At 45.9% G+C, this 117,663-nt stretch overlaps 4 protein-coding genes and 2 non-coding genes across 12 annotated transcripts in view; 2 read left to right on the top strand and 4 right to left on the bottom strand.

Annotated features, from left to right (window-relative positions):
* Nucleotides 1–1,369, bottom strand: part of SARS1 (seryl-tRNA synthetase 1) — a 24,899-nt gene extending 23,530 nt beyond the window's left edge. Inside the window, exon 1 of the mRNA XM_012468047.2 lies at nt 1,153–1,369. Coding sequence (XP_012323470.1) covers nt 1,153–1,288 — 136 coding nt within the window. The 5' untranslated portion in view covers nt 1,289–1,369. The remainder of the gene's footprint in view (nt 1–1,152) is intronic.
* A 4,058-nt stretch (nt 1,370–5,427) lies between these two features.
* Nucleotides 5,428–5,490, top strand: LOC135273503 (U7 small nuclear RNA). The gene has a single exon (XR_010341293.1). It is a non-coding gene; the product is annotated as a U7 small nuclear RNA (small nuclear RNA).
* A 1,006-nt stretch (nt 5,491–6,496) lies between these two features.
* Nucleotides 6,497–93,526, bottom strand: ELAPOR1 (endosome-lysosome associated apoptosis and autophagy regulator 1). Of its 3 annotated transcripts, none has more exons than XM_012468045.2 (22): nt 93,209–93,526; nt 44,699–44,819; nt 41,757–41,949; nt 36,787–36,934; nt 36,236–36,316; nt 35,598–35,703; nt 35,324–35,473; nt 27,808–27,896; nt 24,215–24,392; nt 23,366–23,494; nt 22,885–22,975; nt 21,117–21,222; nt 20,727–20,864; nt 19,707–19,970; nt 17,993–18,166; nt 15,622–15,802; nt 15,222–15,318; nt 14,629–14,730; nt 13,320–13,446; nt 13,063–13,241; nt 12,449–12,537; nt 6,497–10,328 (listed from the first exon to the last, which is right to left on the bottom strand). In XM_012468045.2, the coding sequence occupies exons 1-22, from the start codon at nt 93,368–93,370 to the stop codon at nt 10,318–10,320; spliced, it is 2,916 nt and encodes a 971-aa protein (XP_012323468.2). In that variant the 5' UTR covers nt 93,371–93,526; the 3' UTR covers nt 6,497–10,317. The 3 variants fall into 3 exon arrangements, with proteins under 3 accessions (XP_012323468.2, XP_012323466.2, XP_064228807.1); XM_012468043.2 differs by having other exon boundaries at nt 12,372–12,537; XM_064372737.1 differs by lacking the exon at nt 44,699–44,819 and having other exon boundaries at nt 12,372–12,537; nt 93,209–93,267.
* A 182-nt stretch (nt 93,527–93,708) lies between these two features.
* Nucleotides 93,709–103,605, top strand: CFAP276 (cilia and flagella associated protein 276). Of its 4 annotated transcripts, none has more exons than XM_064372738.1 (5): nt 93,709–93,908; nt 98,656–98,802; nt 99,616–99,731; nt 100,194–100,318; nt 100,749–103,605. In XM_064372738.1, exons 1-5 carry the CDS (start codon nt 93,864–93,866, stop codon nt 100,817–100,819), a joined length of 504 nt encoding a protein of 167 aa, XP_064228808.1. In that variant the 5' UTR covers nt 93,709–93,863; the 3' UTR covers nt 100,820–103,605. The 4 variants fall into 4 exon arrangements, with proteins under 4 accessions (XP_064228808.1, XP_012323464.1, XP_064228809.1 ...); XM_012468041.2 differs by having other exon boundaries at nt 98,686–98,802; XM_012468040.2 differs by lacking the exon at nt 93,709–93,908 and adding an exon at nt 95,381–95,532 and having other exon boundaries at nt 98,686–98,802.
* A 3,220-nt stretch (nt 103,606–106,825) lies between these two features.
* On the bottom strand, nt 106,826–107,245 carry LOC135273538 (small Cajal body-specific RNA 2). Its single transcript, XR_010341325.1, has one exon. It is a non-coding gene; the product is annotated as a small Cajal body-specific RNA 2 (non-coding RNA).
* Nucleotides 107,246–110,294: 3,049 nt separating this feature from the next.
* On the bottom strand, nt 110,295–117,050 carry TMEM167B (transmembrane protein 167B). 2 transcript variants are annotated; one of them, XM_012468039.3, is made up of 3 exons: nt 116,933–117,050; nt 114,475–114,606; nt 110,295–112,790 (listed from the first exon to the last, which is right to left on the bottom strand). In XM_012468039.3, exons 1-3 carry the CDS (start codon nt 116,940–116,942, stop codon nt 112,708–112,710), a joined length of 225 nt encoding a protein of 74 aa, XP_012323462.1. In that variant the 5' UTR covers nt 116,943–117,050; the 3' UTR covers nt 110,295–112,707. The 2 variants fall into 2 exon arrangements, with proteins under 2 accessions (XP_012323462.1, XP_021527618.1); XM_021671943.2 differs by having other exon boundaries at nt 114,414–114,606.
* Nucleotides 117,051–117,663: the final 613 nt, after the last annotated feature.

Consider the following 117,663-nt stretch of genomic DNA (forward strand, 5'->3'; position numbering starts at 1 on the left):
CTAGTTTTATCCTAAACAAAGAATGTGGTAACATTAAATTCCATTGCAACTCAAAACCGGGTCAAGTGTGGCATCTCACAATCAAACAAACTACTACGATAGCGGGCCTAAGACATACAGAATCAGCACATAACTCAAGTTTAGCAAATACTCTTTTGACACCCAAGATCCTTATAAACAGGAGAAAATCAATTTCCTAGTAGAAATCTATCACACTCTTGGAAAGCCGCTGCCTCTGCAGTGTTCTGTCATCAACCTCGCTCCCAGACGGTTGCAGACCTATTGCATCAGACAAATCGAATCTCATGTACTCGACAGCATCTGCCCAAACAGTGACCACTCCAGTTAATACAGGCAGAGATTGAAGGGCAGAGGGTTCTATGATTTTATTCAGCTTCATAAAAGATGCCCGATATGACTCCACGATCCGGCAGTTCTAGGTTCTAGCCCAACTCTGCCATGTCTTTAAAGGAAAACTTCCACAAATCACAATTAAACAGCCTCAGTCACTACAATCTTTTTCTTGCCTCCCCACACCTCTCACGTCTGATCTACCACGGAAAAGACTTTTCTGATTCTTAAAGGTATGCCCATAGGTCAGGGAGATGGCCTTCCCAAAAGCTTCAGGATCATTTATTTTGGCCAAGAGCGGCCTCCAACGCCCCTAAATGCTTCCGCTACGGAAGGAATGAATCTACTATGCTGCAGAAGTGACAGTCTCAGGAAGGAGCCTTTGACGCTATCTAAACAAAGGAAGACCACTCTGGCCTTGCTGAAGTTGAGAAAAAGACTGGGGGCGACCAAAGATTCGTGTTAGGAAAGCGGCCCCGACCCCACAACCTCCCGCCCCGGTAAGCTCTGGCTACCCGTGGGGCAGGAAGACTTGACAGCTCCCGATGCGCGTGCGCACACAGGCAGCGAACTGCACTGAGCACGCGTGTAAGGGACCTCGCACCGCCCGGGTGGAGGAGAAAGTGGGGACAACCCCAGATCCCCGGCTGTTTTCGGGGATGGGGAGAACCTCGGAGCCATCGCAGCCTGGGAGGGGATCTGACGAAGGGTGGAAGCTGTGGCCTCAGGAGCGGTGGCTGGAGCCGAGAGATAAAATTGGGTTTAGGACCAAGGGGGTAACCCGCCCGTCCCGGTACTTACATCGTCGCCACTCGCTGTCTGCCTTCACCAGCTGGTCCACTAGTCCCGGGTCCTTGAAGCGTTTCTCTTGCGTCTCTCGGATGAGGGCTGGGTCCCCTCCTTTATCCACCCGAAACAAATCCAGATCCAGCACCATCTTCTTTCCTCCCGAGCCAACACTCTGAGAAGCGAGGACCGCGCCGCAGCACTCAGCCTGTGACGGCGGCACTGCGCCGGCGCGCTGACCCGCTCTCCCTGCGCAGGCGCCGCTGTAGCCCACAGGCGCCCCCTCTCGGCCGGAAGCAGCGCGCAGACCCACCCTCCCTGCGCAGGCGCGCCTGGGGCCCGCAGGCGCCCCCTCTCGGCCGGAAGCGGCTTGTGGGAGGCGGGGCCGCGGAGGAACGGGAGGGGAGAGTGGGTGGGCGTGGGACTCTACCTCCGGTTCCTTCTCCCCGGCTTTGCCCCACTCAGGGGCTGTGATCGCCCCATAAAAGTGCGAATGCCTCAGTTTCCTCCTCCTGTCTCAGGCCAGGCAGAGGCCTGTCCCCTCATCCCTAGCTTAGATCCCGGTGCCTTCACCAGATGCCCGTTTTCCTCTCACTAGGTTGGGTCTTTCCACCCTGAAGCTCGGCTGTCATCCCAGGGCATATTTAGTCCCAGGGATACCTCTGCTTAAGATCCTGCTCTCCTGCCTTAGAAAGGGATACCTTTCTTAATCTGATTATTGGATAAACCAAATTGTCCCTTTACTAACTCTTAAGAGCATAGGGTTGGGAAAGTGCAGTTGCCTTTCAGAGAGAAAAGAGAAAACTTTTGCAAAGGGACATTTAGCAGATTTGAATGCAGTATAAGGTGTTGAGGTCATGTCTTGGGTCAATTTGAAAGCGTCTTGAAGAAAGATTTGTATCATACTTTGATTTTATAATGTTCAGGCCTTTACAATGAAATATGCTGGTTGCTGATTGAAGCCAAAGTTATCAAAGAATCTCACTGATAACGAGATTATCTGAAGGATTTGGGAACAGATTATCTGTTTCCCCACCCCCATCCTCAATCCTTCCACTTTGCAGAAACTTTAAAGCCTCACTCCCAATGCCTTCTCAGAGCTAGATGTGCTAAGACATTCTTGATCTTATTCCACCATCATGGACTTCTGAGATGAGGGTGTGACATAGCTATCATATTATCTATAATATGAAATATAATTGGCTTTTGTCCCTGGTTCCTGTCACAGCCTCTAAAACCCTTGAATTTCCTGAATAAGCCCCTTTGACAACACCTGAGTTTATAATAAGGAGGTGATTTAGGATGGGGGCCCTAGATAATCTGAGAATGGGGCGGTCACCAGAGAGGCCAAGTGATTGGAGGATCAGAACTTTTACCCCTACCCTCCAACCTCCAGGAAACGCAGAGGGGAGGTGCTGGACATCAAGCTCTACAGACACTGAACAACAAGAGTTGATGGGCTTCAGGGTTGCTGAACATGTGGAGATGCCAGGAGGGTGTCTTGCCCAGAGAAGGCATGGAAGTTCTGCACCCCAACACCTTGCCCTATCCATCTCTTCATCCGGCTGTTCATTTGTATCCTTTGTACTAGCCTTTATAATAAACTGGTAAATGTTTCCTTGAGGTCTGTGAGCCTTCTCAGCAAATTAATCAGACCCAAGGTCTGATTGTTTTTGTTTTGGTAGATACGGGGCTTTGCCATGTTGTCCAAGCTGGTCTCAAACTCCTAGGGTGGAGCAGTCCTCCCACTTTGGCCTCTTAAGGTGCTGGAAGTGCTGGGATTACAGGCGTGAGCCACCTCAGCTGGCCCTCTTTATCTTTTAACATCTTCCCCTCAAATTCCCTATTCCAACCTACTTGTGGCTCCCTTTCCTTGCCTCTGAGCCTTTCTTTGCACAAGTGCTTTCTTCCTGGAACTCCCTTTCTCTTCTCTGTTTCTCCAACCTAGCTAATTCCTCCTTTCTCCTGGAAGCCTTCTCTGACATCCTTTTTACCCCTCCCCGCAAATTGGTTAGGCACCCTTCTGGTTTCCCACGGTACAGTAATATTGATGATACTGTTTCAGGAGGAACTGACCACCCAACCTCCAGCTCTGGCTTACCTACTCCCTTCTATCAGAGAGACACAGTAACAAAGGAAGTCCATGTTGTTATCCTTCAGCAACTAAGCAGGAATCGTTTAAAAATAGCGTAGGTCAGGGAAAGCTGCCAGGACCTGGGGGGACTTTGATCCAGCCTCTCCATCTGATAGAGTTGCAGTAAGATATCAATTCTCCCACCATGCTGTATCATACAGTAGTCCCCAGTGGAGGCCTGAAACCAGAGATCGTACGGATTCCTACATATACTGTGTTCCCTACATAGACTGTGTTTTTTCGATCTGGTAACTGAGATGGCTGCTAAGTGAGTAATGGGTGGATAGTGTAGACGGTGTGGATACTCTGGACAAAGGGATGATTCATGTCTCAGGTGGGAAGGAGTGAGATGGCACAAGATTTCATTATGCCACCCATAATGGCACACAATTTAAAACTTACGAATAGTTTATTTTGAAATTTTCATTATATATATATATATATATTTTTTTTTTTTTTTTTGAGAGAGTTTCACTCTTGTTACCCAGGCTGGAGTGCAATGGCGCGATCTCGGCTCACTGCAACCTCCGCCTCCTGGGTTCAAGCAATTCTCCTGCCTCAGTCTCCTGAGTAGCTGGGATTACAGGCATGCGCCACTATGCCCAGCTAATTTTTTTTGTATTTTTAGTAGAGACGGGGTTTCACCATGTTGACCAGGATGGTCTCGATGTCTTGACCTCGTGATCCACCCGCCTCGGCCTTCCAAAGTGCTGGGATTACAGGCTTGAGCCAACACGCCCGGCCCATTTAATATTTTTTCACATAAGTTGACTTTGGATAACTGCAACTGTGGAAAGTGAAAGTATTATTAAGCCTGAACTACTTACTGTATAGGGAATTGCATTTTATGTGGGATTGTTAACTTTGGCACCGAGACAAAATTAGTTTATATTCCGAATTCCCCTTGAATAGCTCTTAAATTATTCACAAAGTTTTGTATTGCAACCCTAAATCACTTTCTCTATCTCTTAATATTCACTGTTGCTCTGTGGTTCCCTTTTCATTGTCTTTTTTAAGATTTAGACCAAATGGTAAGTTTGTTCTTGCCTGGTCACCTGATAATGTATTTTACTTCTTCGTCAGTGATTGGGCAACCCTTAAAAACATTTCCAGATCATTACTCAGGGCTCTCCCTGCCCTGCAGTTTCAAGCTTGATTGTGTCTGTTGCAAGTTTGTTGCATTGTAGTGTCTGTTGCTTGTTTGTTGCATTGCACAAGCTTGTGTCTGTTACCTGTTTGTTGCATTGCACAGTGTCTGTTACTTGTTTGTTGCATTGCACAGTTGAATTCATGGATTAATAGCAGTACTCCCATGGGATTGTTTATTCCCTGTTACATCCCACAGTGGGGTGATGTGGAAGGCTGAGTGGGATCTGTGAGGTGAAAAGGAAACAGGGGCAGAGAGGGAGCACACACCAAAGCTGGAGGTATGAAAGTGCTTATGATGGAGAGCCGATCAAAAGCTCAGTGTGGTTGGAGTAGAAACAATGTTGGGAAGGTGGGCAGAGTGGGCTGTTAGGGACCTTGTAGGCCACTTTACTCAATCTGTTGAAGACACAGTTTCTTTTTCTATTGTAATGTGGATAGCAGCTGCCTCCAGGGCTGTAATAAAAATGAAAAAAAAAAAAAGGCAATGCTGTGAATGCATTAAGTCCAGGCTTGACACAGAGTTGCCAAATGAATGTGTTTTCTTTACTACTTTCCTTCTTAGAGTTTTGACTTTATGCTATAAGCAGGGGCAGTGTTCAAAATATTTGACCACTAGTACAACCCAGGTACCACCCAGTCAAAGTAGATGTGGGCCATAAACAATCAGCCTTGGAGTGTAGGTGGGTATCTGCTGCCAATTGCTCCTGCCTGACAGCAATAAAGAGACATCAGAGATGGCACATTTGAGTGCTGTCAGATGTGTTAGAAAAATGGCTTTGAGTGTTCCAGTAGACACTTCTTGTAGAATTTTTTCTTGTAGAACAATTTTTTCTTGTAGCACAATTCTTGTAGAATTTTTTTTTTTTTTTTTAAGACAAGGTATGCCTCTGTCACCCAGGCTGGAGGGCAGTTGTGCAATCCACGATCATAGCTCACTGTAACCTCAACCTCCTGGCCTCAAGCTGTCCTCCGTCTGGCCCTCCCAAAGTGCTGGGATTACAGGCATGAGCTGCCACACCCTCTTTTAGAATTTGTTTAGCAGGTTTTCTGGCTTTTACCAGAAAACTTTTCATGAACAAAGAAAAAGGGCTCTGGCTACAGAGCAGGGAGTTCATACTGGCGTAGGAAGCACTGGCAGGGAGAGGCCTGTTTGAAGGCTGGACATTACCTAAGGACCCTGATGAAGAACATCTGGCATTTGTACCATTCAGTCTGAAAAGTCTGTGAAGTTCCCAACTCATCTATTAATACCTGAGAGACTTCTTTTTGGGGATCAAGTGCTCTCAACTAGAATGAAGTACTGAAGCAGTCATATCCAGCCGGGCACAGTGGCCTCACGCCTGTAATCCCAGCACTTTGGAGGTCAAGGAGGGCATATCTCTAGAACCCAGGAGTTTGAGACCAGCAACATGGTGAAACCCTGTCTCTCCAAAAAATGCAAAAATTAGCCAGGCATGGTGGTGCATGCCTGTAGTCCCAGCTACTCAGAAGGCTGAGGTGGGAGGCTCACTTGAGCCCAGGAGGTTGAAGCTGCAGTGAGCTGAGATTGTGCCACTGCACTCCAGCCTAGTCAACACAGTGAGACAAAAAAAAAAAAAAAAGAAAGAAAGAAAAGAAAAAGAAAGCAAAAATCCAGCAACCTAGGGAAAGGGTAGGCCCTTGATATTTATTGTCTAGGATTTTCTCCACATCTCGTTTGTAATAATCTACCTCATACCCAAAGAAGCTAATTTTACTTCTATCTGTGGATTTTTTATCATGTGGCTGGCCTCATGCTCCTCGAAAGAAACCTGAGCAGAAGGGAAGGGAAGTAACATGCGAAGTGGTTTATGAGTTATCTCTTTTGACCTCATTCAATCTTGAGGGTTAGGTATGTGGAAACTGAGGCTTTGGTCATTGACTGATTCCTCAACAAGTAGTGGGAGGCTTCTAGTCTATGACTATCTCGTTGGGAAGTCTGTGCTCTTTTCTCTGCCTCTCTGCGAATGTGGAATCCTTCTCCTCTTCAGTTTAAGCTTCCAGGACACTTAACATTTCCCACTCACTCCTCCAGTCACCAGACCCATGTTCAAGAAAAACAACTTGTAAGGTATGTTTTTATTTTACAAAAAAAAAAAAGTGACATGCAATACCCGTCCCCTAACAAACTATTAACGCTTGGAATACAAAGTAAAAAGGAAATCCAACCAGTCCTGAAGAGACAAAAATTCAATTTCACAAAGATGAAAAAATCTATTACAAAGTCTCTGTTGTATAAATATAGTCAGTCTTATCTTTAACGTAGTGAGACAAAAAAAGTTTGTTGGCATAAAAAAAAAAAAAAAATCCCTGCTGCTTAAATACACCACAATCTTCATTTATATTCCCAGCCAGATACAGGTGATGACTATGGGATGCGAGTTACTGCGTGTTCCAGGACTCAGGGTAACCAAATGAGATTTAAACATTTTATCACACTCCCTCTAGCAACAGCCTGGACAGACCACTCTAGCCTTGGGTCAAGGACTAATGCCTTTGTTCAGAGAAAATTGAACATGTAGGCCAGATGCAGTGGCTCATGCCTGTAATCCCAGCACTTTGGGAGGCCGAGGTGGGTGGATCACTTGAGCCCAGGAGTTCGAGACCAGCATGGCCAACATGGTGAAACCCTGTCTCTATTAAAACCACAAAAATTAGTTGGGCATGGTGGCGCACACTTGTAATTTCAGCTACTGGGGAGGCTGAGAAGGGAGGATCACTTGAACCCAGGACAGGGAGGCTGCAGTGAGCTGAGATCATGCCACTGCACTCCAGCCTGGGCCACAGAGCAAGACTCTGTCTCAAAAAAAAAAAAAAAAAAAAAGAAAAGGAAATTAAACATGTCTTTATTCTCAAATGGGTGCACAACTCTGTGAGTATGCCAAGAGCCATTGAATCCTATGTTTTAAAGTTGAATCGTTTGATATGTGAATTAGATCTCAATAAAGTTGTTAAAAATATATGACATGTCCAACTTGCTAGGGGAGCAACAGGTGACCCCGGTAACATAACTCAGGAGTTCCTGACAGGTCACAGGGCAGACCTGCAGAAGTCAGCACAGTAAGGGGTAGTAAAAAGGAGCTCCTTGCCGGGTGTGGTGGCTCAAACTCATAATCCCAGCACTTTGGAAGGCTGAGGCGGGCAGATGACCTGAGGTCAGGAGTTCGAGACTAGCCTGACCAGCATGGTGAAATGCCATCTCTACTAAAAATACAAAAATTAGCCAGGTGTGGTGGCGGGCACCTGCAGTCCCAACTACTCGGGAGGCTGAGGCAGGAGAATCGCTCGAACTCAGGAGGTGGAGGTTGCGGTGAGCCAAGATTGCATCATTGCACCACAGCTTGGCTGACAAGAGTGAAACTGTCAAAAAAAAAAAATGAGCTACTTAAAGTATTATGGCTAAAATTAGTGGAGTTAGAATAAAGAAGTCAAAGGCATATGTACTTTTTCCTACTGTTTCCAGAATAGTCTAAGGGCTGTTTGTGGCCTTTGTCACAAAAGAAAGCTATTCAGTGAGATGGCACATGTCCGGGAATTGCTGAGGCTACAGCAGATTTTAGGCTGGAGCTCAGGAGCCGCATATCTGCATCCACACAGCGGGAATTCCAGCGTGGACACAGGTTCTGAGAGCCTGACTCCTACAAAAGGAGGGAGAATTTGGATACCCAAGGAAAAACTGGATTTATTAGACCAAAGGGACTCCCTGCCATCACCAACACTGTTGATGGCCAGAGGCCACAGCATGGCTCTTATTCTCATTGACTCTTAGAAAGCCATCGCCAGGGCAGCAGTGGCTAATCAGATGAGCAACCCATTTTGTGGCAGACAAATCACTTGCAGATGCCATCCCCTTTCTGTATCTACCATCTGGTCACCAAATGGCCACTGGAGAAAGGGCACAGGCACAAATCATGGGCAACTGGGGCTTGACCAAAGGAAGGTCACCCTATCCTAATAGTGATGGAGGCAGAATTACCAGTAGAACAAAAAAGAAAGTAATTTAAAGTCTTGCTCTTGTTTTACCCATTCTAGGTACTTAAAAGTTCATTGATAATAGTTGGCACAAAATTGAGGAAAAATGGGCATAGCAGACACCCACTCTACTCACCTTTCAGAAGAGATGTTGCCAGAAATGGAAACAGAAGTCTCTTTAGTTTTTTAGCACAAAAAGCAAATGAGAATGAAAAAAAAAAAGAGAGAAAGATAAGGGCTTGAAAGTGAGGAGTATCCCAGCTTGATGAACACCTTGTTTATTTTTTAATTTTTTAGAGACAGGGTCTCACTATGTTGCCCAGGCTGGTCTTGAACTCCTGAGCTCAAGCGACCATCCTGCCTTGGGATTCCAGGTGTGAGCCACCATGCTGGGCCCAGTGAGCATCTTTAAACTCTCCTAGCCTTCCTTCCTTGAAGACTGGTCTGATTCTGCTGCTGGGGTATGGGCCTGGGATTTAGTTCCATTTTCGGCCAGCCTAGACATTTATTCTGTGCCTGAGCAGATGGGTTAAGCTTAGAAGCAGACATCACGGCCACCTCAGGCCCCTGCCCTTGTGGGCTGGATCCCCTAAAAGTGCTCCATTAAAATCTTGGCCTCCTCGTGCTCTTTTCAAATAAGAGACCCCTGTTCCATAATATGACCTAAACTTCTAGGATGGAGGCACTCAAGGATGGGGAATTTTCCTCACTGACAGGTGTTTGCCATCTCTGTGAGTAAATCCAATAGAGGATAAAGCTGGAACATCTGGGTTTGGGGCTGACCTGGATTCTTTTCAGGGTCATAGAGTGATAGTGGGAGGTTTAAAATAAATAGGAAAGATGCTTCCACCAAGGCTTTGGGCATTTTCTTGATGAACTTTTTTCGTTGGCTTTAATGAGTATATTTATCATTTACTTAAAGCAATGAATGAGCTACCTGATTTAAAAAACAAATAAAAGGCTGAGTGCAGTGGCTTATGCCTGCAGTCCCAGTGCTTTGGGAGGCTGAGGCAGACAGACTACTTGAGCCCAGGAGTTGGAGATCAACCTGGGCAACATGATGAAATCCTGTCTCTACAAAAAATATAAAAATTAGTGGGCCTGGTGGTGCACACTTGTAGTCCTAGCTACTTGGGAGGTTGAGGTGGGAGGATAACTTAAGCCCAAGAGATTTGAGGCTGCAGTGAACAGTGATTGCACCACTGCTCTCCAGCCTAGGTGACAGAGAGACCGTTTCAAAAACAAAACGGTTCCTTGTTGCCTCTCTTTGTGCTTTTCAAGCCTTTTCTTCCCCAAGCCTTACTCACCTTGCCCTCAGATTACCCATTTTACTCCCTTTGAGCTGATTATCCAGGAGAAATGGATCCAGGCTGCTGTGAAGATTGTCCACTGGGGAACCCCTGATACCCTCCTCACCCAGCTTCTCTCCTAAAGAGATCATGAGCTCTGGGCATGTGAAAAAATCTCCAAGCTGTTTCTGCCCTTAAGTTAGAGTACAGAGGAAGTAGTTTCTATACTTAAGAAGACAGAAATATTTTCATTCCAGGGCTATAGGAATTATGAGCAGAGGAAGCTATGGCTCTGGCGGATGGGCCGTTTTGGGAAACAAGATACAAACAAGGGCATATTTACAAACAAAGTGTGGGTATATTTGGCAGGTTTGAGGCAAGCAGAAAGGAGAGCTTGGGTACTCTATAAAAAAAAAGATCTGAATTTCAAACATCTTCTGATAAGGCCACAGTGAAGAGATTTCCAGAAGTGGGTGTTGCAGGACGCTGGCACCCAAATCGCCGCAGGCTTGCAAAGGTGCTGTGCAAGGTGAGGAGGCAGGCGAGGCAGGCGATGCCTTTCACAGGTCCATGTCCGGGCCTCCTGAGGATGTCTTCAGTGGCACTGAGTCAAATCCATCAGGAGTCCTCTGAAAGAGAGATGGTGACAGGAGCTGGCTGCTGCACAGGGGCAAGTTTGGGGACAAAGGGGAGAAATGGAGAATAGGTGACAGAAGGAACCCTTCTGAAATTCCTGTTTCAGTGGCTTTGTGGAAACACGGAAATGAGATACCCTCTATTCTGCTTGCTCCCTTCAGGGTCGGTTGGAGAATAAAAAATACTTTTTCTTTTAAAAAAATGTTTTTGGCCAGACACGGCGGCTCACACCTGTAATCCCAACACTTTGGAAGGCCAAAGTGTGCAGATCACCTGAGGTCAGGGGTTCAAGACCAGCCTGGCCAACATGGTGAAACCCCATGTCTACTGAAAATACCAACAAAAAAAATTAGCCAGGCGTGATGGCCTGCACCTGTAATCCCAGCTTCTAGGGAGGCTGAGGCAGGAGAAACACTTGAACCTGGGAGGCAGAGGATGCAGGGAGCTGAGATGGTGCCACTGCACTCCAGCCTGGGAGACAGAGCAAAACTCTGTCTAAATAAATAAACAAACAAACAAATACAAATTTAGAGACAGGCTCTCACTTTGTTGCCCAGGCTGGAGTGCAGTGGTACAGTCATAGCTCACTGCAGCCTCCAACTCCTGGGCTCAAGTGATCCTTCCACCTCAGCCTTCCAAGTCACTGAAGCTACAGGCATGCTCCAACACATCCAGCTAATTGTTTTTATTTTTTGTAGAGATAGGCTCTCGATATGTTGCCTAGGCTGATCTTGAACTCCTGGCCTCAAGAGATCCTCCAGTCTGGGTATCCCAAAGTGCTGGGATTACAGGCTTGAGTCAAAAATCTTTAAAATCCCCTGCTTTAGGCTGGGCGTGGTGGCTCACACCTGTAATCCCAGCACTTTGGGAGTCCAAGGCTGGCAGATCACGAGGTCAAGAGATCAAGATCATCCTGGCCAACATGGTGAAACTCCCGTATCTACTAAAAAAATACAAAAATTAGCTGGGCGTGGTGCCGTGCGCCTGTAGTCCCAGTTACTTGGGAGGCTGAGGCAGGAGAATTGCTTGAACCCAGGAGGTGGAGGTTACAGTGAGCCAAGATCGCACCACTGCACTCCAGCCTGGTGCCTGGCGACAGAGGAAAACTGTCTAAAAAAAAAAAAAAAAAAATCCCCTGCTTTGCACCTTTGCCGAATTCTAAAAGTCCCAGCTAGACTCAAAAGTCCCATGGTAAACTGTTCTCCCACTGGTTTAAAAAAAAAAAAAATCACAGTCTAAGGAGGCCAAGGGAGTCTCCCTAGCAGGTCAGCACAAAGGAAACAAGACTCAGCAATCTAAACACCCAAGTGGTGTCCTTTCTTCACCACCTGCCAATACCCTCCTTCCTCCTACCGCCCTCCCCACCCACTTCTATTGGGATGAACTGGTTCAGAGCAGTAGTCAGGTACAGGCACTGGCAGAGTGGGGCTGCAGAGGGCTGTGGCCCTGGAGGAGGTGATTGGATGATCTCTGCTGGCCCCACACCCAGTGACAGTGTTGTCTGTATTGCATTTATGAGCTTCATACTCACTCACCCACCCACACAGAGCCAACCCTCCTAGCTCAGAATCGCTCAGTGGGGAACAGCTGAGATTTAACTATGACCCAGCTCCCAAAGGACTGGGCCCAGACACCTGGAGGACAGCGCCCTCCACTGGTCAAAGGAGAGCCTGACTTCTATCAGAAGTTGATCCTAGAGATAACCTTTTCCCCCTTTCAGTGAAAATAAAAAAAGGGGTGGGGGATGATTCTTACAACATGGATGGTTCAGTACTCCTTCTGAAATTGTAAAGGCCGAAACAGTTCACTAACTGGAGTGCGTGTTGGAAGAGAAGGAGACTGATCAAGAGCAGCCTTGGGCCCCAGGGAAAAGAAACACAGAAAGCAGAAGGCAAGATTTTCAGAGTGGGGAAATAGAGTCATATGGGGTGTGGGGAGCAGGGTGCCCTGAACAGTACAGGACCATTCAGTGTCTGAAGAGCAGTGTCTCCTCCAGCTCTCCAGGCTGACCTCAGTGCACTGGCCAGGCCCCCTACCTTGGAGGTAAATGATTTGATCTTCCCAAAGAGTGACTTCTTGCTGGTAAAGATGAGGTCGTCTTCCACATCCTCACCTTCCATGATGGCACAGCTGTCAGCTGCTGGCAGGTCACAGTCCTTGAGGGTAGCATTCATTACCAGCTTGGAATACTTGTACTCTAATCTATAGAACAGGAAGATGGGAAAGACAAGATCCCATTATGTGGGAATAAGGAGGAAAGAGGTAGAGAGATTGGGCTGCGAGCAGGTCCTACTCCCATGCCATGGGTGAGGAGGCTGAAGCATGGCAAAATGGTGTCTGGGCTGGGGGACCAGAAGGAATTTGGTTCCCAGTTCAGTGATCTTTCTTCCTTAAGGCTGTCTGTTTCTGTGATCTTAAAGCTTGATAGAAATATTGACATCATAATGTCATTCTCTGTATTGTTAATAATAACAACGCATTAAGGATACCCTTTGCTTTTGAGAATCTAACATCCATTTATAGACTGCCACCATGGTACCATCCCTGTTCAGGAGTCAGGATGCCCAAAGCATACACTGAGTAAGTGGCTCAACAAGCCTCTGACCAGAGTCACAGAGTCTGTAGCCAACTCCAGAGAAAAACCCCATTAGTTGATACTCTCAGATGTTCTCCCTGATCAATAATCCAACCCTGTCCATCCCCGAACTCCAATACCCCATCATGTACTTTTGATTCTTTTTCCAAAAGTAGCAGGTCAAGACGGTGAGCAGGATGGCAGTACAGGTGCCTGCAGAGATGCCCACTTTCAGCCAGAAATCTATGGTTTTGCAGATGGTGACTCTCTGCTCAGGCAGAGAGATGCCACCAGAGCATAGCTTGGGTTCTCGCCACACGTAAGTAGTCTTCTGTTGGGGAGAAAAATAAGGAACTCAGCTCTCCCATTCCCTTCTCTCGTGGGAGTGCCTGGTCAGAGGGAAACCCACCTGGATCCCAGCCACACAGCTGCTGATGATAGCGTGGTAGTCAGCCACTGAGCAGAGTGGGCAAGCAGCCGTGCTCTCCCACAGGAAATGGAAGTTGCAGCCATCACAGGTCCCATCCGAGCACGTTCTAGCAAAGCAGAAAGGAAACCTAAGCTCTCACTCACTGGACCGGTGGGGAAGATCTGGTTGGAGGCCTGTTGTCTCACAGCTTGCCTGATTTATCCTCTCCCTGCCCAAACTGTCAGCCCTACCAGGATCTTTCCAACTAGTCCTTAACACAGGTTTTGATCTCTGATTTCATGGATGATAAGAGGCCTTCCCGGCCTCCAGTGGACTCCCCACCTTCTGCTGGTTTATGTCTTTGCTGACATCACATGGGAGCTATTGAAGGTGTCTGAGCTCTAGCATGGCTGTCCCATGAACCCCTCCGAGGATCCCGTCCTCCTCACGGACTTGCAACATTTTGCAATAGCCACTTTGACACAGCTTCCTGGGGGTGGGATTGGAGTGGAGGTGGGGTTCAGGAAGGAACTTCCGGTCATGGATACCTGCTATGTACTTTACTGTGGTGTTTACAACAGCAAGAGCAGGGATTTGACACTCAGACACCACCACTGGGTCAAGACGCCCTGCTCTGCTCCCCATCTCCCCAGTCAACTGTTTAGGTGCGGCATTTCCAAAACATCTTCCTCAAGATGGTAGTGCCCGTCAAGATGTTAGTTGCTGTTATATGGGGAGGAGAGGGGTGTCCTGTGGTCATATTCATTTGGAAGTTTTTTATTTAGTTCACTCAGCTATTAAACTCAGAACTGGGTATTCTAGTTGCAGAGAGATTCCTAGGATCCCTAAACCTTGACTAATCCTCATAATGGCGGAGATCATGAAACGTCCTAAAGTCTCCTTGTCTCATTTAATCCTCAAAACAACTCCCTCAGGGAATTTAGCATTATACCCATTTTGTACGGATAAGGAAAAAAGAGATCTAAAGAAGGTAGGAAACATATCCTGATAACATAGCTAGTAAGTGGAGGAGATGATTCAATCTGGCTCTCAGCCGAGCTGGTGGTTACTGTGCTACGCAGCTGCCACCGTAATGGTCCAGGAATATGAGGGTAGCTTTCACTCTTCCTTCTGCCCCATTCTTGCCATCTGAAGATTGAGGTTTTGGGGCCATGACTGTGCCCCTAAGAGCCCATAAATGCATCTCAAACTCTTTTTTGCTCTTTTTCAGTAATCTCTGGATCTCAGGATGAAATGACTTCAAGGAAGGGAGATTCTGGCCTTTGTTACACCCCTTTGCAGGGCTTACCCTGGCAGCAACAAACTTCCAGGGACAGTTTTCTGTGGACTGCATCTGACACGGATAGTGGTTGATCTCCCAGAACTGCAGGACTGGGTCACATCATTGGACCTGCAGAGAAAGCCAGCCCCCATAGGGGAATGAGTCACTCAGCTGTGTTATTGGACAGCCACCAGGTGAAATCAGCATGGAGTGATTCCCTAGCTGGGGAAGTCAGGACCTGGGCTTTAGCCTAGCACACGGGGAGTGCACAGGCCTTGGTGTATATGTGGAAGGGTGAGGATCAATGCAGTCAAGGGAGAAATGCCCTGGTTTCAGAAAATCATGGCTAGCGTACACTGGAGTCTGCTTAGGCTGGAAGGGAAGTCCACTGCAGATCATCCAGTATTTCTCCTTGCCTCTAGGGCAGACCTGCTCCAGTAATACCCAAGAAGCTGGGATCGGGAACTCCCAGCCTTTAGCTATCATGACTGGACAGATCCGCTAGACCTTAGACACGTTCAGGCTTGATAAGCAGTAGGTGGCTAGAGAGGGAGGTATGCGGCAGAAATTATGGAGGAGTCCTAGGTTTCACCTGCATTAGCCTAGCCTCTCATCTTCACCTATAAAAGAAGATCACGTCCGGTATTCCCAAGGACTCCGGGTGGAAAAGTTCAGCTGGGGAGGTGATTCCATCCAGAGTCATATCTGTTGTCACCCCTGCCAAATTAGAGCTCCTAATTAGTTCCCACTAGTAGCATTAGCTGGCAACCACTTCAATTCTTCCAAAACCTATCAACATGCAACCTCACTTCATCTCATCACATCCCTGAGTGGCTTATGAAAGGGATGACCCAGGGGTTTGTCAGAGGCCCCGGGAGCACTGGGCATACAGAATGGAATAGAAAACACAGGTCAAGAGGTTGGGCCCCTCATGTGGGGCCTTTTACCTCCCAGCCTGGTAACCTCACACTCTCTTATACACACACACACTCAAACAAGGCTGAAGCAGCAGTTACTCACCAATAAGTCGGTCAGCAAGGCTGACAGGCTGTGAAGAAACCCCGGCCTTGTAGCCTGTCACCTCTGTGGGGATGATGACTGCCTGGCAGACGTAGGCTGTGATAGATTTGGAGAACCCTGACTCACCCTCAGGAATCCGGAGGTCAGTGACGTTGTCGGTGCACACAGACATTTTCCTACCCTGGTTGGGGAATTGGGAGAAAGAAGTGGGAAGAAGTGAGTGGGCACAGATGAATTCCCAGAAGGGAATAGGGAAGGCTTTTTTACATCTAAATTTTCAGCTTTCCAGTGGTGTGTTGTAGGGGAATGTTATTCAACCCAGGTCTAATGACAAGACAGATTTGATTTTTTTTTTTTGAGACAGGGTCTTGATCTATTGCCCAGGCTGGAGTGCAAAGGTGCAATCATAGATCAAATCATAAAATAAAAAATCATAACTCAAAGCCTTGACCTCCTGGGTTCAAGTGATCCTCCTGCCTCAGCATCCTGAGTAGCTGGAACCACAGGGGAGTTTTGTTTTGTTTTGTTTTGTTTCTTTTTGGTAGAGTTAGGGTCTCTCTGTGTTGTCCAGGCTGGTCTTGAACTCTTGGGCTCAAGCAATCCTCCTGCCTCAGTCTCCCAGAGTGTTGGGATTAGACGGGTGAGCTCAGTCAACATTTTCAGTGTTATAAATTTTATTATAAATGGTGCTAATCTGGTGTCTCTTAGCTTTTTTTTTCTAGATTGTAAAAAGTAGATGAGCTTAAAAACTGAAGGAAACCTTTACATTACAATAAAACAAAGAGTTCTTTTGTCTTTGAACTAACGATCTGTGGTGTGGCAGTACACCATAAGCATTTCTAAAAAAGGAAAGGAGTAGAGAAGAAAATACACCATTTCCCCAAATTCCCACCTTCATAGCTCTTCATAATTCACTGAGTGACGCTTTTGCTACATGGAGGCTGCTTTAATCAGTCTTATTTCCTAAATGATCATGACCTGTTATTTCTGAGGCTTCATTTTAACCTCTTCAAAGACTTCTGAAAACAAGAAATAAACTAGTCTTTCATACATTAGTTTATTTCTTGACATGTTCTTTATATAAACACCCATCAACTTCTTTGTTTGCTGCAGAAGATGGTCGGCGCTCTATGATGTGAAGGCCTTACCAAGTCAAAGACTGAATGCTCAAGATGCTCTTTAATTTGTAACTGTTTTTTTTTTAGATGGAGTCTTGCTGTGTTGCCCAGCCTGGAGTACAGTGGCATGATCTCAGCTCATTGCAACCTCCACCTCCCGGGTTCAAGCAATTCTCCTGCCTCAGCTTCCCAAGTAGCCGGGACTATGGCTAATTTTTGTATTTTTGGTATAAACAGGGTTTCACCATGTTGGCCAGGCTGGTCTTGAACTGCAAACCTCAGGTGATCCACCTGCCTTGGCCTCCAAATTGCTGGGATTACAGGCATGAACCACTGCACCCAGTCTATTTTGTAACATTTGAAATGAACTTTCCAACTTCTAATTGTGGCTTGTTTGCAGTTTAGTCACGTGCAGTGGTGGGATTAACCTTGACATTTCTGCCTTTGAATTTTGGATCTGAAATATTTGCAGCAGCATGAAATGACTGATGGTGACAATCTTTCCTTATAAAGCATTTCATGTTACTTTCTTTTGTACTGTCAGCAAAGAGACATGAGGATGAACCAGAAACAGTTGATTTTATCTAGCCTGTAGAAAACAAGCAACAAATGCAGTGATTGCTGAAGACTGCTTTTTCAAGGAAGGGGAAAAAAATCCTCCTGGATACTTTTAAATATACTCATTCTGAGGAAATAAAGGGCAGGTCAAAGTAAAAGAACACCTTATTTTAAAATCTTTATTTTCCTAAGTGGTTATAATCCTGAATATTTAATTTTAGGGGGAAATGTCCTCAGGGAGAATAATATTTAAAAATCTTTGAGGCTGGGCGTGGTGGCTTACGCCTATAATCCTAGCATTTTGGGAGGCAGAGGCGGATGGATCACAAAGTCAGACGTTCGAGACCAGCCCGGCCAACATGGCAAAACCCCATCTCTACTAAAAATACAAAATTAACCAGGCGTGGTGGTGGGTGCCTGTAATCCCAGCTACTTGGGCGGCTGAGGCAGGAGAATCAATTGAATCCTGGAGGCGAATGTTGTAGTGAGCCAAGATCGTGCCACTGCGCTCCAGCCTGGACGACAGAGCCAGAGCAAGACTCCGTCTCAAAAAAAAAGAAAAAAAAAAAATCATCTGAAGCTCCCCAACCCCCTGCTGCCTGAAGGATTTCTGGTTTTCTCCTGTGTCTGTCTCTGGCCTCTGATCCACGGGCCTCCCCCATTCAGTTCTCACCCTGTCAGCTGGCATACCTTACCTGGTTTCCACAGAGACTGAGAGTAAAGTGATGGAAGTATTTCAGCCCTTTGGAAGTGAAGCTTGGCCCTCCAGCAAGAGTGACAGTGTTTGCCAATGCAGAGAAGTTGTAGTTGAAAGTCCTGGTCGGAGTGTGGTGTGAGAAGGTGCAATCGTTGTAGCACAGAGAGTGGATCTGATGGGGAGAGGGACGGGTCAGGCCAGCTGCTCAGGCCGGCCTTGAGGGGCTGCGGTGGAGAGTAGCAGTTTTCTCCCCAGTCTGGTCCCGCCCAATTGGGGTAATGAGGAGGAAGAAAGGATTGGGGTGGCCAGTAAACGAAGTGAAACAGGCACTAGTGGGATTGATGTATATGTTGCCATTCAGTTGTTAGCACATACATGATGGACAAATCCAAACCGATTATTTTTCAGAAGGGAGTTCAGTCAAATTCTATAGCCTTATCCCTGTGCCTAGATTATAGAAGCCTCTCAAGACACAAGAGGACCCTTTTTACTTTCGAGCAGAAGACAATGAGGTGCTACTAGTCAGGAAAGGGTATCTGAGATGGAAGAAGAGAAACCCCTCTTGCTCCCTCCTCCCTCCCTCACAGTGTAAAACTCACTGAACCCTGCTGCTTCCTGTTTCTCAGGTTCTCTGTAGGAAACTGAACTCCAAAAGGAAATTTTCTTCCCATAAACCCTTTCATTGCTCTGTTTTAGGGTCACCATTCAGAGGCAGCCGCACACAACTGTCATTTCCTCCCACAGCAGCAGAGGGAGCTCCAGGGAAGGAAGGTTGTGGCGAAAGTCCAGGGTACCCCAAAGAGGTTGCCAGGGGTCTGTAGAATCGTTGCACTTATTACACAGATGAACTAGGCAACGTTTGTGGAGTACGTATTGCTAGTGCCTTACAGATGTATGTGATCAGTAAAATACAAATTCATTTAAAAGCATCGATTAATATCTAAGAACTTTTAGTCATAAGTACTTCTCAGATGCAGAAAGTTTATGGGGACAGCAACACTGCTTATCCACTTTACTTATTTATTAGTTTTTAAAGGTGCCTTTATTTTTATTTATTTTTAAATTAGAGACAGGGTCTTGCTCTGTCACCCAGGCCGGAGTGCTGTGGCACAATCATGGCTGATTACAACCTTGAACCCCTGGGCTCAAGTGATCTTCACACCTCAGCCTCCTAAAGTGTTGGGATTATAGGTATGAGCCACAGCACCCAGCCTTTTCCCGCTTAGGAAAGGAATCCTTATACTTGTAAAGCTGAGACGCCACTGGGATAGAAGATAGCAATGCCAGTTATTCATATGTCCCAGCAATGGTTGGGTTTCTATCTTTTCAAAGAAGAAGGGGCAGATTTCCATAAAAACAGGCCAGATTGGACAATGCTGAATATAAACCACAGGCCCCACCCCACTGTTCCTTCCCTCTAGGTCTCTGCACAGATGCCAAACAACGCTCTGGACCAGACAGTCGCCAACCTCTCTTACCTGCCACCTGAAGATGAGACTTGTCAGTGACTAAGTCCTGAACCCTGGAAATCAAGCCCTGCTCACCCTCCACAGTCACAGCCTAGATGGATGTCCTCCAGGACTCCAACCTAGGAGTATGCTAAGGGGAGCACTTGGGTATCAGCCTCTCAAGAACCCCACCCAGGACCTAGCATCTTCTGATATCATCCAACCAGAGGGCCAGGTTTAGAATGCATCCCAGACTACAGGTACCTTGTTGCTCTTGGTCCCTGGACCGCAGGGTACACAGGCCTGGACACCATAAGGCTGGTGGGCTTTCAGAATTGTATTAGGGGGGCAGGAGTGGCATGTTCCTGAATCTCGGTCAATATAGTAACCAGCAGGACAAGAGGTGCAGGAGGAGCCCACATCAGAGGCTTCTAGGGCACAGGGATGGCAGTAGGAGGCCACGCCATCCACGACATTGGTGACATTGATGGAATAGATCTTGGCAACGTCATTGGTGTATTTCCTGCTCTGGAGACAAGGAAACAAGAGAGGAGAGGGGAGGCCTGAGACAGCAGCAACAATTGAGGCCTCTCGAAAGAGCAAGGTACTTAATCTTTCATCCTGTGTTAGTCAAGAAGAATCTTACAAGCATCCGACTCTTTGTACTCACTTGCCAGTAGCTCTTCACGTGCAGCTGGTGTCATTTTAAAATGAGACTGAACCATTTATAGGACATACAAAAATATTAAGTGCCTTGGGGAAAATACACAATGGATACTGTTTTATGAAAAAAGCAAGTCTTTTCCTTGTAAACGAGAAAAAAAGATATTTGTAGAGAAATAGAGTGTATAGGAGATGCTTCAGATGTTAACTGGTTTATCTCTGGGTAGCGGGATTATGGCTGATTTTATTTCTTGTTTTTGTTTATTTCTATTTTCTGAGTTTTCTGCAATGAGCTTGTATTCCTTTGAGTTAAGAAAATAAAAGCAGAGTTGTTATTATTTAAAAAAAACAACAAGTCTGGTACCACATGTATCAGGGCAGGGACTACAAGGAGGGCCAGCTTATTTCTTACGGTGTCATCTTTCCAGGAAGTCATTTGGACAAGACTAGGTGGTCCTCAGAGGGCTGGGTTAGGAGGCAGTTTTCTGCTCAACTCCCTAAGACCCTTCTAACCCTTGGATTCGGAACTTCAGACTCATACTTAGGCTAATGCTAAGGATCCTCCTGGGTTCAGAGTGTCTCTCCTGGGAGCTGGGTGTCTGCGGAAGGGGAGAAACTTACTGCTTCATGAAAAACAGTCCTCTGGAAGGCCCAGGTGAAGCTCGTGGTAGCGTTCTCCTCAATGATGTAGGTATAGGACTGTTTGCCTTTGGAACCTTTCCAGGTCTCCACAGGAGTGTTGGTCCTAGAATTCACACCCTGAACCCAGGACAGACAAGTGAAGAGGGTGTGATGGCCAGAGGGAAACTGGGTGCCCATGTGGCTGCCATCCCAGTGCCATCACGGTTGGTGAGACCCTTGTTAAACTGTGAAGTCCCTGCTGGTCAGTCTGGGCATTTCCTCTGTGGAATCACTACAAGTGGGGTGTCAGTCACATGGACACACCAATGGGGCAGATAGGACTAACCCTCCCCTGGAGGCCCTATAGCGGGCAAAGAAAGGAAAACGCACCACCATGAAGTAGAGCTCACAGTTCACCGAACAGATGGTCTCAAAGACAAACGTGATTCTGGCCACCTCTTTATTCTCTGTGTCTGCCATCAACGACTGTGGAGGTCTGCAGGGGCAGAAATTAAAAGTCCGTTCTAGAGGCCAGGCAGTGCTCACTGAAGAGCCCAGACCATAGCAGAGGGTCTGCTGGGGGACAGGATTAGGTTCTGAGTATGACGGAAAGTGTGTGGACTAAATCCAATTCTGCCCCCCTAGCTATGTGACCTTGACCCAGCCAAACCATAGTTTCCTCATCTGCAAAATGGAGGTGATAAAATCTCTTTCTTACCTACCTCCCATCATTGCGGGCAGACCTGAAGGCATGACAGATGTGGAGGTGCTTTATAAAATGCTGTATCACCTCACTAGCAGAATATGGTCTGCAGACCCGCAGCATGGCCATCTCCCTGAGTTTATTAGAGCTGCAGAACCTCAGGCTCCTCCCAGACCCAGTGAATCAGAATCTGCATGTTAATGATTCCCAGGTGATTCGTGTGCACATTTAAGTTTGAGAAGCACTGCTATCGTAAGACTGTAAATTGTTGACATATACTCAGCAGCTCTCTCTCCAGCTCTGGGGAACTTTGCTGGGGTTAGAGGAGCGGAATTTGTGATCCAGCAAAGTCCTGTTTGGTCCTACTTTTGGGAAAGAGAGAGCTGTGCCCAAGTGGGCTGGGGTGGTAGTGGGGATGAGGCAGTAATTTACTATGGCAATCGGATTTGCAAATTGGAAAGCACTTTTCGAGTGTTATTCCAAAAGAGCCTAAAAAGTTTACTTGCCTTGCAAACACAGGCTGTATCTGGCCAGCTCTGAGAAATGTGTGTTAAGGGAAGGCAAACTGAGCACCATCCCAGGGATAGGGAGCAGGGACCTCGAAGGAGGGAATGAAGGTGTCAAATTGGCAACGGGGAAGCCCATTCAGTGGTTGCTCCTTATCTTTAGAGCTCATATAAGCAGAAGAGTTCACTTTGACCTTGAAAATTCATTCATGGCTTTCCTTTTGGCTTTAGTCATTTGCCTGAATTCTGAGGACTTCCAGTTCTCAGTATCTCTATGCAGTCGTGTTAACCAGTGGGTTGGAAGAGCCATCTCAACCTCAGTCCTAAATCACACACTGGTTTTGTGGATGAGGGGCCCGGAGCCCAAACAGATGAAGTGACTTTCCCAAGGTCGCACAGCCAGTAAGCAGCAAAGCACGAGTGCCCTTTCAGTCCGGTGTTCCTTCCACCACACCACACAGCCAGGAGATGTGTTTGTGTGTTTGTTTAGTGGAAAATGAATTTCTTGTTGCCCTAGGTCTTCTTGGGATACGGGGACAAATATGATAATAAGAACAATCCCTCCCAATCTTCTTGCCCCAAATAAAGATGAACTGGCTATGGGCATTTCTGGCCCTATTATTTTTTGGTGTATTTTTTTGTTTTGTTTTGTTTTTCTAATCTGAAGTGATGCTGTGAGGAGGAAGAATTTGAATAGCATGTGGCTAATGGATGGGAGAAGCTACGCGGGATGAGAGAGCAGTCGGTAAATGAACATGGACGGCTTGAAACACGTGTTAGCATTCAGGTTACCTTGGTCAAACTACGACTGTGCCCTCTGTTCTCAACTGACATTTGAAATGAAATGAAACACAACCCCAGAAGCCCTCTCCTCTACAATATTCCCAAATACTTGGGATTCAGATATGGCCAAGCTGGCCTGGACGACCGTGGGCTGTGGATTCCTCACCTAAATCCTGGCACAACCAGAGTGAGAATCATGAAGTCGTTGTCTGAGGCTCCAGCAGCTGTGTAAATGTGATCACCAGCCACTTCCCAGCCTGAAAAGGAGAGGGGAGAGTTAATGTCCTTGTGCTCTTGGGTGCAAGGCAAATGTGCACCCAGATGACACTCTGGAAGGGAGGTGTGACACCATCTTTTAAGGTGTCCAGAACCACCACTGAACACGGACCATGTTACTTATCCTGCTACTTTGGTGGAAGACCCTGAAGCTCTCAGAGCAAGACCTTTGAAGTGCATGCTTATGTTTCTAGCTCTGTTCCTTCCTCTAAAGCCATCTCGGCAGGACATATGTCCATGAGGAGTGGAACTTTCAAGGGAATGCAATAGCTTATTTTTCTTAGACATCACTATTGTGAAGAAATGTGAAGCTGGGAGAACTGAGGGTGTGCAGGGAGCTGACAGCTCATGACACAGGGGGAGGCAATTACCTGTCATGCCCTTGTACTCGAAGTTGATCCCACTGAGAACGGTCGTTTCCATGTTTGTGGGCAGCGTGTTCCACCATTTGTATTCAAATCCCACGGCAGGTTCAGTTCCCGCAGGGCAGTGCGTACAATCTGGGGAAGCACAATATCCAGTCATTCAGCGGGAAGGCTGCGGCCACTCTGACTGGAGCTGCTGCCACACAGACAAGTGGCGACAGTAGCGAGCAGCCAACAAGCCTGGCTGCTGAGTACTGCTGCAGGAAGGTGTGTCAGGCTGACTCAAAAACATTCTGACAACGTGTTCAACTAACTCAAGATGTAAACACTGGGCCTTCATTCCAATATGCCAGCCATCCTACTTGCCCACCAAAATTGCCATTTCAGAACTTAAATGTACCTTCTAGTCTGATACATGTAGTTTATATTATTATCACATTATCATTAAATGCATTCATATTAACAGGTACACAGATCCCCCCAAGGCAGCATGGCTTATAGGTTCTGGTTGTGTCAAGCTGGTCATCCCAGCCCCCTTAAGCCTTCTAGTCAGCATCTCTGCCATATGCTGGAAACTCTGCTTTGAGGATTGGGCACATTCAGGCCTGAGTCACATTCGCAGTTGGAACGAGGAGAAAGGAAGGCGGCCTCAAGTCTGGCTCTGACCTGCAAACAAGGCCAGCCCTGACCTCTCTTCTCCTGAATTTAGTCTTCAGAGGCGGCCTGGTCCTTACCGCCTCCCTTGGAAGGGCGGAGTCTGCATTCAGCTGGCCACTCTGAGTGCCCACGCAGCCCACCCGCACAGTTGACGTGGGGCTGGATGTGAGGCAGGGAGTGGGTTGGGGAGGGGGTTACCTGAGCCATTGGAGTAGGAACCGTATGGGCAGGGCTCACAGGTGCTGTTGCTGGTTTTGAAGAAGCCCGGGTTGCAGGGTGGGCAGCGGGTCTTCACACCAGAGGCAGGCAGCTTCACCGCCCCCTCAAGGTCCTCACTACAGATTTTCGGCTTGGCCCATTTGTACATGAGCTGTGTCTGCAGAAATGGATTAAGTACAGCTCAGCCTGTGTGAGATTTCAGACATCTTTGGGACTCTACCTTGAGGATGGGGGTTGGGGGCAGAGATCCAGATTCTGGGCCAGATAAGAGTTCCTCTGGAGGGATGGAAACTTTGCGTTGGTCACTGACGTATCCTAAGCACCGAGCCCAGTGCCTGACTCATGGCTGTGCCCAATAACTATCTGCCAAATGAATGTTGCCCGAGTGACAGGGAATAGCTCTAATGAAGACTTTATGACAGAGGATGTGGGACCAGTTGTCTTAGAGAAAGCTCCGATTCCACTGTAGAATCCTATTGCTATCAAGGTCACAGGAAAAGGAGCTGGTGAAAATCCCAGAACTCAGAAAGGCACAGAGTGGAGGTGACTCATATGCCCCCTGGGGAATAAGGGGGTGGCTGAGATGTCCCAACTTACTGTTTGAGTGGTGCATTCTTTGATCTTTTATTGATTGGGTCAACCTTTACAGAAAGCCTAATACATCTATGCGCCAGACCTGGTGTCTCACGAGATGAACAAGACATGGCCCCTGCATTGTGTGCAGAAGTGGAGATGACCCTCAGGAGACCCCAGCTGAGTCAGGGGTGAAGGTGGGCAGCTCCATTCTTCCCATATGGCCCTCAGATCGAGTCACAGACAAAACAGGGCCCTTATGGGTTGCACTGAGGGATTGATGAACATGATCTGTGCAGCATACCATACGCGTGAAAGGAAGGATGACTAAGGCCTCTATCCATAGTTTTTCAAGGTAAGAAACAAGTCCTTGCTGGGAGCAGTGGCTCACGTCTGTAATCTCAGCACTTTGAGAGGCCGAGGCAGGCAGATCAGCCTGTGTGAGTTAAAGATCAGCCTGACCAATATGGTGAAACCCCTTCTCTGATTAAATCCCGGCCCTTAATAAAAAAAGAAAAGAAAAAAAAAAAGAAAGAAACCCCTTCTCTACTAAAAAAAATACAAAAATTAGCTGGGCATGGTGGCACATGCCTGTAGTCCCAGCTACTCGGGAGGTTGAGGCAGGAGAATCACTTGAACCCTGAAAGCGGAGGTTGCAGTGAGCCGAGATTGTGCCACTGCACTCCAGCCTGGGCAACAGAGCCAGACTCTATTTAATAAAAGAAAAAAAAGGAGAAAGAAACAAGTCCTTAAGGAGGGATACAGGCTGCCTTAATTGATGGGGAGCCCTGGGCTCCTCCTCCCCCTGCTCAGCTTGGCCTTCCTCCCTGAGAAGGGCTGCGACAGCCAGAGCCCCAGGCTTGAACCCCACCTGCCTCCTGTGAGTCTCAGGGAGAGGAGGTCCCAGGAGCCAGCACACTGAATCAGGCCTGCTCTTGGAACAGCACATTCAGTAGCCCCAATGGATGGGCCATCCTGGTCCCTGAGAAATGACTGAGGCACAGCCAAGGTCAGAAACATAATCATAGGAGCCAGCTTGAGGTGTGTCCCTTCATTTTAAAATACAGTTTAGAAGACAAACTGAATTACCAGACTGAGCAGAACCCATGTGGGAATAAGGCACAAAGCAGAATTCTGCCAGCCACGGCTGGGGAATGCATAGTCACACACACTCCTGAAAGCACACGCTTCAGTGCTCCTCCTCTGAGCTGGGCTTTGGCTGTGCTGTAAGGTGGGAACACAGGCTTTGGTCTGACCCAGCATCTAAAGGCCCCGGTGGTGGTCAGGCCAAGGCAGACACCCGGGCTTGCAGGCAGCAAACACACTACTGATCCAGAAGACCTTGGTGTGAGCCCAGAGAGGGAACTGAATGGGGCAGAAGGGAGGAAAGACAGCCACATTCAGTCACATGTTATGAACAGGAGGGAGAAGAGCAGCAGGATTAATTGTCTGCCTTTCATTAGTGAGTCAGCCGAGACCAAGAAAATGAAAATAATTTTTACAAGGTCATACAGAATACCAGACACCACGGAACTGGGTCTAAGGTGCAACTGACAAAACACAGCCATTCTCTCACGGCTGCTGGGGAAGGAGATGATGCCCCAAATACGTCAGGGAGGTGGTGGTGGTAAGAGATGATATGAAAAATATTCATTGTTAAAGACCAGACTTTAAGCCATGCTTAGTTAGGAAAGGGAGAAGTCAGCCAGCCATCCAGCCAGCAAATGTTTATGCATCTTAAGAGCCAAGCATCATGCTTAGTGCTGAGTGCAGAATTCCCAACTCCTGGTTCTATCCCCTCGAGCGTCTCTGGCTTAGGGGATAGAGACAGCTCAACCAGACCCTTCTCCGTGTGCCTCAAGCCCTTCCCTGCTCACTTACGCAGTTCCTCCACCTACCAGGCCCCGCAGCTGCCGCCTCCACTCCTGCTGTGCCCACTGCCTGGAAAGCTCTGTGGCTCCTCCCTCATCTCCTTCACGCCTCTGTGCAAATATCATCTCCTCAGAGAGGCCATCCTTACCCTTTCTAAAATAGCGGCACCACTATCCATCATTCTCTATCTCCTAATCCGGGTTTATTTTCTTCCTTCCTACCACTTACTACCAATTGCAATATTATACACCCATCTGTCTCCCTCCCCAACAAGACTTAAGCTCCCTCCATAAGAGCTAGAGGTTCCCTCAGTTTTCTTAACTGATACATACCTAGTGCCTAGCACAGTACCTGGCACAGAGAAGCTACTCGATAAATATTTGTGGACTGTTGACAAATGGCCTCCTCTGAGAGGCTTTCTCTGCTGCCCCCACCCCAGGTCCTGGTCGCTCCTCTTCTGGGAGCTCCCAGTTCCCTGCACATCCCTCTGGTTGCCTTGATTAGGCTCATGTTTCTCTCTCTCCAGCCTCCCACGCAGGACTGTGAGCTCCCTGAGGGCAGGAGCTTGCCTCGGTCATCCCTGACTCCCCAGCCTACAGCACCCTGCCTGACACATCAGTTAACCTCAGAGTGCTTGTTGACTTAGTAACAATGTAGACTAGGAGAGAAAGTTCTTTCTGAGGCAGAAAGCCTGGAGGAAAGAGAAGCAGCAGAAACGGAACAAGTCAGGCCACAAGCAGGAATCGTTCAGTGCTAGCTCACAAATGCAGCGCCGAGGGGCAAGGCTGGAGAGCTCCGGGAAAACACTGTGCATGACGGGCAGGCGCTGCCCCAACGGGCTCGGCAAATAAAAGAAGCCAAGCAAGAGAGAATGAAGTGGGTTTTTGAAACAGAGCGTATGTATATAAACAGTGAAACAGATGCTGCAAAACAGTTTCTGACCGGAAAATGAATGAAGAGGTCTCATTTTGCCCCCTGCCCCACCTAGCCCTGGGGTTCCCTCAAAGGTCTGTGGGGTTTTAACTAGTGCCAGGGTCATTGACCGCTGGAGCTCCAAATGGTGGCAAAGCTCAGGGAGTGAAAGACACTCCATCTGGGGCTAGGGGCTCCAAGACGATGCTACCTACCTCTCCGTTGGCATCACAGGCCGTGTGTGTGTAGAAATAATCTTTGTCTGTGCAAGCTGGGCGCACGTTACAGGAAGAGGATCCTTTCTCTAAATTGCCAAAGCAAGAAGAAATATTTGGAGTTACATAAGAAAGCTGAGCTCCCGGCCTCTTCATGGCCCTGTGACCGCCAAGCCCCCGCGTGCATTGCCACGCAGATATTGCCGGAAGTAGAAAATCCTGCACACTCACCCTTTCCCTTGCCTCAGTAGGGTCATTTCCAGTTCCCCAAACCCTGCTCAACCATCCCTTTGCACCTCTGCCAGGTGATAATGAAAAACCACTATTTGCAGCCCTCCGCCCAGCACCCCCCCAGCCCCCTCATCCCGTGAGCCTTGGAGCAGGAGATGGAGAACTGGCTTCTTCAAAGGACCAGCAAGGAAGGGGGATGGAAATAGCCTCTTGCAGGTTAACCACCACCAACCCAAGTTCCCTGAAACCTGGGGAGGCTCAGAAAGTTCACCATCTTCCAGGTACCTTAGTGTCTTGACTGTGGGTGTGGTTTTTCTACTCCTGAAGTGCTGAAGTAAAACATGACTTTGCTTTCACACTCATTTCAAGCCTTTCTGTGAATGTTCTGCTATATGCCTAGGATGAAGGCCTTCCACCTTTGAAATTTCCTTTTCTTCATGCAACCATTCTACACAAATCTGGTTTATAATTTCCTTGGACTCCACCTAACACATAAGGTTCTCTCCACTTGCCTCAACCCAAGTGTCCCAACACTAGCTTTATTATTTATTTATTTATTTATTTTTGAGACTGAGTTTCACGATCTTGTTGTCCAGGCTGGAGTGCAATGACATGATCTCGGCTCACTGCAACCTCTGCCTGCCGGGTTCAAGTGATTCTCCTGCCTCAGCCTCCTGAGGGATTACAGGCATTTGCCACCACTCCTGGCTAATTTTGTATTTTTAGTAGAGATGGGGTTTTTCTGTGTTTGTCAGGCTGGTCTCGAACTCCCGACTTCAGGCGATCCTCCCGCCTCGGCCTCCCAAAGTGCTGGGATTACAGGCATGAGCCACCATGCCTGGCCTCTTTATTATTATTTTGTTATTGTCATTTTTTAGAGATAGAGTCTTGTTCTGTTGCCAAGGCTGTACTGCAGTGGTGCAATCTTAGCTCATTGCAACCTAGAATCCTGGGCTCAGGCAATCCTCCCGCCTCCCGCACTGGCCCGAACACTTTCTTTAACTCTTGAGTTGTACCTAATGAAAAATGTTTAACTGCTGGGCGCAGTGGCTCATGCCTGTAATCCCAGCACTTTAGGATCTCTTGAGCCCAGGAGTTCAAGACCAGCCTGGACAACATGGCAAGTCCTGTCTCTACCAAAAATACAAAAATTAGCCAGGCATGGTGGTGCAGGCCTATAGTCCCAGCTACTTGGAAACTGAGGTAAGAGAATCACTTGAGCCCAGGAGGTTGAGGCTGCAGTGAGCCATGATCATGTCATTGCATTCCAGCCTGGGTGATAGAGAGACCCTGTCCAAGAAGAAAAAGAAAGAAAGAAACAAAGGAAGGAAGGAAGGAAGGAAGAAAGAAAGAAAGAGGAAGGAAGGAAGGGAAAGAAAGGAAGGGAAAGGAAAGAAGGAAGGAAGGAAGGGAGGAGAGGAAAGGAAAGGAAGAATGCTATCAGTTTTATCCTCCTCTGCATGTTCTCCTTATGTCTATGTTAGCTCTACTTCAAACCTATGAATCTCTGAATAGCGAGAACTATTTCAATGAATCTCTATTAGTTTTTTTATTTTTTATCATCTTTCCATCACATGGTTTTGTTTTCTTTCTTGCTTTTCTTTTTTTTTTTTTTTTGGTAGAGGGTCTCGCTATGTTGCCCAAGATGGTCTTGAGCTCCTGGCTTCAACCAGTTCTCCCACCTCAGCTTCCTAAGTGCTGGGATTACAGGCATGAGCCATTGTGCCCAGTTTGACTCTCTCTTTCAAGCAGTGGATTTAACTTTTTTTAAATTTAGAAACTCTTCTGAAAGTTTGAAAAAAGAGAATGTTTCTCTCTACTTAGAAAACTATGCATAATTCATGTAAATAAAATTTTTTTTGAAAGTTTTCCAGGGAATTTACTTTCTCCAGAATAAAAACAACTACCTTATAAGGTGCACATTACAATACTGTTACTACTGCCACCACTACTTCTAACATGACTGGTGTGTCACCTGCAGATAAGCATTGAATAATAGTAAGACCTTCTCTCTCTTTCTATTGTCTGGCAGGCAGTATGGTATAGTGGAATGAAATTTTAAGCTAGACGGATAGGGGTTTGGATCCTGCTTCATCATTTAGCAGCTGTGTCACATTAGGCAAGTTACTTAACCTCTCTGAGCCTCAGCCTTCTCATCTGTAGAATAGGAATAATAATATATACGTTGCTGGAGCCAGCACATACCTGGCACATTGTAAGCAGATACTCACTAGATTGCAGTAACTATTACTACCTGCGTGTTAGGGAATTATTTTTATTTGGGAGTGGTTACAGGAGAGTTAATAAGGATTAAAAGTCTTTTCCCTCCCTTTCAGTTAAAGGCTTATTTCTCAACGGATTCCTTCTTTTTCTCCAGGTACCACCTGAGTTCCTGGATGAGAAAATCTCCTAATTGCAGCATTGTTGGCCTGCGCCAGAAAGTTCCCTCAACTGCGCGTCTGCATACCCCTTCCGTCTCTGTCTTATTAGGCTGGACGGGTGGGAGCTACTGGCTGAGAAACGGCTGGGGTCTTCTCAGCTCATTTACTTGGTTAACAAGCAGGAGGCCCAATTCAGCACAGAGGGACCAGGGACTCCTGCTTTTGACTGACTTGGCCAGGAAGAATGTGGGGGGAGAGGTTGAAAAAGTGGGGGAGATGCCAATTCCTGGATCTAATAAAGTACAAGTTGTGTGTTAGAAAATTCATTCTGCACCAAGACCTTTCTCTGCTTGTCAAATATTTGCTCAACCTGACATTTTAGCAAAAATGGCTCAGCTGTTTACACACTGACCCCTGTTAAGATGGTTTTAATAAATGATTAACCAAAATGCTGAAACCGACCTCCTTTCCCAGCTTGGGTTTCATCAAGGTGTTTAAGTTGGATGCCAGTCAAATTTGGAAGACAGGCCTCTGTGTTTGGTTGAGGGAGTGAAAAGTGCCTTAAGTAGGCTTGGCCCTGGGCAAAACTGTAAGAAGATAAAGTTTATCTCAGGGGCTCCAACTCCTCTTTCTGCACCTGCCTCCTCCTTTCATTACCCCTGCCACCCCAAGGAGTACAATGTTCTCAATGGGATGTTTTATCAAAGTAAAACATTTCTCCTGAGGGTTTCAGTACTGAATGGACTCGGGTGCAGCTCAGACAGCAGCTCATGCTCTTGTCAAGCTCCTCAATGTGGCTGAGCTTCCCTTTCTTCCTCAGTAAATGCAGAAATCACTCCCTCACTATGCTATAGGTAATAAGTGAGACCGTGATTTGTCAATTGGACAGCACAAGTGTCTTACGACTGTAACCTGTACTAGGAGTATTTTCTTTTCTTTAGAGTCAGGGTCTCACTCTGTCACCCAGGCTGGAGTTCAGTGGCACAATCAGCTCACTGCAGCCTCTACCTCCTGTGCTCAGGCAGTCCTCCCACCTCAGCCTCCTGAGTAGCTAGGACTACAGGTGCACATCGCCATACCCAGATAATTTTTTTAATTTTTGTAGAGACAGGGGTCTTGCTCTATTACCTAGACTGGTCTCAAACTCCTGGCCTCAAGCAATCCTCCTGCCTCAGCCTCCCAAAGTGTTAGGTGTAAGCCATAGCACTGGCCTATTTTCATCTTCTCTTTTCTTTTCTTTTTCTTTTCCTTTTCTTTTTTTTTTTTTTTTTGAGACAGAGTCTCACTCTGTCCCCAGGCTGGAATACAGTGGCATAATCTCTGCTGACTGCAAACTCTGACTCCCTGGTTCAAGCAATTCTCCTGCCTCAGCCTCCTGAGTAGCTGGGATTACAGGCATGCGCCACCATGCCCAGCTAATTTTTGTATTTTTAGTAGAGATGGGAGATCACCATGTTGGCCAGGATGGTCTCGATCTCCCGGCCTCATGATCCACCACCTTAGCCTCCCAAAGTGCTGGGATTACAGGCATTGAGCCACCGCGCCTGGCCCCCATTTTCACATTAAAAAGGAGTGTTGGGACAGGGCTTAAGGTAAAGGAATTAATAAAATTAGTACTTACTACATGCCAGGCCCCTTTCTAAATCCTTCACCTGTGTTAACAAATCCTCATAATAACACTATTAGGCAGATATAATTATTGTCATTTCCATTTTTTTTTAAGAGATTGGGTCCTGTTCTGACATCCAGGCTAGACTGCTCATGCCTATACTCCCAGCACTTTGGGAGGCCAAGGTGGGTGGATCATCTGAGGTCAGGAGTTTGAGACCAGCCTGGCCAACATGGTGAAACCCGTCTCTACTAAAAACACAAAAAATTAGCCAGGCATGGTGGCAGGCACCTGTAATCCCAGTTACTTGGGAGGCTGAGGCAGGAGAATCGCATGAACCCAGGAGGCGGAAGTTGCAGTGAGTCAAAATTGTGCCATTGCACTCCAGCCCGGGCAACAAGAGCAAAACTCTGTCTCAAAAAAAAAAAAAAAAAAATTCATGTCTCAGTCAATGGGGCACATTGAGAAATCAATGGCAGAAGGAAAATAGATTCCAATAATTCAGACTCCCAACATAATGCTTTCATAACAGCACTCTGGATAAAAATCAACTTACATAGAGTTGATCAAAACACTCCTATGCAGTTTTTCTAGAACCACCTTGCCATTCAAACCCTTGTCCAACTGCTGGACTAGAAAGGGCAACAGAGATTTAGGTTAACAAAGGTTGCTGTTGATAGAAGCAGAGTGGGGAAGAGGAATAAAAAATGCAAGTGGAAAAATAGGAATCTAGACTTATAGATAAAACCTTCCCCCAAGATCCAAAGATTCCTGTTTTTGTTGAAAACTGCACTCACTTGGCAAGATCTGTGTAGGTAACTACGACTTTTGTTTTAGGAATAGTGTAGAAACAAGCAATTCACAAGGTTAGTGGCTGGTCTTGGCTGAGCAAACACAATTCAACACCTGTGTGAAGTGTGGCATGTCTTTGTTGGGATGTGGGATCTGTCTGAGAAAGGGCCTTGTGCTGCGTTTACGTATGGTTCCGTGTAAGAAAGGAAAATAGAATAGTCGTGTTCCCAGGGGAAAAGATGGGACTGTTTCTCACTCTCTTCCTGTTTGTTTCAGAACCTGTCTTGGAGATTGGCCCTCATACCAATGTCTGGACTGCCGGAGCAGAAAGCCATCCGCAGGCACTGTCCATCTCACACCAGAGCCTCGATGCCCCCCGGAGCCCCCTCAAATGACCAGGTCCTTTTTCTCAAGTTGGAATGCTTTAGAAAGCTACCCTCGAGCAGGGCGCGGTGGCTCACGCCTGTAATCCCAGCACTTTGGGAGGCCGAGGCGGGTGGATCACGAGGTCAAGAGATCGAGACCATCCTGGTCAACATGGTGAAACCCCGTCTCTACTAAAAATACAAAAAATTAGCTGGGCATGGTGGTGCGTGCCTGTAATCCCAGCTACTCAGGAGGCTGAGGCAGGAGAATTGCCTGAACCCAGGAGGCGGAGGTTGCGGTGAGCCGAGATCGCGCCATTGCACTCCAGCCTGGGTAACAACAGCGAAACTCCACCTCAAAAAAAAAAAAAAAAGAAAAAAAGAAAGCTACCCTCAAACTGTAAAAACAGGCTGCTTCCAGCTGTCCCCTCACTTTCCCTCCAAGCAGTGGTTTTCAAATTGTGTTTCAAGGAACCCTAGATTTCCCAAAATACCTGATTTGCTGTCAGGCTGATAAAAGATCGTAATTTGCATATTTAGACCTTGTTATCAAAATGTTTGTGTTTATCAGTATAGGGTCACGGTTCTTACAAATTAACTTTGATAATAATTGTTATATGTCAAAATATATAAATGTATACCTTTTAAATCTACTGTATCTATTGTTTATATTATAATCTTTTTTTTTTTTTTTTTTTTTTTTGAGACTTGAGTCTCGCTCTGTCACCCAGACTGGAGTGCAGTGGTGTGATCTCAGTTCACTGTAAACTGCACCTCCCAGGTTCAAGTGATTCTCCAGCCTCAGCCTCCTGAGTAGCTGGGGTTACAGGCGCATGCCACCACGCCTGGCTAATTTTTGTATTTTTAGTAGAGATTGGGTTTTGCCAGGTTGGCTAGGCTGGTCTTGAACTCCTGACATCAAGTGATCCACCTGCCTCAGCCTCCCAAAGTGCTGGGATTACAGGCGCTAGCCACCACACCTGGCCTATATTATAATCTTATATAAGCTTTCATTTAAAATTTTACCACTTAAAAAAAAAAATGATTGAACCAGGCACAGTGGCTCATGTTGTAATCACAGCACTTTGGAAGGCCGAGGCAGGAGGATCACTTTGAGGGCAGGAGTTCAGGACCAGCCTGGGCAACACAGTGAGACCCTGTTTCTACAGCAAGAACGAAAAGATTACAACCTGTTTCCTTAGCTTTCCTAATCCCTCTAGCTCTGAGCTGCTTTTTCTTTTCGCCATGGCACCATGGCACTTTTTACATCCTCACATTCTATATAACTTATTATATATGGATCATCTATTTCTTTTTGTTTATTATCTCTCTTCATCCCACTGGAATGTAAACCCCATAAAAACAGGGACCTTTGTCTGTTTTGTTCACTGATGTACTCCAAGCACATAGAATAGGGCCTGGTGGATAGGAGAGGCTCAATAAATATTGATTGAATGATTTATTTTATTTTATTTTTACAGACAAGGTCTCACTCTGTCACCCAGGCTGTAGTGTGGTGGTGCGATCACGGCTCACTGAAGCCTCAACGTCCCAGTCCCAATTGATCTTCCCAGTTCGACTTCCCAAAGTGCTGGGATTATAGGCTCACAACTTGGGAGGCTGAGGCAAGAGGATCGCTTGAGCCCAGGAATTCAAGACCAGCATGGACAACTAGCAAAACCCCTGTCTCTATAAAAATGAAAATAAAAAGTTAGTTGGGTGTGGTGGGGCACACCTGTAGTCTTAGCTACTCAGGAGGCTGAAGTGGGAGGATTGCTTGACATGGGGAGTTTGAGGCTGCAGTGAGTCATGATTGTACCATTGCACTCCAGCCTGGGTGATAAAGTGAGACTCTGTCTCAAAAAAAAAATTGACAAAGTGATTAATGGATATATGGATTGGCAAGGGTATTCCAGGATCCAGAAAAGAAGGGTTTAAGAATTATCATCCTCAGTTGGCCAGAAGGGCGGCTCTATTCCCTGGTTTCTCCCTGTGTGTTTTGTTTTGATACTGAGTCTCGATACTTTGATAGTACCCTCTATCCCCAAACTCTCCCCACCCTCAGTTTTGATACTGAGTCTTTGATACTTTGATAGTACCCTCTATCCCCAAACTCTCCCCACCCTCAGGAGCGTCACCTGAGTATTTGTCAGGGTCACACTGGTGGCAAGAAGTTTCTCCTTTATTTGAGTAAGAGTTGGCCGGGCAAAGTTTGCAAAAAGAGGAGCCCTGCTTGTCTGCATACGTGCCGGGTTTGCAGGGGAAGCATTCTGAAGTGTAGGCCACACCTGGGGAGGAACAAGAGCGCAGAAAAGCAAAGATTCAGCCTGGAAACTGAGCTCCCTGGAGACTGCAAAGTCAACAGCCCAGGAAGTCAGTAACAGACCTCAGACCCAACCCCGCTCTCAGTACCTGTTATGGCGATGTTTCTCACCAGCACAGGCTTGGACACTTTGGACCATACTGAGAAGGCTGTGGTTCTCCAATAGAGGACATTATTGCCTCGATTTAGCTCCACCTAAAAATGACAAACAGAAACATTCATTCATCACAGAGAGAAAACCCATTCATCTGTTGGTATAGCCTCTTGTTGGGACGACTCCTCTTACTATCTGCATGGTAGTGCTTCTTTTGACCCTCTTCCTCAGCTCTGCCCTTCCTCCCAACTTAGCACAGTTCCTCTCTGTTTCTAAGCCTCCTGTTATAACCCTCCCAACGTGGAGCACATATACCATGAGCATCTCTTATGGTGAGTGACTGGCACTCCCTCATTCTGTGGTTTTGCAGGGGACAGCCCCCCTCCCCAGAAGATCCCAGTCTTAAAGCTGGAAAGCTGCTGGTCTTTGGAGTCAAGCCATAGGAGCGACAAGTCAGCTCACACCCACATCTATCAACGCTGGAGGTCAGTAACTACAGCATCTTCATCATATCACACTCCTGCCCTCCAAGGGCATTGGGGTAGAGGCTCAGACTGGGAGGAAGCACTCTCTGAGGGAAGGTCCTGGATCCCTTTTCTGGGATCTCTGGGAGAAGGCTGCTGTGATACTCACACTGTGGAATTCCCATCCTTTCTCTGTGGTCTTCATCCACCTGGAGTCATCTACATTGGGCTGGCACTGGTCATTCTGAACCTGACATAAAAGAATTTGGGACCTAGTCTCAGCTTTCCAAGGAAATGGATACCTTTCCCCACATTGCACCAGCCCTCCAGAGGGCCCTTCTTTATATGAGAAGAGTTGCCAATTTCCTTCAGGGACTGAGCTCAGGACACATGAGCCTCAAAGTAGGGCAGGAGCTAGTCACACACACAAAATGAGCGTGGACACCAAAGAAATAACTTGTCACTCAGATGTGCTGTTTTTATGTCTGAGCTGGATAAAACACCTAGAAATCTCCCAGACAGTTCTTCCCCCAAGAGTCCTTTCACTTTTGCCTTTTCTCCTCGCCTTCTGGGGCCTCAGCTCATTTTGCCCACGGCTCTCTCCAGAGGGAAAACAATGGTGATTTCCCAAGCAGGGCTATGCTCGTGATGGATTCCTCAAATGGATGGGAGCCCCAGAGAGTCTTTAGCTCCCATCCTCCACCTTGGCCAGGGGCTTACGAAAAATTCAAAGATGATGCTGGAGTCCGGGTAGTAGTATTCGAAGTTAACGGTGCCCGACTGCTTCAGGTTGACGGCATACATCAGTGTGGCTGTGCATTCGTCTGTGTTGGAGGCAATGTAGTCACCCCGGGGAACCCACTTGGACCTGTGAAGGAACAGGAACCAGGTTCACAGGCAGGAGCACAGCCCACCAGGCTTTGTGCCGTGTGTGGGTCTCATGTTCTGCTGGGTCTTTGGGAAATTTCAGGCTTGTAATTGAAGAACTGAAGCTTGGACCTGAAAATGCTCAGTGAAGAAAGACAAAAGAAGCTGTCAGGTAGGTCAAGGACCTGGAGTACAGTCGAGAAGAGGCACACAGGCGGGAAGACAAGCAGGCGTACCTCCACATCGTGCAGAACTACCTGGGATACAGGTGGCAGGTGAAGTGGGGGAGGGATAACTTTTTTTTTTTTTTTTGAGACAGAGTCTCGCTCTGTCTCCCAGGCTGGAGTGCAGTGGCATGGTCTCAGCTCACTTCAACCTCCACCTCCTCCCGGGTTCAAGTGATTCTCCTGCCTCAGCCTCCCGAGTAGCTAGGATTACAGGCATGTGCCACCACACCCAGCTAATTTATATATATATATATTTTTTAGTAGAGATGGGGTTTCACCATGTTAGCCAGGCTGGTCTCGAACTCCTGACCTCAAGTGATCTGCCCACCTCGGCCTCCCAAAGGGCTGGGATTACAGGTGTGAGCCATTGCGCCCGGTCGGAGAGGGATAACATTTATTGGTTGCTTACTACCTTCCAGGTATTGAAGCATGTGCTTTATATTCATGATTTCTTTTCATCAGTAAGAGGAAATGTTTTTTCTGTTTAAGAGATGATGAAACTTGGGCTTGGAGAGTGCCAAGCCCAATATTACAAAGCCAGCACATGGCAGGGCTGAGATCAGGGCTGCCTAGCTCTAAGCTGTCAAATAACTCAGTAGACATAGTTATTCTTCAGAACTCAGACATCCACCCAGTCTAGTCCAACTGTTTTTCCAGAAATGTCCACTATAAGATGCTACATGTAAATTGTTTTTATGGAAAGGGGAGGGCCAGAGAACCCCAGAGACTGCCAACCTAGTCATGTGTTTTGTCTCCTAAATATGTGTTCACTCTATTCACCCTGTCCACAGGCTGTCCCTTTGCTCACCACCACACCATCTATGAACCAACCCCCAAACTTGTCTCCCTGAAGCCAGTCCAACATCCTCCAAGCCCTATCCACGCTGCAGTCCAGTGGACAGATTCTCCAGAACAGACGTCTGACCGTGACACTCCCTTGCTTAGAATTAAAACCCCTGCTGGGCGCGGTGGCTCACACCTGTAATCCCAGCACTTAGGGAGGCTGAGGCGGGTGAATCACCTGAGGTCAGGAGTTCAAGACCAGACTGACCAACCTGGTGAAACCCTGTCTCTACTAAAAATACAAAAATTAGCTGGGCGTGGTGGCACAGGCCTGTAATCCCAGCTACTCAGAAGGCCGAGGCAGGAGAATCGCTTGAACCTGGGAGGCAGAGGTTGCAGTGAGCCGAGATGGCACCATTGCACTGCAGCTGGGCGAAAGAGTGAGACTCCATCTCAAAATATTAGTAATAATAATAATAATAATGGCCAATTAAAGGAACCTGAGATTAGTCCACAGATTTCCCCCACGTTTCCCAGAATAACATGGTTATTTCTAGCTCTTCGACAGTGTTATTCTCAAAACAAAAACATATAACATGAGCTCATCCAAAATATCTCAGCTAACCTAACAGCATTGATTTCTCCTTGTTGAAAGAGATAACCTTTAATGCTGATGTGCTCCACGACATCAGCTATAAATAACTCCTGAAGTTTGATGAATAATTAAAAAGATGCCATAAGTGGGTTACATTTGCAAAATGCGTCACAATTCTGATTTTTGTCAGCGTTGCCCCTGGTGAAGACATTTCATGTTCAATAAGAACAACATGTTTTGATTGATTTCTAGTGTCAGGTATCTCTCTAAATTCTTTACAAGTATCATCTCATTTAATCCTTACCTCAACCTATAAGAGTACTATGTTTATCATCATTCATCATTTTCAGGTTGAAGAAACTAAAGCCCAGAGGTGGTTAGGAAACTTACCCTAGGTGTTCAAATGTCCCAAGGTGGGGAAGGAGTGTGGTTGGGACACAGCAAGCGAAAACAGACAGTCCTAGGGAAAGGCTGAGGAAATGGGCAGACGGCAGAGGGCAGGGCAGCAGGGCCCTGGAGGCCGTGGGAAGGGACTTTATCCCAAGAGCAATTGGTAGCCATTGAATCTAGAGTTTTGAGCAGGAAAGTACTGTGACTGGATTTAACACGATGAGGCTGGGTGCAGTGGCTCACACCTGTAATCCCAGCACTTTGGTAGCCTGAGGTGGAAGGATCATTTGATCCCAGGAGTTTGAGACCAACTTGGGCAACATAGTAAGACCCTGTCTCTACAAAAAATAAGAAGTTAGTCAGGTGTGGTGGCGTGTGCCGGAAGTCCCAGCTATGCGGGAGGTTGAGGTGGTAGGATGGCTTCAGCCCGGGGAGGTTGAGGCTGCAGTGAGCTGTGATTGCACCTTTGTGCTCCAGCCTGGGTGACAGTGAGACTTTGTCTCTTAAAAAAAAAAAAAGAAAGAAAAGAAGAAAGATGAATCTAGCTGCTGAGTAGACAGGCCTGGAGGAGGCTGGGAATGGAAGCAGGAGACCAGCTTTGAGGCTCCTGAGGCAGGACAGGCAGGATTTGGGTAGCCGCACAGCTGAACAGGAAAGCCAAATCCCTGCGCTCTAGGTAGCAGCTCAATTATTGCCTTTCTGAGGGATGATGGGGAAACCACAAAAACCTCTCCAGATGGCCATTTCCTCTCTATTGAGGGAGAAATATCCTCTCCCTCCCTCCCTCCCTCCTTCCCAGTGATGTCGTGGGATGCCTTAAGATGCAGGCCCTGATATAGTCCGTGCTGTGGAAATACAAGTTATTATTAACCCACCCACATCCTGCCTCACTGAGAGAGAATGATTTCTGGACTCTCGGTGCAGTCCCCAGAGAGAGATGAAATCCTTCCTTTACGTGGTTAGGAATTGACTGAGCCAGGTCCGCCCCTTATCCAGGGCCTAATGACATTCTCCATTAGGACTCAAACGAGGGTTGGTTGTCTTAACCCACACCTTCGAGTTCCTTCCAGCTTTAAAGCTCTCTAGCTTTATCTCTGCATCCAGTATTGTCATGTTAATGAATTTGACACATCAAATTGAACTCTAAATTAACATCAAAATTGGACTACAGATTAAATAGCTACTGCTTGGCTCAGACAAGATTGAAGTATAGGAATGGGAGACATTGCTCCCAGTTTTAGAAATCCAAGTGTAATACAATTATTGAGTCCTTATTCATTTGATTGTTTGGGTATCAGAGAAACTTTCATTTGCTTTCCTCCTGTAGTTGCTGTCAATATTTAATAAGGAACAATACAACTGCCTTTCACATCCTCATATCCCCCCACTTTCACTCCCTAGGACCCAACATTGCCTTGCCCGTAATAAATGCTATTTGAAGGTGGCATCATGAGGCAGTGGAAACTCGGGCTTGAATTTCAATCTCGCCAGCTGTAAGCCGGATAACAAAGGGCAGGTCATAACCTTGCTAAGCCTCCAGTTCCTCGTCTCTGTAATAGAAATAGTAATGCCTGTTTCACAGGGTTCTTGTGGGAATTAGAGAAAATAATATATGTAAAGCATCCAGAATAGTGCCTGGCCTATAAAAGGCATATCTGAAATAAATACCCAGTTCTCCAAGCACGCTGGGCTGAGCTTTTCAAGAAAATGTTCTAGTCATTGGGATCTCACAGCATCTGGAAGATTTCAGCCAGCACTGAGCAAAGGCTAGGCAGAATCAGTTTTAGAAGTTAGCACCCCGGGTGGCTTCCGCCTGTAATCCCAGCACTTTGGAAGGCTGAGACAGGTGGATCACCTGAAGTCAGGAGTTCGAGACCAGCCTGGCCAACATGGTGAAACCCTATCTCTACTTTAAAAATACAAAAAAAAAAAAAAAAATAGCCAGGCGTGGTGGCACACACCTGTAATTCCAGCTACTCGGGAAGCTGAGGAAGGAGAATCGCTTGAACCTGGGAGCTGGGGTTGCAATGAGCCGAGATCACTCCACGGCACTCCAGCCTCAGTGTCAGAGTGAGACTCTGTCTCAAAAAACAAAAAAGAAGTTAGCATCCAAGCTGGGAAGATACCCCAGCTTTGCATATTGTGCTCCAATCAAGCTGCGAAAGTATATTGGCTGATCCGAAATTCTGTGTTGGAAATCCAGTTTTGGGTTTGTTTGTTTTTTGGTTTTTATTGAGACAGGGTCTTGCTCTGTTATCCAGGGGTACAGTGGTATGATCACAGCTCACTTTAACGGTGAACTCCTGGGCTCAAGCTAGCCTTTTGCCTCAGCCTCCTGAGTTGCTGGGGCTACAGACATGCACCACCACACCTGGCAAAATTTTTAAACTTTTTGTAGAGACAGGAGTCTCGCTATGTTGCCCGGGTTGGTCTCAAACTCTTGACCTCGGGCAATCCTCCCATATCAGCCTCTTAAAGTACTGGGATTACAGGAGTGAGCCACTGTGCCCAGCTCCAGTTGGGTTTTGTTTTAAATAGACTGGGCCGTGTAAGCCTTGTCCCCCTTGTCCACTCTCTTATTTCCCATGTTTCTTACCTCCCACAAATGCCTGTGTGTCACTGGTAAGTGTAAATCAACGAGTGGGCCAGGCAGAGTCATATCCACTGCTCCTGTGGGCACAGCTGCAGGCCTCACCCTGGCAGCCCGGCTGCCTCTTCCTTCCGTCCTCCCTGCCCAGCCTGAGGGGCAGTGAAAGAGGCTGTCCAGCGTACCCTGCAGCCTCTTTCCCAGTGGGCTGGGGGCGGGGTGGGGGTGTGTGCAAACTCACGAAGTGCAGTTCTCGGTGGACTCAGCGGCACTGTCATCCATCTCCATGTTGGCTGAGAGGCTGGCAAAGCCATGGGGCAGCTCATCCCACTCATCGAACCGAATGCCTGTGCCCAGGGAGTAGCGGCCCTCAGCGCACGGCTTACACGACTGGTCCTTCATATCCAGAAACTCCCCGGCATTGCAAGAGAAGGCTGGAAAACAGGGCAGAGACAAGGCAGGACAGTGAGGTCACTGCAGCCCCAGAAGTGGACGGGCTGTGAGCAGCTGAAGGAGGAGCGCAGGGCTGGGATCTGAGTTTGACCCACTAAGATTCAGGGCCGTGGCATTTACTGTGTGATTTTGTTTTTCTTTAAAAAAAAATTTTTTTTTTCAACAGTGATATTCCTTGCTATGTGTGATTCTATTTGTATGGAATGGCCAAAAGAGGCAGAGCCATAGAGACAGAAAGTAAATTTGGGGTTGCCAGGGGCTGTGGGGAGGGGCCTGGGGAGCAATTGCTATAATATGAGGTTTCTTTGTAGGATGATTAAAATGTGAAATTAGAGTGATGACGGTTGCGTGAATATTCAAAAAGCCACTGAATTTTATCCTTAAAGGAGTGAATTTCATGGCATGTAAATTATATACAAATAAAGCTGTTATTTTAAAAAGATCTAGGGCCATGGATGCTCTGCCTTGCTGTGGGACTTTGGGCTTGTCCCTGGCACTCCTGTTTCCTTTGGGGAGGCGCCCTGACAATTCTGAGAGCTCTCCAGTGAAAAGGATGCCAAGATCTCTTGTGCTGACCCCTTTGAATGACACATGACCATTCAACCTTGAATTTCTCCCTTGAGCCTCTGGCCTCTGCCTTTCTGGTGCTGCCACCATGCTAGGTGGGATTTTCATTACCTGTTAACTCAGCCATTGCAACATCCTTCTAACTAGCTTCTTATTCTTATTTCTGATCATTCTGTGGTCAGAGGTACCTTTCTAATACACTGGTATGATCAGGCACAGTGGCTAATGCCTGTAAACCCAACACTTTGAGAGACCAAGGCAGTAGGATCACTTGAGCCCAGGAGTTTGAGGCCAACCTGGACAACATAGTGAGACCCTGTCACTATAAAAAATTTTTTAAAAATTAGCTGGGAGTGATGGTGTGTGCCTGTAGTCCTAGCTACTCAGGAGGCTGAAGTGGGAGTATTGCTTGAGCCCAGGAAGTCAAGGCTGCAGAGAGCTATGATTGCACCATGGTACTTCAGCCTAGGAAACAGAGTGAGACCTTGTCTTTTAAAAAATAAAAACTAAAACACATATGTTCTATTATTCTCCTTATTTAAAAAATAAACAGCCACTCTCTTTTGGTTCTAGAATTATGCTCTTGGCCTGGCATTCAAAGTTTTCCACAATTTCCCTCCAGCCTAACTTTCCAGCTTGACCTCCCACGACAGATCTTTCTCCACCTCAACCCCATCCATCACCTTCTCCGTGTTGCCTCTATCCTGGACCACAAGCTCTTCTTCAAATGTGTCACTGTTCATCCACGTCTAAACTTTTGCTCAAGCGGTCCTCCCAGCTATGCCTAATCCCTAAATATTCATAACGCTCATTCTTTCTCATATCATATATGTCTGCCACCCACTAGGCTCTGTTTCCCTCCGGGGATGGCTGGCTCAGTGACTGGCACAGACTGGGAGCTTCATGAATGTTTCCGAAACAATGAGTGGATGAACGGAAGTCTGCACTTTCCAGCACCCTAAGCTTCTAAAGTAGGGACTGTGCTTTATTTGTCTTTGCAGTTCACACTGCATGTGCACATCATGGTGCTTACACATAGTGGGACTCACTAAAGTCAGCAGAGCTCACTGAAAATGGCTCATTTGTTTCCACTAGTCAGTCACACCTCAGTTCTTTCTTTTTGAGACAGAGTGTTCCTCTGTCACCCAGGCTGGAGTGCAGTGGCACGAACTTGGCTCACCACAACCTCTGCCTCCTGGGTTCAAACAATTCTCCTGCTTCAAGCCTCCTGAGTAGCTGGGATTACAGGTGCATGCCACCACGCCCAGCTGATTTTTTTATTTTTAGTACAGATGGGGTTTCACCATGTTGGTCAGGCTGGTCTCAAACTCCTGACCTCGTGATCTGCCTGACTCGGCCTCCTAAAGTGCTGGGATTACAGGCGTGAGCCACCGCACCTGGCTAACACCTCAGTTCTGCTCAGATCTCAGCAATATCCAGTCATTAATTTAACAAGTATTTATTTGCTCCCTTACTCAACCAGGCACTGTACTAAGCTGATTTTAGAATATAAATGTCTTCAAACTCCTTTCCAACTCTTCAAATAATTTCTTAAATCTACTGCCTGGTTTTTATTGTTATTCCCTTTGCATTCCTAAAAGAAGAATGCAGGGGAATAGCTCCCAACTGTAGAAAAGTTGTGACTGCAGAGTCACAGAGGCGGGCGCTGGGGCTGCGGCAAGTCACTGCCTTTCCGTTTGCACAATCAGATGGAAGATTCCTGTCCCCTGAAGTGATGCCTGTAGCATGTTAAAGGATGTCTCTGCAGAAACTTAGCCTCTCTGACTTCCTTTTTAAGAACAAAAGCAAATCTCAATCTTCCCTAATGACTGATTGCGGCTGGTGAGTGAGTGTAGATTGGAGAGACATACACAGGCAAAAAAGAAAATGTATGCAAACAGAAAAGAATATCTGAGTGCACACAGCTGGCATTGCTTACGCCGTATCCATTGATGGGATTTAAATTCCTTTTAAAAATGAAAGCAAATTCAGATATCCAGTTTGCATTCATGAAGCACTTCTGCACAAAATCTCATAAGGGACAGGGAAAGATCTGATTAATGCAGCTGCTCTGCCAGGAAGGGCCTAAAGTGGATGGCAGGAGACTTAGGGGAGAGACCAAAGCTGAGTGACAGGGAGGCCCTGAGCAGGACAGCTGCTTACAGCACTCGGTGCCCTTGACGGGGTCGGGCAGGCTGGTGCACAGGCCCGGGGTATGCGGCACGGCGACCCTCCACCTGGAACCCGTGCTGTCACACGCGGTGTACTCATAGTGGTACTCAGACTGCAGGGGAGAGAACAGTGGGCAAAATGTGCATTAGCAGCGATCAGACGTTAACAGCTTCCCACCCACTTCCTGCCCAGCACCACGGCTACTAACGCTCATCCTCTCAGAAATGGGCCCTGGGACCCCTGGCAGGGAGCTGCTGCTGATGAAGCGAGTGCAAGAACTACAATAATTTGGATCCTTCCTTTCCACCCAGCCATGGTCTAGTCCCTAGAAATACATCCTTGTGGGTAACCCTCTTTGTTGTTATGTTTAAGTAGTGTCCTTATGGAGCAGAGGAATGTGGGAAGGTAACTAAGGAACAGGCTAGAAATAGGTGGAGTTTTTCTTATCTCAAAGTGTAGAATTTATGAACGAGGACATTCTAAATGGAAGGATGTTCTAAATGGAAACCTTGGTCCACCAAAAATGTACAAGGACTCATCACAGAAATGGTATTTCTATTTCTCTGTGTTTCTTTTTCCTTTCTTTCTTTCCTTTTTTTTTTCTTTAAGACAGAGTTTCATACTGTCACACAGGCTGGAGTGCAGTGGTGGGATCTTGGCTCACTGCAGCCTCTGCCTCCCGGGTTCAAGTGATTCTCCCGCCTCAGCCTCCCGAGTAGCTGGGATTACAGGCACCCACCACCACACCCAGCTAATTTTTTGTATTTTTAGTAGAGATGGGGTTTCACTGTGTTGGCCAGGCTGGTTTCCAACTCCTGACGTCGTGATTCACTGGCCTCGGGCTCCCAAAGTGCTGGGATTACAGGCATGAGCCACCGTGCCTGGGCTCCCTGTGCTTCTTATGGGTTCCTTTCGTATCAGAAAGACTATGAATTCCCAATTACATTTTATGAAAATACCATCTGGCCGAGGCAGGCGATGCGCCCTCACGTGAGCCTGTCCATTCCTAATTGGTCTGTGCAATGGGAAACTCAGTTTGTTTTACCTGAGCTAAAAATCAATGGAATAACAACAAAACAACCAAATCAGCATCAAATAAAACAACAGTAAACTTTCGCTCAGAAGAAAGAAAACACAACTGATGCGCCAAATGCGCTTAAGCATGTCTTCCTCCTTAAAATCTGGTAATAAACAACAGACCATGGAATTAGTGATGACTTTGCCTCTGACAAGTATTTTACAATCTGCACTTAACTAAAACCATATTCAAGCTCAGAGGTACTTTGTATTACTATATCCATAAGAAAAATGGAATTAATGTCCCCCTTTAGCCCACATGAAAGCATGATTGCATAACATGTATAACATCAAGGAGCTGAGACTAAAAATAAGACAGTTTTGAAGTTTCCAGCGGGGCACAGTGGCTCACACCTGAATCCTAGCACTTTGGGAGGCCGAGGCAGGTAAATCAAGAGGTCGGGAGTTCAAGACCAGCCTGGCCAAGATGGTGAAACCCTGTCTCTATTAAAAATACAAAAGTTAGCTGGGTGTGGTGGTGGGTCCCTGTAATTCCAGCTAATTGGGAGGCTGAGGCAGGAGGATTGCTTGAACCTGGGAGGCAAAGGCTGCAGTGAGCAGAGATCATGCCACTGCATTCCATCCTGGGCAACACAGGGAGACTCTGTCTCAAAAAAAAAAAAATGGTGTCTTAGAAGCAGTGGCGTTTCACACTTGTTGCAATACGGTAAAGAAGTAGTTTCTTTTCTTTCGTTCTTACAGAGTAAGTGACAGGCTCTTACTCTGTCACTCAGGCTGGAGTGCAGTGGCGTTATCATGGCTTACTGTAACCTTGACTTCTTAGGCTCAAATGATCCTCCGATCTCAGCTTCCCAAGTAGCTGAGACTACAGGTGCCACCACATGCACCACCATGTCCAGCCAAGAGATTAACTTTTAACCAGAATCTTTGGCTTTGGATGTAGATGTCAATATCATCTAGAAAAGAAAGAACATCAGGATGGAAATTCTTTGTGCCTTTGGGCTACCATCTCTCTGGGTCTATTTTTCCTAATAATTCTTGTCTTTCCTTCATCTCAGAGGACTCTGAAGATAAATAGGGCAGCCACACATATCTGATGTCAATCCACTTCTAAAAATGATACTCTGAAAAGGATTTTGCTGCAAGAATGAGGGGTAAAATCCTCTGTGTGTAAATTAAATGGAGAATGGAGCGAGCAAGGCAGAAAGGACCGTGTTGTGCTTGTGAACATAATCATGCTGGTCTTTTGTGCAGTGTGTTCAGTTCCCAAATACCATCTTGTCTGATCTTCACAACTCCCTGTAAGGCAAGTAGAGCAGGGGCTGTTTTCTTCATTGTACAGATGACAAAACAGACACTCAGTGGGGTGATAGCTTGTCCAGGGTCACTCAGTCTATAAGCCACTGAGCTAGAAACCAGGCCTTCCCACCAGCAATCCTCTTCCACCCTTATAGACTCTGACCAAACACAAACTCACACAGGGCCAAATTTAACAACCAAATCTAAAAATTAAATATTATAGTATTGGTTGTCTGCCAGCAGCTAGGCTCACTTCTGAAGCCTGAGAATTGGTGTTAAAATATCTAATCTGTTCTAAGATCATTTCAGTTCATTCTCACTGCATTTGGCCTCTTGGAGGCACCCATTACTTCTCTTTTTTATTTTATTTTATATTTTAAGAGACTGGGACTCACTATGTTGCCCAGGCTGGAGTGCAGTGGCTATTCACAGGCGCGATCCCACGACTGATCAGCATGGGAGTTTTGACCTGCTCCGTTTCCGAGCTGGAATGGTTCACCCCTCCTTAGGTAACCTGGTGGCCCCCCGCTTCCAGGAGATGACCATACTGATGCCAAACTTAGTGTGCACAGCCGATTGGCATAGCGCACCACAGCCCAGAACTCCTGGGCTCAAGAGATCCTCCCATCTCAGCCTCCAGAGTAGCTGGGACTATGGGCACGCGTCACTATGCCCAGCTACTTTTCATCATCTTTCATTTGATGTCCCCTGAGTCCCACCCAGGTGGAAGGTTTGCTGAGAAAATGGTGGTTCCAAGCCTTAGAAAATTTCCCTTTCAATATGTGCTCATTTACTTCATGCCACTTGGGGATATTTACGTCATTCAAGGTGGCTGGCTCTAATACACCTCTTTCAAATCTAAACTTTAATTTGAGATTACACCATTCAAGACATAAGTTTAGGGCTGGGCACGATGGCTCATACCTGTAATCCCAGTACTTTGGGAGGCTTTGGTGGGTGGATCATCTGAGGTCAGGAGTTCGAGACCAGGCTGGCCAACATGGTGCAACCCTGTCTCTTCTAAAAATACAAAAATTAGCTGGGTATGGTGGCACGTGCCTGTAATCCCAGCTACTCAGAAGGCTGTGGCAAGAGAATCGCTTGAACCTGGGGGTGGGGGGCAGGGAAGGGGTGGAAGTTGTAGTGAGCTGAGATGGTGCTGCTTCACTCCAGCCTGGGCGAAAAAGCGAGACTCTGTCTCAAAAAAAATTAAAAAAAAAAGACATAAGCTTAGAGAGAATTACATCAAAGATAGAACTGGCAGGACTCCTCAATTATATTCAATGTTCTGTGAACACATCAATTCCCTGACAGTACCTCAGTTTACTCTGTGATCTGTCTAAAAGTATATAGTCTGCATAAAGTACAGGTTTGCAAAGGGGCACATAAATACATTCAGTATATACATCCAGCACGCAACTCCTTCTTCTCCCCGTGCACAATTCTATGACGCACACCCAAATTATACTGCTAAATGGGACACAGCAGGCAGTGGGTGCTGCCTGTTCATCAGGGAAATAAAGGGAGGCTTTAGAAAGGAGGGGGTGGAGACCTTTAGTTAGTGCATCCTTCTCTAGTATTGCCCAACCATGTAACACTCCTGGGCACATGAGAAGGAAGAGCAAAAATCCTGAAAGTGGAATATGCTTTGCTGGTATTGACTTATCTGTCGGTTACACTGAAGCTCCAGAAGAATGCACTCAGGTTCACAATATTTTTAGTCCTTACTGTCTAGCTATTGAACTGCTGAAATGACCAAAAAAATAATAAGACTGTCAAGTCAGGATGGTACCTGGCTGGAAATCTGTCCTTCCTTCTACCTTCCCACCACTTACAAGCCAGGCACAGTGGCTCATGCCTGTAATCCCAACACTTTGGGAGGTCGAGGCAGGTGAATTAATTGAGGTCAGGAATTTGAGACCAGCCTGGCCAACATGGTGAAACCCTGTCTCTACTAAAAATAAAAAAATTCACCCGGCGTGGTGGCACGTGCCTGTAGTCCCAGATATTCAGGAGGCCAAGGTGGCAGGATCGTCTGAGCCCAGGAGTGCAGTGAGCCATGATTGTGCCACTACATTCCAGCCCAGATGACAGAGTGAGACCCTGTCTCAAATTAAGAAAAGGAACTGTTCAGAGACTAGAGATTGGTGGTAATCTATGGGTTAGATGCTAGAGCTGTACTTCATTACCATCCACTGTGGAAGATGGATAAAGTTTAAGCTGATTAGCTGATGGCACAGATGTGGTCCACAATTCAGGTGGTAGGAGGGTCCCAGGGACTGGGTCAGCCTCTTTCGTGAGCCCTAAATAAATTGGCAAATTAGAAGTGATCCCACCACCCCTTCCCACATGGTGCTCGACTTCCCTAAGCTATAGCTGCCTCATTGAAAAATGGGGATCTACAAACCCCTGCATCATAGAGGGGCCGGGCTGCAGTACACAGTTATGCAGGCTATTCATAAGGTTACCTAGCTCAGGGCATGAGTGGAGGGTAAAATCTAGCTCAAGCCTTGCATGTTAGGTGGTACCCCCTATTTAGGGGTTGCATCTGCCCAGAGAGGGAGTGCCTTTTTCCCATGTGCAATAGGGCCCTCTGTGAGCATGATTAAGACGACGTAGGTCAAGCACTTGACACAGTAGTTTCCCAATCTCCAAAACAATCCAGTGGTAAATTATTTTACCATTTTACAGATGAGAACATTGAGGTGTTGAGCGGCGAAGTCACTAGCCCAAAGCCACACAGCCAGGAATTGCCAAACCAGGATTGGACCCAGGCTACCTGAGTCCAGAGTCTGTTTGCAAGGCTGCTGGTGTTTGAGGGCAGTCTGTTGTAGGTTCCTATCACAAAGTGCATCTGGGGTCAGCAATGGCTCTCAAGCTGCTAAAAACTTTGCAAGGAAATCCAAGTGCATAAAAAACTTTGCAAACAGGCCAGGTGCAATGGCTCACGCCAGTGGCTCAGCACTTTGGGAGGCCAAGGTGGGCGTATCACGAGGTCAGGAGATCGAGACCATCCTGGCCACCATGGTGAAACCCTGTCTCTACTAAAAATACAAAAAATTAGCTGGGCGTGGTGGCGCATGCCTGTAGTCCCAGCTACTCAGGAGGCTGAGGTAGGAGAATAGCTTGAACCCGGGAGGTGGAGGTTGCGGTGAGCCAAGACCGTGCCATCACACTCCAGCCTGGGTGAAAGAGTGAGACTCCATCTTCAAAAAACAAAAAACACAACTTTGCAAACAAGGCCCAAGGGAGCCTAGTCCAAAGGTGTGTGCCATGGATAAGTGGAAGGGCATTTTGAACCTTGTTGGAGGTTCAACAAAGACATCTATTGTTTGTGACTGCCCGGTATCCACCCCGCTTCTTCTGATAGCAGCGCCTCTCTAGGAGGAACTATTGCCTCCATATTATATACAGACTTGATAGAATTGTCAGGTGGGGTGGCCCACCCTCCTCTGCCATGGATGGACACATGACCCACACTAGGCCAATCAGGTGCTCTCTGCAGATAAATAGGAGATGGGATGAGGGGGAAGAAGACATTTAGCCACTGAGTGGGACCTCAGGTGGGTTGGAACTGAGGGAGGAAAGTGGGGCATCTGGGGATAAGGCCCTTCCTCACTTCCCAGTTCTACTTAGGGCTGGTCTTGGTGCCCCCAATCAAAATCCACACAATAAAAAACGTAACAACTATGCCACGTAAAATAAGCCAGTCACAGAAAGACAAATACCGTATGATTCTACTTACACAAGACACGGAGTAGTCAAATTCAGAGAGACAGAAAGAATGGTGTCTGTCAGGGGCTGGGGAGCAGGATGGGGAGTTACTGTTTGATGAATACGGCATTTCAGTTTTGTAAGACAGAGTTCTGTGGATAATGACGATGGTGGTGCCGATGTAGCACAACAATATGAATGCACTTCATGCCACTGAACTGTAGACTTAAAGATGGTTAAGCTGGTAACTTTTGTTATGTATACTTTGCCACAATTTTAAATTTTTTTTAAAAGGTGATACCACAGGTCCTAGAGAACGTGCCTAACCTCTGAGTTATTCTATTGAATACCCTAGAAGGTAGAAGCCTGATGATCTGTTAGTCTAAATTTGAGAAATATCTCCAGAATAAAAAATATTTTTATAAAATATAAATCTATATATATTTAGAGATGGTGTCTTACTCTGTTGTCCAGGCTGGAGTGCAGTGGTGTGATCACAGCTCACTGTAGCCTCAACCTCCTGAGCTCAAGAGATTCTCCCTCCTCAGCCTCCTGAGTAGCTGGGACTACAGGTGTGCACCACCATATCTGGCTAATTAAAAAAATTTTTTTTTGTAGAGATGGGGTCTTGCTATGTTGTTAAGGCTGGTCTTGAACTCCTAGACTCAAGCAATCCTTCCACTTTGGCCTCACAAAGTGCTAGAATTGTAAATGTGAGTCACCACACCCACCCAAAAATATTTTAATTATTATCCAGATGGTTGGCCAAACTCAGAAACACCAAGAGGGAGGAGTGGAGGCAGCAGGCAGAGTGCACATCGTGGCAGTCTCACTGGACAGACCCGGGCTGGGGTGGTTCCTTCATGCTTATTTGTTTGCTATTAACAACTTTCAAAAACACAGTATTGCAGTTGTGCAAAGAAATATTAAGTGCGATTTTTTTTCAAACATTCTGCTCTTTTAGAATTAAAATATTTAAACTCAGAAGATACTGTTAACTTGGAATATGTCTGCTCTTCTACATTCTAAGAAAATGATGTTCACTTATCCCATATTCAGCCAGCACATACTGAGGGCCTGATGTGTGCTGGGTTCTGGTGAAGCAGTGGTGTTTGAAACCTGTGGATTTCTAGAGCTTTTATGTATATGTGCTGGCAGGGATGGGGTGGAGAGGAGACAGACCATAAACACGCATCTCAAAGAGGTTTAGCTGCCACTGCATGCTGTTGCTTGCCCCCACTTCTCCAGAGCAGGGTCTGGATGTCTAAGGGCTGTGGCAAAGACAGTAACATATCTCTAACTCCAATCTGACACTAACCGTTAAACCACATTGTTTCTCTTCCAAGTGATGGTGGTTTGAAACAGACAAGCCAGTTCCCACAGACTTTTAGCCTAGTTGCTTCAAAATAACCTGGCAACAGCAGAGCTAAGAAGACAGGGATGGGCTGGGCGCTGTGGTTCATTCTTGTAATCCCAGCACCTTGGGAGGCCAAGGTGGATAGATCACAAAGTCAGGAGATAGAGACCATCCTGGCTAACACAGTGAAACCCCGTCTGTACTAAAAAAAAAAAAAAAATTGGCTGGGTGTGGTGGGACACACCTGTAATCCCAGGTACTCACGAGGCTGAAGCAGGAGAATCTCTTGAACTTGGGAGAGGGAGGTTGCAGTGAGTTGAGATTGTGGCACTGCATGTCAACCTGGGTGGCAGAGTGAGACTCTGTCGCAGACAAAAAAAAGAAACAGAAGACAGGACAGGAAAAAAAGAAGACAGAACTCTCCAAGGGAGAAGCACAAGGTGACTGGGTGGCAGTGAAATCTACCATTCTACCAGCCTTCTTCTTCCTGCCAGGGAGCTTCTCCAGCCCAGCTGACCAACCATGCCTGTAACAGATGCCCAGACTAGCTGGAAAGCCCTTCAAATGGGGTCTCCAGGGATTAACATGGGCACTCCCCAGCCTGCAAAGGTCCTCAGGGGACATGAGGGACATGGAAATCTGTCATTTCTTCCATCTTTTTTCCCTTTTCTTTGAAAATAGCACATCTAGTTAAAAATAATTACAAAAGTAATACATTTTAAGTGCAGGAAAGATGAAAATATAGACTAGAATTAAAAAAGAAAATAAATATCTGCCACAAGTCCACCGAACAGATAACTATTTTTAACATTTTGCTGTATTTCTTTCCAGATTCTTATTCTATACATGCATGTACACATGCAAAATGAAGATCATATGGTATATAGTTTTGTATTCTGTTTTTTTTCCATTTAATTCTAGGTCAAGAGCACTTTCCCATGTCCTTCATGGTTGCATCAGTTTCTTGCACCATTCCCCTATTGTTGGACCTGGAATTGGGTCCCATTTTTCTTTATTTTAAATAACATTGTAATGACACTTTCTTTGTATCTCTAATTATTTCCTTTGGATAAATTCCCAGAAGTGGAATTACTAGGTTAAAGAGTATGGATTTCTTTGAGATTCTTGATGAAGAAGGGAGATTTCTAAGAGAAAACAGACATCCCTAAGTCTTTTCTCCCACTTTTACTTTTTGGTATGGTGAATTTAAAAAACTTACTATGGCAAATTTGAAATATACTATTTCAAATATATATTTTAAAAAACAAAATGGTGCAATGAGCCTCCTGTCTCATCAGCCAGCTTCAACACTTACCAGTTTCTGCCATTCTTTATCTACCTTTACCCCATTGCATCTGCCTCCACCTGCTCCTCCCCACACAAGATTGTCATTTTTCATGATGTTTTTTTTTTCTGAGACAGGGTCTCACTCTGTCACCCATGCTGCAGTGCAGTGGTGTGATCTCAGCTCACTGCAACTGCAGCCTTGAACTCCTGGCTCAGGCCATCCTTTCACCTCAGCCTCCTGAATAGCCGGGATTACAGGCTTGTGCCACCATGCCCGGCTCATTTTTATTTTTTATTTCTAATGGAAATGAGGTTTCGCCATGTTGCCTAGGCTGGTCTTGAACTCCTGAGCTCAAAGTGATCCCGCCTTGGCCTCCCAAAGTGCTGGGATTCAGGTTGGAGCCACTGTGCCAGCCTCATGGTCCTTTTCCAAAAGGTAAAATTTACATACATTGAAATGAACAAATATTAACTGTACAATTTTGATAAATGGCTATATTTGAGTAAAACATTAACAGGGCTAAGAATACCCACAGACTGCTAGGGAAAAGGGAGCAATTTCCCTGCCACTCCTACCTCCCAGAGAGAATAGACAGAGCCAAGCAAGTGTCTCATGTTCTAAGTCTTAAAACCACTGTTGTGGAAAGTCACAAGCGGGCAAGGAAGCAGAAGATCAACGTGACTTGGGTTTGTCTTGGCTAGGACAGGATCTGTGTCAAGAAACAGGTTCTTAAGTAAACCTGGGTTTTAACTGAAGCCAACTTGAGACTGGATGGCCTCGGGGTCTGGGGAAGGCCACTTCTTCCGCTGTTCCCAAAGCATCTGCTTTCAGAAGAGAAGTTTCTCTTCTCCTCTCACAGTCCCTAAAAAGCAGATTCTTTGGGGAGAATGTCAAAATTAGGGGCTGGGAACAAGTGGCTCATGCCTGTAATCTCCACACTTTGGGAGGCCAAGGCAGGAAGATTGCTTGAGGCCCGGAATTCAAGACCAGCCTGGGCATCATGGTGAAACCCTGCTCTACAAAAAAATACAAAAATTAGCCAGGTGTAGTGGCACATGCCTGTAGTCCCCGCTACTGAAGAGGCTGAGATGGGAGGATGCATTGAGCCTGGGAGATGGAGGCTGCAGTGAGCCGTGATCACGCCGCTGCACTCCAGCCTGGGTGGCAAAGTGAGACACTGCCTCAAAAAAAAAAAAAAACAAAAAAACAAAAAACAAGGAGGGCGGGGTAGGCCAGGCAAATCCCGTGGAGCTGGGTGTAGCAGGGTCAGTAGGGAGTTGTTGACTCAGTTGCAAATGCATCTTTGCTTGGAAAGTACCTGACCCTGACCAGAGCAGATTCCATTAATCAACCCCAAATTAATGGAAGCCCTGTGTTACTTCCAGCAACTCTAAAAGTCCCCTGTTAAGGAGAGACTAGCCCTTTGCTGGGAAGTACCAATGAATTCCGCTTAGCATAGGAACATGGAGAAATGTCAGAATTGGGAACAGGAGTCCCTCAGAGGAGACTTTCTATCAGGCCCAGCCCCGGTGGGTGTTTTGTGAACTCCTGGTTTTTGCACTGTTTGTTTCAGGGTGCCTCTGCTCAAGCTTTGGGTGGACGGACTGCTTGAAGCTCAGGGGCATTGCGACCTCGACCTCCCATTGTGACCAGGAGGGCTGAGGGGGAGAGGATATTTCCCATTGTTCTCCGGCTGCTGTGCTCCTTCCAGTCTCTCTCCCTCCTCCCTTAGGACTGCTGACTCAGTAGGGCCTGGGTGCACCAGCTCTAGACCTCTGGGGCCTACAGTTGTCTGATCAGAACTGCCTGGAGATTATGTTAAAAATGCATTCCTGGGCTCTACCAGCAAGATCCTGATTCTCTAGCTCTTCTTCTCCTTCCTCTCTTTTTCAAAACTCACTCTTCTGTGCCCCAAGCCTTAAATATTAATCCAATTAGAAAATAAATCACATAAACAAATCTCCCACAAGACAGGAGTCCTTAACCTATGGTCCATGGACCATTTCCCATATACAGCCAGAGGCAGAATTCAGGTATGTGCATTTTTCTGGGCAGTGGGTCCATTGTATTACTTCAAATCCTCTAAGGAGTCTATTAGCCTCCCCTCCTCCTACACAGGAAAACGTCACCACCTGCCATAATGTATTAGCAATTTTAAAGTAGCTTAATATTTTACCGAACCAAGCTGTTTACTTTTTAACAGGGTGGCTGAAATGCTTTAACTCAGCGATTTTTAAATTATGCTCCAGAGTCTAGGGGTTTAGAAGACAGCCAGCTCCTTAAAAGGCGGAACTAGAGAGTCCCCCGTTAATGGAGCAACATTTTAAAATATTTTTTTCTTGTTCATACTTCTAAGTTAAAATTTTGTTTGAACCAAAAATTTCACACACCGAAAACGTTAAGATGCCAGAATCTTTGCTTGAATGAGTGGCTAGAGGTGAAACTGCAGGCACCCAGGCAGATGCAGAGGGTCAAGGGTGCCTTTCTGGCTTCCTTTTATTCATCCCTCGCAGTTAGTTGTTTCCTCTACCTACAAGTAAGACCTTCCCTCCCCCAGAGCAAGCAGCAGCCCCAACAGCAGTGGAAGAAGCAAACAGACCCCAGTCCTGCCGGCGTTGCTGGCCGTCCTCAGTCACGGACCCCAGTCCTGCCGGCTCTGCTGGATGTCCTCAGTCACGGACCCCAGTCCTGCCGGCTCTGCTGGATGTCCTCAGTCACGGACCCCAGTCCTGCCGGCTCTGCTGGCCGTCCTCAGTCACGGACCCCAGTCCTGCCGGCTCTGCTGGCCGTCCTCAGTCACGGACCCCAGTCCTGCCGGCTCTGCTGGCCGTCCTCAGTCACGGACCCCAGTCCTGCCGGCTCTGCTGGATGTCCTCAGTCACGGACCCCAGTCCTGCCGGCTCTGCTGGATGTCCTCAGTCACGGACCCCAGTCCTGCCGGCTCTGCTGGATGTCCTCAGTCCCTGAACCATCGCCTAGCAATACGGTGTGGGGCACGGGGCTCGCAGTCTAAAGGAGTCTGGGGGAACCCTGGCCTTACACTGCCCTTTCTTTCAGCATTGCTCTATTCTACTCTGGCTTTCCAGCTTCTACTTTGATCAAAACAGTAGAGACAGCACCCCCAGGCAGGGCCTGCGCTGCCTGCTTGGCCATAGACCCATCACACAAAGCAGAAAGTGGCCACCACACTGACCTGGGGCAGTTTGTGCCACTCTGCTCTAAGCCAGGCAGGACCTTGACCCTGTTGCCCAGTTTGTGTGTAACTTAAGCTGCCTGTCTATTTTGGGCAGAACCTTGGCGTGAGGGTTCTTGGAAGACATTGACCAGTCCAGTGAGGGAGGCAGGACTGCTAGCGGTAATAACAGCCACCCTAGTGAGCATCTCTAAGCACCCATGCGCCAGGCTTGGGGCCCAGCATTGTACCTGCATCTTCTTCCCCTCAGCCCTCACAAAAGCTGCAGGACGTGGTGGCTCACTCCTGTAATCCCAGCACTTTGGGAGGCTGAGGTGGGCAGATCACCTGAGGTCAGGAGTTTGAGACCAGCCTGGACAACACAGTGAAACCCCCATCTCTACTGAAAATACAAAAATTAGCCGGGCGTGTTGGAGGGCACCTGTAATCCCAGCTACTTGAAGGGGTGAGGCAGGAGGATCGCTTGAACCCAGGAAGAAGAGATTGCAGTGAGTTGAGATCACACCATTGCACTCCAGCCTGGGTGACAGAGCAAGACCCCTTCTCAAAAAAAAAAAACCTGCTGAAGGATTGCCAATATTATCCCTTCTGCCTCGACCTCCCTGTTTACAATTGCAATTGGCTCCCACGTCTCAACAATCCATTGATCCTTCAAATCTGGAACGACTTTGAATTATTTTCCATAGCACTTACCACCTTCAAACACACACTTTATACCTTTACTATTTGCTGTATTTATTGTCTATTTCTACCCTTGTCCCCGTTCCAGATCAACTGTAAGTGCCATCAGAACACAGATCTTTGTTTTTGTACATGGACGTACCCCAGACACCCAGAACAGCGCCTGACATAGTAGTTTTCACTAAGTATTTGTTGGATTACTGAATGGTGGGACAGGGTGTGGCCCTAGAACAGCTCGGGAGCTGTGCGGATGCTGGGATTACAGCCAAAGGTCTAGACCCTGCTTTTGTCCTTCCACCCCATACTGCATGACCATGGCCAGGCATTCAATCTCCCTTGTCTGTAAAACAGGGATAGTAACACCCTGCTAAGATGATTAAATAGTTCAGTAGTTCTCCTTGGCAAAACTGAGGAACACTGATCTCTCTGGATGATTAGGGGATTATGTTTGGGAAAGCTCTTTGTAAACTCGTTAAAAAAAAAAATCAGCTATTGCTCTGACCCTGCCTGAAGAGGGCTTACGAGGGAGCGCCAGGTGTTCTCTCCTCCCGCCGGCAGCAAGGCTGAGAGAAAGGAGCCCCACTGACATTTCTGGCCTTGCCGTGATAATCCTCAGCAGTTAGACGCTCCTCAGTTTCCCCCGTCTTGTTTACCGCCTGCCCGACGCACCGTCTTCTCTAATCCCGGTCTTCTCATACATATGGAGCAACACCTGTCCTTTTTCCACTCTTTCTCCCCCAGCAACTCCCCGGAAGTAATCTCTCCAAGAGATAGGCTGGTCGCTGACATTTATGACAATCTGTAACTGCGGCCAGTCCCTCAGGTGCAGAGGGTTTTTCCGTACTGGTTTTAAATATCCCTAGGATTGAAATGGCTTTGTTACCAAGAAACAAAATGTCCCTTTATAAATTCCAATCTCCTTCTGATAGGAGAGAATATAGTACGCACATCTGTCTACTAGGCAGGGCTTTATGAGATTATATTCTAAAGATGTGCTTCTATTACTTTTTAATGAGATCAAAATGTTCTATTAAATGTTTTCACCTGAGCTTTTAACCATACATGTCAGGACCAGGCCATCTATATGGTGACCTATGCAAAACTCTCCAAGGACACCGCTTGTTTGGATATGGTAGCTGCCTGATGGAGAGAACCCGGAGGACAGAATTCTATCCTGGAGAACCAGCTCAACAGACAGGGCTTCTGTAACTGGGTAGTTCTGTAACTTCTGTAATTGGGTATTTTGTAATACCCATCTCCCGTAACACTGTTTCTCCAAATGGAATCCTTAGACCCCTGAGGGTTCCCATATGGGTTCTCACGAGCTCTCAAAATAATATTCTCTAAAATAATTTTTTAAATTAATAGACTTGGCTGGCCAAGGTGGCTCATGCCTGTGACGCCAGCACTTTGGGAGGCCGAGGCAGGTGGATCACCTGAGGTCAGGAGTTTGAGACCAGCCTGGACAACATGGTGAAACGTCGTCTCTACTGAAAGTATAAAAATTAGCCAGGCATGGTGTCAGGTGCCTGTAATCCCAGCTACTCAGGAGACTGAGGCAAGAGAATCGCTTGAACCAGGGAGGCGGAGGTTGCAGTGAGCCAAGATTCCACCACTGCACTCCAGCCTGGAGGACAGAGTGAGGCTCCCATCTCTAAAATAATAGTAATAATAAATATTAGTTTAGACATATCTAAGTTCATCTTCATGACTACCTTCCCTCAAGGGACTTCTGCCACAAGGTCACAGTGCCTGCTTTTGCATTTGTGTTGACAATTGCTATCTCACCTAGTGTGGCTGAAATTCTTTTGCATTTCTCTCTTAGAAAAGTGGGTTCTCAAAAGAGAAAAAGCAAGAGAAAAAAACAAAAGTGGGCTCCATTCCCACACTCTCCAGCCTCCTCAAATCTGGGCAGGCTTGTGACTTCTTAGACCGATAGGCAAAATACAGTGGACTTGACACTAAGTGACTGCCAAGGCTAAGTCCTGAAGAGCCACACAGCTTCCACACTGATATATATTTAGATACGGATTTTATCTTTTTCTCCCTGGCCTGGAATTCTTAATTTTTGAGTCTGAGATTTGTATCATTTTTTTCAAAAATTGAGACAGAGTCTCAGTCTGATTACCCAGGCTGGAGCGCAGTGATTCCGTTTCGGCTCACTGCAGCCTTGACCTCCCTGGGCTCAGGTGATTCTTCCATCTCAGCCTCCTGAGTAGCTGGGACTACAGGCATGCACCCCCATGCCTGGCTAGTGTGTGTGTGTGTGTGTGTGTGTGTGTGTGTGTGTAGTAGAAATGGGGATTTGCCATGTTGTCCAGGCTGGTCTCGAACTCCTGAGCGCAAGCACTTCACCTGCCTCGGCCTCCCACAGCGCTGGGATTACAGGTGTGAGCCACTGTGCCGGCCTGAGATTCGTATCTTTTATTAATTCTGAAATTCTTAGACATATTCTCTTTGAATATTGCCTTTTTTCCTGCTTTTGCTATTCTTTCTCCCTTCGGAAATCCCATTAGATGTAAGTTGGACCATCTCACTCTATTCTCTATTTCTATTCTATTTCTCATTCTATTCTCTCTTTTGTCTGTACAAGTACAAAAATTAGCCAGGTGTGGTGGCACATGTCTGTAGTCCCAGCTACTATAGTCTCAGCTCTGTATCTCTCTTTATGCTGCATTGAGTCATGTTTTCTTTATAGTCATCTACTTCATTATCTAGTCATCTCTTTCAAATCTGCAAGTGAACCTAGACCCTGAGTTTTAAATTTCTTTTTCTTTTCTTTCTTTCTTTTTTTTTTTTTTTTTGAGACAGAGTTTCTTGCTCTGTCGCCCAGGTTTGAGTGCAGTGGTGTAATCTTGACTAACTGCAACCTCTGCCTCCTGGGATCAAGCGATTCTCCTGCCTCAGTCTCCCAAGTAGCTGGGACTACAGGTGCAGACTACAACGTCCAGCTAATTTTTGTATTTTTTAGTAGAGACAGGGTTTCCCCGTGTTGGCCAGGCTGATCTCAAATGCCTGACCTTAGGTGATCCGCCTGCCTTGGGCTCCCAAAGTGCTGAGATTATAGGCATGAGCCTCTGCACCCAGGTTTAAATTTCAATAAATATTGTCTTAGTCTGCTTGTGCTGCTACAACTAATTACCTAAGACTGGGTGATTTTTTTTTTTTGAGATGGACTTTCGCTCTTGTTGCCCAGGCTGGAGTGCAGCGGCATGATCTCAGCTCACTGCAACCTCCACTTCCCGGGTTCAAGTGATTCTTCTGCCTCAGCTTCCCTAGTAGTTGGGATTACAGGCACCTGCCACCATGCCCGGCCTAGAATTCTATTTCTAAGAAAATTATTCAAGAATTAGATCAAAAAGTCAAAGTTTGGGCTTCAGACTCTTCAATCTACCCTTATCACTTCTTAAAACATAATTTTAGATAATTCACCTTCCCTCTCCAAAAATATTGGCACCCAATATCCCTTAAGATTAAGTTCAAACTAGAGGCCAAGAGCAGTGGCTCACACCTATAATCCCAGCACTTCGGGAAGCTGAGGTGGGTGGATTGCCTGAGCCTGGGAGTCCAAGACCAGCCCAGGCAACATGGTGAAACCTTGTCTCTACAAAAATTAGCTGGGCATGGTGGCATACATCTGTAGTCCCAGCTACTTGGGGGGCTGAGGCAGAAGAACTGCTTGAGCCTGGGAGGTCAAGGCTGCACTGAGCAGTGTTTGTCCCACTGGACTCCAGCCTGTGTGACAAAGTGAGACCCTGTCTCAAAAAAAAAAAAAAAGGTTCAAACTTTACAGGCAGCTGAACCTCACTTTACCATTTTTTTAAAAATTGAGATATAAATCATGTACTCTAAAATTCAAATTTAAATTATACAAGTTAGGAGGTTTTAGTATATTCACAAGATTGTGCAAGCATCACCACTATCTCATCCCAGAATATTTTCATATTCTTAAATTATTTTCATATTTCATATTCATCAGCAGTCACTTTCCATTTTACCTTCCCCACCCCCTGGCAACTGTGAATCTATTTTCTGACTCTATGTATTTACCGGTTTTGGACACTTCATATAAACACAATCATACAATACACAGTCTGTTCTGTCTGGCTTCCTTTACTTATCATAATGCTTTCAAGCAGTAAGTTGTACATACTGTAGCATGATCAGTACTTAATTCCTTTTTGTGGCTGAATAATAGTCCATTGTATGGGCCAGGCATGGTGGCTCATGCCTATAATTCTAGCACTCTGGGGGGCCAAGGCAGGTGGATCTCTTGAGGCCAAGAGTTTAAGAGCAGTCTGGCCAATATGGCAAAAGCCTATCTCTACTAAAAATACAAAAGTTAGCAGGGCATGGTGGAGCATGCCTGTAATACCAGCTACTCAGAAGGCTGAGGCAGGAGAATTTCTTGAACCTGGGAGGCAAAGGTTGCAGTGAGCTGAGTCACACCACCGCACTAAAAAAAAAAAAAAAAAAAAAAAAAAAAAAAAAAAAATTCCATTGTATGGATATACCACATTTTATTTCACCCATTCATCAGTTGATGGACATTTGGGTTATTTCTACTCTTTGGCTAATTTCTACTCTTTGGCTATTATGAATAATGCTGCTAGAATAATAATGTACAAGTTTGTGTATGAATATATGTTCTCAATTCTCTTGAGAACATTAACTTAGAGTAGAATTGCCAGGTCATATGGTAACTCCATGTTTAACTTCGTGAGGAACTGCCAAACTGTGTTCCATAACAGCGATATCATTTTCTATTCCCACAAGCAATGTATGAAGGTTCCAGTTTCTCCACATCTTCACCCACACTTGCTATTATCTGTCTTTATGTGGTGTATGTTATCTTCGAAGCATGTCCCCCACATCTCCCTGCCAGAATCCTCTCTTTCCATCAGGACTGTGCCCAGCTGTGGACCAGCGTACACTTGTATGAGATCACAAGCTCTGACTGTACTCACCTCTTCCCAGCTCCACGCTCAGTACCACTGATAACTTGAGATTGACTGTGATGGGAGTATTTACACCATGGAATTCAGCAAACACTATAGACCGGGGCTTCCCTTCACCTCCCTAGAGAGCCAGTTGTTAAACAGTTACCAGCACACCACTGACAGTATGCATTTACTCCTAATGTCATGGCTTTCTCTGACTTGCTCTGTTCTTCAGTCTCTACCTATATATCTTCTAGTTCAATTAAAGTCAGGCTTTTCTAAATCTCAGCTCGACTCTCTTTTTTGTTTGTTTTTTGCTTTTTCTTTTAATTTTTCTTTTTTTCTTTCTTCAGAGTGCCAGAATTCAATCAACTCTCTCACACACAGCCATTTTCATAGTTTCAGTTGTCTTTATGGCCTTATGATTCCCAGTTTACATCTTGAGACCAGCCTGGCAATATGGCAAAATCTAAGTTTTGACATATTGGCCCAGTTTATATATTCCCAAATTCTTACCCTTGACTGCTTATGGAGGCATTCCACAAGCACCTCAGATCCAGCATTTTAAATATAGTTCTCTCTAGCATGTATTCTGAATGTCAAAGAAAATAAAATAGGCCAGACACACTGGCTCATGCCTATAATCCAAGCACTTTGAGAGGCAAGGCAGAAGGATCACTTAAGCCCAGGAGTTCAAGACCATTCTGGGCAACATGGCAAAACCCCATTTCTAGAAAGAAAAAAAAAAATTAGCCCGGTGTGGTGGTGCAGTCCTGTGGTCCCAGCTACTTGAGAGGCTGAGGTAGGAGGATCATTTGAACCGGGGATGTCAAGGCTACAGTGAGCCATGATTGTGCCATTGCACTCCAGCCCAGGTGACAGAGCAAGACTCCATCTCAAAAATAAAATAAAATATAGTGCTCAGCTGCTCTCCCCACCTGCATTCCATATCTAATTGAAAGGTAACATCAGCCACTTTGTAGTGGCAATACGGGCTCTTCAGGGTTTTAAAAATAGTATTTTCATTAATTTTATCTGCTAACAACTTATATTAGAATAATAATAAGCAATGTTTATATTTTTATTATTGTACATTTTACTTGATGTTTCATAATACATAAAATGCATGGCTGGGCACTGTGGCTCACACCTGTAATCCCAGCATTTTGGGAGGCTGAGGCGGGCAGATCACCTGAGGTCGAGAGTTTGAAATCAGCCTGACCAAAGTGGAGAAACCCCGTCTCTACTAAAAATACAAAAAATAGCCAGGTATGGTGGTGCATGCCTGTAATCCCAGCTACTCGAGAGGCTGAGGCAGGAGAATTGCTTGAACCCGAGAGGTAGAGGTTTCAGTGAGCCAAAATTGTGCCACTGCACTCCAGCCTGGGCAACAAGAGCAAACTCTGTCTCAATAAATAAATAAATAAAATAAAAATTAAAAAAATAAAAATAAATAAAATGCATTTGGCCGGGCATGGTGGTTTACACCTGTAATCCTAGCACTTAGGGAGGCCGAGGCAGGCAGATCGCCTGAGTTCAGGAGTTTGAGACCAGCCTGGCCAACATGATGAAACTCATCTCTACTAAAAATACAAAAATTAGACGAATGTGGTAGTGCATGGCTGTAATTTCAGCTACTCGGGAGGCTGAGGCAGAAGAATCACTTGAACCCGGGAGGTGGAGGTTGCAGTGAGCCGAGATCGTGCTACTGCGCTCCAGCCTGAGTGACAGAGAGAGACTCTATCTCAGAAAAATAAATAAATAAATAAATAAATAAATAAATAAATAAATAAATAAATAAAATAAAACACATTTGAAGCATTTAAGTATTTGGTTTCACTTATTTCTTTAAAATATTTCACAAATTCTGAGCACTTAAAAAAAATAAAATACCAGTTTCAGCATTGTCCTTTTGCTCTGAGAATGAAACTGCTACATTCAGCACCTCCTCAAGCTAGGAGCTGTGCCCTTGTGTACATACAATCCTGAGATCTACCTATTTTCTACCTCTGAAACATCTCGAGTCAGTCCACCTCTCCCCATGCACACTACTACTGATGAAGTCAAAACACAGTCATTTCTCACCCAGAGGAGCCTCCTTACTGGTTTCCGGTGCTTTGCTCCCCTTTCCCCTCCAATGCATTCTCTAGGCTACAGCCAGAGTGATCCACCTGAAATGCAAGTCGGGTTGTATCACTGCCCCACAGCTGCCCTCCTGAGCAAGGCTGGACTCCTGCAAGGTTTACCAGGGCCTTCACTCTCCAGCCTCTGCTTATCTCTCCAGCTTTTCCTCTCTATATTCCAACCCTGTGCCCTAGCCATAATGGTTTGTGATGCTGCCCACTTTACCTGAAAGTAAAATATTCAGTAAGTATATGGTGAGGGGATACAAGACAGGACAGTCATGGCATATAGAGAGCCAATGTGTACAGATGTACAGGCTGTGCATTCTATAACCCCAGGGAGTGCTATTCACATAACAGTTTACAAGACACTATCCTATACGATATATACCACATCAGTTAACGCAGTTGTAAAATAAATAAATGAATAAATAAATAAATGATGTATACTACAAAATAAGAATGCTATGAATATATAGCTGGGTATGGTGGCTCATGCCTGTAATCCCAACACTTTGAGAGGCTGAGGCAGGTGGATCTTTTGAGCTCAGGAGTTCGAGACCAGCCTGGGCAACATGGCGAAAGCCCAACTCTATAAAAATTACAAAAATTAGCCAGGAGTGGTGGCATACATCTGTGGTCCCAGCCACTTGGAAGGGCAAGGTGGGAGGATGGCTTGAGCCCAGGAGGCAGAGGTTGCAGTGAGCCAAGATCATGCCACTGCACTCCAGCCTGGATGACAGAGTGAGACCCTGTCTCAAAAACAGGAAAAAAGAAATGCTATAAATATACACGTAAACATAATATCAGATAGAAAGTGGCAGATATCACAGATGAGAAATAATGCTCTTCAGAAATTTTTAAAAGTGATTTCTTGAATGCTCCCTAGCTTCTTTTTTTCTTAACCTCCAATTCATATCAATATCTGGCTGAAAATTCAACTCCTCTAATCCCAATCTAAATAATTAAAGCTAATTTAAAGGAACCTGTCATTCTTTGTGTATTACACTTTGATTTTATGACTAGTACACTGTCCCATGAGCATTCTCCTGTCTCTGGTCTTGTTGTCCCAGAGAGAGAAGCCTGTGGTCAAGGCTGCTATAATGTCTCTGTGTGTCCCCAGTGTCTATAGCGTGCCTCAGGAGTGCTTGTTCAATACAAACTAACTTTTTTATTTTATTTATTCTATTGAGACGAGGTCTCGCTGTGTCACCCAGGCTGGAGTGCAGTGGCATGATCATGACTCCTGGCAGCCATGGCTCAAGCAACCCTCCCACCTCAACTCCCCAAGTGGCTGAGACTACAGGCGGCGCCACCACGCTTAGCTCATTTTTGTATTTTCAGTAGAGACGAGGTACTGCCATGTTACCCAGGCTGGTCTCTAACTTCTGGGCTCAAGTGATCCACCCACCTCGGCCTCCCAAAGCGCTGGGATTACAGGTATGAGCCACCACGTCTGGCCACAAAGTTACTTTAGGAGCAAGTTCAAAGGCAACAGGGGCTACTTCCTAGGAGGAGAACTAGGGGGCCAGGACAGGGGTAGGAGGGACACTTACTATTCACTCTGTATCCCCTTATACTTTTTAAATTGATTACTGAGTGGATGAATTATCTATTTAAAATTGTTTTAAATTTAGTTTTGAAACAAATTTAATACCTCTTAGGGCAAAGATTTTTTAGGAGGACACTCAGAGCTGGGACTATGGGGAGAAGGCTGAAGCAGCATTTCACCACCCTGGGCAGGAGCTGACACTGCCATTGTGTTCCTCATTTGGCTCTGACCCATGGGAGAAAATGTTCCTTCATGGGAAAATTAGGAAATCAGGAAGCTATAACCTGCTGCTGCGGCTGCTGGTGAGGACGGAGGAGATGATAGAAACAGTTTCTCATACCGTGTTTGACATTTTATCTATGCCTCACAAAGGGATCTTATCAGCTGTGGACACACCTGTGATATCTGAGCGCTCCAAGCTGGAGAAGCCAAATAGACTTTTTGATCTCATTCTTGAATAATTTTCTTAGAATTATAGGCTGGGCATGGTGGTTCACACCTGTAATCTCAGCACTTTGGGAGGCTGAGGCCAGAAGATCATCTGAGGTAAGGAGTTAGAGGCCAGCCTGGCCAACATGGAGAAACCCCATCTCTACTAAAAATACAAAAATTAGCTGGGCATGGTGGTGCATGCCTGTAGTCCCAGTTACTTGGGGGCCTGAAGCAGGAGAATCACTTGAACCCAGAAGGTGGAGGTTGCAGTGAGCCGAGATTGGACCACTACACTCCAGCCTGGGCAACAGAGTGAGACACCATCTCAAAATAAATAAATAATCAAATTTTTTCTTATCTTTCTTTTCTTTTCTTTTCTATTCATTTTTGAGATGAAGTCTTACTCTGTCACCCAAGCTGGAGTACAATGGCGTGATCTCAGCTCACTGCAACCTCTACCTCCCAGGTTCAAGTGATTCTCCTGCCTCAGCCTCCCGAGTAGCTGGGACTACAGGCACGCACCACCATTCCTGGCTAATTTTTGTATTTTTAGTAGAGACAGGATTTCACATATTGACCAGGCTGATCTCAAACTCCTGACCTCGTGATCCACCTGCCTCGGCCTCCCAAAGTGCAGGGCTTACAAGTGTGAGCCACTGTGCCTGGCCAATAATCAAGTATTTTTCAAAATTATCACCTTGCCTTTTCCACTTACCCCTCCAGAGTGACATGGGTTTGCAAATGAAAATCTAAGTAAAAGCATCAAAAGAGAGCATTATACTTGCTCCCCTACCCCGCAGAATGCCTTGGCTGGTCCCCTTCACCCCTCCAATTCACCAGTCCCGGCTGAAGCGCCTTTTCCCAGTCCTTCGTGAAGCGCCTTTTCCCAATCCTTCTGGCAGGTGGAGGCTCCCTCCTCCACAATAGTCACAGGGCAAAGATCACAAACTATCTTGTTACTGTTCAGTTCTCCTCATCCCAGTTAGATGATAAATTGTTTGACTCAACGTTTCTCTGTGACTTAAACGTCTACATGTACTTTGCCTGCAACAGACGCTCCATGGCTGTTTTAAAGAATTCCCTGGCCGGGCGCGGTGGCTCACGCCTGTAATCCCAGCACTTTGGGAGGCCGAGGCGGGTGGATCACGAGGTCAAGCGATCGAGACCATCCTGGTCAACATGGTGAAACCCCGTCTCCACTAAAAATACAAAAAATTAGCTGGGCATGGTGGCGCGTGCCTGTAATCCCAGCTACTCAGGAGGCTGAGGCAGGAGAATTGCCTGAACCCAGGAGGCGGAGGTTGCGGTGAGCCGAGATCGCGCCATTGCACTCCAGCCTGGGTAAAAACAGCGAAACTCCGTCGCAAAAAAAAAAAAAAAAAAAAAAAGAATTCCCTGATAGATGGACGCACAGTCAGGGGCTGTTGCTAACTGAGAGGTTTAAATATCTAGAGGAATAGGAGTTCATTCTTTTCAGGGTATTTAGCAGTAATTATACCTACAATTAGTTTTTTTTTTCCGGGGGGAGACGGAGTCTTGCTCTGTCGCCCAGGTTGGAGTGCAGTGGCAAGATCTCCACTCGCTACAACCTCTGCCTCCTGGGTTCAAGCAATTCTCCTGCCTCAGCTTCCTGAGTAGCTGGGACTACAGGCATGCACCATCACACTCGACTTTTTGTATTTTTAGTAAAGATGGGGGTTTCTCCATGTTGGTCAGGCTGGTCCCAAACTCCCTACCTCAGGTGATCCACCCGCCTGAGCCTCCCAAAGTGCTGGGATTACAGGCATGAGCCACTGCGCCCAGCCAATTAATTTTCTATAATCACAAGCACAATAAAGAGATGTGTGGAATAAAATCTAGAAGTCCTCCTTCACCTCTCCTTAATGTGCCCTGTTGGTGAGGGGCGTTCTACCTCACAGTGCCTGCATTCGTCTTTTAGGGCTGCTGTAACAAAGTGCAGCCAACTGGGTGGCTTTAAACAACAGAAATTTGTAGTCGCACAGTTCTGGATGCCAGAAGCCCGAAATCAAGGCGTTGGCAAGGCTGTGTCCTTTGCAAACTGTGAGGGAGGATCTGGCCTGTGCTCCTGCCCTGGCTTTGGGTAACAGCCAGCAATCCTTGGCATTCCTTGGTTTGTGGCAGCATAACTCCAACTCTCTTTTCTTTTTTCATTTTTTTTTTTTAACCTTAGAAAACCTGAAGTAAATAACTCCAACTCCCACACGGTATTTTCCCTGTGTGTTCGTCTCTGCCCAAATTTCCCCCTTTTTATGAGGACCCTGGTTATAGTGGATTAAATTTGAATACATCCAGAAAGACCCCATTTCCAAATCAGCTTGCATGCTGAGGTGCTGGGGGTACTCAGTTTGAATTTTTGAAGGACACAGTTGAACTCAAAACAGTACCTATACCTCAAATTTTCCTCTAGACAAGGGGAGAAGCATGGCTCTTTGATCCATGCTGTAAAATTTGAGAATTATTTCTTAGGTCAAAAAAATGAAAAAAAAAAAAAAAGAAGAAGAAGGAAAGCAGACTCATGTTACCTCCTTGAGGGAAATAAAATTAATGTTTATTGGGCATCTCTCATGGTCCTTGAATTTTGCAAATTTTATCTCTTTAATCTTCATAACCACCCAGAGATCCTTGACATCAAAGACTGTGTCATGCATTGGCATGACCCCACCACCTAGCTCAGGGCCCGATGCTGCAGGATTTGTAGAATCAATGAACTCCATCCAGTAGATATTATTTTCTCCATTTTAAGAATGAAGAAACCAATTAAGAGATGTCCAGTCATATGCCCCGAGTCACACAGCTGGTATGCAAGCTATGGATTTAGGACTGAAACCCAAGCCTGCCGTTCTTCAAAGCTCTTATACTTTCCATAAAGCTTAAACCAATGGTTCCCAAAGTGTAGTTTCAGGACCTGTGGGGGCAGCAGCAGCAGTAGCCCCTGGGGACTTGTTAGAAATTCGAACTCTTGGGTCCCTCCCTGCGTGGTAGCTCACACCTGTAATCCCAGCACTTTGGGAGGCCGAGGAGAGCGGATCATGAGATCAGGAGTTGAAGACCACCGGTCTGGCCAACATGGTGAAACCCTGTCTCTACTAAAAGTACAAAAATTAGCCAGGTGTGGTGGCGCATGCCTATAATCTTAGCTACTGGGGAGGCTGAGGCAGGAGAATCACTTGAAACCAGGACGCAGAAATTCCAGTGAGCCGAGATTGTGCAACTGCACTCCAGCCTGGGTGACAGAGCGAGACTCTGTCTCAAAAAAGAAAAAAAAGAAAAAGAAATTTGAATTCCTAGCCTCCCTCACTGACCCATTGAACCAGAACCTCCAGGGTAAGCCTAGCCGTCTGGATTTTAGCAAGCCCTCTCGGAGTGCTGACACCTGCTGCAGGTTGGGAACCCTGCACTAAGCCAGGAAGCTGCCTGGGAAAAGGCAAGGGTGGGTGTGGAGTTAGAGATTAGCGTGGTCATTTTTTTTAAAATTTTGAGTCACCTGTGTAGTTGCCAGATTTCCAGAAATCTTACCTTGTCTTCCAACTATTATTGCCATGATTTATGCTACAAAATTACATGATCCCATGATTTTTTTAGAGGGAGGGAGGAGAGAAAGAAGACTGCTTAGAGGCAATTACTTAAATCCATTCTTCCTTCAAATTTCTTTACTTTGCTGGAAAAGATGAGACCTCCTATGGGCAGCCCTGAAGAGAATTCCTGAGTTCAGCTTCAGCTTTCCCACCTAGCAAGAACGGGCTGTCCTCTCTAGGATAAGGCTGGCAAGATGTTGTTAAAGCCTCCAGAGGGCTTCAAAGTTGGGATGACGGAGGTGAAAGCAGCTCAGCTCTGCAGGGCTTTATCTACACAAGCAGGAAAGAAACGCCAAGAGCAGCAGGTGCAGCAGCCGCTGGAACAGCCACGATTTCTTATCAGTAGGCCAACAGGGGACTGCCATAAAAGCTGGCTGTTCACTGGACAGATGTTCTTTTTATGTTACACAGAGGGCCAGGACTAGGCTTTGCAAGAATAACCTGGTTTTAGAGGAAGCTACTTTTCTTTTTGGGGGTCTTGGTGGCAGAAGGCAGCCAGATGCCAGCCAGAGGGGAGAGGCCTGGAGCCCTGTGAGGTCAAGAAGCCCACACCAGGGCTTCACCACTGGGCTTCACCTGGAGAACCTATGAGGCTTTGCAGAGTAAAATCTGAAGACACCCAAAGCTACGGCAACAGGAGGGAGCAGTGCCGATGAGTCACCTTCCATGTTTCCTCTGGGAAACTGTGTTATTGACCATTGTGAAAAGGAGAGGTGAGGCTGGCTGGAGTGGATTTGGAGAAAAGAACGGAATCTAAAGCAGAACACTCAAGCACAAGCCATTTGCCTAAGTTCACTTTCTTAGGTGGCTTCTGCTACAAGGAAGAAAAGGAAGAGCTCCTTTACACAGTACTAAAATTGTTAACAGTGCTCCTCTGCCCCCTTCCACCTCCTCCCACCCGTGACCAGGCACTGACATTTCCCCTGGGCCAGCCTGGCGCAGCATCACGGGGAACAGGAGTCCACATTAGCACCTCACACTTTGCCAAAGTAGAAATGGCTTGGATCCAAGAGTGAAATTTGATGGAAGAAATTAAAGCAGGATGCCATTCTCCCTAATTTCCAGGAAGGCCTCACATGATCCTCCTGCTTTTCAGCAGGCACAGGAGGAAACAGGACAAATCTTGCCATTTCTGTATTTTTATGCCTACTGATAAACAAGCTATCTCTTTTATTTCCTCCCACTCTGAGGAGTGCCAACTTCTATAATGGTTCATAGACAGTAATTAAACATATACCCTGCTATTCCAATTTGAAACAAAAGAAAATTACCCTGGCCTAAAAAATAAGATAGATTCTATTTTTACTTCACATACATATGATGGAGAAATAATAATTACTGGTCCCTTAATAATCTCAGTAGATACTGGGAGATGATATCCAGAGATACTACAGAGTCTCAGTAACCATAGTAACTAATCAGCGACTCTCTCTGTAATGTCTTCCTCTAACGCTGCTAGTGTTTTCCATTCTCATGCCACAGACTGATCATCGGTACATCTTTCTGTTACACCTGCCTGCTAAGTGATTTTCTCATGTGCTTTCTCCATGGGCTCTGAGCACTACATATTCTAAATTTTGGGGGGGATTCTACTGTGGCCACCAGGAAGCTCAAAGTCAAGTTTCCAGTTCATTTGCTTATATAGCATTTACATATTCATTTAATGATTCTTTCTGCATTTGTCATTCTAGGTCGTATTTTTTTTTCTTTGAGACAAAGTCTTTCTCTGTCACTCAGGTTGGAGTGCAGTGGGGCGATCATGGCTCACAGCAGCCTCAACCTCCCAGGCTCAAGGGAGCCTCCCAAGTTGCTGGGACCACTGGCATGAGCCACCATGCCTGGCTAATTGTTACATTTTCTGTAGAGACAGGGTTTTGTCATGTTGCCCAGGCCGGTCTTGAGCTCCTGGACTCAAGTGGTCCTTCCACCTCAGTCTTGCAAAGTGCTGGGATTGGCATGAACCACCTCACCTGATCCTAAGTTGTATTTTTTCTGCCATAATTTTTATTTTATATTTAGATTTTACCATTTCGATGAAGGTATTTCCTGAAAAATGAAGTCCCTGTAGATAGGGACACAATTAATTCATTAGTTAAGACCATTCATGGTAAAACAACAACAACAACAACAACAACAAAAATTCATGGTTTGATCCTTGCCTTCCTCTCCCACTTGATTTCTAACCATGTTCTCTTTCCTTCTGTCCCTGCTCCTCCCACTACACTGACCTTCCTTCAGTCCTTTGTACTCATCTCAGGGCCTTTGTCTGTGCTGATCCCTCCCCTTGCAGGGCTTATTACTTCTGGACATTCTTCAGACCTCGCTCAGAAGAGTTCCCTGAACTTCTGGCTTAAGTCAAATCCCTTAATATGTGCTCTCACTGCACCATGCACCTTTCTTTGTAGCACTGTCAAAGTTGTCATTTTATTCTTACCATGATTTGATTAATGTGTACCTTTCCCACTAGAGTGTTAGCTCTATAAATCATACCTGGTGGGTCTGCAATAAATTTTGAATAAATGGACGAGTTTATATATACATACATACATACCTATTAGTTTCTCTGGCTCTGATTTTTTCTGTTCTCCCAAATGAGTATCTAAGCATATCACTCCCCTGCTCAAAAAACACAAGTCATTCTCCAGTGTGTTCACAATCCAGTTTAATCTTTCTGCTCACCAGACTCTCCAAGGGCCTCCAAGACTGACCTCAAACTCTTCCTTTTCTCCCCCTTCCACTAAAGTCACCCTGGACAACCTGACATTCCCCCATACAAGCCCTGCACATTCCCATCTCCTGGACCAAATGTCCCTCTTCAATGACCTGCCCAGAAACTATTCTATACCAGGGGTTAAGCTAAGTTTGCGTACTGTCCTAGGCCCTCAAATGTCTCCTACCCCTAAATCTTTCTCTGATTTCTTCAGTTTCCCTCTTATAGTTGCAAACCCAAAGCCCTCTTTTATATTCATTTTTCTCTCTCATATATATGCATTATATTTACAGACATATTCCCTTTCCCTCACTAACCTGCAAAGCTCTTGAGGGCAAACACTGAACCCATTCATTCCAAATTCTCAGCTTCAAGTCCAGCACCTGGCACATTGTGAGTGCTCAAAGTGATTATTTTATTAATAAATAATAATAACAACATGGAGATTTAAGAACATCCAATATAGGAAGCTAGTCCAACAGCTACAGGAATGGATGCTTTCATTATACACCGTGGCGTGATTCTCCCTTCAACAGGAATTAGAGCTTCATCCTCTTCCCCTGGAAGGTGGGCTGAATTTCGTGACTTGCTTTGAATGGACAGAATGTTGGGAAAGTGACAGTGTGACCTTTGAGATTGGGTCATAAAAGGCATGGTGGCATCTTCCTTACTCTCTCTCTCTCTGATTACCTGTTCTGAAGGAAGCTGGCTGCTATGTCATAAAAACACTCAAGCTGCCCAATGGAGGAGGCCATGCTTAGGAACCAAGGCCCCTGCCATAGCCATGTGAGTGAACCAACTTGGGACTGGATCTCCAAGTTCCAAACAAGCTTTTGGATGACTGCAGCCCTGGAAGGCATCTTGACTGTAACCTCCTAAGAGACACTGAGCCAGAATCACCCAGCTAAACTGCTCGTAAATTCCTGGCCCACAGAAGTTGTAAGATAATAAGTGTTTGGTATTTATTTTTATTTGTATTTATTTATTTATTTTTAAAGACGGGGTTTCACCATGTTGGTCAGGATGGTCTTGAACTCCTGACCTCAGGTGATCCGCCCGCCTTGGCCTCCAAAGTGCTTGGATTACAGGCGTGAGCCACCGCACCCGGCCTGGTATTTCTTTTTAAAGAGAGGGTCTTGCTATGGGGTGCAGACTGGTCTAAAACTCCTGGGCACAAGGGATCCTCCCCACTCAGCCTCCCGAATAGCTAGGATTACAGATTTACGTCACCACATCCAGCAAGTATTACTAAATGTGTTATTTTAAGCTGTTCAGTTTTAGGGTAATTTGTTAGGAAGCAATAGGTAACTAATATATGTATTAATAGTTAATCCGTTTAGAGAAAGATTCATTTTTAATTCCTATTATTGGGCCAAAGGAGATTTCTGTCTCATGAGTAGCTGATTTTACAAGATTAATAGTTCTATTGTTAAAATACTGATATGCTGGTCGGGTGCAGTGGCTCACACCTGCAATCCTTGCACTTTGGGAGGCTGGGGTGAGAGGATCACTTGAGCTCAAGAGTTGGAGACCAGTCTGGGCAACACAGTTAGCCCTCATCTCTATTTTCAGTGAAAATAAAAAATGTATATAATTTTAAAAATAAAATAAAATATTGATATGCTACTCTTCCCACCTGATAGACTCTATACATTTTTAGTTCTTATCTAAATTTTACTACTTCTTTGAAGCCCTGCATGATTCTTACTTCTTTTATAAAGCTCTCCTTAATCACTCCAACCCATACAAATAATTTTTCTCTGCTCATTGGGGCGTTGGCACTTGATAACCATCACAGCTTCCACTTATGTGCCGGTGCACTGGGTTGTATAGTGTTCCTCCAAAATTCATGCCCACCCTGGACCTCAGAATGTAATCTTCTTTGGAACAGTGTCTTTGCAGACACAGTTAGTTAAGATGAGGCCATCACGGATTAGGATGGGCCCTAATTTCAAGGCCTTAGGCCCATGTGAAGACACAGAGACACACATAGGAGGAAGGCCATGTCACGGTGAAGTCAGAGGTTGGAGTGATGCAGCTGTAAGCCAAGGAAGGCCAAGGATTGCTGGCAACCACCAGAGGCTGGAAGAGGCAAGGAAGTTTCTTCCCTACAGCCTTCAGAAGGAGCGTGGCCCTGCTGGCGCTTTGATCTTAGACTCCTGGCCTCCAGAACTGCAAGAAAGTAAATTTCTGTTGCTTTAAACCACCCACTTTGTGATACTTCGTTAATGCAGCCCTAGGTAACTAATATAACTAGTGCAGGTCTTGTTTCTCGTTTCTAATTTTCAGAGCAGTCCTTCAAATTAAATATGATTAGCTCCTTTGGCAAATGAGATGCTGAGATTCAGCAGTCTGCCTGAGTCTCACAGTCAGGGAAGCTCCAACTGGGGTATGAACCCCGTCTCCAGAGGCTACTCTCTGACAACTGCTCCTTCCCAACTGGCCTCATTTTATCAGGCACTTGATCTCTCTCTGTAACTGCTTGCAACCACTCATTCCCTTAAAGGCTGTATGTTCTATTGAAGTTGGTTTTTGTGGGTTTTTTTTTTTTTGAGACAGAGTCTGGCTCTGTTGCCCAGGCTGGAATGCAGTGGCATGATCTCGGCTCACTGCAACCTCCACTTCCTGGAGTCAAGTGATTCTCCTGCCTCAGTCCCCGAGTAGTTGGGGTTACAGGTGCCTACCACCACGCCCAGCTAATTTTTGTATTTTTAGTAGAGATGGGGTTTCACCATGTTGACCAGGCTGGTCTCGAACTCCTGACCTCAGGTGATCCTCCCGCCTTGGCCTCCCAAAGTGCTGGGATTACAGGTGTGAGGCATTGCACCTGGCCCAAAGTTGGTTTTATATCATGTAATTCTTCTATGTCTCTTTCTGCCCATTATGTTTAATAATACTTAATGAGGGGTTTTTTTTTTTTTTTTTTAGACGGAGTTTTGCTCTTGTTGCCCAGGCTGGAGTGCAACAGCACGATCTCGGCTCACTGCAATCTCCACCTCCCAGGTTCAAGTGATTCTCCTGCTTCAGCCCCCCGAGTAGCTGGGAAATGGGATTTCTCCACGTTGGTCAGGCTGGTCTCGAACTCCTGACCTCAGGTGATCCGCCTGCCTCCACCTCCCTAAATGCTGGGATTATAGGCGTGAATCACCACGCCCGGCTTAATGAGGGGATTATTCTAAATTTCAGGGGATTAAAAATTAAAACTATAAGAGGAAAAATAACTATTTGGTAAAAACAAAAACATTATAATGACCCATGATCCCTAGAGGCAATCTGTCACTGATATTTTCAAATTGTAAAATACCTGTTCTCTGGAACCAGGTACTAAAATGGGTAGTATTTGTTATTTGTCAGCATTCCTATCAGAAATAAAAACAGAAAGGGTATTGGAAGGAGGAAATAAAAGTCAGAGATAATGGGGCCATCAAGTGACCAGTTATGTTGCTTAACTGGTAAATGTGAAGCTTCTTGTGTCAAAGGCAAAGACATTTCCTTTCTCTGCATCAGATATTTGGATTCTAAAGCCCCTCCAGGGTTCACATAATCCCTTCCCCTCAAGGGAAGATAATGAGTATCTGTAAGATTTTAAAGGTATTTCAGTTAAAAAATGTCCACAATTTTTTCAAGACTCCTTTCTAGTGTCTAACAACCTTCTACGCTTTCCAACAACTTACAAAGTCTTAGGAAAGAATTTTCCACTTTCTCATTCTTAGTAGAGTGACCACTGGAGATTAATCTTAAATTGCTTTCTTAAATGCATCCTAGAACGAGCCACGGGTAGACGTTAAATATTCAGGGCTTAGGTTCTCAGTCAAACCTTTAATAAACTGATGATTCCCTTAATTTTATAAGCTGGGAAATGGAGCTCTGTGGAGATAATATCCTTGGTCTTGGGCAACAGAAAATGAGAGAATTTGCAGAGCGGTGCAAAGAGCTTGTCTTGGGGGTCTTAGGCTCTGGTTTCAAACCTAAAGGAGAAAATTTTCAAGCATATAAAATCTAGAAAGGAAGGTGACAAATTTTGGCTCAAAATATTCAACAACTGCTTAACAACTATAAATGTTTAAAAATTAATACTTTTTTACCCCAATGGCACAGGTTTCCTTTAGAAATAGTAAGCTCTGGCCATTCACAGTGGCTTAAATCTGTAATCCCAGCATTCTGGGAGGCTGAGGCAGGCGGATCATTTAAGGTCAGGAGTTTGAGACCAACCTGACCAACATGGCAAAACCCCGTCTCTACTAAAAACACAAAAATTAGTGAGACGTGATGGTGGTCGCCTGTAATCCCAACTACTCAGGAAGCTGTTGCAGGAGAATCACTTGAACCCAGGAGGCAGAGGTTGCAGTGAGCCAAGATCACAGCATTGTACTCCAGTCTGGGCAACGAGAGCAAAACTCTTTCTCAAAAAAAAAAAAGAAAGAAAGAAAAGAAAAGAAAAGAAAAAGAAAAAAGAGAAATAGTGAACTCATTATCAGAAAGGTTCAGGCCTACCTGAGGATAAACGCCCATCCAGGTATTGCAGGGGGCTGGCAAGGATGCCTTGGGACTGGATGACCACCAAGATTCACCCCAACACCAGCAATTTTATGAAGTCACAGTTTTATATCTAGGTGACACTCCCCAGAGTGGGTTATGAGCCACTCTATTTTCATGTGATTGGGATGGCAGGTCAAAGTAATTGATTTCAAGCATAGCCAATTTCAGTTTTCCTTTACTGTTTTGCATCGGGTCAGGAAAGGGATGCCCCAATTAGCATGCAGTTTTATTATAATCAGAGTTCAATTTTTTTGTTTGCTTTTCATTTTGTATCAGCAGTAAGGCTCAGACTTAGAAAACTGCATTCTAGCCCTATGAAACTTTTATTTTTCATGCTGCATAGTTTTGTGGAATTAAAAAGTGGTAGCCTTTAATAAGGCCAGGTGCAGTGGCTCATGCCTGTAATCCCACCACTTTGGGAAGCTGAGGCAGGTGGATAACTTGAGGTCAGAAGTTTGAGACCAGCCTGGCCAACATGGTGAAACCCTGTCTCTACTAAAAATACAAAAATTGTCCGGGCGCGGTGGCTCACGCCTGTAATCCAGCACTTTGGGAGGCCAAGGCGGGTGGATCACGAGGTCAGGAGATGAAGATCATCCTGGCCAACATGGTGAACCCCTGTCTCTGCTAAAATTAGCCGAGCTTGGTGGCACGCACCTGTAGTCCCTGCTACTCAGAAGGCTGAGGCAAGGGAAACTTGCAGAGGCGGAGGTTGCAGTGAGCTTAGATCATGCCAGTGCCCTCCAGCCGGGCAACAGAGCAAGACTCCATCTCAAAAAAAAAAAAAAAAATAGAATTTGAACAGTGGAGGGCTCAGGAAGTATGAAAATATATTTTCATACTTTCAGCAGCTGTCAAGCCCTAACTATAATTATCTCTTGTGTTCTTTATCTGGTGTGACATAGAAGGAGAGCTTAAGAAAGAAATGTGACAAACAGCCCAATTTTTATCACTCACCAGAGGGACACTACAGACTGAGGAAAGGATGAGTTTGACTTATTTTCAAAAAATTTGGCAGAATTCGCCACCCGGCCCATCTGCCCTGATCTGGACAAGCTGGCAGCTTGATAAAGCAGACAGGCTCTTGAGCCCGGCCCTCCATGTCTCAGTGATTCCCTGGTGAGAGGGCTAATGATGTCATTAAAAAATCCATGCTTCAGGCCGGGTGCAGGGGTTCACAGCTGTAATCCCAGCACTTTGGGAGGCCAAGGCAGGCAGATCACTTGAGGTCAGGAGTTGGAGACCAGCCTGAGCAACATGAAAAAACCCCATCTCTACTAAAATACAAAAATTAACTGGGCATGGTGGTGCATGCCTATAATCCCAGCTACCCAGGAGGCTGAGGCAGGAGAATAGTGTGAACCCGGGAGGCAGAGGTTGCAGTGAGCCAAGATCGCACCACTGCACTCCAGCCTGGGCAACAAGAGCAAAACTCCATCTCAAAAAAAAAATTATATATTTATACCCATACATATAGAAGTATAGAAGATCTATAAGTATGGATAGAAAGCTGGAAAGATATAACAAAATGTTTACAATGAGTTTAACCAGTTATGAAATTCTGGGTAAGTTTTGTAGTCTTTTTTGCATTCCGTATTTCTTGAATTATTAGAATAAGAAAGTATAATTGTTGCAAAATCAATAAAGTTATTTTAAAATAGAATTCAATAAGCCAAAAGGAAATAGAGAAATTTCAAGTTCATCTCATTCAAAATCAACACTTCGTACGCTTTTCCTTGTGTGCAATTTAACTACTGGGCTGTAGGTTTCTTGCTGCATTACTAAAGCAGTGATCTGTACCAACAGACACAGTGATTAAAAATGTTCATATGTCATCTTTATAGAAAGATGCTGAAAGTATGTAAGAGATCTTGTGGCATACTGTAAAATAGGTGTCTTTGTAATAATCTCTCATATCCTTTACTTTTCTTTCTTAGTACTCAACCAAATTTATAACTATAAGTCCTTTAGGGTGCTTGGTTATTTGCATCGACTTTGCTTTTCCTAGTGGTATGCTTCAAAAATGGCAACAAATTCTTCCCATCCCCATATGTATGTTCCTACATAATGACTTCGCAGGAGAAGTAAGTCTAGTTCATGGCCTGACCATGTGACTTGCTTTGGCCAATAAGACATTAGCAATGATGAATGGGCAGAGGCTTGAGAAGAGCTTGCACATTGGGGCTTGCTCTGCTACTGCACTTGGAATTCTGAGACCATCCTATAAATGAGTGTAAGCTAGCCTGCTGGGGGATAAGAGGCCACCTAGAAGAGAACCTGGGCACCTCAATCAACAGCCTGTCAATGTCAGACAGCTGGGTGAAGCATATTATGTAATCTAGCTTGGAGTCAATCCTCCAGTTGCCCACAGTCACACAAGGGAGCCCAGCATAGTTCAGCCATGCTGCCTGAACCAGCTAAACTACAGGATTGTGAGCTAAATGATAGGTGCTGTTTAAGACAATAAGCCCCAGGGTGGATTGCTATACAGCAAAAGCTAACTAATACAGATCCCCCCAGTCTTTTTTTTTGAGACAGGGTCTTGCTCTGGTGCCATCATGGTTCACTGCAACCTCAACCTCCTGGGCTCAAACAGTCCTCCTACCTCAGCCTCCCAAGTAACTGGGACCACAGGGGCACACCAACACACCCAGCTAATTTTTATATTTTTAGTAGAGATGGGGTTTCTCCTTGTTGCTCAGGCTGGTCTCAAATCCCTGAGCTCAAGCAATCCACCCGCCTTAGCCTCCCAAAGTGCTGGGATTATAGGTGTGAGCCACTGCACCCAGTCCCCTTTCTTTTTAGAGAGTCTTGCTGTGTCGCCCATGCTTGATCACAGCTCACTGTAACCTTGAACTCATGGGTTCAAGTGATCCTCCCACCTCATCCTCCCTAGTGTCTGGGACTACAGGTATGGGCCACTACACATAACTAATTTTTAAAATGTTTTGTGAAGAAGGGGTCTTGCTATGTTGCCCAGGCTGGTCTTGAACTCCTGGGCTCAAGCAATCTGCTGGCTTCAGCCTCCCAAAATGCTAGGATTACAGGCATGAGCCACTGCATCCTGCTCCCCCGACCCCACTCCTTTTTTTTTAATGGAAAGTTTATCCAGGGCTGGGCGCGGTGGCTCAGGCCTATAATCCCAGCACTTTGGGAGGCCGAGGCAGACAGATCACTTGCAGTCCACAGTTCCACACCAACCTGGCCAAATGGTGAAACCATGTCTCTACTAAAGAGACAACATGTGGTGGCACATGCCTGTAATCCCACCTGCTCGAGAGGATGAGGCACGAGAATCGCTTGAACCCGAGAGGCAGAGGCTGCAATGAGCTAAGATTGTGCCGCTGGACTCTGGCCTGAGTGACAGCGAGACTCTGTCTCAAAAAGAAAAAGGAGGCCAGGCTGTGGCTCATGCCTGTAATCCTAGCAGTTTGGGAGGCCAAAGCAAGCGGATCACCTGAAGTTGGGAGTTCAAGACCAGCCTGACCAACCCAACACGGAGAAACCCCATCTCTACTAAAAATACAAAAATTAGCCTGGCATAGTGGTGCACACCTGTGATCCCAGCTATTCGGGAGGCTGAGGCAGGAGAATTGCTGGAGGCGGAGGTTGCAGTGAGACAAGATCGCGCCACTGTACTCCAGCCTGGGAGACAGAGCGAGACTCCATCTCAAAAAAAAAAAAAAAATAGCCGGGTTTGGTGGCACATGCCTGTAATCCCAGCTACTCGGGAGGCTGATGGAGGAGAATTGCTTGAACCTGGGAGGTGGAGGTTGCAGTGAGCTGAGATTGCGCCATTGCACTTCAGCCTGGGCAACAAGAACAAAACTCTGTCTCAAAAAAAAAAAAAAAAAAGGCTGGTCCGACGGCGTGCTGTTTACAACTAATTGATCACAACCAGTTACAGATTTCTTTGTTCCTTCTCCACTTCCACTGCTTCATTTGACTAGCCTTTAAAAAAAAAAAAAAAGGAATACTCAGGCAAAGAAGGCCTCCATTTTTGGACCACTGGAGTATGAAAGGCCCATATTTGCAGAAATTATCTAAATATGACAGGGCTACATAGTTCTTGGTAATGTTCTGTTTGCAGAGCTTAGTCCCTCCAGTGTCTAAGGCAGCATTAAGCCCCTCTTTCCAGAATTCATCCTGAATGTAAATAGAAACTCTAAAGTGTGACTAAGGCAGGAGAATCCTTTGAGAACAGGAGTTCAAGGCTGTTATTTCTATATTCCCTTTTGGCCTATTGAATACTATTTTTAAGTAACCTTACTGCTTTTATAACAATGACACTTTATCATTGTAATAATTCAAAAAGCCAGGTACGGTGGTTTATGCCTGTAATCCCAGCACTTTGGGAAGCCAAGGCGGGTGGATCACCTGAGGTCAGGAGTTTGAGACCAGGGTGGCCAACGTGGTGAAACCCTGTCTCTACTAAAAATACAAAAATTAGTCGAGCATGATGGCAGGCGCAGCTACTTGGGAGGCTGAGGCAGGAGAATCGCTTGAACCTAGGAGGCAAAGGTCACAGTGAACCAAGATCGTACCACTGCATTCCAGCCTGGGTGATAAGAGTAAGACTCTATCTTAATTCAAGAAATACAAAATGCAAAAGAGGACACAAAACTTACCCAATATTTCAAACTTTTGTAAACTCTACCAAATCTGGATACAAAGAGCTATTTGTGCCCACAGGGCACTTCCCTGAAAGACATTACAATAGCTAAGGCTCCTCTCAGATAGACAGCAGTAGCTATCGCCTATTGAGTGACGTTTCTGTTTTACCCTAAGATGGTACCTGCCTTGAGACCTTAAGATGCTACTAATTTCCAGAAGCCTAGCCCTAGAAGTTGCTTTCACCCAGATTCTATTTAGTGAGTGATCTGAGTGAGAATTCATCTGTCCAGATTCCGAAATAGAAGAAAACTCATCCAACCTGAGACACATCAGATTACAAAACTGAAGAAAGCTGTAAAAGCCTAGGTAAACATGACCTCTAAGAGCTCTAAAGAAATAACATGACTGATGGAAGGGAGAGTGGCCCCACAGGTATGCCCTAACTTAGTATGTCTGGGGCTAAAGTGACTGCCTAGTCTGTTTGATCTGCTATAAGAAAATATCATAGACTAGGTAACTTATAAACAATGGCTATTTATTGCTCACAGTTCTGGAGGCTGGGAAGTCCAAGATCAAGGCACCAGCAGACTGGGTGTTTAGTGAGGGCTCATTCCTCAGAGATGGTGCTGTCTATGTGTCCTCACATAGTGGAGGGGGCAAAAAAAGTTCCCTTGGGCCTATTTTATTTATTTATTTTTTTAAGACGGGGTTTCACCTTGTTGGTCAGGCTGGTCTTGAACTCCCGACCTCAGGTGATCCGCCCGCTTTGGCCTCCAAAGTGCTTGGATTACAGGCGTGAGCCACCATGCCCGGCCTATTTTATTTTATTTTAAGACACAGTCTTGCTGTCTCATGCAGGCTGGAGTGCAGTGGCATCATCTTCGCTCACTGCAACCTCTGCCTCCCGGGTTCAAGTGATTCTCGTGTCTTGGCCTCTTGAGTTAGCTGGGATTACAAGTGTGCACCACCACACCAACTAGTTTTTATATTTTTTGTAGAGACGGGGTTTCGACATATTGGCCAGGCTAGCCTTGAACTCCTAGCCTCAAGTGATCTGCCTGCCTCGGCCTCCCAAAGTGCTGGGATTACAGGCATGAGCCAGGGTGCCCAGCCCCTCAGGCCTCTTTGATAAGTGCACTAGTCCCATGGGATATAATCACCTCCCAAAGGCTCCACCTCTTAATACCATTGCATTGAGGATTAGGTCTCAACATAAGAATTTTGAGGGGGACACAGACATCGGACCATAGTGGTGACTAAGGTCCTTAGTGGAATCCCAATCTCTGGAGTCACTGAAGAATAAATTATGATTAGTTCCCTCACTTCAAAAAACAATTGGCATCCTCCTGTAAAGATGAATCTGTACACACCCCACAACCCAGCAACCCACTTCTAGGTTTATACCTTCAAGAAATGTGTACCTGCACACCAGAAGACAGGTTCAACAACGTCCATAGCAGCACCGTTTGAAATAGCAAAACACTGGAAACCCAAATATCTGTTAACAGGATGACTCATTTTTATATTGTGGAACATTCACCAAAGGAATATGTACAACATAATATGTACAACAACAACAACAACAACAAAACAACAAAGAAAACACATTATCTATTATTAGGATAGAGAGCTTGAAATACTGTAGTGCCTTACTGGTTATCTTATTTGGGTCTTCTGAATTCTTACTTCTGTTTGCGCTATTTAATGTTTCTTGGACTGAAAGTAGTAATTTAAAATATCAGTGTTTTGATATATTTATCCTAGTATCTCTGTAATTTTTCTGAAAATTGCTGCAGTATTATTTGATGCATTATGAATTATACCATTAGTATAATAAATTGCCTTTTTCAGGTGGAGTCTTGCTCCACAGCCCAGCTGGAGTGCAGTGCTGCGATCTCGGCTCACTGCAACCTCCGCCTCCTGGATTCAAGCGATTCTCATGCCTCAGCCTCCCGAGTAGCTGGGATTACAGGCTCGTCACCATGCCTGTCTAACTTTTGTATTTTTAGTAGAGACAGGGTTACATCATATTGGTCAGGTAATAATTTTTGTATTTTTAATGGAGACAGAGTTTCACCATGGTTGGTCAGGCTGGTTTCAAACTCCTGAGCTCAGATAATCTGCTCGCCTCGGCCTCCGAAAGTGCTGGTATTGCAGGCGTGAACCACTGTGCCTGCCCAGGTGAAACTTATAAATAAGTTTATTTAGCCCAGGAAGTCAAGGCTACAGTGAGCTGTGATTGCATCACTGCACTCCAGCCTGGGTGACAGACTGAGACCTTGTCTCAAAAAAAAAAAGGAATATGTACAACACTGAAAATGCACAAAATATAGTAACATACAATAATGTGGATGAGTTTAGAAGTTTAGTGTTGAGTTAGAAAAGCAAATCTTGTAACTCTATATACAAGGCAATATACTTTTTAAAGGTCAAAAATAAACAGATCTAAATAAGATTGTTTAAGGAGACATACATGTGAAAAAATAAAACCAGGCTGAGTATGGTGGCTCACATCTGTAATTCCAGCACTTTGGGAGGCTGAGGTGGGCAGATCACTAGAGCTGAGTTTGAGACCAGCCTGGGCAACATGGAGAAACCCTGTGTCTCCAAAACTACAAAAATTAGCCGGGCATGGTAGTGCACACCTGTAATCCCAGCTACTTGGGAGGCTGAGGTAGGAGGATGGCTTGAGCCTGGGAGGGGGAGGTTGCAGTGAGCTGAGATGGCACCACTGCATTCCAGCCTGGACAGTTAAAAAAAAAATTAGGCTAGATGTGGTGGCTCACAGCTGTAATTCCAGCACTTTGGGAGGCCAAGGCAGGCAATCGCTTGAGGTCAGGAGTTTGAGATCAGCCTGGCCAACATAGTGAAACCTCATCTCTACTAAAAATACAAAAATTAGTCAGGTGTGGTGGTGCGTCCCTGTAGTCCCAGCTACTCAGGAGGCTGAGGCTGGAGAATTGCTTGAATCTGGAAGGTGGAGGCTGCAGTGAGCTGAGATCACACCACTGCACTCCAGCCTAAGCAACAGAGCAAGCCTCTGTCTGAAAAAAAAAAAAGAGAGAAAATAAAATGATTTATAAAGAAGCTTTTGGAAAGCCATTTAGAAATGGATACAAGAAGTGTGAAAATGATATTATCCTTTCACCCAGAAATTTCATTTCTAGGAATTTGTTCCAAGAAGTGTTCTGAAAGGGACATGCAAAAAAGTGGCTCTTCTTAGCCCCTGCTCATAATAGCCAAAAGCTGGAAACAAATTATATGTTCCACAGCAGGGGTCAGTTATGTCAGTTGCATCAGTGGAATGCTATGTAGCTATTTCATTCACTTACTGAGGGCCCACATGTCCTATATATGATCTTGGGTGCTAGAGATACAACTTAAACAACACACAAAAAGCCCTGCCTTCATGGAGCTTACGTATCAATGGGAAAAGAAAGGAATAAGTAAAATATAGAGTATGTTAGGGATCACTAGGCACTCGGGAGAAAACAAAACAGCAAATAAGATAGGAAATGGGATGACATTTCAACTTAAACTTGAAGGGGGTTGGGAAGTAGGCCACACATCTTAGGGAAGAGTCTTCCAGGCAGAGGAAACAGCAATAGCCGAGACTCTCAAGTGGCAATTGCCTCTCAGGTCTGAGAGGCCCAGGATGCTGTTGCGGCTGGAGAGGCGGTGGAGGGCCCCGTAGGTCAGGGAGGGAGTTGGCTTCTACTCGGAGGTAGGAAGCCTCTGGAAGATTTTGAGCAGAGCAGGACCAAAGCTGTCTTGTTTTCAGTAGGTTTACTCTCGCTAAGTACTACACAGTATGTGGGCAGGGTAGAAGCAAAGAAACTAGTCACAAGCCCTTTGTGATCTTCCCAGTGAGAGGTGATAGTCCCTTGGACAAGTGGAGGAGTAAGAAGCAGTCAAGTTCTGGATATGGAAATCAAATATGTACATAAAGAGCTCATGGATGCAGTTGGTTATACAAGTCTGGAGTTCAGGGACGAGGTCCAGACTGGACATATTGGGAGTTACTGACTTACAGAAGCTATTTAAAGCCATGATGCTGGATGAGGTCACCAAGAAAATGAAAATAGAAGAGGCTGGATAGAGATAAGAGAAAGAGAGAGATTCAATGACTGAGCCCTAGGGAACTGCCAGATTTAGAGCTTAAGGAGATGAGGAAAAAAGTAACCAAGGGGACAGAGAAGGAGCCACCAGGGAGTTAAAACAAAACTAGACAAAACCCCTCAGCAGAGCTAGTGTCCCCAAAGCCAAACAGAAGAAATTGTTCCTAGGAGGTGAGAGTGATCATGGCTCTGTCAAATGCCTGTAGATGAAGTTTAATTGGGACTGAGAAATTACCACTGGATTGAGCTAAAGCAGTTTTGGTGAAATCAAGTTGGCTTGGAATGGATTCAAGAGAGAAAGGAGGTCAGGTGCAGTGGCTCACGCCTGTAATCCCAGCACTTTGGGATGCTGAGGCAGGTGAATCACTTGAGGTTAGAAGTTCAAGACCAGCCTGGCCAACATGGCGAAACCCCATCCCTACTGAAAACACAAAAAGTAGGCAGGCATGCTGGTGCCTGTAGTCCCAGCTACTCAGGAGGCTGAGCCAGGAGAATCGCTTGAACCCAGGAGGCGGAGGTTGAAGTGAGCCGAGATCACGCCACTGTGCTCCGGCATGGGCAACAGAGCAAGACTCAGTCAAAAAAAAAAAAAAAAGATCAAGAGAGAAAGGAAAGAGGATTTAGAGACAGTTATTATAGATTAGACTTTCAAAGGCTTTTGCTATACAAGGAGCAGTACAATGGAGTGGAAACTACAGGGAAAGTGACAATCAAGAGAAATTGTTGGGGATGATTTTTTTTTCTATTTTTCTATTTTTTAAGATGGAAGAAATAATAGCACTTCTGAAGGCTAATAGGAATGATTCAGTAGAGGGGAAAAGTGAATGACTCCAGAGAGAGGGAAGAATTGCTAAAGTGTTGCCTATATTAGAAGGTGAAAAGGAATGGTGCTAAGGCAGGTGGTCACAGTGAAAGAGTTGGCATTAGAGATTAGCCAGGATAATTCATCCAGTCCACCACTAAAACGCTGTCATACAAGACCATTTAATGACTTAGAAAGATGTTCCTATTAAGTTTTGGAAAAGCAGATCATAAACAGTTAACGAGCACAACATTTATTGAGCTACACATGCAATGCATTTTGCAAAGCACTTTTCAAGCTTTATCTTGCTTAATCCTCCCAGCCAGCCATAAAAGACAAAAATCAAATTATCTCCATTTTTCAGATGAAAAGTGTAGGCTAAGCGAGATGAATATCTTGCCCAAGGCAATGTATTTGAAATGGTAGAATTCAGATTCAGCTGCAGGTACCAGACTTGCCTAGCCTTACCTCCTGGCCAACAATGTCCCATAGAAACATAATGTGAGCCACATAAGAGGACTTCCAATTTTCTAGTCGTGTTTAAAAGAATGAAAAGACCCAGTTGAAATTAACTTTAATAATATATCTTGTCCAGGCACGATGGCTCACGCCTGTAATCCCAGCACTTCAGGAGGCTGAGGCGGGCAGATCACAAGGTCAAGAGATGGAGACCATCCTGGTCAACATGGTGAAACCCCGTCTCTACTAAAAATACAAAAATTAACTGGGTATGATGGCGCGCACCTGTAGTCCCAGCTACTTGGGAGGCTGACGCAGGAGAATCACTTGAACCCAGGAGGCAGATGCTGCAGTGAGCCAAGATCGTGCCACTGTGCTCCAGCCTGGCAAGAGGGTGAGACTCCATCTCAAAATAATAATAATAATAATAATACATCTTATTTAGATAATACCTAAAACGTCATCATTTCAACATGTAATCAATATAAAATATTAGTGAGATATTTTACATAACTTTTGTACTAAGTCTTCCAAATCTGACATATGTTTTACATTTTAAAGCATATCTTGATTCTTACATTAAATTTGCATCAGAAATACTTGATTGCTATTTAGAGCTCATAAAATTTACAGTTGAGACAGTAGATTCATACACCCAAGTTGTGCCAAAGTTGAAATACTTTGGATTTTTTTTGATACCTGTAATTGAATTGAGCATCTATTTTAACTTTATTGTTCACTTAATTAAAATTAAATAAAATTTTAAAATCATTTCCTCAGCTGCACTGGCCACATTTCAAATGCTCAACAGCCACATGTAGCTGGTGGCTGCCACATCAGACGGCACAACTCCAGACTCCACTACTATGCTCTCCTGACTCTCTTTGCCACCTCCTTCTTTTTTTTTGTAGAGGTGGGGTCTCACTATGTTGCCCAGGCTGGTCTCCTGGCCACAAGCGATCCTCCCACCTAAGCCTCCCAAAGTGCTGGAATTGCAGGCATGAGCCACCATGCCCAGCCTTGCCAAGTTCCATCAACTTTTCCTCAGCATATGTTTCACGTCGACGCCCTTTCCCTTTTCAGCTCAACCCACTTCCATCACCCTTAACTTTTTAATAATTTTTACTACTATCAATGTTAATTAATTCTACTTCCACCAAAAATCTAATTATAACAGCTAACATTTATTGAATACTTACTATTCACCAGGAACTGTTCTAAATACTTCACATGTCTTAACTCACTTAATTGTCATATTATAGTAATTAAGTGGACTCTATTAATATTCCTGTCTTAAAGATGAAGAAATTGAGGCATCAGAAGATTAAATAATTTCCCCAAGGTCATACAGTTATTGAGCAGAAGAGTCAGAAGTTGAATCCAGCCCACCTAGTTTTATCCAGACCCCATAGTCTGTACTTCTCCAAGAATACACATAAAAAGGGTGGTTTAAACATCCAAACTTGATGGTTTCCAACCAAAAGAGTCATTAAAAATTGTACACTTTTATTAAATATTTCCTGAAAGCTCAGGGGTCCTAAATGTTTTCTAGATCTAGCCATTTCTCTGTGGAGTTCAAACCTCAAATAACGTGTTAGAACCAAATATAGGATGTTTTCAGGGAAAAGACTAAAATAAAAATAAAAATAAAAATAACAGAAGAGGCCAGCTGTGGTGGCTCACAACCGTAATCTCAGCACTTTCGAAGGCTGAGGCAGACGGATCACCTGAGGTCAGGAGTTCGAGACTAGCCTGACCAACATGGTGAAACCCTGTCCCTAATAAAAACACAAAAATTACCCGGGCGTGGTGGCACACGCCTGTAGTTCCAGCTACTCGGGAGGCTGAGGCAGGGGAATTGCTTGAACCAGGGAGGCAGAGGTTGCAGTGAGCTAACATGGCACCATTGCAATCTAGCCTGGGAGACAGAGCAAGACTGACTCAAAAAAAATAACTATAATCCCAGCAGTTTGGGAGGCTGAGACGGGCTCATCACAACCTCTGCCTTCAGGTTCAAGCAATTCTCCTGACTCAGCCTCCTGAGTAGCTGGAATTACAGGCGTGAGCCATCATGTCCAGCTAATTTTATATTTTTAGTAGAGATGGGGTTTTTCCATGTTGGTCAGGCTCGTTTCGAACTCCTGAGCTGAGATGATCCACCGGCTTCAGCCTCCCAAAGTGCTGGGATTACAGGTGCGAGCCACTGCACTCGGCCCTCAATGAGTTTTCTTCTCTTTTCCTATCAACTTCTATATTGCCATTCCTGCGTTGTTTACCACATTAATCTTATGTTGTCATTTATATGTCATCATCTGTGTACGTAACTGTTTTTCCTACCGACATTTATTAAGCACCTACGATATACCAAGGGTATGCACTAGGCCCATCAGGTGTTATTTAATTTAATTCCTACAACAGCCCTGTGAGATAGGTATTGTCATCCCCATTTCCCAGATCAGGAATTTGAGGCTGACAGAAGTTAATTAACTTCTCAAAGTAGCATCCTTACTAAATGGCATCACTCATTCAACAAATTTTATTCCAATCCATGTCTGCCTGATTCCTAACCCATGGGCTTTTCGATATAGACTTGGGAGTCCCTTTGAGGGCAATTAGCCCTGGAGCCTCAGGATAAGGCAGAGCATGCTAAAGGCAGTTTTCTCTGCTCTTTCATTTGATTTGCTTCATTGTGCCATGGGAAATGCTCCTTTGGCCCTCAGTCAGCACTTAGCCTGGGCTAAAGAAATGACTCATGAAGACAAACGTCATACAGTATGTTTAGTTCCATTTGTGACCCTGATTATTATAAAACTGTGAGTGGCTGTGAGAGGAATGCCAAGCCCCAGTACATGCCCAGCAGTCTAGAACTCCCAGTTCTCTGCCACCTCAGTTTAGGCTTCAAGCTAAACCTCTCTGTTTCCTGATTATATCCAGAAGGATACCTCAGCTTTCACGAACAAGGCTGGAACAATATTGTTGTCAGCCTTGGCCTAATAAGAGTTTTTGCTGTCAACACCCAACATCAGCTCACGAGAAATTCATAAGAAGATTAAGAACAGAGAAGAGTGGCCAGGCACAGTGGCTCATGCCTGTAATCCCAGCACTTGGGGAGGCCGAGGCAAGTGGATTACCTGAGGTCTGAGGTTCGAGACCAGCCTGGCCAACATGGTGAAACCCCATATCTACTAAAAATACAAAAATTAACTGGGCATGGTGGCACACACCTGTAATCCTAGCTACTCGGGAGGCTGAGGTAGGAAAATTGCTTGAGCCTGGGAGACGGAGGTTGCAGTGAGCCGAGATCGTGCCACTGTACTCCAGCCTGGCCAACAGAGCAAGACTCTGTCTCAAAATAAATAAATACATAAAATAAAGTAAATTTAAAAAAAAAAAAACTGAGAAGTGCTGGTCTACCTTGAATTGTTTTTTCACCATTTGGGGTTAGAAGTCCGCAAACTTGTTTGATCAGTTTATATTGCCAAATGAATACTATAAAAATGGGTTTATTCTCTTCCTGATTGTTTTGGAGTGGAGGGTGTTCAGTGACCACTGTTTGCTTAAGGAGAATGTAAACAGGACTTGCAATGCCTGTGCCCAATGGGCATGCCTCCTGAGCCATTTCCAATCTGGCGTGGGGTGTGGATCTAATGGGAAAGAAGCTGAACAGGAAAGGTGGGTAGGTAACTCTATTTTGTGTTTCAAATGTATTTTCTATTTCAATACTCAAAGCAATCCTTTCTGAGGTAGGTGTTATTTTGATACCCATTCTACAAATCCAAAAACCACGTGGTAAGTAACAGAACTGAAACCCTGGTAGGTTGAGCTCCATAGCTTTCCACTACCCTAAGCTTACACTTTGTGGCAAGACCTTTTGCTTAGGTAAATATTGGTCATTCAAACAGGACCAAAGGCAAAATTTGTAAACAAGTTCAAGTTCTCAAGTATCAATATTCTTCCCTTCCTCCAAACCAAGATAACAGAAGTGCTTAATTTCGGAAATGTCTCATATTTTCCATTGTTGACAAAGATCTCAACAAGAATTGGTAGTTAAACTGTACTCTTCTTACCTTTCACTCAGGAGACTCCCTCGTTTGATTCTTAGGCAAGTGGGCTTTCTTGGTCTCATTATTTTGGTTGGTTAGACCACAGGCCATCAAGGCCAGTGAGCAGAGTCAGTGATGAGATCATCCTGTTCCCAGCCATCTCTAAAACAGGTTATAATGCGGCTGGGTGGAAATGTAGATGGCCCGGGGCAGGTTGTCACTGGGGCTAATAAAGGTTATCGAAAGTCCCACTCACTGGGGTCACTTATGTTATATTCATAATCTCCAAAGTCAAATATCTTTATTCACACAAAAATCCCACCCCACCCGACTTCTTCATGACCTGCTGTGCTGTAGACACATAACATCTTTATAATAATATATATCCATATGGGATGGGGTAGTTATTGCTAACCAGTTCACACTAACAATTTATAAAAAATATTCTGGGCTGGGTGCAGTGGCTCATGCTTGTAATCCCAGCACTTTGGGAGGCCAAGGTGGGAGCACTGCTTGAGCCCAGGAGTTAGAGACTGACTGGGGCAGTATATTGAGACCTCGTCTCTATTTTAAAACATAAATTTGGCTGGGTGCAGTGGCTCATGCCTGTAATCCCAGCACTTTTGGAGGCCGAGGTAGGCACATCATGAGGTCAGGAGTTTGAAACCAGCCTCACCAACATGGTGAAACCCCGTCTCTACTAAAAATACAAAAATAGCCTGGTGTGGTGGAGCATGCCTGTAATCCCAGCTACTCAGGAGGCTGAGGCAGGAGAATCGCTTGAACCTGGGAGGTGGAGGTTACAGTGAGCCGAGATCACGCCACTGCACTCCAGCCTGGGCGACAGAGAGACTCCATCTCAAATAAATAAAAAATAAATAAAATTTTTAAAATTAAAAATATATATATATATTCATATTCCAACCTCTCAAAACCTTAGCCAAGTTTGATATTTGGGATTGTTTTTACAGTGCTAGATGCTTGACTTTTTATGAAGTCCACATTTCACAGAAATAACAGAACTTTTATTTTGCCTTCCCCAGCGTAGTTCTTGTAAATATCTTACTGTTGCCTCTGCCATATGGTTTCTAAAAAAGTTGCTCAGAGCACAAGCAAACATCGTTATTTCTATAATATAGAAACGACTTAGTTTTATTGCTCCTAGTGCCCTTTTGCATTTGTCCAAGATGACTTTTCAAAAGATATTTTTAGTTATAAGACATTCACTACCTATTGTTTGAATTTTGCTGCCAACATCTTGGAAACACCTTGAAACAAGACGTTGACATATGTTAGCAGAAGTCAGAGAAGGAGAGCAGAGGTTGGCAGAAAACGAGATATTGAAGAACTGGAAATCTGCATAAAGGTGAGTCGTGTGCGGTCAAGTACACTAAACAAACTACGCTGTGGGGAGGCCACGCTACAAGAAGGAGCCACATTGAACAGTCTGCACGGTGACCGGATGTTTCATAAACACGGAACGAGAGAGTTGGGATCCTGTCATCCATCCCTCGCAGACATCTCCCACCTTCGTGCACCGTTTTGTGTAGCCATGATAAAACCACTTAGCTCCACTACCTTTCTCTGGCCTTCCTAACTCCTTTCCTCTCCCACTATTCTCATTTTCTCTTTCTATTTCGCTTCTCTGTGCAGAATCTTTTGTTGTTAACCACTTTTAAGGTGAGTTCATCCCAGCTGGAAAACAACTCGTCTTCCTCCCTCATTCTGAATTCAGGTACCCAGTTCGCTCCCCTTCTTGGGGCTGGGACCTTTCTCGCTGAGTTCAGCATCCCAAGCTGCGAGGATGATCTATTCGTGAGTCCTCCACTGTGCTGGCCGCCTCATGACGCCAGACTGGTTTCTCTTCCCTCCCCCAACGCCTCATCCCCAAAGAAATCTAAACTCCGTGGCCTCTGAAACTCTCTGCGCCTGGGTCCCCAAGGTCTCCGCTTGGATCCAAGACTTTTGTGGCCAAAGCGGGGTCGGGTCGGGGGCGGCAGTACCTCTTTGCAGGCGTGAAGCTCCTGTCCCGTTCCCTGGGTCACCTGGAAGGCGGTCCCAGCCCAGAGCAGCAGCCTCAGCAGCCGCAGCAGCCAGGGTGTGAGCCTCTCAGTTCTTCCCCTGCCTCTGGCGGAGAGATGGTGGCTGTACCCAGGCTCAGCCATAGCGTTGTCCTGAGTGAGCGGCAGTAGCGGCTCAGGTGCTGCGGCTGCTGCTTCTGCTGGCAGAAGGCGGAAAAAAGGGGAGGGAGGTACACGGTGGGAGGATGCAAGGGGCCAGGCTCGCTCCAGTCACCTCCCTGCGACTACGCCAAGGCCGCCCATCCTTCCTCCTCCCTCAGTCCTCTCCTCCTACCCACGTCGCCTTGGCAACCGCCTCCTCTCTGGCTTCGCGCGGGTGGGGCAGGGACCACGCGCGCCTCTGCCGCTCACCTGCCTGTCGCCGCAGCAGCCGCCACCGCTGGTGCGCGGGAGAGCGCGCGCCCGGGGTGCGCAACCGGCCCAACAGGCAGGCCCGGGGCTCGCGTGAAGAACGCGGTGGAAGCACCTTCCAAGCCAACGCCAACAAATTTCCGTTTTCTACTGCCCTTTCGGGCCCGGGGTTATTTATGAGCATCTCTGATTTTGCAAATGTGCCGTGTGAACCGAGAGAAAGAGGATGGAGAGATCACCCTCCATAAGTCGTCGCCCGGAAGAGGCCCCAGTACGTGTTCCCTCCCGCAAAGGCCGCTCCTGCTGTGGATCTTACATCCCGCCAAACCCATTCGTACTTTTTCTTTTCTTTCTTTCTTTCTTTTTTTTTTTTTTTTGAGATGGAGTCTCGCTCTGTCGCCCAGGCTGGAGTGCAGTGGCGCCATCTCGGCTCACTGCAACCTCCGCCTCCTGGGTTCGAGCGATTCTCCCGCCTCAGCCTCTCGAGTAGCTGGGACTACAGGCGCGCGCCACCACGCCCACTGGAGTTTCACCGTGTTGGCCAGGCTGGTCTCCTGACCGCCTCGGCCTCCCAAAGCGCTGGGATTACAGGCGTGAGCCACCGCGCCCGGCCCCATTCATGCTTTTACAACCGGCTAGATGAGAAGCCCTGACGCTGTAGTTGATCCAAGTTTAAGCAAGTTTACCTCGGCCGCAAGTTTCCAAGTACCGCACGTGGGCCTCTCCTTCCCTCTCTCTCTCTGAGGGTCTCACTCTCTTGCCCAGACTAGAGTGCAGTGGTGCGATCTCAGCTCACTGCAACTTCCCCCGCCCAGGTTCAAGAGATTCTCCTGCCTCAGCCTCCCTGGTAGCTGGGATTACAGGCGCCTGCCACCACGCCCGCCACCACGCCCGCTAATATTTTTCCTATTTTTTGTAGAGACGAGGTTTTGCCATGATGCCCAGACTGGTCTCGAACTCTGGGCTTCCCGAACTCTCGAACTTTGGGAGGCCAAGAGATCCGTCCGCCTTGGCCTCCCAAAGTGCTGAGATTACAGCTGTGAACCACGGGGCCCAACCCTCTCTGGTCTCTTGACATCTTCACTTTTTCCTCGGCTTTGAAAGCCTTTCGTTAGGTTCGAGCGAGAAGGAAATTTCTGGGTCATCTTTCAGGACGTCTTTCCTCAAATTTTTTTTTTTTTTTTTTTTTTTTTTGAGATGGAGCTTTACTCCGTTGCTAGGCTGGAGTGCAGTGGCGCGATCTCGGCTCACTGCAACCTCCACCTCCCGGGTTCAAGCGATTCCCCTGCCTCAGCCTCCTGAGTAGCTGGGATTACAGGCGCGCGCCACCACGCCCGGCTTTTTTTTTTTTTTTTTTTTTTTTTTTTTTTTTTGTATTTTAGTAGATAACGGGGTTTCTCCATGTTGGCCAGAATGGTCTCGATCTCCTGACCTCGTGATCCGCCCGCCTCGGCCTCCCAAAGTGCTGGGATTACAGGCTTAAGCCACCGCTCCCGGCCCTCAACTTAAGTCTTTTGCAGAAGTCCTGATGGTGAGCAGCCGGCGCTTTTCCGCCGAGGCTCCGGAGTGCAATTCCAAGGCTCGGGGCCGGCTCCCTCTGCATTCCCCAGAGCTTCCTCCCCAGGGGCCTCCCGCGGTCAGCCGCCAGGTGGCGCCCTCCTCGAAGGGAATTCCTCTGTCATAGATGGCTGGGCAGTTGCCTGGCAACCGAAACCGGCGTTCCAAACAGTTGGGACCCGGGATCGTCTGCAGGCGAGGTTGTGCTGCAGCTGAGCGGGCCTCCCATCCCTCTTAAAAGAGTCAGGCATTTAACCATGCCTCCCACCCGGGACCCTTTCCAGCAGCCTACATTAGATAACGATGATTCCTACTTAGGAGAACTGCGGGCTTCCAAGGTACTGTGGTTTCTTGCGCAGATTCCCAGTAGGGTTGCCTGTAGTCTTCTTTCTGTCGGTGTGATGGACAGAGACGGTAACATAAAGGACTCCGGTGAAGACACTAAGTCGGGTACTAGAGAAGTCTGTTTTCTGCCTGCCTCCCTATCTCCATATTCAGGTCGGCTAACGTTTCAGAGGCGTTTTTGAGCAGAGGAAAGTAGAGCTCTAGTCTAGAGGAACAAGGGGCTCTGGCAGCTCAAATCAGTTGTGAGTATAAGTTATGGGAGGGCCCAGGTTCCTTCAAGCTACCCATTTCCCTGTTTGGAAGACTGTTCTCTGAGATACCGTGTGGGAGAGAATCCTCTGAAAGTCACAAGAGGTCATGCTTTGTACATCTGTGTTCACACTGTCTCTGTCTTCTGGTTAATTCTATAATGTGTTTGCGTATGTGTGTGTTTAGCAGGATGGTGGTCACTGATTTCAGAACTTAGATGATCTTCCTTCTGGTATTAGTGTTTGGGATATTCGAAGTGGTGCACAATAAGATGAATTAAGTGGTAATTGTGGTCTAATAATATTAAGAGCCCCCTTTTATTCAATACTTATTTACTATATGCTAGACACCCTGCTAGACACTGAGGATATATAAATAAATTAGATGTAGCTTCTGCTGTCAAGGAACTCTAGTAGTAAAGAGAGACCGATGATAGCAAAAATGCTTGCACAATAGCACGTGTTGTGACAGAGTTGTGTTTAGGGTGCCGTGAGAATCAGGAACTTAAAGGAAAGCTTCACAGAGCAGGTGTGTTTTGATGTCCAAATATGAATTAGGTAGGCCAGGTGAGGGAGGGGGTAGAATGTGAGTTAGGAAGAAGGAAACAGGAACCAGATACGCAAGGCAAAGGAAGCAGCAGGTGCAAATACATGAAAAGGAGAGAGAGAATGGCCTGTTTGGGGAGCTGCAAATAGTCGAGAAGGGCTGGAATGTAGGCATGAAATGGAGGCACTCAGCAGTCAGAGCTGGAGAGATGCCCTTGGTGGGCTGAGTGTGCTGTGTTCACCATGCTAGCTAGCTATGGTTTCATCCTACTGATGTGAGGAATCATGCTGGGTTTTTTTTTTTTTTTAGACGGAGTCTTGCTCTGTCGCCCAGGCTGGAGTGCAGTGGGACGATCTTGGCTCACTGCAACCTCTGCTTCCGATTCTTCTGCCTCAGCCTCCTGAGTAGCTGAGACTACAGGTGCCCACCACCATGCCGAGCTAATTTTTCTATTTTTAGCAGACAGGTTTTCACCATATTGGCCAGGCTGGTCTCAAACACCAGGCCTTGTGATCCACCTGCCTTGGCCTCCCAAAGTGCTGGGATTACAGGCGTGAGCCACTGCGTCTCACCGGATTTTTTTTTTTTTTTTTTTGAGACAAGATCTCCTTGCTCTGTCACCCCAGCTGGAGTGCATTGGTGCAATCTTGGCTTACTGCAGCCTCGAACTCCTGGGCTCAAGCGATCCTCCCACCCCAGCCTCCCAAGTAGCTGGGACTGCAGGTGGTGTGCTCACACCTAATTTTTATTTTATTTTTTCACAGAGCCAGCATATTCCTTTATTGCCCAGAACTCCTAACCTCAAGTGATCCTCCTGTTTTGGCCTCCCAAAGTGCTGAGATTATAGGCATGAGCCATGACTCCTGGCCCCATAGCAGGATTTTAAGCACCACAATGACACATAGCACTTTGTTATATTGTGGGGGAGGATTACAATGTTGGACAGGTCTAATGAGAGTTCTAATAGGTTGTTAGTTGCCCTCACTGGAATTCAGTCAAATGATATATTGGATTCAACCATTTGTGAATATCATGTGTTAAGTCGCTGTGCTAGGAACTGGGGAAACAGTGGTGAATATAGCATTTTACATATAATGAAGAAATCTGTTATATGCTTTTACATTCATGCCTGTGAGGTTTTGAGAGGACTGAATGTTCAGTGGACTTTTTCTGCCATTCCTGCAATCAATGACCCTTCCCTGCTTACTGGAATCTTTTTCTCACCTCTCCTGATTTCACGTCTGATTGCGTCTCTGAGGCCCTCCTCACTCCCAGGTATAATACTGTACAATTGTCACAAACCAGCTCTTCCCTTTTGGTGTGACTCCATTTTGCAGCCTTCAACTACTACTTTGTGCAGACAACCAATCCTTCTGAGCTCTCCTCCAACAAGTTACACTTCCAATTTTCTACCTGTTATTTGCATTAGAATGTCTCACCTTTTCTTCAGACTCACTACATCTAAACCTGAGCTCATCATTTTTTTCTATCTGCTCCCGACCCTTCACCCGTCATCTCACTCTACCCCTTCGCCTATATTCCTGGCTTGTTTCTTTCAGTTCCAAGAAAACTTAGGATGATCACGAGTCTGGGGAGTCTTGCCCCATACTGTTTTCTTTGCAGATGTTTGCGATTCAATAAAACCAGACAGGGCCAGGAGCAATGGCTCCTGCCTGTGATCTCAGCACTTTGGGAGGCTGAGACGGGTGTATCACTTGAGGTCAGGAGTTCCAAACCAGCCTGGCCAACATGGCAAAACCCCATCTCTACTAAAAATACAAAAATTAGCTGGGCATAGTGGTGCATGCCTGTGATCCCAGCTACTTGGGAGGCTGAGACAGAAGAGTGACTTGAATCTGGGAGGGAGAAGTTGCAGTGAGTCGAGATCATGCCACTACACCTTAGCCTCAGCAACAGAGTGAGATTCTGTCTCAAAAAAATAAAACAATGCCGGGTACAGTGGCTCATGCCTGTAATCCCAGCACTTTGGGAGGCCGAGGTGGTTGGATCACAAGGTCAGGAGGTGGAGACCATCCTGGCCAACATGATGAAACGCTGTCTCTACTAAAATACAAAAAATATTAGCTGGGCATGGTGGCGTGCGCCTGTAGTCCCAGCTACTCGGGAGGCTGAGGCAGGGGAATTGCTTGAACCCGGGAGGCAGAGGTTGCAGTGAGCCAAGACTGCACCACTGCACTCCAGCTCTGGCGACAGAGCAAGACTCTGTCTCAAAAAAAACCAAAAAACAAAAAACAAAAACCGATGGAATAAGGGGATGCTACTGAGGCTAACCACATCAACAAGGCTTCCCGTATAACCAGTTTTTCCTGGATATGGTTTCTCTTTTGCAGAAATTGCCATACAAGAACCCAACTCACCTTGCTCAGCAGCAGGAACCCTGGAGTCGGCTCAACTCAACCCCCACAATTACTTCCATGAGGCGGGATGCCTACTATTTTGATCCAGAGGTAGCGAATATTGAAATATCATTTATCTTTGCAGCCATTTAGGGTTCTTCTTTTTTTTTTCCCTGTTACTCAGGATGGAATGCTGTGGCCTGATCATGGTTTATCACAGCCTCCACCTTCCCGGCTCAAGCAGTCCTCCTGCCTCTGCCTCCTGAGTAGCTGAGACTATAGGCACATGCGATGACATGCAGCTATTTTGTTTGTTTGTTTTTGGAGAGATGAGGTCTCAATATATTGCTCAGGCTGGTCTCAAACTCCTGGCCTCAAGCGATCCTCCCACTTTATCCTCACAAAGTGCTGGGATTACAGGCACGAGCCACTGCACCCAGCCCTTAATATTCTTTTTGAAAGTTAGTCTGTCCCTAACTGCTTCAGTATTTTTCCTTTTGTCTCTAACCCGAGGTCCTACCAAAGCGAAAGCCAAAAACCAATTTATCAGCCTCTGTGAAGCCAGAAGGCTTAGGCTTTGCTCCAGGCAGTTATCTAGAGCAAATCATTTTACAAACCTTCTCATTCTCTGACTAAAACAAGGACTGAATATAAGCATGAATGAGGTAAAGTTCATTAAGCCCACGTCAGGGACAATATTCTTGAGTCTCCAGTGAGAGCTCACCACTCCCTAGACCTAACCCTTAGATAATTCCATATTGACAAGAGTTATCATGTGCAACAATTTAGTGTGTAAGTAGCTGGTAGATTTCAGGCCCAACAGGGGCTTCACTCTACTTCTGGGGAAGGGTAGAGCACGACAGAACCTGACTAGAGCAGGGGCACAGGGGGTCGAGCTAACCCTGAGGGGACTGACTTCTGTAGATACCGAAGGATGACCTGGACTTCCGCTTAGCAGCCTTGTACAACCACCACACCGAGGCATTCAAGAACAAAAGTGAGATACTGTTACACCAGACGACCACGCAGGATATCCGTAGGTAAGTGGTAGAGGCAGAGCCCCTCCAGCTTACACATGCTGCCATCCAGTCATATAAGGGAAGTGATAATCACTAGGTACTCATTGGTATACAAATTTCTGTATTTTGGCCGGGTGTGGTGGCTCACGCTTGTAATCCAAGCACTTTGGAGGCCAAGGCGGGTGGATCACCTGAGGTCGGGAGTTCAAGACCAGCCTGACCAACATGGTGAAACCTCATCTTTATAAAAAAAAAAAAAAAAATTCTGTATCTATAATATAATTTCTGTCGTTTCACTGTCTAAGATGAACAGAAATCGCCCAAGATTGTGCTCATCTGTACAAACAAAATCTTTGGTTAATCCCACAGAGGTAAAAAGGGTCTCTGGCTGCTTTATTCTTGAGATCGCACTCAACTACCTTGCCCTCCTCACCTTTCTCTGATTGATTTCACTCTCCCGTTCTTCCCTACACCTTCTTCTAGAACCAACAGCCAATTCCCTGGAGAATTTTTAACCCCTCCCACTCCACCCATCACTGTCTTGGCTAACATCAGACACTGGATCAACCCTAAAAAGGAGTCCATCCACAGCATCCAGGGATCCATAGGTAAGGGTTAGAAGACTGGGTAAGCAGATGGGGCAGTGGGGAAGTCTTTCTAAATGGACCCATGAATCAGGGATTTGAGGTGACTGGACAGCAGGGAAGATGAGGGATTTCTGTGGGTCTTGGAAAGCAGTGATTAAGTTGGCACATACCAGATTAATACCAGGGGATATGCTGACTGTAGAGCTAGGAAGTTAATTCAATTTTTCAGAGTGTCTTTGCTCAGCCTTAAGTCTAGGAACAAACATTTACAGCAAGGGCAAAAATCTGGCAGCGGAAGACCTATAACTACCTCCCATCAGTCATCCATATGCTAGTTTTCCCGGCTGTTATGAGAAGCTTCTCCACAGTACCCACACTGTATTGATGATTAGTTTCCTAGAAAAGACCAAGGATCTGAAATTCAGTCTACTTTGTCTTCTCTTTTCTCCAGTGTCCCCTCACACTGCAGCCACCAATGCAGGTTACTCCCGAAAGAAAGATGGTGGCTTCTTCTCCACCTAGTGTTAACAGGCCCCTGGACTTAATTATAGTGGAACATCCTGAGGCCACTTCCATTGAATAGCTTTATGCAAGATGAAGTCTGAAGTGTCTGTTCTCCACAAATTGCTGCCTTACTACTCTTAAAACATGGGAAGGAAATTACCCAACTTGTAGAAACTAGTCCTTTTGGGTGTATTTGCAACTTGGAAAATCGTATCTTGCTGAAGATTTAGGACAGATCAGCAGTCTTTGGTAGGATACAGATATTCACATTGTTTGTTTGTTTGGTTTTTGAGACTGTGTCACTCAGGCTGGAGTGCAATAGCACGATCTCAGCTCACTGCAACTTCCACTTCCCGGGTTCAAGCGATTCTCCTGCCTCAGCCTCTCGAGTAGCTAAGATTACAGGTACCTGCCATCTTGTGAGGCTAATTTTTGTATTTCAGTAGAGAGGGGTTTCACTATGTTGGCCAGGCTTGTTTGAACTCCTGGCCTCAGATGATCCACCCGCTTCAGCCTCCCAAAGTGCTGGGATTACAGGCATGAGCCACCGTGCCTGGCGTATTCACATTTTGTAAACTGAAGTCACTGCCACCATACAGAGCCATCCATTCAACACTGCCAGCAAAACTTTATGTACTGGGAACTGAGCTAAGTGTTGAAACAAGAACGGACGTGAGCTACCTTGTAATTTCAGAAGCCCCAAATAGCATCAGCATTTATGGGCTAAGAGACTTAGCCCTCCTGGGTTTAAGCATCTGCTGGGCTTTACTTTTCCTTGGTTCCATCTCCCTGGTCCTGACTCCTTGCATTGTTAATCTCTAACTCTGCTATTTGTCCTTGCCTGGGAGTCCACTGCCTTTTCTTTGTGTAAATTTGTGCTGATATATAGCCCTGATTCTTATAAATACGGTTCAAAAACCTGGTGCTTGGGTTCACAGGTACCTAAAAACTGACGCGTTCAGTGGTTTCCAAAATTACAGGTCACTCACAGGGACCTGCTGTGTCATAAAAACGATTGGTCAAGAATGGCAAACCTTTTAAAATACTGCACAATAGGTATGATGGCTCACGCTCGTAATCCCAACACTTTTAGCTCAGGTAGGAGGAACACTGGAGCCCAGGAGGTTGAGCCTGCAGTGAGCTGTTGCGCTCCAGCCTGGGCAACAGAGTGAGACCCTGTCTCAAAACAAGTAAATGAGTAAGTCATTTTTTAAGCTAAAAAAGAGAGAAAGATTTGGGAAAGGTAGGTGTAAGATCAAAGATATCCCTGAGAGTATGGTACCCAGGTCCAGGTGGCAGGGAATATGCTGCCCAACTCCATCCACCAAGTGGGCCATTGGTGTGTCAAGCAGATCTGCCTGGTCATGCTGGAAACACTCTCCCAGTCTCCACAAGGGAGAGTCCTGACCATTCCGTACCAGCCCATGCCGGCCAACTCCCCAGTCATCTTCACCTGCGGCCAAGATTGGTGCAGTGACGCTCCAGGCTACCCCCTCGCCATCCATGACCTGGAGGGACCACTTCCAGATGCCTACTCGATTCAAAGATAACACATCATTTCTCCGTTTGATCTGGCCAAGCTGAACCAGATGGGAAGACAACATTCTCACTTTGTTATATGCACAGTGGGATCGGATTCGCCTGAATTGACTCCCGCTCTCCAGAAGTGAAAGGACAGGTGGGTCACTTGAGGTCAGGAGTTCAAGAACAGCCTGGCCAACATGGCAAAACCCCATCTCTACTAAAAATATAGAAATTAGCTGGGTGTGGTGGCAGGCGCCTGTAATCCCAGCTACTTGGGAGGCTTAAGGCAGAATCGCTTGAACCTGGGAGGTGGAGGCTGCAGTGAGCTGAGATTGCACCATTGCACTCCAGCCAGAGTGACAGAGCAGGACTCCACCTCAAAAAAAAAAAAAAAAAAAAATTTACTCAAACCAACCACGAATTCACCATTCCGAATAACTTCACTGGCTGTGTAATTGGGCTCCAAGATGCCAACATTAATGAGATCTGCCGGATGTCCCGGGCCCAGATTAAAACTGCCAACCCAGTAGAAGGGTCCTCTGGAAGGCAGCGTACCATCACTGGCTCTGCTGTCAGTATTAGTCTATGGGGATCACTCCACCAGCGTAGAGACCCCTCCGTGTCTCCGCCATTACGGAGTTAGAGCCCGGACATATTCTCCCCCCACTGAGGGCAGTCGAGCTAAGGAAAAAGAAGGAAGTGAAAGAGGCCTGAGTTTGCAGAAGCCCATTCTTGATCCACTGAGCTAATGGCATGTCTGGGTGAGGCCTGCGTGACCATTTACGAGAATATTGTCTCCCTTGAAGTTCTTGTTCTGGGCTAGTTTTATGACTCTGTTTACCTGCATTCACTAAATCCTGTGATCGCTCACATGTTACTAGAAAATTGCTACCCCTCAAATTATCACTTGCCTTGATGTTACTTACTGTAACTGTAGTTATTGATAAGAGGATAAGAATCTTTATAGGATTCTTTATAGGATAAGAATCTTTTGTTTCTTCTGTGTTCAGTGACCTTTAGATAAACCTGTATGCTACCCCCTCCCCTGCTTACTTTGTAATTTTCTGTTCCCTCCTGATAATACTTTTGTAATGGGACCTATGTCAGTCACTGTATGTAAAAACATATATAAGCTCCTGTGCACCAGAAATAAACTGCTGTCTTGGGCCTGGCCTGATTCAGCCCTCCAGACCTCATTCTTTCTGTCATTCTTTTCTTCCGCGCACTCTCTCTTCCAGGTATTGGGACCCTCTTGCTGGTCAAGAGACCCCCGGCAGACGTGCTGACCTCACGGACCACAACATGAGTCTGGCCCAGTAGCTAATGAACGCCAGGCTTTTCTGAGAAGGGAATGGGGTGCAGCAGAAACTGTTTTTCTGCTTTCCCATGATCCAAGTGTGTAATTTTTGGTGATTCCAGGTTTTAAATAATTTGTAAGTGTTCAGTTTCTATACAACTTTATCATCCGCTAAGAATTAAAAATCACATTCTCCATTCAGCTGGGATCCATATTTAATTGTATAAGCTTTTCCCTGTTTTTGATTTTGTTTTGGGCTTTTTGGGTCATGAATTTGTCAATTAAAAAAATGTAAGAGTGCAATCTTATCAAGTTTTACTTTAGTTCTGTAATATCAAGAATTTAAGGCCGGGCATGGTGGCTCACGCCTGTAATCCAAGCACTTTGGAGGCCAAGGTGGGCAGATCACCTGAGGTCGGGAGTTCAAGACCAGCCTGACCAACATGGTGAAACCCCTTCTTTAAAAAAAAAAAAAAAAAAAAAAAAATTTAAGAACTGGCTGGGCCTGGTGGCCCACACCTGTATTCCCAGCACTTTGAGAGGCCGAGGCCGGCTGATCACAAGGTCAGGAGTTTGTGACAGCCAGTTCAAGACCAGCCTGGCCAACATGGTGAAATCCTGTCTCTACTAAAAATACAAAAATTAGCCTGGTGTGGTAGCACACACCCATAATCCCAGCCACTCGGGAGGCTGAGGCAGAATTGCTTGAACCCAGGAGGCAGAGGTTGCAGTTAGCTGAGATCGTGCCACTGCACTCCAGCCTGGGCAACAGAGTTAAGAATTTAAGAATGAAAACAAGCCAGGCGCAGTGGCTCACACCTGCAATCCCAACGCTTTGGGAGGCCAAGGTGGGTGGATCAACTGAGGTCAGGAGTTTGAGACCAGTCTGGCCAACATGGTGAACCCCATCTTTACTAAAAATACAAAAAATTAGCCGGGTGTGCTGGCGGGAGCCTGTAATCCCAGCTCCTAGCCAGGCTGAGGCAGGAGAATCGCTGGAACTCAGGCAAGGGAGGTTGCAGTGAGCCTAGATCGCGCCACTGCACTCCAGACTGAGCAAAAAGAGCAAAACTCCATCTCAAAAAAAAAAAAGAATTAAAACAATAGACTGGTTAAAAAGGCAAAATAAAAACAAAAAGGGAAAAAAGAATAGCATATCATGCAATAAATTCTCATTTCTAATTGAGTTTGACAATGTAAGTAATTGTTGAGTAATTCAGATATGTAAGGGCTTCTTTCAGGCACTCAGGTGGTGGGTTCTTAAACCAAACTGTTGAGTCTCCTTCCACCCAGACCCTCCAATCTGCACATATCTGCTGCCAAGTGGCTATATATTTAGAGTGGCTCAAGGTGGCAGAGGGGGTGACTACCTGGAATAATCACATTTATGGATGTTGGGATATTAAACATAAAAAAAAAAAGTCACGCTTTTAAAAACATAGATTCCAGCCGGGCGCGGTGGCTCACGCCTGTAATCCCAGCACTTTGGGAGGCCGAGGTGGGTGGATCACGAGGTCAAGAGATCAAGACCATCCTGGTCAACATGGTGAAACCCCGTCTCTATTAAAAATACAAAAAATTAGCTGGGCATGGTGGCGCGTGCCTGTAATCCCAGCTACTCAGGAGGCTGAGGCAGGAGAATTGCCTGAACCCAGGAGGCGGAGGTTGCGGTGAGCCGAGATCGCACCATTGCACTCCAGCCTGGGTTAACAAGAGCGAAACTCCGTCTCAAAAAATAAATAAATAAATATAAATAAATAAATAAAAACATAGTTTCCTAGACCTCCCTGATAATTCTAATTCAGTATATTCCAGAAGGGTCCTTGGAATCTGTATACAGATATACTAGACAGTGTGTGTTTGCATATCCCTTAGTGGCAGATGCTGTACTGTGCCGTTAGCCCTGGAGACAGAAGTGTTGGTAGCATACAAAAAATGTCAAGCCAAGGCTAAAGAAAAACAGGGAGGTGGCCGGTGTGGTGGCATGCACTGATAGTCCCAGGGCAGGCTGAGGTAGGAGAATCGCTTGAGCCTGGGAGGTGGAGACTGCAGTGAACTATGACTGCGTGACTGCACGACTGCACGACTGCACCACTGCACTCCAGTCTGCAAAACAGAGTGAGACTGTTTAAAAAAAAAATAAGAAAGAAAGAGGAACGAAAGAGAGAGGAAAGAGAGAGAGAAAGAAAAGGAAGTAAAGAGAGAAAAGAAAAAGAAGACAGATTTTTTTTTTTTTTTTGAGGCGGAGTTTCGCTGTTGTTACCCAGGCTGGAGTGCAATGGCGCGATCTCGGCTCACCGCAACCTCCGCCTCCTGGGTTCAGGCAATTCTCCTGCCTCAGCCTCCTGAGTAGCTGGGATTACAGGCACGCACCACCATGCCCAGCTAATTTTTTGTATTTTTAGTAGAGACGGGGTTTCACCATGTTGACCAGGATGGTCTCGATCTCTTGACCTCGTGATCCGCCTGCCTCGGCCTCCCAAAGTGCTGGGATTATAGGCGTGAGCCAGAAGACAGATTAAAAAAGGGGTCGGGCACAGTAGCTGCCTTTAATTCCAGTACTTTGGGAGGTCGAAGTGGGCTGATCACTTGAGGTTAGAAGAGGCCGAAGTGGGAGGATCACTTGAGGTTAGGAGTTTGAGACCAGCCTGGAAAACATGGTAAAACCCTGTCTCTACCAAAAAATACAAAAATTAGCCGAACGTGGTAGCGCCGAGCAAGAAGGAAGGGAGGAAGGGAGGAAGGGAGGAAGGGAGGAAGGGAGGAAGGGAGGGAGGGAGGAAGGGAAGGAGGGAGGGAGGAAGGGAAGGAGGGAAGGAGGGAGGGAGGGAGGAAGGGAAGGAGGGAGGGAGGGAGGAAGGGAAGGAGGGAGGGAGGGAGGAAGGGAGGGAGGGAGGGAGGGAGGAAGGGAAGGAGGGAGGGAGGGAGGAAGGGAAGGAGGGAGGGAGGGAGGAAGGGAAGGAGGGAGGGAGGGAGGAAGGGAAGGAGGGAGGGAGGGAGGAAGGGAAGGAGGGAGGGAGGAAAGGAGAAAAGGAGGGAGGGAGGGAGGGAGGGAGGAAGGAAAGGAGGGAGGGAGGAAAGGAAATCAGCGGCAAACAAGGCCTCCGAGACTTTCCAGCTCCTCGGCCACCGCGCTCAGCGCCCCGCCCTAATCAGCCGTTCACGTGCTCGCCCCTACGCCACAGGCAGCCCGGTGGCCGTGCCCAGATCAGAATCGCCTCGATAATCAGTGGCCCGGGACAAGCCCGACCTCGTCTATCTGATCAATTCATCACTTCTGAGCGCCGGGCCCCGCAGAGTCAACTCCGGGACACCGGAGACCGCAGCGTTGCCGCCGCCTAGGGGCCTCGCTGCACAGCGCCCCGAGAAGGGGCTTCGCAGGAGGAGAGCTTTTCATTTCGGGTCGGCCCGGCGGGGCTGGGGTCACGACCCGATCAAATAAGATCAAGGTGTAGGCGGAGGGAAGGGTTCGGGGAGGGCACACGCACTCACCTAACACGCTCCACGCGCGCACTTTCACACACTCGTGCGTCCACTCACACTAGACTCACACCCGCCTCGCATGCAACACGGCAAGTCCACACACACCACGCGGAACCCAGGCCGCTCTCCCTCCCTAAGGCAACGGAAGTTCGCCTCCCGGCTTTTAAACCCTCCGCCCCCTCTGGCGCCTTGGAGGATTCTGGGAGGAACCACCGAGCATAGGCGGACGAGTCCGGAGGAACGGGCTGTTTCTCAGAGTGCGGGCGTTGCTGCCCTCTCGTGGCTCGGAGGAGAACCTACGTCCCAGGAAAATGCTGTACTAATTTCCACCATACAGAATCGTGGTTTTTTTTTTTTTTTTGGAGACGCATTCTCGCCGTGTCGCCCAGGCTGGAGTGCAGTGCAGTGATCACGGCTCTCTGCTTCTGGCTCAAATGATCCTCCTACCTCAGCCTCCTGGCCTTTTGACTTTTTTTTTTTTTGAGACGGAGTTTCGCTCTTGTTACCCAGGCTGGAGTGCAATGGCACGATCTCGGCTCACCGCAACCTCCGCCTCCTGGGTTCAGGCAATTCTCCTGCCTCAGCCTCCTGAGTAGCTGGGATTACAGGCACGCGCTTTTTTTGACCTTTTTATAGCTACACATTTATATAAATTTCTTTGGTTTTTCTGTGATCTTGACTTTATTTTGTCTTAAATTTCTTTTTCGCCTCCCGGGTTCAAGCGATTCTCCTGCCTCAGCTTCCCGAGTAGCTTGGATTACAGGCGCCTGCCACCACGCCCAGCTAATTTTTGTATTTTTAGTAGAGATGAGGTTTCACCATGTTGGTCAGGCTGGTCTCGAACTCCTGACCTCAGGTAATCCGCCCACCTTGGCCTCCCAAAGTGGAGGGATTACAGACGTGAGTCACCGGCCCGGCCTTAAATTTTTAAATATTATTCAACTTCAGGATATTTATAGGTGAGTCACTTTTTTTTTCTTTTTTCTTTTTTTTTTTTTTTGAGACGGAGTCTCGCTCTGTTGCCCAGGCTGGAGTGCAGCGGAGTGGCACGATCTCAGCTCATTGCAACCTCTGCCTCCCAGGTTCAAGCGATTCTCCTGACTCAGCATCCCAAGTAGCTGAGATTACAGGCATGTGCCACCATGCCCAGCTATTTTTTTGTATTTTTAGTAGAGGTGGGGTTTCGCTGTGTTAGCCAGGATGGTCTCAACCTCATGATCTACCTGCCTCCCAAAATGCTGGGATTACAGACATAAGCCACCACGCCCACCCCACACCTGGCTACTTAAAATTTTTTTTTTTTTTTTGTAGAGACAGAGGTCTCGCCAAGTTGCCCAGTCTGGTCTTGAACTCCTGGGCTGAAGCGATCCTTTCGCCTTGGCTTCCCAAAGTGCTGGGATTACAGACTTAAGCCACCACACACAGCCAGAATACGGTATTTAAATGTAAGCATTAGATATCTATGAAATGGGTAAAGGCAGGAAGGCATATCCCTGTCCCCACTTAAGAGAACCCTAAGGCTGCCGAGAACTTGATGCTGTGGCAGTCAAATTTTTGAGCCTTCATTTACCGTCACATCTATTAAAACATTATCTTGACTTTCAAGTTCCAAAATGAGTAGAGTGTAAAATAGCAGTGATTATATAATTAGCTCCCTCATATTAGAAAGCACAATTTTAATGGCTTAATTCCTTTTCCTTTTTCAATAAAATGGGTGTTGGGGGTAGAAATCCCAAGAATTTTGGAGAATAGTAGAAAATTATTTAAGTTATAATTTGTAGTTGTGCCAGTCTCACCAGGCACTTGGAATAAACAAATAAGGGGAAAGCACCCATGGTATGTGCCAGAATCCCACTGGCTCAAGGATTTTTTTTTTTTTTTTTTCTGAGAGATGAAGTCTCACTCTGTCACCCAGGCTTCAGTACAATGATGTGGTCTCAGCTCACTGCAACCTCCGCTTCCCAGGTTCAAGCCATTCTCCTGCCTCATCCTCCCGAGTAGCTGGAATTACAGGCATGTGCCACTATACCTGGCTAATTTTTGTATTTTTAGTAGAGACGGGGTTTCACTATGTTGGCCAGGCTGGTCTCAAACTCCTGACCTCATGATCTGCCTGCTTCAGCCTCCCAAAGTGCTGGAATTACAGGCGTGAGCCACCACATCCGGCCTTTTTTTTTTTTTTTTTTTTTTTTTTTGAGACGGAGTCTCACTCTGTTGCCTAGGCTGGGGTGCAGTTGCGCAATCTTGCCAGGTTAATTTTTGTACTTTTAGTAGATACGGAATTTCACCATGTTGGCCAGGCTGGTCTCAAACTCCTAACTTCAAGTGGTCCACCCACTTCGGCTACCACAGTGCTGGGATTAAAGACCTGAACCACTGCGCTCAGCCTGGCTCAAGGATTTTCTAGGTGCTCAACTGGTTAACTTGTAAAACTTCATTCGAATGAAGATGTTTATGACTGTTTAGAGCAGATGATAATTGTATTTTAATAGCAGTAGTAGCTGAAATGTATTGGGGGTGCTCGCTACCTTATTCAATATACCTCAAATCTTATTCATTCACATATATATTTTGTTCATATAGATATGAAAACTTACTAATACATATATATTTAGTTATATATATCAGCATATTATATATATATAAAACTATATATAAATATAGTTATAGATATCTCTAGGTATATATCTCAGTTGCCCTAAGGGAGAAAGCTAGGCCGTCATAGATTCTTTTTTCTTTTTTGAGACAGAGTTTCGCTCTTGTTACCCAGGCTGGAATGCAATGGCGCCATCTCGGCTCACCGCAACCTCCGCCTCCTGGGTTCAGGCAATTCTCCCACCTCAGCCTCCTGAGTAGCTGGGATTACAGGCACGCGCCACCATGCCCAGCTAATTTTTTGTATTTTTAGTAGAGACGGGGTTTCACCATGTTGACCAGGATGGTCTCGATCTCTTGACCTCGTGATCCACCCGCCTCGGCCTCCCAAAGTGCTGGATTACAAGCGTGAGCCACTGCGCCCAGCGATTCTTAACTATATAATACATTCAATGCCTCTCACAATGGGGTAACGGGAATGATGGTATTTACTAATGTGAACTAAAAAAGTAGGCTATGAACTGAACTTGGGGGAGTACTGAACAAACTTCAATAAATTCGACATGTGACAAATAAAATGGACAAGGATTGTAGGGGGAAAAAAAGTTTATTTTCAAGGATTTGTGCAGACAATGGTGAATACAAAATTGTATTTCAACTATAAAAAGGAGTTGACTTCATTCCACCCTGGCATACAGGGTTTATAGTGATGACAGTTTGAATCTGAGGCAATACTGCTATCCCCATTTTTCCACCTGTAAAAGACTCCCCCAGAGGAATAACTTCCTATAACTTTTAGTCAAAAATATATAAGACACATCAACCAAAGTAATGAGCTAAACAAGTTTCTGCTTATCTGCTCAGGGAAAGTCAAGAAATGAAACAAGCTGTGTATTTGTTTTTTGCTGTAAATTACCTTCACCTTGTGCACTTTTTGGTACATTCTGGTAATGAAAACATCTCAAAATGTAACAACACAAGAGTTTAGGGCAAGATGACCACCCAGGAGGCTATAAAAACTGGTTTGAACTAGAACTGTGGAATGGAACTAGTTTAAAATATGAAGCAGCTCTAAACACCAAGCTTAGAGACATTAGCCCTATTAGAAAACAAAATCATTAAAGCTACAAAATAACAAGTGCAAAACATGCTGAACCTGTTTCCAGGGAGTGACTTTCCCTTTGTCCAACAGGTCCCAAACTCACACCCACAAGGTGTAACTCTCTTTCCTGTTCCACTAGATTTCCTTTCTCTCATGCCAAAGATCCTCAGAAATGACAATGGAAACATATGAGTTGTTGAAATTTACCCTGTGGACCAATTCTTGAAGAGATAACAGCCACAACTCTGAGATGATTAGACATGTAGTGTTTACTTGGTATTTCTAGAAACCCTCAAAGCATTAAACTGCATATTTCAAAATCTAAACTTCCTAGCAGCTTTTATTCTTTTGGAGTAAGCAGACAGAAGACAATTTGCTGCCACACCGGAATCAACCACAGCTAACTTGTCCACCATAAAATTTTATAGTAATAGACAATGCAGCTAGAAGACCCATGTCTATGCTTATAATAATTTAACCTTAGACCTATTCTTTTTTAAATAGAGAAGTTCTAGACATCCAACAGCTGATCCTTCTGCAGATATAAGGAGGGAATGGAGCAGTCTTCCAGTCAAATGCTGAGCCATCTAAAATGGTCTGCTCAGGAGTTACTAACTCCAGGGCAAAGTCCTTTGATATCAATTGCAAAGCTCTGTTTTCTTTTATTTGAGGAAACACCCTCACTTTATTTGTGGATCCTATGAACTGTCCAAATACACTAATGAATATCAGCAACTTCTCTTTTTTGAATTTCTCATTTCCTCAAAGTAAATAGAATTTCCAGAGACAACTAAAGAGCAATGCAATATGAAGAAAATTAAGTTAGGTAAGAAAAATAAGTAATCAACAAAAAATTGCCATAACAACTCAGACTTAAACACAAAATAAGTCTGTTGCCTTTTGTAAGATGACAAAACTACAATCTAACATCACAAGTTCTCATACTAGATAAATTTACTAGTATATGAATCAATATACTAGATTTCTTTCTTCTACCCCAACTGCAAATATATTAAACAATTATTTCTTCAATAGTTTCTTTTTCCTCAGTCATGGCATTTAAAACTGAATAACAGTATTTAGCACTAAGTAATTTAGAAAATATAAAAAGGCTTTATGAAATAGCAACAGTTGATTCATTTTTCATATACCATTTGATCAACTGAAGTCTCCATTTGAGGATACTGGTGAACAGAAAAAGTTTTTCTTCTCTAAGCCACTGCTTTCTGGTCTCATCATACAGATAATACCCACATTTTATGTAGGCCCAGATTCTCTTGGCAAAACTCTCAAGCTACGAGCACGTAACACAGCTACTTCATCTGTTCCGTTTTTGCAATGAGCACCATGCCTCTTTTATGTTCCCAGATGGGTACATGAAAGACAAATCTCTAAAGCCAAAGAATTTCTTGGCATTACATAACTGTTTCCCACCCAGCATCCCCTCCCCAGTTTGCCAGATCCAAATCAAACAGTGAAAAGAAGTCTTGAAAATTCTCTCACTTCAAAAAAGATCTGAACACAGCCTAGTTCCTTCCCTAATGAGCCTTGGTTTGAAAAGATCCTGATGAGGAGCTGAAGAACAAAACAGGGTGACAGGTTTTTACGAAGGAGGTATGTAATCTTATCACTGAGGGGTGTAATTTTTCTGAACATTATATGCACTCTGCCAAGGACTGATTTACACACAGATCAAAAGAAGTTGACTTTCTGCAGTCCCCTGAAGCATAAATAACGTTCGTGACCATGAGGAGTTTTCCCCACATGTAGCAGGGGCAGACGATGTGGTGTCATCCTGGGGACTGATGACTTCAGCTGAACGCTCCTATACTGGGTCCAGGCCTCCAACAGGTTCTTCATCCCCATCCCCTTGGTTGGCAGTTGATGACTTGGATACTTTGGAATTCATTTTATAAACAGGACGTAAAAGGCCATTACAACACAAGCAATTGCCACAGCAGCATGCAGCCTGGTTCCAATCACAGCAGCTAGCAGGCAAAAGTAAAGAGAGATGAAATCACACCTGCCCTTCACTGAAGTCCTTACTTTCAAGGTGATATTTTGAAGTCTCTAGTCACAGACATCAAGGCTCTCAAGGACCTGGGATGTTTTTATTTTTTGACAGTCTTGCTCTGTCACCCTGGTTGGAATACAATGGTGCAATCTAGGCTCACTGCAACCTCCACCTCCTGGGTTTAAGCAATTTTGTGTTACTCCCGAGTAGCTGGGATTACAGGCACCCAACACAACACCGGGCTAATTTTTTTTTTTTTTTTTTTTTTTGAGACAGAGTCTCACTCTGTTGCCCAGGCTGGAGTGCAGTGGCATGATCTCAGCTCACTGCAACCTCTGCTGCCTGGGTTCAAGCAATTCTCCTCCCTCAGCCTCCCAAGTAGCTGGGATTGTAGATGCCCACCATCACACCTGGCTAATTCTCTTTTTCTTTTTTTTTTTTTTTTGAGACAGAGTCTCACTCTGTTGTCCAGGCTGGAATGCAGTGATGTGATCTCAGCTCACTGCAACCTCTGCCACCTGGGTTCAAGTGATTCTCCTGGCCTCAGCTTCCCAAGTAGCTGGGATTACAGGCACGTGCGACCACACCCAGCTAATTTTTGTATTTTTGGTACAGATGTGGTTTCACCATCTTGGCCAGGCTGGTCTTGAATTCCTGACCTCGTGATGTACCCGCCTCAGCCTCCCAAAGTGCTGGGATTACAGGCATGACCCAACGTGCCTGGCCTCTGGGATGTTTTTAAATGCTACCCTTATGCTTTAGGGTCTAGATGAATACACTGTTTGTTTATATTTTGTACTTTTCCAAAAAAAAATATTTAGGTAGGTAGGATTCCGAATGAATGTGCCTAAGATAAAAAGTAAAAAAGGCATCTGAGTTAACTGAATCAAGCCTTAAAAGAAACTCCAATGTACCCTTTACAGAAAATCAAAAAAATTTTCAATAGGAAAATCTTTTTCCCACTGAAGGGAGGAATTCCACCCCAGCCTAAAATGGTTTGATGTGTATACTTTTACTCTATGGAGAATACAAAAATCATCTGGATAGACAATTATGTTTTTAAATAACAATTTTTTTTTTTTGAGACAGGGTCTCACCCTGTCTCCCAGGCTGGAGCACAGTGGCTCCACCATGGCTCATTGCAGCCTCAACCTTCTAGGCTCAAACAATCCTCCCACCTCAGCCTCCTGAGTAGCTGGGACTACAGGCACGTGCCACCATACCTGGCTAATTTTTGTATATTTTGTAGAAATGGGGTCTCACTATGTTGCCCAGACTGATGTACAACTCCTGGATTCAAGCAATCCTCCTGCCTTGGCCCCCCAAAGTGCTGGGATTATAGGCATGAGCCACCACACCTGGCAAATTTTAACATTTACCTCTTCCCTCAACTTTGGAGAAAGATTAATTTTACAGACTCTCAGACCCAATCTGAGGGATTTTTTTTTTCTAAAAATGAAACCAAATACAATCCCAGCTCACTGTACCCGCTACTTTTTTTTTTTTTTGAGACGGAGTTTCACTCTTGTTACCCAGGCTGGAATGCAATGGCGCGATCTTGGCTCACTGCAACCTCCGCCTCCTGTGTACCCCCTACTTTGTAGCTCCACAATGTCCAGAGATGGCAGTCTCCTTTCCCTGTCCAGACATGGCCTCACCTTTGTAAAACACACCCCAAACACCCTTCTTCTCTGATAGCAGCCAGGTTTTGAGACGAGGTACTTTCTTGAAGTAGGCACAGGTGCAAACAAAGAGCAAACCAAACACCAGAATCCCATCCAAGGAGTACACTGTTAAATAAAGAAGAAAAGAAAACCTTAGGTACTGATCTAGCTTGGGACCTGTGATCCTGCCTGAGAACTCTAAGGAAGATAGTGTGTGACATAATAAGAAAATAATAACCTCAACAGGCAGTAACCAACACTTGACAAGAGGGAGCCAAGATCCTGGGACTAACAAGATTATTTTACTGTCCCCAAAAATTGCTCTAAGAGGAAGGAGGATCGACTGACCCCAGGAGTTCGAGGCTGCAGTGAACTATGATCATGCCACTGCACTTTAGCCTAGGCAACAGAGTGAGACCCTAACTCAAAAAAAAAAAAATTTTTTTTACATCCCCTTTACTAAAATGTCACTGCTCCCTCCTCCCCTCACCTTTTTTTTTTTTAAAAAAAAGATGGGGTTTCACCATGATGGCCAGGCTGGTCTTGAACTCCTGACCTCAGGTGATCCACCCACCTCAGCCTCCCAAAGTGCTAGGATTACAGGCGTGAGCCACAGCACCCGGCCATTTTGCTGACGTTTTCTTTATTTTTTTATTTTTTTTATTTTTTTTAAAGACGAGGTTTCACCATGTTGGTCAGGCTGGTCTTGAACTCCCGACCTCAGGTGATCCACCCGCCCTGGCCTCCAAAGTGCTTGGATTACAGGCGTGAGCCACCGCGCCCGGCCCCTCACCTTTCAAGAAGTAGAAATCCTGGGGAGAAATTAGCATCCCAGGAATGACTAGTGTTGGCAATAGATTGAGACATATGAATCCTTAGAGACTCAGCACAGAGAACTTAACATGTTCTTGTTATAAACCACTCATATGATAAAGGAGAGCTAGATATGTAGCCAAATCTGTCAGATCTACATCTGTTAGTGAAGAATATGTTAAGGCAAAAAGTAAAGCTTAGTGGAAATTGCAAGAATAAGAATCCACATGACTACAATTTTCCTATACTTATCTTACACTTTATGCATGATACTCTCCAAATTCCTGCCAGAATAATAACAGATTTTTCTAAAATAAAGAAAAAGTATCTAAGGCTTCAACATAGTAGAAAGCTTTAAATTCTTGGCTGTTTCTTAAATATGTAAACTAAGCTTATTTCGTGTACAGGTAAGCACAATGAATCACCTAATTGCAAAAAACGAGAACATATTGGACCACAAAAGGGGGGGAAAATGACTAAAATTTATTCAGTAATTACTGTGTCAAACTGCAGTCTTACTTCCTGGTTCAGATTCTGTCTTCCTCTGGGTAATGTCCCTTTTCTTACTGTGCCTAGTATCCTGAGACCTCTGACTTCTCAGGACGCTCCAAATGAATATTATACATAACCAGTGTCTGCCAGTTCTAGACCACACTATCTACCTCTCTTCCTCCAGTAAAACTGTCTCAAAGCTAGATGTCACTAAGAAAGGGTCCAGTAAATTAATACATACACTAAGGTATTCTGAGGAACTATACCTTTACATTCTACTCTTTTTCTCTTATACGTTTTTGCAGACAATGCCAAAATTCACAAGGAGGTGAAATTCGAGTATTCAGTGCCAGGTCTATGGACAAAGTACTTTTGAGAAATGCTTTCCGGAGCCCCTCCAATCATCCTAATGCCGACAAGGCCTTCTCTTCTCCTTTCCTATGAGGTTGACTCTAAAGATCCAGAAGGCCCTCCTTCCTGTCCTCCTCTGGAATTCAAAATTCATAGCTATAAAGTGTTTGAAGAGGCCTGGAAAAGTAGGTCAGATAAACAGGGTGGCAACTGCCTCATCATTTAGAAGAAGCAGTGTCTAAATCCACTCCTTGAAACACTAGTCAGGGTTTCCATGAGGAATCACCCTGCCAGGACTTTAAAATCAAAAATCTTTCCGGCATTTTTCCATAACAAGAACTTTTTGGGCAGTCTACATTCACCAGCACCCCCAAAAGTATGGGACTTGATATTTATGTGATTTCTTGGCCCTCTCAACAAAACTACGGTCCGAAAGTATAAGAACGTAGGGAGCTGGGAGGAGGAGCCTCTCTCTTTCCTGGGTCTAAATAGCAATGGTTCCGCTGGGGCTGACCTCTCCAAGGGCTAGAAAGAACTAAGAAAAACAAAAAAGGGAAAGCAAAGGATAGGGATAGATAATTTGAGGTGTGTGAATGAGCGGCACTGAAGTTTCTAGATGAATATGGGAAGGGGGAACCCGTGGAGTATAGGGGTACAGCAGTTAGGGGCGTCGAGGGGCCAAGGTGGGCCGGGCTGGGAGGGGGCGGGGAGAACAGCCACGTCAGTCCCGGCCCCGCCCGCCACGTTTTCTCTTCGTCCTTCACTCCCACCCTCCGCTCAGAGCATCGGTTCTCACCGTTCGTCATGGCGGCTGGCCCTGGACCTGGGTACGGGGTCCGGGTTCAGCGGTGATAGCGGCGAAGGCGGGGGAACCCGGAGCCCGCTTGACACTTCCCAATCCGGGCCGAGGCGACACGACGGAGTCGTAGTACGCAGGCGCAAGGTCCGACAGGCGAACGCCGAACGCTATCGGGAATGGCTAGCCGATTACCGAGCTAGGGAACCTGCGTGCTTACGTTGGGTAAGAAGAACGCTATCTCGGAGGCTTCTTGCGTGGCCATAGTAACTAAATCTTTCCTGCGTGCCCCTGCGGTGTTAGTGCTGGGGCGTAACCTGACTGGTCCATGTCAGTGTGTTTGAAAAGGTAAAGGGTTGTAGTTTTGTAGTTTATTTTGCGCCGTGGCGGCTGTTGTGTGTAAGCAGCAGCCCACTTTAATCGTCCCAGGCTTACACTTGAGAGAACTCCAGCACTCCCTGCGCTGCTCTTCCTTGCTCCGAAGGGACATCTATGTAGTTAGACAGCGTCTGAACGTTCCAAATGAGATGAGGAACTTTAAAACATAAACAAGTCGCATTTTTCAGATCCTAAAGCACCACGTCGTCAGAAAACATTCAAATGGTTGCCCGCTTGCCTGTGTGAATTTTTCTTTTCCTTAAACTATCAGGAGAATCTCGATTCTCCTGCATTTAATTCATGCTGGGGTCACCTCAGCCACTTTAACCGGAAATCGGCGAAATCTAGACAGC

Source organism: Aotus nancymaae, unplaced genomic scaffold, assembly GCF_030222135.1.
Source record: "Aotus nancymaae isolate 86718 unplaced genomic scaffold, 86718_ANA_hifiasm-v0.15.2.pri h1tg000007l, whole genome shotgun sequence".
NCBI classification, from domain to species: domain Eukaryota; kingdom Metazoa; phylum Chordata; class Mammalia; order Primates; family Aotidae; genus Aotus; species Aotus nancymaae.

Excerpts from the sequence above, each read along its gene's own strand:
- TMEM167B (XM_021671943.2), bottom strand. Across the intron at positions 112,791-114,413 it reads GGACATTGTGGAGCTACAAA|CTGCTGTGATTGGAACCAGG; the intron begins GTAGGGGGTACA and ends TTTGCCTGCTAG.
- ELAPOR1 (XM_012468043.2), bottom strand. The coding sequence starts at position 93,370 with ATGGCTGAGCCTGGGTACAGCCACCATCTCTCCGCCAGAGGCAGGGGA. Across the intron at positions 35,704-36,235 it reads AAGGATGGGAATTCCACAGT|GTGGAGCTAAATCGAGGCAA; the intron begins GTGAGTATCACA and ends TGTCATTTTTAG. Across the intron at positions 13,447-14,628 it reads GGAAGTTTGTTGCTGCCAGG|AACGTGCTCGGATGGGACCT; the intron begins GTAAGCCCTGCA and ends CTGCTTTGCTAG.
- CFAP276 (XM_012468040.2), top strand. The coding sequence starts at position 95,452 with ATGCCTCCCACCCGGGACCCTTTCCAGCAGCCTACATTAGATAACGAT. Across the intron at positions 99,732-100,193 it reads ACCACGCAGGATATCCGTAG|AACCAACAGCCAATTCCCTG; the intron begins GTAAGTGGTAGA and ends ACCTTCTTCTAG. Across the intron at positions 100,319-100,748 it reads CAGCATCCAGGGATCCATAG|TGTCCCCTCACACTGCAGCC; the intron begins GTAAGGGTTAGA and ends TCTTTTCTCCAG.